Here is a 114,057-nt window from a genome sequence, read left to right as displayed (position 1 = left end):
TACCCAAGGAGTAAGGCGTAGTAAGTGCCACACCGAGGGTGAACAAAACTGGTTTTCTGAAAACAAAACGTCTTGGCTTTTCTCCCCCGTATCTTCTTTTTGTGATTCTTTTTATGGACGTGCCTCCTTACCTCGGTGCAAACAACATATGAAAGTACTTGTATGAATTTTTCCAGCGCAATACGGACCCAGAATAAAATTTCAGAATTTAGGGCGAAATTTCACTAGTTTTGATAAAGAATAGCCATGGTTTGCACAAAATTTCTGAAAAATTCTCCCGAAATAGTTTTTTTCCTGAAATTCCACGTAAGAATCTCCACTGAATTTGGGACAAAACGCGACAAATTTAAGGTCAAACGGATGAGTATTCGCCCACGAAAAAAATCAAACAGTTTCACACACAAACGAACCTTCCTTTCAGTCCTGGCAGTGATGAATCAAAAATTTGTTGCAATCTTGTGGGACGAGTCTGGGGCTCAAATCTCGGCAAAAACTCAGTAGACACGGTGAAGAATGTCTGGTAAAAATACCATACCAAAATACCCAAGGAGTAAGGCGTAGTAAGTCCCAGACCGAGGGTGAACAAAACTGGTTTTCTGAAAACAAAACGTCTTGGCTTTTCTCCCCCGTATCTTCTTTTTGTGATTCTTTTTATGGACGTGCCTCCTTACCTCGGTGCAAACAACATATGAAAGTACTTGTATGAATTTTTCCAGCGCAATACGAACCAAGAATAAAATTTCATAAAGTAGGGCGAAATTTCACAAGTTTCGGGAGAGGATAGCCTTGGTTTGCACAAAATTTCTGAAAAATTCTCCCGAAATAGTTTTTTCCTGAAAATCCACGTAAGAATTTCCACTGAATTTAGGACAAAACGCGACAAATTTCAGGTGAAACGGATGAGTATTCGCCCACGAAAAAAATCAAACCGTTTCACACACAATAGAACCTTCCTTTCAGTCCTGGCAGTGATGAATCAAAAATTTGTTGCCAATCTTGTGGGACGAGTCTGGGGCTCAAATCTCGGCCAAAACTCAATAGACACGGTGAAGAACGTCTGGTAAAAATTCCATACCAAAAATACCCAAGGAATAAGGCGTAGTAAGTCCCAGACCGAGGGTGAACAAAACTGGTTTTCCGAAAACAAAACGTCCTTGTTTTTCTCCCCCGTATCTTCTTTTTGTGATTCTTTTTATGGACGTGCCTCCTTACCTGGGTGCAAACAACATATGAAAGTACTTATGTGAATTTTTTCGGCGCAATACGGACCCAAAATAAAATTTCAGAGAGTAGGGCGAAATTTCACAAGTTTCGGTAGAGGATAGCCTTGGTTTGCACAAAATTTCTGAAAAATTCTCCCGAAATAGTTTTTTCCTGAAATTCCACGTAAGAATCTCCACTAAATTTGGGACAAATTTCAGGTCAAACGGATGAGTATTCGCTCACGAAAAAAATCAAACAGTTTCACACACAAACGAACCTTCCTTTCAGTCTTGGCAGTGGTGAATCAAAAATTTGTTACCAATCTTGTGGGACGAGTCTGGGGCTCAAATCTCGGCCAAAACTCAGTAGACAAGCTGAAGAACGTCTGCTAAAAATACCATACCAAAATATCCAAGGAGTAAGGCGTAGTAAGTCCCAGACCGAGGGTGAACAAAACTGCTTTTCCGAAAACAAAACGTCCTGGCTTTTCTCCCCCGTATCTTCTTTTTGTGATTCTTTTTATGGACGTGCCTCCTTACCTGGGTGCAAACAACATATGAAAGTACTTGTGTGAATTTTTTCAGCGCAATACGGACCCAGAATAATATTTGAAAAAGTAGGGCGAAATTTCACAAATTTCGGTAGAGGATAGCCTTGGTTTGCAGAAAATTTCTGAAAAATTCTCCCGTCATAGTTTTTTCCTGAAATTCCACGTAAGAATCTCCACTGAATTTGGGACAAAACGCGACAAATTTCATGTCAAACGGATGAATATTCGCCCACGAAAAAAATTAAACAGTTTCATACACAAACGAACCTTCCTTTTAGTCCTGGCAGTGATGAATCAAAAATTTCTTGCCAATCTTCTGGGACGAGTCTGGGGTTCAAATCTCAACCAAAACTCAGTAGACACGGTGAAGAACGTCTGGTAAAAATTCCAAACAAAAATACCCAAGGAGTAAGGCGTAGTAAGTCCCAGACCGAGGGTGAACAAAACTGGTTTTCCAAAAACAAAACGTCCTGGCTTTTCTCCCCCGTATCTTCTTTTTGTGATTCTTTTTATGGACGTGCCTCCTTATCTGGGTGCAAACAACATACGAAAGTACTTGTGTGAATTTTTTCAGCGCAATACGGACCCTGAATAAAATTTCAGAAAGTAGGGCGAAATTTCACAAGTTTCGGTAAAGGATAGCCTTGGTTTGCACAAAATTTATGAAAAATTCTCCCGAAATAGTTTTTTCCTGAAATTCCACGTAAGATTCTCCACTGAATTTGGGACAAAACGCGACAAATTTCAGGTCAAACGGATGAGTATTCGCCCACGAAAAAAATCAAACAGTTTCACACACAAACGAACCTTCCTTTTAGTCCTGGCAGTGATGAATCAAAAATTTCTTGCCAATCTTGTGGGACGAGTCTGGGGTTCAAATCTCAACCAAAACTCAGTAGACACGGTGAAGAACGTCTGGTAAAAATTCCAAACAAAAATACCCAAGGAGTAAGGCGTAGTAAGTCCCAGACCGAGGGTGAACAAAACTGCTTTTCCGAAAATAAAACGTTCTGGCTTTTCTCCCCCGTATCTTCTTTTTGTGATTCTTTTTATGGACGTGCCTCCTTACCTGGGTGCAAACAACATATGAAAGTACTTGTATGAATTTTTCCAGCGCAATACGGACCCAGAATAAAATTTCAGAATTTAGGGCGAAATTTAACTAGTTTTGATAGGTCGCCTTGGTTTGCACAAAATTTCTGAAAAATTCTCCCGAAATAGTTTTTTCCTGAAATTCCACGTAAGAATCTCCACTGAATTTGGGACAAAACGCGACAAATTTAAGGTCAAACGGATGAGTATTCGCCCACGAAAAAAATCAAACAGTTTCACACACAGACGAACCTTCCTTTCAGTCCTGGCAGTGATGAATCAAAAATTTGTTGCCAATCTTGTGGGACGAGTCTGGGGCTCAAATCTCGGCCAAAACTCAGTAGACACGGTGAAGAATGTCTGGTAAAAATACCATACCTAAATACCCAAGGAGTAAGGCGTAGTAAGTCCCAGACCGAGGGTGAACAAAACTGGTTTTCTGAAAACAAAACGTCTTGGCTTTTCTCCCCCGTATCTTCTTTTTGTGATTCTTTTTATGGACGTGCCTCCTTACCTGGGTGCAAACAACATATGAAAGTACTTGTGTGAATTTTTCCAGCGCAATACGGACCTAGAATAATATTTCAGAAAGTAGGGCGAAATTTCACAAGTTTCGGTAAAGGATAGCCTTGGTTTGCACAAAATTTCTGAAAAATTCTCCCGAAATAGTTTTTTCCTGAAATTTCACGTAAGAATCTCTACTGAATTTGGGACAAAACGCGACAAATTTCAGGTCAAACGGATGAGTATTCGCCCACGAAAAAAATCAAACCGTTTCACACACAATAGAACCTTCCTTTCAGTCCTGGCAGTGATGAATCAAAAATTTGTTGCCAATCTTGTGGGACGAGTCTGGGGCTCAAATCTCTGCCAAAACTCAATAGACACGGTGAAGAACGTCTGGTAAAAATTCCATACCAAAATACCCAAGGAATAAGGCGTAGTAAGTCCCAGACCGAGGGTGAACAAAACTGGTTTTCCGAAAACAAAACGTCCTGGTTTTTGTCCCCCGTATCTTCTTTTTGTGATTCTTTTTATGGACGTGCCTCCTTACCTGGGTGCAAACAACATATGAAAGTACTTGTGTGAATTTTTTCGGCGCAATACGAACCCAAAATAAAATTTCAGAGAGTAGGGCGAAATTTCACAAGTTTCGGTAGAGGATAGCCTTGGTTTGCACAAAATTTCTGAAAAATTCTCCCGAAATAGTTTTTTCCTGAAATTCCACGTAAGAATCTACTGAATTTGGGACAAAACGCGACAAATTTCAGGTCAAAAGGATGAGTATTCGCCCACGAAAAAAATAAAACAGTTTCACACACAATAGAACCTTCCTTTCAGTCCTGGCAGTGATGAATCAAAAATTTATTGCCAATCTTGTGGGACGAGTATGTGGCTCAAATCTCGGCCAAAACTCAGTGGACACGTTGAAGAACGTCTGGTAAAAATTCCATACCAAAATACCCAAGGAGTAAGGTGTAGTAAGTCCCAGACCGAGGGTGAACAAAACTGGTTTTCCGAAAACAAAACGTCCTGGCTTTTCTCCCCCGTATCTTCTTTTTGTGATTCTTTTTATGGACTTGCCTCCTTACATGGGTGCAAACAACATATGAAAGTACTTGTGTGAATTTTTTCAGCGCAATACGGACCCAGAATAAAATTTCAGAAGGTAGGGCGAAATTTCACATGTTTCGGTAGAGGATAGCCTTGGTTTGCACAAAATTTCTGAAAAATTCTCCCGAAATAGTTTTTTCCTGAAATTCCACGTAAGAATCTCCACTGAATTTGGGACAAAACGTGAGAAATTTCAGGTCAAACGGATGAATATTCGCCCAAGAAAAAAATCAAACAGTTTCGCACACAAACGAACCTTACTTTTAGTCCTGGCAGTGATGAATCAAAAATTTATTGCCAATCTTGTGGGACGAGTCTGGGGCTCAAATCTCGGCCAAAATTCATTAGACACGGTGAAGAACGTCTGGTAAAAATTCCAGACCAAAATACCCATGGAGTAAGGCGTAGTAAGTCCCATTTCGAGAGTGAACAAAACTGGTTTTCCGAAAACAAAATGTCATGCATTTTCTTCCCCTATCTCCCTTTTGAGATTCTTTAGTGGACGGGCCTCCTTACCTGAGTGCAAACAACATATGGAAGTACTTGTGTGAATTTTTTCAGGACAATATGGACCCAGAATAAAAATTGCAGAAAGTATAGCGAAATTTTACAAGTTTTTGTAGAGGATGATAGCCTTGGTTTGCACAAAATTTCCGAAAAATTCTCCAAAAATAGTTTTTTCCTGAAATTCCACGTAAGAATCTCCACTGAATTTGGGACAAATCGCGACAAATTTCACGTCAAACGGATGAGTATTCACCCTCGAAAAAAATCAAACAGTTTCAAACACAAACGAACCTTCCCTTCAGCCCTAACAGTGATCAATAAAAAGTTTATTTCCAATATTGTGGGACGAATCTGGGCCTCAAATCTCAGTAGACACAATAACGAACGTGTGTTAAAAATTTCAGACCAAAACACCCAAGGAGTAAGGCATAGTAAGTCCCAGACCGAGAGTGAACAAAAGTGGTTTTCCAAAAACAAAACGTGCTAAATTTTCTTCCCTGTATCTCCCTTTTGGGATTCTTTTATGGGTGTGCCTCCTTACCTAGGTGCAAACAACATATGAAAGTACTTGTGTGAATTTTTTCTGCGCAATACGGACCCAGAAAAAAATTTCAGAAAGTAGGGCGAAATTTCACAAGTTTCGGTAGAGGATAGCCTTGGTTTGCACAAAATTTCTGAAAAATTCTCCCGAAATAGTTTTTTCCTGAAATTCCACGTAAGAATCTCCACTGAATTTGGTACAAAACGCGACAAATTTCAGGTCAAACGGATGAGTATTCGTCCACGAAAAAAATCAAACAGTTTCACACAAACGAACCTTCCTTTCAGTCCTGGCAGTGATGAATCAAAAATTTATTGCCAATCTTGTGGGACGAGTCTGGGGCTCAAATCTCGGCCAAAACTCAGTAGACACGGTGAAGAACGTCTAGTAAAAATTCCATACCAAAATACCCAAGGAGTAAGGCGTAGTAAGTCCCAGACCGAGGGTGAACAAAACTGGTTTTCTGAAAACAAAACGTTCTGGCTTTTCTCCCCCGTATCTCCTTTTTGTTATTCTTTTATGCACGTGCCTCCTTACGTGGCTGCAAAAAACATATGGAAGCACTTGTGTGAATATTTTCTGTGCACTACGGACCCAAAATAAAATTTGCAGAAAGTAGGGCGAAATTTCACAAGTTTTGGTAGAGGTTAACCTTGGTTTGCACAAAATTTCTGAAAAATTCTCCCAAAATTGTTTTTTGCTGAAATTCCACGTAATAATCTCTAGTGAATTCGGGACAAAACGCGACAAATTTTAGGTCAAACGGATGAGTATTCACCCTCGAAAAAAATCAAACATTTTCACACACAAATGAACCTTCCTTTCAGCCCTGGCAGTTATGAATAAAAAATTTATTGTCCGTCTTGTGGGAAGAATATGGGGCTCAAATCTCATCCAATACTCAATAGACACAGTGCTGAATGTCTGGTAAAAATTTCAGACCAAAATACCCAAGGAGTAAGCCGTAGTAAGTCTCAGACTGAGAGTGAACAAAACTGGTTTTCCGAAAACAAAATGTCATGGATATTCTTCTCTGTATCTTATTTTTGTGATTTGTTTATGGACGTGTCTCCTTACCTGAGTGCAAAAAACACATGAAAGTACTTGTGTGATTTTTTTCAGCGTAATACAGACCTGAAATAAAATTGCAGAAATTAAGGCGGAATTTCCCAAGTTTCGATAGAGGATAGGCGTGGTTTGCACAAAAATTCTGAAAAATTATCCCGAAATAGTTTTTTTCTGAAATTTCACGTAAGAATCTCCACTGAATTTCGGACAAAATGTGACAAATTTCAGGTGAAACGGATGAGTATTCACCCACGAAAAATATCAAACAACTTCGCACACAAACGAACCTTCCTTTCAGCCCTGGCAGTGATGAATAAAAAATTTATTGTCAGTCTTGTGGGATAAATATGGGGCCCAAATCTTAACCAAAACTCAATAGATACAGTGACGAATGTCTGGTAAAAATTTCAGACCAAAATACCCAAGGAGTAAGACATAGTAAGTCCCAGACAGAGAGTGAACAAAACTGGTTTGCACATCTTTTGATAGACGATAGCCTTGGTTTGCACAAAATTAGCCTTGGTTTGCACAAGTAGGGCGCAATTTCACATCTTTTTATAGACGATAGCCTTGGTTTGCACAAAATTTCTGAAAAATTCTCCCGAAATTGTTTTTTCTTGAAATTCCACCTTAAAATCTCGACAAAATTTGGGACCAAACGCGTCAGATTTTAGTTCAAACGGATGAGTATTCACCTAGGAAAAAAATAAAACAGTTTCACACACAAATGAACCTTCCTATCAGCCCGGGCAGTGATGAGTAAAAATTTTATTGCGAATCTTGTGGGACGAATCTGGGGCTGAAATCTCAGCCAAAACACAATAGACACGAGGACCAATCTCTAGTAATAATTTCAGACCAAAATACCCAAGTATTAAGGCATAGTATGTCCCAGACCGAGAGTGAACAAAACCGATTTTCCGAAAACAAAACGTCCTGGCTTTTCTCACCCGTATCTTCTCCTTGTGATCTGTTTATGGACGTGCCTCCTTACCTGGGTGCAAACAACATATGAAAGTACTTGTGTGAATTTTTTTCAACGCAATACAGACCCAAAATAAAATTGTAGAAAATTGGGCAAAATTTCACAAGTTTTGGTAGAGGATAGCCTTGGTTTGCACAAAATTTCTGAAAAATTCTCCCAAAATAGTTTTTTCCTGAAATTCCACGTCAGAATCACGACTGAAAAATGCAGTAAGGCGTAGTAAGTCCCAAACCGAGAGTGAACAAAACCGGTTTTCCAAAAACAAAACCGTTTTTCCGAAAACAAAACTTCCTGTCTTTTCTACCCCGTATCTTCTCTTTGTGATCTGTTTATGGATGTGCCCCCTTACCTGTGTGCAAACAACATGTGAAAGTACTTGTGTGAATTTTTTCAGTGCAAAATGGACCCAGAATAAAATTGCAGAAAGGAGGGCGAAATTTCACAAGTTTTGGTAGAGAAGCCTTGGTTTGCACAATATTTTTGAAAGATTTTCCCGAAATAGTTTTTTCCTGAAATTCCACGTAGGAATCTCGACTGAATTTGGGACAAAACACGACAGATTTCAGGTCAAACGGATGAGTATTCACCTAGGAAAAAAATAAAACACTTTCACACACAAACGAACCTTCTTATCAGCCCGGACAGTGATGAGTAAAAGTAATATTGTGAATCTTGTGGGACGAATTTGGGACTCAAATCTCAACCAAAACTCTGTAGACACGGTGAAGAACGTCTGGTAAAAATTCTAGACCAAAATACCCAGGGAGTAAGGTGTAGTAAGTCCCAGACCGAGGGTGAACAAAACTGGTTTTCCGAAAACAAAACGTCCTTGCTTTTCTTCCCCGTATCTTCTTTTTGTGATTCTTTTTATGGACGTGCCTCCTTACCTGGGTGCAAACAACATATGGAAGTACTTGTATGAATTTTTTCAGCACAATACGGACCCAGAATAAAATTTCAGAAAGTAGGGCGAAATTTCACAATTTTCGGTAGAGAATAGCCTTGCTTTGCACAAAATTTCTGAAAAATTCTTCCGAAATAGTTTTTTCCTAAAATTCCACATAAGAATCTCCACTGAATTCGGGACAAAACGCGACAAATTTTAGGTCAAACGGATGAGTATTCACCCACGAAAAAAATCTAATAGTTTTGCACACAAACGAACCTTTCTTTCAGCTCTGGCAGTGTTGAATACACAATTTATTGTCAGGCTTGTGGGACGAATATGTGGCTCAAATCTCAGCCAAAACTCAATAGACACAGTGTCAAATGTCTGGAAAAATTTTCTTACCAAAATATCCAAGGACTGAGCCGCAGTAAGTCGTATACCGAGAGTGAACAAAACTGTTTTTCCGAAAACAAAATGTCCTGGATATTCTTCTCCGTATCTTCTTTTTGTGATTTGTTTATGGACGTGCCTCCTTACCTGGGTTCAAAACACATACGAAAGTACTTGTGTGAATTTTTTCAGCGCAATACGGACCCGGAATGAAATTGTAGAAATTAGGCCGGAATTTCACAAGTTTCAGTAGAAGTTAGCCTTGGTTTGCACAAAATTTCTGAAAATTTCTCCCGAAATAGTTTTTTCCTTAAATTCCACATATGAATCTCGACTGAATTTGGGACAAAACGCGACAGATTTCAAGTCAAACAGATGAGTATTCACCTAGGAAAAAAATAAAACAGTTTCACACACAAACAAACCTTCCTGTCAGCCCAGGCAGTGATAAGTAAAAAATTTATTGCGAATCTTGTGGGAGGAATTTGGGGCTGACATCTCACCCAAAACTCAATAGACACGATGACAAATGTCTGGTAAAAATTTCATACCAAAATACCCAAGGAGTAAGGCGTAGTAAGTCCCAGACCAAGAGTGAACAAAACCGGTTTTCCGAAAAGCAAAACGTCCTGGTTTTTCTTCCCCGTATCTTCTCTTTGTGATATGTTTAGGGACGTGCCTCCTTACTTGGGGGCAAAAAACATATGAAAGTACTTGTGGGAATTTTTTCAGCGCAATACGGACCCAGAATAAAATTGCAGAAAGTAGGGCGAAATTTTACAAGTTTTGGTAGAGGATAGTCTTGGTTTGCACAAAATTTCTGAAAAATTCTCCCGAAATAGTTTTTTCCTGAAATTCCTCGTAAGAATATCTACTGAATTTGGGACAAAACGTAACAAATTTTAGGTCAAACGGATGAGTATCACCTAGGAAAAAAATAAAACAGTTTCACACAAAAACAAACCTTCCTATCAGCCCGAGCAATGATGAGTAAAAAATTTATTGAGAATCTTGTGGGACAAATCTGGGGCTGAAATCTCAGCCAAAACTCAATAGACATGATGACGAATGTCTAGTAAAAATTTCATACCAAAATACCCAAGGAGTAAGGCGTAGTAAGTCCCATACCGATAGTGAACAAAACCGGTTTTCCGAAAACAAAAACGTCCTGGCTTTTCTTCCCTATCTTCTCTTTGTAATCTGTTTATGGACATGCCTCCTTACCTGGGTTCAAACAACATATGAAAGTACTTGTGTGAATTTTTTCAGCGCAATACGAACCCAGAAGAAAATTGCAGAAAGTAGGACAAAATTTCACAAGTTTTGGTAGAGGATAAAAGAGAATGAATGGAATAGAGTAAACTGAGATGTGTTAAATTTTACACAATTAGAAGGAGGATATTATCCTCTTAATAAAAAATTTGAGAAGATGTGAAAGAGAAGGTGTGGGATTATGAAAATTTCTAAAACCCCATATTAGATGGGTATATAACTTTAACTTTTCAAAGAATGTAAGGGTGCAGGAAGAAACACTCAATGATTAGACCATAAGGCTCACTAACAACAGTAACACTAGCACGTGATCCTTAATTTCTGCACTTAAGATAAAACAAGGTTGTTTCTTCCTGCACCTCCATACATTCTTGTGCCACCTTCATAAGTTTTTTGTATTCCAAAAATACCATTTTTAATATTCTGGATTACATAATCCAAAAGTCTTTTTCTATATCCAGAATTAGCTTCCGAATTATATAATCCGGAAGCCTTTTGTGATTAGCTTCCGAATTACATAATCCAGAAGTTTTTTCTATCCATAAGATTAGCTTCTGGATTATGTAATCTGGAAGCCTTTTTTTCAAATGTGTGATTAGCTTTTGGATTACATAATCCGAAATTATTTTCTAAATATGAGATTGACTTCCAGATTATGTAATCTGGGATATTTCCAGATTATGTAATCTGGGATATTTCCAGATTATGTAATCTGGGATATTTCCAGATTATGTAATCTGGGATATATCCATATTACATAATCCATAGGCTTATTTCAAAATCCAAGGAGGTGGCGCAAGAAAAAAGGACAAAACGATATTTTACATTTAGTATGGGATAACACAAGAAAATATGAAGGTGTAGGAAGAAAGAGTCATAGCTCTGCATAAATGAAATCATTAATAAGACAAGAAAAAGGAAAGGGTGAATAATTTTTAAGGTAGAACATGAGAAACATGATACATTAAATTAGAAATTTTTATCTTACATAATGAGAATTGGTTTTGGGGAAAAGTTGGAATTTTTTATCTTAAAGTGATGCTTAAAATTTGCTACAGTTTTGATTCTAATAAATGGGAGCTTAAGTGATCTATGAGGGAGACAATAAGTAAGAATGTGTTTCTGGATTGAATGTGGGAGGGAATGAAGTAGAGGTTAATAACCTACAATGTTAATGGTATATTGTTATTATGGAAGATACAAAGAAGAAATTAACTCAAATTCAATGTGGATATAACAAGGGCTATGAAAATACATTTGCTTTGTTGTGTTACCCAAAGAGGGTAGCATATCCTATTATTTAATAAGGTGAAAAAACATGAAATAAAAACCAATTTTGGAGACAAAAAATAATTAGTTACTATAGTAATTAAATTAAAGACCATTTTGGAAATTAAAAAAAATGGTTTCTAAATTAGTTTATATTATTATTAAATGGTTTCTAAATTGGTATCTAATTAGCTACCAAGGTTTTAACTACCAATTATTTAGATTCTAAATTTGGTAGCAAAAACTTTGGTTGCTAATTAGATACCAATTTAGAAACCATTTAACAATAATAGAAACTAATTTAAAAACAAAGAAATTTTAGTTTTTAAAATGGTATCTAATTTAGTCACTATAGCAACTAATTATTTTTTGTCTCTAAAATTGGTTTCTATTTCATGATTTTCTTGTAATGTGTGTAATGTGATCACGAAAATTATTAAATAAAAATTAATTTAAAATATAAAAATAATTAATTATTATATTAATTAAATTAGATATTATTTTATAAACTAAAAAATTATTAGTATCTAAAATAGTTTATTATTAGTAAAATATTATTAATTAATTTTTAAATTGATATCTAACTTTAATTACCAAAATTTTATTTATTAACTATTTTATATTTTAAATTAGTTATTATAAACTAATTTAGAGTATTTATAATGTGAATTTTGAAGTAAAAAAATATTAAATATAAACTAATTTTAAAAATTAAAATAATTCATTTGTAGAGACACATAATTGAAAAAGAAACTCACTATAATTTATAATTTAAGATGTTAAAATGATTTATTTGTAGAGACACATAATTGAAAACTAGTAGTTATGGACATTTATTAAGAATGCAGGTGAGCAGAGTGAAAGTGAAGAGAGAAAAAAAGGTGGTGGGAAGAGAACAATAAATAGTAATGCTGCATGAGTACAATACATTTGAAATGGCATGAATTGGAAAAAATGATTTATTTCAGAATACTAAATAAGGAAATTACAGTAATTGATTATGAAGGGAAGCACATGCATGGTCAGAACAAAATCAGAAAATGCCAGATTTCAGACTGTTCATATGAAACAAAAATTTTGTTTATTAGTGTCAGATTTCACACTGTTCATCTCAATGATATGCTACATTATTTCAAAGGATAAAGTAAAGAATCATAGCAATTTAAGTTAATGCTTATTTCTTTTATATTTTTACAATTTGTATTGCACAAGTTTAAAAGATTTAATATAGAAGAAAAATCAATAAAAAGGTATAATAAATAAGATAAGACTACAATGTAAAAGGTAATAATTATTTTAATTATTTTAAAATTTATTATAGAAGTCACATTTAGCAATTTTACCTTAAACACTTTTCTTAAAAAGTTTGAGTTGCATTTGATTATAAATGCATTAATATTCGATTTAATTTTATGAATTTAAAAACATGAAAACTCAGCAATTGAAATTCTAATAACCAAACTAGTAATGAACCTTAAAAATATTCCTCATTTTACCTACAAGGAATATATCAGCTATTATTTTCCTGCTCCACCACCAAAACATATCAACATTAACATTATTCTTGGATTGTTTTAAGGAGATACAATGAAAAAAATCAATACTAATAAAATACTAATAAGACATAACCAAAGTTGTAAAGGAGATTATGATATTATCTTCAATTTAAAATCTCAAGACTATCAATTTGTGATTTTTTTTTATTAGAGAAGTAGTTGCATGATTCCATATTAGAGTAGGATAAATATTCAAAATTGTTAACGAAGAAGTAAATTTAAAATTTAATTCAAATTTATAAAATATGAGTGGTTTAATAGGAGTTCGATAGCGGTGGTCCAATAGCATCTCGATAACGGTTGTCCAATAACAATTCGATAACGAGTGATCTAAGGTCAACAAACTCTTGTTAGGATATGGTTTAAATTACTTTGATACCATATTAAAAAGTGAATTTTAAGTTTAACTCTACCTTATAAAATCAGTTTATAACTCACATATATACTAAAAAATATCTTTATCTCTAATTAATGTGGAATCTTGGTTATTTTGTATTCAATATGGGACTTAAACCTACTTAAGTCTATAAAAGTGTACTCACTTATTATAGAAGTTTTCTCATTCTCTTGTTCCTCTCCTTCTCTTCCTAAAATACTCTATCAACCACCACCTAACAAAAACAAAAGTCCCATCATCACCTTGATACATGCACATCCAAATTACATAAATAGTATAGTCATCATAGTGTTGATTTAGCAAGTTTAGTGATTTGATATTTATACATAGAATAGTACATGGTACGAAAGGAACTAGGTAGCACATTGATTAACCAAGAGTGTGGTAAAGAAAAGTGGATCCAATGTCATAAATGATAGGTGAGAAAATATTTACTCCTCAGCAGCTTGTAATTAAATTTTGGAACCAAACTCCTCTGATATCTTGACCTAGCCACTACCATCTAACCAAATGTAACTTAATGCATGTCACCCTTTTCTTTAGGAACCTTTCATTTTCTCTCTCTCTCTCTCTCATTTACTCTTCCTACAACCACCCAAATTTTCCTTCTTTTTCTTCTTCATGATTTGAGTCACATACATTAGCATAACAAGAGAAGAGGAGCAATGGGTGGAAGCAAAAATGAAGAAGTGAAATATATGAATGATGAGTTGCAAACCATTTTTCTGGCCAACTTGGATGAGGCACCTGCTAGAAGGCGTGCTCGTGAGGCCTTTAAGCATATTCAACTTGCCATTGATCATTGCTTGTTTCGGGTAACTAATATAATGTATCTTCTTTTTATATCACATTAAGCTATGTTTGATTTCACTCTAATCTCGTGAAAGATATTAGTTAACATATTCCACAGAAATCATATATAGTAATATAATGCAAAAAAGTTTGAACTGATAACTTCTTGTTTTATCTTTATCATGAGAAGCAATTGATTATTTATCACTGTGAAATTAATCCCAATACATTGTTTTAGTTGAAAAATGAATTTTGAGTTTAAATTGAACTACACTATACAGTTTTTTTTTCTTGGATAAAAAAATTATACTGAAATTTATTACAAATTTACTTTGTTAATAAAAACATCTAAACATAAATATCATTAATGTAAAATTCATTATAAACACTAGTTCAAACACATATACTAAATGTGAAAGAGATTTTTGGACATGAAATATGAACTATGCTCAAACAATGAGAGCCAAAAAGGTTGGTATTCTGAATATTAATTTGATCACATATTGTGACACAAACCATCTATTCCAAAAATATCGAGTGAGTATAGAGAAGATTATTGTAGCTCATTTCTGTTTTGAAATTTGCTGCAGTTACCATCAGATGGGGTGAAGATGAAAGAGGTAAAGAACTCTCATTCTTATATTCTCTCATTCAATTTATATGCTTAATCTTGATGGCTCTAGTTACAGTTCACTTTGACTTTAAACTTGGAGAGTTAAGAATAAATTAAAAAAAGTGTGTTCATGTATAATTAATCATTAATTACATTGTTTGTGAAATTCTAGGTGATAGTATCACACAAGACTTATCATTAATTTGATGAAATAATTCCAATATTTGTTTGTATGCAGGTTTATGAAGTGAACTCCAGAGGAATAAAAATATTCTCTAAAAGTTGGCTTCCAGAAAGTTCTCCTTTGAAAGCAATCATTTGTTACTGTCATGGATATGCAGACACTTGCACATTTTACTTCGAAGGCATGAAAAGATCTATAATAAATGAGAGATTAGTTTAATATGTTTATGAAGAAAAGAGATAGATAATAGGATGTCATTGTGTCTTGAATTTAGGAGTTGCAAGGAAGTTAGCATCATCTGGATATGGAGTATTTGCATTGGATTACCCTGGATTTGGCCTATCAGATGGTCTTCATGGTTATATTCCTAGCTTTGAAAATCTAGTGAATGATGCCGTCGAACATTTCTCAAAAATTAAGGGTAAGATCTGATTTTCCATTATTTCAGATAATTCTTTTTAGTGTCATTGTGGGTTTTCTCAAATGTTTGCATGAAGTTTTCTTCTTGAACAAATAACAACTCAAATACAATTTCAGAAGTGTTTTTAGTAGTTATTCAGTTAGAACTAGATTTTTAATTAGAAAAGTCTAGTACTAATTGAAGAACAACACTGACAATATTTACAACATTTAGCACTATTACATTTTATCCAATCATAACTAGAGTTTTCATTCGAAAAGTTTAATGCAAATTGAAGAACAATACTGGAAATATTTAAGGAATTGTTTTTAAATTTTGTCCTTGCACAAATCCATGCAGTGGCTTGTCATTTTCATTTTGAATTTTGTGTGAATAACTCTGTTGCATTTGCATGACAGAACAAAAGAAGTATCAAGATGTGCCAAGCTTCTTGTTGGGTGAATCCATGGGAGGAGCCGTTGCCTTGAATATTCACTTCAAACAACCTACTGCATGGAATGGTGCTGCACTTATTGCACCTTTGTGCAAGGTGTATCTCCTTGAATTTGAAAAACTAGAATTACTTGATTGCTCAATCCATATGTAAGTATGCTAACCAATTTTCTTGAGTAGTTTGCTGAGGATATGATTCCACATTGGTTGGTGAAGCAAATACTAATTGGTGTAGCCAAAGTCCTTCCCAAAACTAAGTTAGTTCCACAAAAGGAAGAGGTGAAAGATAATATATTTAGAGATCCGAACAAGAGAAAACTGGTGGGTGTACCACATCAAGCTTGAATTATGTGAAGTTAAATAGAGGAAATAATCCATGTTTGTTTTCTCTTCTTCTATTAACGATTTTTCTAAATGGTTCTCTCCAGGCACCCTATAATGTGTTACTCTACAAGGATAGGCCAAGACTGGGAACTGCATTGGAGCTGTTGAAAGCCACACAGGAGCTAGAACAGCGTTTGGAAGAAGTATATGATATATTTCCCCTTGACTTGCTTTTCAGTACTATTTAATTGCCTTCCTTTATATGAAGATAAACTATATATTTGAAATGCTGAATAAGATTTCATGAGGAAACTAACAACCAAATTCCTTAAAACAAACGAAACAAGCAAACAACATATCAGGTTGGTCTTAATTTTCCTGATATTTTGGTGACTGCACGAATAAACCTAAGCTAATGCATAATTGTAGGAAAAAAACTTGTGGTATCAAAGTCTTGTTACTTCCTTGAGCTATTCCACATGTTTCTTTTTTATAATAACTTTCTTGAGCTATTGGACATGTTTCTGGATGAACTTTCTCTGTCAATGAAACTCACAGAAGAGTTTTAATTGCCAGGTTTCTCTGCCACTGTTGATCATGCATGGAGAGGCTGATATAATTACTGATCCATCAGCTAGCAAGGCTTTGTATGAGAAAGCTAAAGTTAAAGACAAGAAACTCTGCCTCTATAAGGATGCTTTCCATACTCTACTTGAAGGTGAACCTGATGAAACTATATTTCACGTACTTGGTGATATTATATCTTGGCTTGACGAGCATAGCAGCAGAAAAAACACATATCAGGCACCTTAGCATATTGGTTTGCCACAAAATTAGCCATTAAATTCAGTTTGTGTAATGTTTTATTAGGGGAATTAGAAGGTGAAATGGACTCGGAGTAAACAATCAAATGTGGACTTTAATGTTCAAAGCTTGAATATCAATTTACACCTGTTTGGTTGCTTGAATATCAATTTTCTCTCTTCTTTGGTTCAAATTCAATTAATTGATGTCTAATAAGAAAATCCAATTTGTTGATGTTGCATGATACCATGTCAACGACTACATGCGTTTGGTTTTGTATCATATGTAATCTAAGTAACTTGCTTAGGCTGTAACCAGTAGCCTTTACATTTATCCAAACCCATGGTATACTTCTTTGAGGTTGATCACCCCTAACACTTGTGATGAAAATAAATAAAAGCCAAGGCTTGAGTCAGTTTATACTTCAAATGGGATCAAAGATCTTCAACATGAAGAGGAATCAAAAGTGCCCAGTTTGCTTGTTTTTGTTTATTCTAATTCGGGTGATGTTGATTCTTTGTTAGCACTCATCAATAATTATAACAGTAACATATTGCAATTAGCTTTAGTTGACAGACAACTTATGTATAATACTGCAAATACTTTTAGTACTCTTTATCAAAATTGGAACATTTGATAATATAACTTTTTTTATAAGACTTACACAACATGCAACTTTAGATTGGAACATCATTATTCTCTCCAGTACATATATCTATATAGTAACAGTCTTTACTACAAATAAGCCAGCTTTGCATGTGTAATCAAATTACATTTGGAAAATCCAATCTTCAATATCATTACTTGTGATTTCATACAAAATTATAATAAAACACATGGGAATCGGATATCTAAGCTAGTAAGGGATCAGGTTTATAATTTGATTATTGCATGAACCCATTTGCCAAATTCCTTTGTGCCTCCTTTGACATTCAATATTTATCATTAAATTCCTCTTAAATACTTTTTACATAAAACCAATGTCAACAAAAAGACAAGTAAAAATTGCAAGCAAATATGGACAGTAGAGCATGTTTGATAGCTATAACCAAAATTGTGCCTCTTATCCCATTAAATCAGCATAGCACATTTATTGTCTACTTCACCGAATTGAAAGTAAAATCTCAGGAAGGCATAGTAATATCAATATAGTAAATACAAGAGAAGAATGATCCTTTGCCAAATAGCCTATTACAATGTGAAGATTTACAATAATCAGCTACAATGTGGGGAATAGGCTCCTGTATACAGCGCAAATTTTGTCCATGCAGCTCAAAAGTCAACCAGCATACTAAAAGATGGTAGTAGAAAAACCAGAGACGAGTATATAATGGATGATGAATTTTTGCTGCTGCAAGATCCCGAATCTAGGCACATCTTTGTACAAGTTTGAATAAATGAACACCGTATTTTCATCTCAAAAGAATGTGCTAATAGAGGAAGTACCATACAAGTTGCTTATAACCTGCCTCTTGATAATCCTACATGTAGGGAAAATTACTGCATTTAATCCCTAAAGGGATAAAAAAAAATGCCTCAACCGTAGAACAGAATTGAGAATTACAACCAGCGCATTAGGTAAACTGCTTTTAGTATTGACAATCCAAGAATCACAGAGCTAAGGCATGGCATCAGAATTACATAACTCGGGATTATTATGCTTTCCTAAAATGAAGTGTGTTGCAAATGCAAACTTATGAGCTAAATGATCAGTAGCAAAGCTAATACCTTTAAGCGTCATGTAATGGAAGATGTGATCCAGGAAACTTCAATACAAATATGTCAACCGGTCTTCAAGAATGCTCGTCACTTACGAATTTTGAAAACTCAGGTCCTCATCATCTTCCCAATCACTTTCTTCCTCATCATCTAACCAGTTGCTTTTGTCCTCGTCATCAAAACCATCCGAATCTTCATTCTCACTCTGCATTCCCAATAACTGGATTGTCATTGTAGTTAAAAATTATTTTTGCTCTTATTTCTTTCTTTCAATCTTTCTCCCCCTTGCCCTCTTTTAGCTGATAAGTAAATATTATTATAAGCAGTATCATATTCCATATTAATCATTTAATAAATTCCAAAAACTTACCATTGAGTTTCACCTGAGAAACTTAACTGTAAGTACATGAAATTATAAATGCCCGAGCTACCATTTAGAAATAGCACCAAATTGGCAAAAACTATTTGATAGCCTTACCAAAATCAAGCAGTCAAGAGAATGAACAGAGACTAGGAGTATCTTACAAGGGTCAATTCTGAGATGTTGTCTATTTGGTTATGATCCTCTTCCTCTGAGCTCGACCCATCTTCATCATTCAAATCTTGAGGCTTATCCTGATTAAATTTAAAAGACTTAGCTAATATAGGCCCTGGTTTATTTTAAAATTTGAAAGTCAATTCTCACATTTTCCAATGAAAAACACTTTCTAATGTGCATATGTGGTTCAGATTAATTTAGACACGCATCTCATCACATCCAACTGTTCAAAGTTAATTATATCAAAATCAATTCTACCTAACTTCAAATCAAGAGGGCGTATATTAACCACGATTCTGACCTGTTAATAGGCTGTCAACTTCACATTTAATTGAGCAGAGTGAATTTATAGAATTATATAATTGCTAACACTGGGACAAACAGAAGTAGGGACTAAGAACATAAGATTTTCAGACATAGACCATTCCAAACTAATTCTGGAGACACTTGACGACTTCATGACATGACCAATCTCACATGTTTAAAATATCTAAAGCAGATCCCGTAACATAATGTTAGTCTAGGCACAGGAGGAAGCAGATGGGTTAAGATTGATTTCAGAGTCTATAACTCGACATATGCAGAGAGGGTAGTTGCTGTCTTGTCAAGCAGTCATAATGATGAAGAAACTATTTATTCTGACTGTAATCAATCAAGTCAATTCTGTCTAACTTTTAGCAGTGACCTCTCCTCTACATCAAAGTAATACTAAATAATTGCTAATAAGTTACCAATACTTACAAGTTCTTTTTTCAATTCTTCTATAGTCTTTTCCAGTTCAGTAATATGCTGACTCAGAGCCTGCAAATTCACACAAGACCAAATGTAACATCATAGATACAAAGTCAGGAATAGATCAGTAGTTGTCATATAGAAAATAGGAACCTCGTGACGTTGCATGGCTACATGTCGCTTTAATGCCTTTCCCTTCGTTAGAAGGTTTCTTGGCCTCAGATTAATTGGGCGTTTATAATTCTTTCCACGATAGTAAATAAGAGCAAATTCTTTGGAAACTTTTTCTATTGCAACCAGTATTCCACCACTCTCATATTCAAGTAACCTTGCTGTGTCTTCCACAAAAGCAAGAGTCTTTTGTTTTGTCATCAATTTTACAAGTTCTCGGTGTTTCCAATGCAAATGCATATTCTCGACGACACCATCAAAAACACCACGTATACCTGGAGATTATAATAGAAAGATGTCAGCTTTGCATTGCTAGAATAGAGCAACTTTTGTAGAGTTTAAAATTACTCACCAAGTGGTAAGTATGGTTTCATTCTTAAACCAACTTTACGGAACATAACACGTTCTTCATCTGTGATTGTTTCCTGGTCATAATCAGGACCAGCTGGAACCATCGATGATTCTATTTTAGCTAAGAGCTTTTCTGCTCTATGCTTTTTGGTCTGGGCCTGTTCAGACATTAGAATGGTAATATGATGAGCAATGAAAGTCCAGTTTTGTAAAGACAACCATAAAAAGGAACTGTTACAGTTACATCCTCTTATGCTGCACTCATATACGCATATATTGCAGAAATAAATTACAGCCTACTCCAACCAGACAATCATACAGCAGCTAAAAATAAAGCTGAAAAAGCTGGCAGGATTTATATTCTAATCAATCAAGAATTCCAATCTGAGAGACTACTAAAATATATAATGAGAATAAGTTATATCCACCAATGCACTATAAACCCAGTCTCACTTTCAGGTGAAATAAACCAATTACTATCACTAGCATATAATATCTTTAAAAAATATATAGATACTTACTATAAATAGTTTATGTTCAATTTTTCTGACAAGTTTAGCAGTCTTGGCTTTGGCAGCTTCTTCCAGCATCTTCTCACGTTCTCCAGGAGATATTTCCCTCCCCCATCGAGCCTGGGCCTCATAGAACTCTGCTAAAGTCCCAGCCTGTGCTGTTGCTTCACCTTGCCCTGATGGAATTGCATTCACTGCTCTGTACCGTAACTTGTCTTCAACATCCTGCACTTGCTTTGTCATTTCCTCTCTTTCAGCTAAAACAGCAGCCACATTTATTGGAACGAAGTCTTTCCCACGGTATATAACAATGAAATATTTATTCCTTAGCAGCAAGGTACCTCCTGTTAACATCTGTATCAAAACAAGAAAAAATAATCACTCTTCTGAAATTGAAATTGACAGTGCTAGCAGTGTATCACGTCTATGCAATTAGATGGACATGGAGAAAAAACAAGATTTAGCCACATTACATAGATTAAACCCAGAGAATGTGTTATATCTTCAATATAACAGAATTGTCTTGTGATAACAGTAAAATATAAAATAACTCCAGTGGTGAATGATATTTTGGCAAAAAATGTGAAGGCATATTAATTGTGTGTGAGTATATAGTTTCCTTTTAATTATTCCTAGCTAGCTACTCGTTTGCTACCTGATAAAATTACAGGAAAAGGAAAACCAGTGGTTTCCTCAAAGATAAAGGCAAAAACAAATTATAATTCTGATTGGTGACTAGCAGAATAAAAGCAAAGCCAGCAGCTTCGAAGAACAATTAGATTAGGTCCAAAACTTAATATAAGATTTACATCCAAGTGTGTATTAATTGAAAGGTCAAGACATCGATGGAATGAAATGTATTAGATCTGACACAAGCATGATTGCACACAAGTCAAAATTTCCAAATTACAAATAACCAAACCTTCAGCTCCTCAGACATCAGTTCATTGTTTGTGTTTTGGATGCCAGGTTTGACAGCAATCTTTGCAACTAAACTTTTCTCCCAAAGCTTAAGAATAGCACATGCTAGACCTTGGTGATTTCTATTTCTCCCTTCAAAAAATTTAAAAAAATATTTATACAAGCACAACGGAAAAGAAATTTAATAAATATTGCAGTGGATGAATCTTACCTAAGGCAAAATGACAAGGAATTGATTTTGCAAGTTTCCTTAAATTGGTCATCTCTGCACTAGTCAGCCGAGAACGCATTCCTGTAGGAAGAAGCCTAAACGGTGTTTTGTAACCTGGAACTGTTTTTGGAAGTAAATCAGCATCAACAGGGAGTATCCCCGTACCCCACCATCCAACAAAACGGGGACCTAATTCATCAAGAAGTGCATTGTACTCTCTTTCTGCCTCAGTGACATTCTTAGACTGTTCTTGCTCCCTCACAACCACCTCACTTTTTCCCCGAGATGTGGCTGCATTACTGACTTCACTTTTCAACAAACTTCCTGATGAGACATCAGGCACAAAAAAGTCATTACCTTTCTTGTCATTAACTTCCTTCCTTGAGTCAGGCCCTTGGTAATCAATACCACGATACACCATCATAACACTCCCTGCCCTCCATGTGACCAATCCGCCAGTTCGACGCTGCACACTACAACTAATCAGTCCATTGTCCATCAAACAAAACACAGTCAACATCACCATTCAACATACACAGAAACACACAGCAAGAAACAACATTCTAATTTGATAGAAAAGGAAGAAAAACAAATGCACACTTAAAATGCAACTAAAAACTCACCAAGACCCTAATTGGAGAAACATCCCCATAAGCACATACACGAGAAATAAAAGCTCAACTTATGTATTTAAACTTTATAAAGGTTCTCTCTTCTGACTTAAGTAAAAACCAATGTACATGAGCTGATTTAAACTTATAAAAGATGTTCAATTCATTGGTTTTTTGTTTTCTTTTCCTACGCATTAAATCGTTTCTTGAGAAATTTCTCCAGACAGAGGCTAAGACAAGAACAACAATGAAGTGATGTAACTAGTAAATAACATTTTTGGACATCCCAACAATAAACACTCAATTGACATCTCTATCTCTATCTCATTTCTTGTCACATTATACATGCATTTGGAAAACCTTTGAGAATGTGTAAGCTATAACTCTAGCTTTCTAGTAAACATGAAAAACCACATCTAGGAACCAAATGCACATTACATCACTTATCACTTTTAAACTTCACTCTCGTTCTCTCTCTCAGTATAGATTACCGTGGATCATTTTTGAACCAGTAATTGGTGTCTATGCCATGCTATGTGTTTATGTTAAGTGTTTGAGAAAGGGTAAGAATTGAACCTCAACAATCTCATGAGCCTTCCTCATATCCTTTGCAAGTTCCTCATGAAACTTGAGTCTCACCAATTCCTCCTTCATCCACCTCTTATGAATCTTCTCCATCACCTCCTCAGTGAGTCCAGCCTTGGGGACACTCACCCTCTCCCTCACACGCATCCCCTCTCTCCTCAACCTCCTCAGCAACTCATCCTCAAGGGTCAAATCGGCCAAACTAGGAGCCGTAAGCCTCCTCGTCTTCAACCCTTCTTCATCTCTTCCACTCCTAACCACCACAACCTTCTCCTCCTCCCTCTCCCACGGCAGCATCATCTCCTCCTCCTCATCCTCGCCCACCAGCCCGGCGTCCGGCCTTCCCCAGTCCCGCCGGAGCAACTCGCTCAGCCTCTCATCTCCGGTCACCGGCGCCGGATTACTAGCCGGCAATTCTTCCTTTTGTTCTGGTTTTTCGTCTTCTTCTTCTTCTTCAATCAGACCCAAGTTGCGTAACCGAAGGACGATTCTCTCGACGGCGTTCTGCGGTTGTTTTGGGGTTGTGCGGTGAATTGGGTCGTCGACAGTGAGGGGTTCGGTGACCCTTTTGGGAGAGGGGGATTTGGTAAGCCAGGGTGCAGAGGCGTTAGGTTTAGGGGTTGGGAGAGAAGCAAAGGTGAGTGTGCGAAATGGGAATTTGTGGAAAGAGCGAGAAGGAGGAGGAGGGTTGAGTGATGAAAAAGAAAATTCTGAGAGTTTACAAGTGTTGGGAAACGCCATTGTTGAGTTGGTATATTAGTGTTAGCTTTTGTGAAACATTTTCTTTGAGTTTGGATAAAGAGAAAGTTGCAGAGTGAGGAACAGAACAAAGGAAGAACAAAGGATGAGAGCGACGAGGAGGGTCACTCAGTAACATGTAACATGATAAGATGTTTTTGTTTCAGAACCTTTTTTTAACTTGCAATTTAAATTATTAAATATTAAAGAAAACACACACATATATATATATATATATTAAATCTTTTTAAGATTTAAATTAAGATTAAAAGAATCATATAAATATATATATATATATATATATATAAAAAAAAAAAGAGTAAGAGTTCTAAAGTAAGAAAGGAATATGATAAGTGTGTAATTTTGGTAATTACTTTGAAGAGGAGATGAGACTAAAGTAAAAGAATATAGTGATGTTAATATATTATAAATAAAATATGTATACAAAACAGTGAAATTTTGTGATATATTTATTGTTTTAAGGAATTATTTAAAGTATAATTAAAGTCTTTACTTTTATTTCAGTATTTTTCTTTTTTTCAAAGATGCTTTCAAGATAAGTGATTGAAGTTTTATTTTAGATCTTATTATGTTATATTATTTTTAAGATATTTTTATATTTTTTATTATAATGCTAAGACCTAAATTTTTAATAATGTATATTATGTTACACTATGATATGAATTCCACGCTAAGCATTCATATATCATATATTATAAGCATAATTTTATTTACATTTAAAAAATTTAATAATTGAATTATAATCATGAATAAATTTATTATTTTATAAATTAGTTTAACTAATTTAGATTATTATGTTAATTTTGTATTTTTAAGTAATACTACTACATAGTAGTAGACAATTTAATAAGACTTAATAAGGCAAAAGTCAAAATTGTTTCTCTTAGTTAAAATTGTAAATAAAATTTGAATTAAAGAATTAGATAATATAATATACAATATATTAAAAATAGAATTGAAAGTAAATTATCTGTGCGGAAATATGAATAAACAGAGTAACATTAGTGAACAAAATCTAAGAATTATGTAAAGTTGGAAATTAAGTAACTGTGAACAAAATATGAATGAGAATTTTTTACAAGATCCTTGAAGCTAAAAAAAACTATAAAAATAATACAAACTTTCAATAAAAATCATCTAACTTCAAAGTTTGATAGCAACTTTTGAAAAACAGAACATTAAGTTATTTATTGTAATTCTTCCATTGTAAGGCTAAACTATTTTTAGTTGATTCTCTTATAATTTCACAATGAATTTTGAGGTTATATGTAGTTAAAATTTTAATATTTTACTGTGTGTTAAATATCTGGTTTTTTTATAAGTTTAATTGTTGTCTTGGGAATTATTTGAACTATGTTGATAATTCAATTATGTCTTTAATTAAACTCTTGTTTATATTTTTCAAACAATTTATTGGGTGCATAATTTAAGAAGTAAAAGATTAGAAACGTTATGAGTAAATGCATATAGACGACTGATGTATTGAATATATTAGTGAACTTCAATTCAACTTGTTTAGATGATTGAATGACGGTTAAATCGTGAAGAATTTGTTACTAGAAAAGCTTGAGAGTCAAACTGCTTCCTTCTACTGTTTTATAATCTCTACTTTATTTTTCTACATAAAAATCTCAATCTCATTTTATTTTCATTGTTATTTCTAATCGCTTTCACGGTAGATAAGTTTTGAGACGACTTAAAGTCAGCTGACCACAACTATACTATCATCTATTGGTGTTAGAGAGTTTTGCACTGCGTTAAACGGTCTCTGCTATGAAGTTATTTTAATTTCCCTGAGAAAAACGACATTTATCAAATATGCTACCATTATTGTTAGAATTTTCTTCATGTAACAACAACAAAAGTGTGGGTTTCATGCAAAAAAATTCTCTTGAATAACTTAATCTTCCTATAAAAAATGTCATATGTTCACATCATAGTTGTCTTTTTTTTTTCTTTGTAATATCCCAATTTGTTTAAACTATTGATGAACATGTAATAGTAGTGTGGTTGACTTGTGCCCTCTGCATCAGCAGGAACTAGTGAAATTGAAATCAAATGTCTAGATTTCCCTATATTTGACAAAGAAGAAATAGCATAATGGAATGAAATACCTTCAAGGAGATGAATAGCCTTAAAGCACTTATTATTAGAAATGGTAATTTTTCTGAAGCTCCCAAATATCTTTCAAATAGTTTGGAAATTTTAGAATCAAAGGGTTACTTTACATCATTTGAGTTGGATGGATTATCAAAGGTAAAGAGTACAAATATATGAATGTATTCAGTCCGTCACAAGAAAAAATATATATATTGCCTCCTAAATAGTTTCAGATATTGATTATTGGATGTAAACAATTGAACTGAGACAACAATAACAATAACAGATTCATGTCTGCAAAACATCATTCCTTTCAAAATAAAATAGTAATTAATTACAGAAATCCAGAGCAGAACCTAGTTTCCTGTGCAAGTGTGAAATAGGTACCTCCTTCCATTTATTTTGCATCCCCATACCCAGAAATGAACTTGAGAAAGAAAAAAATATTTATCAAATAACCATGTAAAAGCTATATGTGGTGGTATAAGAAGGCTATCTAGTTTAGGAAAACATGTACAAAATCTGTTCTTGATGATTCCCACAAGCAATATTGTGCATGGGAAAACGTATAGAAAACTAATACTGAGCTAATGCAGATCAGTTTCCAGCTGAAGAAGATCTTCTGCTGAGGGAAGGAGAAGAATTAATGATCTCTTGGCCAAGTTCCTTTATTTTGCTGAGAAGAAGCATTTGTTCAGTCTCCAGCTGAGATATATACCCTTCCTGTGTATCCTCAAGAGTTTCTAGCTCACTCAATGTTGTAGAGAGTCCTTCAAGATTTCCATCCTCTATGAAGGACCTGAACTTGATCATCATCTGTTTTATCTGGTAAACCCCAATTCACACAAAGTGTTAGAATAACAGCATAAAAGGAAAATCATAATAATGATAACTTCACATTATAAAGGCATATGCATTGAGTTGAAAATAATCAAACACTTTATCCTTTGATCTGAATTAGTTAATGTTACAAAAAGATTTTTTTTCACTTTTCAGTCATGGCGTATGAAGATGTCACCTGGTTTGGAATTTGGTGTAGTTTACTCAAGGAAGGTTCAGAGTCTAGACTTTGCCTCATCTGCAACTCTGGAACTTTTCTAGTGATTTGGACATGAATTTCACCCCTTTTCACTCCTTGGAGAGGTATCCACTTGTCAGCCATCTGGTTTGGAGGCAACCTTTGATATTCTACAACACATTCACCTATACTTGATGTGGGCAATAATGCATTGTGATCTTTGACATAAAGCATTAGGGGACTTCCATCATCAGAGAACTCTAAGGTCTGGTTCCACTGAGGATTAAGAGTTCTGTATATGACCTACAGACAAAGCCACAGCTAGTAAGTATTTTGAGTTTTGTGATTTACAAGGATGAAGTAAAAAAAAACGTATGGAAATGCAAAGGAAAGGTGTAATACTGAGAAAAATCAAGGGTATAACTTATGAATGAAAAGGTAGGAGATTTCTCTTCAGAACATGTAGTAAAGTATATCAAGTTTGAAAACATTGAAAAATTTCAAAGGAAAAAGAGAGGAATGAGTATTCCAACCTTTGTCCTTTTCTTAAAGCTTCCGTAGTGTACCCTCACATATGGATCACTTGTGCCTCTGAGATCGGCAGCAACAAGATCCCTTCCCTCTATCAGAACAAGTTCAATCCAACCATTGCCTGAGCCAGAACCCAAACTCTGCCCATTGCAAAATGTTAGCATGAATATCCAAGCAGTCAAAACAAAAACAAATGAGCAAAATGACTGAAATAATCACTAATTGAAGAGATAATAAGCAATTAACTTGTTTAGGCTTTTGCATCCTATATTCATCTTGTAACTAAATGGTTGAAAGAATCACTAAGTTCAAATCCTACAAAGCGTGATTCTAGTCTTGTTCGCCTGATAATTACACTGAAATAATTGAACATTCAAAAGAAAATCTGAATATTTCCAAGTGAATAAGCACACCTTCGATCCTTCTTGGTCATCCACTCGAACCGATATCTGAAGTCTTAATTCTCCAGAACGCACTCTTTCAAGAGGGATCCATACATCCCTGACTGAGCCCTCAACCAGTCCTTCCAAATTCACATGAGCACTACCAATGTTTTCATCGCCAAAAATTTCTTCAGAAAAGCCTTTAATTTTTAAGTATTCCCCACCACTAATCTCATCGAATTCAAATGTCTGATTCCAGACAGGATTTGGAGTATGACCAGTTCTTGATTTCTGGACAACCTAGAAAAGTTGTTAAAAACAAAACTAGTTAAACCAATAACCTTTAACTTGCGGCCTCAGTTAATCAGGCAATGAAAGTACAGGCAGTGTCTCGCAGACATGCAGTGCCACTCACCTTTCCATACTGCAATTTGACATAAGGGTCAAATTTTCCAGATTTGTCTCTTGCAGCAAGATCCTTTCCTTCCACAACAATTACACTAATTTTCCTTCCAGTTTTTAACTGAATATTTGGTGATCCATTAATTGACTGCTGAGAGTTGGTACTCCGGATACTGTTCAAGCTATGCGAACCATCAGAAAATTGCCACTCTTTGACTACAATGCTCACCTTCAACTGAAAAAATGATGAGGTGAAATGAATAAAATCTCTGATTCAATCACATTTTTATTTTCAGAAAGGTAAGCAAATTATCCATTTTCAAGTACAAAATGTGACAAAAGGGCATTTTGAGTTGAGCTCTAAGATTAGAAACCAGTAAAAGAAGAATAAAAGATTGTGCTTTTGTAAGAATATGGTATATTAAAGGGCCATTTAATTTAGTAAGACCAAAGAATTAAGACAATAAACTCAAGACGTAGAGGATTGCAGAATGTTGGTGCAGTTACAAGCATTACACCAGAAACACCACCAATATGAAACTCGTCCATTTTAAATGATTAGTACAATACAATGTTTATTCACAAATCAACCAACATGATTGATGGTATAATCAAGTTCCTTTGACACACATAAAGAACAAATATTGAATAATATGCACTCATTTTCAGATATCTTCCTATCAAATCATACATATCTTCCTATGTAATGTAATTAAATCATATCACTAACATAATCAGATCATATCTTTAACAAGTTGCACCCAAGGAAGGGGATGTGGGACTTTTCAGCACTCCCCTCCACATTTGCATGCTAGAATAGGGTAGGAGGAACCTGGCTATTGGTTATTACACAATACAAAATATTGTACCTCTGCAGAGTTGGGGCCCTCAAATGGGACAACCATTTCAATTTCTTCACCACAGAACTGTGCCTGCTTTGCAATGACTCCAGAATCAGGTCCTACGGCCCACATTATTGTTGAATCATCTTCAACATGCCTCAACTGCACAAAGGCATATAAATATTAATTTATCACAGCATTAGAAGACAAAGAAGTACTTGTTGAAAAGAAACAAAGACTAGAAAAAGAATTCTTGTCTGAACAAATGTAATACTTATAGTAGGTAAATTATATTCTCTTGTTGCTAGCTCAAAAAGGAGAACATTAACCAAAGGAAGTACCTTGATTTCACAACTTGCTAGATAGTCACACCTCACATTGTTGGGATGGCTCTGATAAAGATTGAAACGAAGAGTTCCTGTATTATCATGTAAAACCATATTAAATGGTGCATCCCATCTGGGGGTTGAACCCATTCTGACATCTGTTCTCCTAGTTAATTCCTCAACTTCTACTTCTACAAATGTCTCCAGATCCTTGTCATCAAAATTGTCCTCTGAATAACCATTGGTTGACCCATTTGATTGCCTCCTAGATGTCTTAAAGCAACTCCCAGAAAGTTTATTCGCTGAAATCACTCTAATATATATAATGCCTCCAACTGCTTTTTTCCTTAAATCAACAGCAGGCAAAGTGAAACAACGTCGCCGAGGTTCCACCATGGTTTTTGCCAGGGTGTCAGCAAAAAGTTTTTCCTGCACAAAATGCAAACTTCCAATCAGTATGAAATATAACAAGCTGATGTGGAAAAGCAGCAAGTAATAAGAAAACATGGAGAGAATTTACGACATTGAGCATGTGATACCAAACATCTAATTGATATTTTCATAAAAAAAAAACTGTTATTTACTGATAAGCTATTTCAATATTATCAGTTATCAACTACTTCTCATGTTGGCTTAAATTTCTAATTAATTAACATAGACTCAACCTGATTTATATTACAATTTCTCCAAATTAATGTGAAAATACTTCATCTCCTCTTCTTTGATAGTTATATGTGACTAGCAGTCCTTATATTAAACCTATAACCATCTGGAAAAAATATCCATCAACTTAAGCATAAGATTGAAATCCATTGACACATAGGATAAGGTTCAATTTGAACCAAAAAGTGTGCGTACCTTTCTACAATAGCACCATAAATATAAGATAGTTTAGGGAATTTAACTCAGAAAGACAAATTTGTAACTTTACTAGCATGATATTAAACTTGGTGGTAACGCACCAGCCAAGAAGAAACAACCGGCCATTCAGTGGCAGGAAGTGATTGGCTCCCGCCGCTTCCAAAGGCAACTCCTATTCTCACCTCAGGAGTTGATACGAATGAGTATAGAAGTGCTTTTCCATCTAGAATTGGTGTAGCAAGAAGCTGCAAAATAAATATAATGGTTATTAGATTAAAAAAAAGAAAAAGGATTAAACCAGTTTCTTAGTAATGCTAGAAAATCGGTGACCAGGTCCAATAACTAAAGAAAATCTAATAGTAACTGCAATAAGCTGGTAATATAGGTTGGCAATTCTTAAAGTATCAAGGGTTAATTACTTGCTTCAAATTTGTTATATGTCTCTTACTTCTGTTTACATATTTTCATTCACATATTAAAGAAGCAAAAATGAAAAGGATAGCTTTACATACATCACCCTTGATATGAAGACTGTTAATCACAATTCGAGCAGTTCCAATCAACGGCTTTGCAAGCTTAGCAAGCAATAAAATGCTCATTTCACTTGTATCCCAATCAAAACCCAGTTGCAGAAATCGCTGAAAAAAGCCAACAGAATGCTTGATCAAAATCTTGGATATCTAGTAATATATTAATACTTAAAGACAAGGCACTTAAAGACAAGGCACAGAGTCATACACCTCAAGAAAAATGAATGGTGAACAGGAAAACTACCTTACAAGCAAATTAAGCAATGGTAATAGAAGTACGACAGCCAAAAACAGTCAGGTGGCGGCATTTGGTGAGCTGACAAAAGGTTCATAGATTCATTACTTACTATCTTCAATGTTTAATTTGCAAGTAAAGGTTTAGTTTCTCCAAACTATGTATATTAGAAAATTCCCCGACCACTTGCTCATGTAGATCACAAAAGCAGTGGCACTAGAAGGAGAGAGGGCAACAAAAATAGTGAAATTAAAGATCCTAGTGATTGTAATGTAGTGGTGGTGCAAAACCACATCAAGGAAAAATGAAAATACAGATTCGGACAAGAATATGTTTCTCACATTGCTCTCAAAAACAAAAACAGATGATGATATAAATGCTACTCCTGTTCCCCCCTCCCCTATATCACTATAAAAGTACTATATAAGGGAAGATTAAATATACAAGAATTATATTTACTAGTGAAATTTGAAATAGAAGGAAACCAAAACCTGATCACCAATAGTTGACCAACGCATCCCTCTCAGAGCCAAGCTAGGAGGGCATGATCCTAGCGAAAACTCCTGCAACTCAACTCGTTCCTGTATTCAGTACACATCATCACACAATTATCCAATGTCCATAAAGTGTTCAAGCTGTTTTGATAAACTAATTAAAGTTCTATCGTAGAATAAAACATGATGACTTACCAGAAGTCTTGGTTTCCGGAGCTTTATACGTTTCTAGAGACACAAAAGATAGAAATTAGATTAGTTCATCTATCAAAATACAAAATACATGTCTAAACAGAATGAAGGATCCTGACCATAAAATGTAACATTAACGAATTTTTAACAAGAAGTTTATCCACTATTGTGCAACTTTTTATTTACTATATGACGAAAGGTAAACAAATATTTCTTGATCCTTTTGGCCAAGACATAATCAGCATAGCATTCTGTTTCTTTATTCAATATTTGAATTGAGAGTGGCAACATGAAATGTCAGGTTAGCTAAAGTCTGAAGCATGTAGCTTGTGTTGTTCAGAGTCTAAGGTTTTATACTATGCACACTTAACAGATGTTACATTCTTTTACTGTAAATATAAGTCTGACAGTCTGACAGTGCTATGCACTTCCTCTTTATTTTTAAAGTATAAGTAGAATTTATACAATCCATTTAAATCATAGATGAAAAAGGATGTGTATGTAATATGCTGTACGTACATACATACATACATCATACATACATACATGTATGTATGTGTAGTGCAACCAAGCTATTTAACCACAATTTCTGTATTGACTCTTGAATGAGGATGAAAAATTACTCAATGTGTAGCACGTGAGAAAAGGTAGTGAAATTTCACCTCAACAATAGCAGAAAGCCTTATTGAAAACTTGGCATTAAAATAGTTGGACCAGACTTCTGTCAACAACTTGTTCAACCACTCACAATGCTCCAATGGTGTGATGGGCTATATGAACAGGAACTTGGGGTCAACTTCAAAAATCATACTTGAAAGGTGAAAGGAGGAAAGGTGGGGAAAAAAGTACCGAGACATTCAGTATGATCCTCTTCCATTTCTTATCCAAGTCCTCCACAAGTAGTTTGCGTTGGTATCTCCCATACTGAAAATGAAAAAGCACCACCTCACATTAACTACCAGAATAGTACACCACATAAAAAGCAGACAATAACTCAACTCAGATAATAAATCAGGGAGATTTGCTTGCACAGAATTTGAAGTTAACCAAACATATTTTTAAAAAAGTTAGTCATAACTGTGATGGATACAAATACAGAATACATCAATTTTTAAATATGTAAGATTGGAAATATTACTATAGTTTTATCATGAATATAATTGAAGAACCTAAGAAATTTATAGATTTTCGTGAAAACATCTACAATTTAATTTTATAATTATTGGAAATGAGTTTAGGCTCCTAACATGCCATTGACACACTACTTGTACCAAATAGTATTGGTCACTCTCCTTTCTATCATATTTCTTCAACACAAAAAACGAAATTTCACCTCATAAGTAAGGATTCCTTATGAAATTACCCCAATTCAACGATAACAAGAAATAACAAATGCATAAGATGATCCATAACAAAGTAACTATTTTGTGGAAACATATTTGGGCAAAAAGCATGGTAGGATTCAGTTAACAGTCTAAACGTGTCATTGACGCATTTGACACGTGACCTGTAGTGAGGTGTGGCCCTCAGTTCTATCTATCACTTTCATTCAAAACAGAAACTTAAATCTCACAAATAAGCATGACTTCTGAGAATTGCCCCAATTCAACAAAATCAAGAAATATTAAATGCATTTTTAATATGAAATCAAATTGATTAATCAGGTAAGATGATTCATAACAAAATAACTTTTGTGGAGACATATTTGTGCAAAAAGCATAAAGAGATGACAAGAGAGTAATAATGAATAAAAGTGAGGAGTGAGAACCTGTATAGTAGTCCACACAGCAAGAGCAAGAGGAACCCAAGAGGAGGCAGAGAAGAGCCATCTCTCAACAGCCCAAGCAATCAGAATCAGAGGAATGAAAACCGGAATTCTGGGCTTCTCCTGCAAGAGATGGTTGAAAAAGTCCACAGCAGCCTCTTCAATGTTAATTGAAAGGACCCTTTTCTTCAAGCTCATTGTTTTGCTCTTGGTAAGCACCAGAATCACAAAAGGGAAGTTTTTGAGTTCAGATTTTGGAGATTTTGGTGTTTGGCTCTCTTAATTCCCAAAGGGTCAACTTTTCCTATCCATGTTACAACACCAAGGTCAAAGACTCATGGGGATGGAGAAAAACCATAACCCAGGAATGTTTGGAGTTGACAAATCTTGAAGGGTTGTTATAATTCAGAAGAAGAAGCTGTGAGGAACAGAGAAGATGAAAAGTCAGCTAAGGGAATGAAAAAATAACACTTTGATGCAAAAAAAAAATGACCTTTGTGCTTAAAGAATTGAAGTGTTGGAAAACTCTGAATTAAAATCTATAGTGCAACATTTTGTGTCCTTCAGCCACCTTTGTAAAGGTTCATGTTCCAAATGGTGGGTCCCATTTTTCAACTTTTTTACATTGAATCTATTATTTTTAGTCACATCATTTGGTTTGCCTCTTGCTGGTTTAAGGATAATAAGCTGTTTAATTTGGAACTATGCATGAATTCTGATACAGAATCAAACAAATGTTTCCACAAGAGAAATATCCTTGAAGATACCTTCTGTTATCACATTTTTCAATAGATTCTGATACTAATTAAAATTTATGGAAATTACAATGTCTTTTCACTTATTTTATATTTAATATTTCTTCTTTTAATTTATAATTTTTAATCAATATTGTGTTAAAAAAATATGTTGTTAGTTCTCCTCTTGGCCTAAACATGTGAACAAAATACATTGTTTTTTAATAAAAAAATAGGGTCTGATATATTTACTTGTTATCATAGAAATAACTAACAAAATAAACCTGAAAAATGAGAAAATGCCAAAATAATCTTAATTTACATTAAAAATTATATGAAAATAATCTAACTAATACAAGTATCTATCATGTCCAACAGTTTATGGACTATACATAACACCTGTGGTACCAACTTTGTACTTGATTAGGTACATTTTACAAAATGAAATAGACATTTATATATATATATATATATATATATATATTGTTTTTAATTATAAACCATTTTTAATTATTTTTATTTTGTTTAATAATATTTTTCTTAAAATGCTTTAATGTGGGAGATATTGTTTTATAAAAAATCATTTTAAGAAAAATATTGAGATTACTAAAATGTATGCACTTAACTTTTTTTAATAGGTGTAAAATTGTTTTTTTTTTTACTTTTATTTATATATAGATCATTTACACTAAATATAAAATTTAGTCAAAAAATATTTTAATAGTTTATATATATATATATAATATATATATATATATATATATATATATATCATAACTCAGTACCACATGTATACAAGTTTGTTAAAAGTGGAGTTATAATTTCTAATAAATACGGCTATTGTAACCATGTGGTCTTATTTTATTTTGGATTTCAGTGTCTTATATTAGTTTTAAGATTTTTTTCAAAAAAAAAATTATCAACATAATCTAATAAGAAATTTAAAAAAATTATAAACTAAAAAGTGAGTTATTGTTTTTTAAATTTAGCATCGGTTTATTTTTACTTTAATAAATGACATTGAAAAGGGTTATTCAATTTTGAGTAATTTTTATATTAAAAGTACCTGCATTATCATTAAAATAATTGACTAAAAAATAGTAAGCAAAATATTTCTTGACCTGTTGAAAAATAAGATATTATTATGAGATCTTTAGGAAGATATTTTTGTACAGAGAAAATCATAAACAAATTTGTATACTTTTTTAACTGTCTTTTTTGTCTTCTTCTGCTTCTTATAAGCAACTAAGTTGCTTTTACGATAATAGTTTTATGTTTTTTTATTCTGATAATTTTTAAAATAAATTTGATCAAACAACATACATATTTATGGAAAACTATTTTTTGCTTAATAAAATTAATCCAACATACTCATAATCTGTTTGAAATAAATAGTTTAAATAGTTTCTAATTTTGTTTGTGGGCAAAATAATTTATTAACTAAAGTAAGTTATTTATTTGTAGAAATAAAGGTATTTGAAATAGATAATAGTTAATATTTTTTTGTCTTTTTGGATAAGTTTGGGAAAAAACAAAAAGAAAAAAAAAAACTGACACTGAAGGTTAGATTACATGCGACAGTACGCAAGTGACAGACACGAGTCAGCAAATAATGTCAAACCTGTACAAAAAATCATGTTTAGATAAATATAAAAAAAAATTACAATTAGTTTTATATAAGTTAATTATAAAAAATAATGATTTTTTCTAACAATTATTTTTAATCTATAAATAAATTTTAATTCATGAAAATGTTTATCTTATTTTTATAAATAATTTTTGTAGTGGTAGGTAGAATTCCAATCTATCAAATTTTTAGACATGTTTAATCATTTAAAACTAATTAAAAAATAGAAAAAAAAATCTATGACAATTAAGATCAGAATAAATATATAATTTACAAATATTTTAAATAATATAATTAACAAAGGTAAAATAATAATTAATTAAAAAATTACATTATTTTTTTTCATTCATAAAAGTTATGTATATAAATAAACATCATGAAATAATATTTGATAATGCAGCTAATATTTTATTGTTTCTCTTAATTATATAGAGATATTAAAAAAATATTGAGAAACTAAAAGAATTATTATTTAAAAATGGAAATAAAAGATAATAATATTTTAGGATAAAGATGCATTAATGAATGATTGGTGGGACCCAGCCATAATTTTATAAGTCAATGAGATCTGGGGCCGGCTGGTTCAGTTGGAGCATCCAACGGCTGTCATTAATTAGACAAAACTTGTCTGTGGTGGGATCCACATGCATGTGGTGTAGCCGCGTGCAAGTTGGTCAAAACTAATGGCCTCCATGAATACAAAAAAAGCACTACTTTTCAAACTATGTTGGAAAATAAAATAATATATTTTAAAATTCACCTACTTATATTGACCCATTAATTCTACTTATTCTAGATTATAAGAAAATTATCAACAACAGTTTTCAAAATAATTTTAATATCGAAACATAATAAATTTTTTCTGAATTTTTTATCTTTGTGATGTAACTTCTTTTAAAGAAAACTATTACTTTTAGATTCTTTACAAATAAATAATGAAAACATATCATAATCAAATAATTGAAGTACTCCACTTGCTTAGCTTGCTTACAAAGTACAAGTTCTAGTTATCGTTTATGTTTTGTATAAATATTTTTTTTGTTTTGTAGTAAAAAATATCATAAAATAAAATATTTATTGTGTACTCATCATTATATAGATATTTTCACTTCAAAGCAATTTTGTTTTAGTTTTCATTTAAGATTTTTTTAATTATTCCCCGTAACTTTCATTTTCTTTCACTTATATAACTAGTATTTTTTTTATTCTATGTGATAAGCAAGTTAAAATTAACTAATTGAGTATTTTAGCATAACTTAAAATAGTCAAATTAACATAAAAAAAATTAATTTTATCTTGTATTATATATACACTATTGAAAGAGAGAAGTCGATTACACATTTATCTCCCGACATAGTTAAATCTAAATTCAGTAAGAATCTAACAAAGAAAAAGGTATAAATAAGAGAGACATTCAAGAAACATAAGTATTTTTTTCAATTCTCATACTTGCATATTGTACTCGAACTGATTTTATAAACGTCAGTATTTTTACACGTATTTTTTCACGTCATTAACAAAAGCGAAAAAACTAAAAACGAAAAGATATAACAACACCTAAATATCAAGAAAAGTAAAAATTATAGAAGAAGTCACTTTTCGACATATTCAACCTTGTAAAAACAAATATATATATATATATATATATATTAAAAAGTTAAATAAATTCTCAAATTTTAAAGACTTCATTTAATTTCCTAAAATTATCATTTGTTCAAAAATTTAAATTATAATAGTAATTTATATTTAAAGACTAAAATTAAAAAAAAATTAAAGGCTAAGATTAAATCTTAAAAAATTATAGATTTTAAATAGTTTTATTAACTTCTTTTTGTTTTATTCTTCAAACATATACTGTTGATTATTTGAAGTGAACCCAAAAGAAAAATGATAACAAAAATATAGAGACAATATTAAAAGGCCACGGAACTGATCTGAAAAATGGAGAATTATATCAGAGAAGACATAGTCTCCCAAAAGTACAAATGTGACAGAAAAGTAAAATATAGAATGGGAAAAAGACAATTTAATGATTATTCATCATTCTGAAAGTTCACTTTCAACTATGAAACTTTGGTGTTTGAATTATGAACACAAAGAATATCCAAAAATTCCAAATGGGTTGCGTTTGAACCGGTTTATAAAAGATATTTTAAAAGATACAAGATTCAAATTTAAGTTATATTTTAAAAATACAATTGCAAGAGTTATTTATTTTCAAAATTATATTTTCTTAAACATTTTTATACATTCTTTATTTTTTATTTTTTAATAATATTTTATTATTTTTTCGATTGAATTATGATAATTAAGAAGTGGTTGAATATAGAATATTTTCAACTAATTAGAATTTGATTTAGGGTACGAATTTATTTTTTTCTAAAATTTATTATATTTTTTTCCTTTTGACTTTGTATGTAAGTTTTAAAATGTATAAGTTCAATTAGTTGAGAGAATTAGTTTATCACTTGGTTCGACTTTTATTTAGTTATTTTAGTCGATTTTATTTGGGTTGGTAGATTCTTTCTAATCTCAACCTTTTCTTTTTCTTTTTTTATCTTAAAATCGTTAATGTTTCTAAATAAGCAATTACCAAATAAAGGAAATTAAACTAAGATTGTGAATTATTTATTATTTTGGAATTTTTTTAGTGATTTGAAATTGGTTGTTAACATTAACATTATAGTATGAATTATTACGAAGTGGACTTTAAGTCTAACTCAACCCCATAAAACCGACTCATAGGGTTGAGGTTTGCACCCACTTATATACAATGAAAGACTCTAATCTCTAGTCGATGTGGGATCTCCAACATAAATGGATTCTAAGATTTCATGTGAATTCAAATCAATGTAATGTATTATTTTGAAATGATATAGGTGTTGCGACACATTTTTTATTTGTGGAAAAAAATTATGATCTTCATAACAAGAATGTGTTGCATTTGAGGTATAAAACATTTAGAACGATAAAATTGGATTAGAAAAATATTTTGTGAATCTATTGTTTTTTTTTTTTTGGTTTGTATATATTAATAAAACATTAAGTTGGTCAATTAAGTGACATTCAGTAATATATGGATGTATGGTGTATATATTGGAAATATAAACCTTGATGGGTATGTTTTGAGGTTGAAAGTTATAATACATGTTATGTTTATGTAAATTTGTGTGATTTTGATTTGATATTGTTTTAACATGTGACATATTGGTTAAGTAGTAAATATGTCTCCATGAATCTTTAAACAATTACTTAAAACTTGAGTGAAAGAGAAATTATATAGATAATTTTTTCTCATTTAGAACAAATAACACTTAAGTAATAATAAAGAGGTTGTTTAAAGGGAGATTGATAACATTGCATGGGATTTTGAAATAATTGAGACCATGCAATATGTTCGTGCTCAAGTACTAATGAAAAACGATAATATTTCTAGAATTTGTAAGATGATGATACAACATTTCAAATAACATTTAAATTGGATGAACGTTTAAGTGAGAAAGAGACAAAACCAATTCTCCTATTTGAATTTGTATTGTTTAAACTCTGTGAGACTACTTAAGTGAGAAAGTTTTCATCGATTTAAAAAGATATATGATTGTTCAACTAATAGAATTTTTCTCAAGTGAAACCCTTTTAGATGTGTTGTCCCTCGTGTATTGTTCTTTATAGGTATGTGTAGTGAAGATATACCTAAAATAATATTATGATCTTAAATATTCATAGTATTAAACACGAAATTCATTAATAAAAAAAAATATTTATTCTCAAATAAGATATGATTAGTACAAGTAAAAATACTGGTTATGAAAAATTACATTTTATTAATATGAGGTCGATATACTTTATTTTATATTATGTTGATTTGTGTGATTTTTAATATATGTATTATATATATAGTATTGTATAAATATTTTTTTTTAAAAATTAGCTTAGGATGGTAGTAAAAAGACAATATAAGTTAAAAAAAAAAACTATATATTTTTAGCTTAGAAAAATGGAATAGAGGCTAAGAACCTTTTTTGTTTAATTTGATTCCTCTCTCTAATGTTCAAAAGCATTTCCAGGTTTGAATTTCAAAATCTTGCTTAACGTAACAAACGATAATTGATATGATACTTAAATAAGTATATGATAACAAATTACTGTGAATTATTATATCAAATGTATACTAACAGATGTTAAAAAAATTAAATTTATTTATTTATTTATTTTTAAATATCTGATCATTGTTTTAATTCAGATGTTTATCCGTATAAAATTATACTTGTAAAAAATATCATTAAATTAAAAATATTAATAATCTCATAAACTATGTTTTATTCTTTGGTGGAGATATTCTAACACTATAATAAATATATATATATATATATTAACAAATTTTAAATTAAATATATGTGTGTGTTTTTTTCATATATATTTTCTCACTGGCACTATTAGTCTCTGAAAAAAAAATGAATTAAAGCAGAAATCTCTATTGTTCCACGTTTTATGGAAGAACAACCTTAACTTCTTCCTCCGTATGCGCCGCCACACCACACATGAAAAACACCGCTCACAGTAACGCGTGGGCCCCACACCTCAACCGATTCGCGCCATTTCGCTCTTTCCGCCACCTCAGCACTTCTTCCATCTTAACCAAATCCCCAAACTGCCCTTCCCCAGTTCTCACATTCCCACGTGTCACGACCCCATTGGCATGACTTGCATGCGCCATGCAAAACCAAATTCTATATATACAGAAACACACTCATCTCTCTCCAAATCTTTGCCTCTCTCATCTCCACACAGAACCCTAATCTTCAGTTTTTTTCCCTTTTTCTATTCACTTTTTTCTCTTTTCACCTCAAATCCAATTAAAGAAAACCCCATTACCAATTACTTTCCTTTTCTCTTGTTGCTGATTCTCACCTTTCTTCAAGCCATGAGCCCTTCACAGTTCCATCCAAAGAAAGAACTCACCACCAATAACAAGAACAACACCAATGGATTGCTTCCACCACCTTTGAAAATCAACAAAGAATCCCATTTGATAAAAAAATCATCTTCATCACCCCCACAATCCTCATCCTCATCTTCATCATCGATATCATCTTCCCTGGTTAACAATGCAATGACACAAGCAATGCCGACACCATCGTACAGACCACAACAGCAACGTCACCCTGTGATCATCTACACACATTCTCCAAAAGTTATCCACACTCAGCCCAAGGATTTCATGTCATTGGTGCAGAAACTCACCGGCCTCACTCGTGCTAAAGAGGAGGAGGACGATGACGATCCACCGCCGCAACAATCTTCAAAGCAGGAGTCTGGGGGGAGCCTTGCGGCGGTGATAGGAGACAAGGAGAGTGATGGAGAAAGCATGATTATTGTGAGAAACGAGGAGAACGAGGCTTCGTCGGTGATAACAGAGGAGAATAATTGTATAGGAGAAAACCAAGTTAACTCTTGTTTCATGGCGGGGGAGGGAGCAATGCTGGAGCCTCCGTTGAACCCTTACGTGACCATGTTGCCGCCGAGCTCGGGAAAGTTCGTGTGTTCGAGTCAGCCATTGATGAATTACTCAGATTCTCTGTTCTTCTCACATAACTTGAGGACCACATTGGAAGGGAGGAAAGAGTTCCATGAGCATTGATTATAGTTTAACCTTTTTCTTCTTGTTTCAGTCAATAAAAGTTCTAGTTTTCAGGATAGAACATCTTTTTTTTTTAAGAATTATAATGGTTTTGCTTTTGTAGAAAAGTTGTATCTACAGGGATTTTTTTTCAGTTGTTACCTTGATACTCTGTTTCAATAGATTGTAATTCAGAATAATGAAGAAAGATATAGCTTTCTATGTGCAATGTTTGCCATGACATGATCCTTTCTTTTTATATGAAACTTCCACATGCTTTGTGGATCATGTTTGGTTTTATACGTAGATGCGTTTTAATTTGTGTACACGTATATGTTTGGAAAAACACGATGAAAAAGTTCTGCTCTCAAGTATTAGATGATATTTTTTAAAAGCATGTTCCTTAGGTGGGGAATTGTTAGGTACCACCAGCAATTTTATGTGGTTTTCCACACAAGTTATAAATATTTCAGAACCCCACCTAATATTTTGTCTGTTTGGATAATCAATTATAAGAAAGATTGTGTCTTTTTGTTTAAATTAGAAGTACTAAATCATAATAATTGACAGGTCACAGGTATAAATGAAACAAGACGCGTTCGAACATTGCTGCAAGAGTTTTTTTACGTAGGAAGAGTGTAATTTCATTTTTCCAATTAATTACTTTGCTTGCACATCTCTATATACAATAGAAAAGTAATATTAAAGAAAAACATATACACAACACATTTAACCATGCATGCATGAATCTATTTTTTCTTCTTTTCCTCTTTATCTCTTTCAATTGTGACAGGAGCTGCTGGTACGCTGAACCACCATTCCTTTAATCTCCTCGTCCATCTCTCTGTGCTAGTTTTCCTTGGAGGCGAATATCTTGTGAATATCTCCAAGAATAGTAGCAGAGCTATGTATTTAGAAGGCAAGAAAGCCAAAATCAATGCTGTTGATAGAAGGCCAAAGGCCAACTTCTCTGTGGCCTGATAATCATATAAATGGAATGGAATCAGGCATCATCATACATATTGTGACACTCATGTGTGTAATGAATTGGATGAAATTCTCAAAAATAGCACTTTAAGTACATCCAAGCTTCTTTCTAGACAAAAAAGTTGACGAGTTTAATAACTTATGTTGCAAGGGTGTAAAGTTTTTACACTCTCAACCAATCAGAGATAGGGTAATGATACATTGACAACCCACAATTTTTTATATAATTACATTACAACTCTCAATACTATTGTTTTAATATTTTTTCTTTTCATTTAATTCCAAACTTATCATTTATTATATATATTTATTTCTAAACCCATCATATCAAAATTTGTATACAACTCTCAGGATTGTCAAACTATCATTTTCCTTTGGAGATATATGACTTTTAAGAGAGTTTTTATGAAATCAAGAAACTTTTTATAGAGGGTAATTATGGTTGGAATTTAAACAGTGTATGTATTATTCATTAAAAATGGGAAAGAATGAGACAGCACCTGAGGAAAAATGGACAGCAACAGACCGCGAAACTTGAGCAAAATTACGTTGCCATCTTGGATGAGCTGTTCAGCTTGAGAGACAGCATTCTGAACGGCCAAAAGCTGTTCCATTGTATTCATTGGGGGAGGAGCAGTTACTTTAACTTCAGGAACTGACCTATCTTCGCTAAAATATCGAGTAATTATCATAAAAACAGCAAATAACACAAGCACCAGTGCTGCCGCATAGCCAAGCCAATCCCTGCAGTAATCAGATTATCTTAGTCAACAAAACAAGGGAAGTCTGTGATCACAACGAGCACCAAAAGGAATGCTGAAAATGAGAACTGAAGGGCTTGGTTTGAATAAAATATTTTCTGATTTCACCATTTCTTGATACATTGTTTGAAAATATGAAACTAAAAGAAAACAAAGTGACATTGTGACTCTGTAAATAATAACAAAGAAAGTATTTTGTTTTTAAATCAAACAAGTTCTGAATATTCAATTTTCTGTGTTTTTCCCTCACATAAAATATTGGTGTTTCTTATATAAAGAAGAAAAGAAACTGAAAAACTGCATCATATGATAACATGTACAATAAAGTGATACCAAAGATTGTGAACTAGAAAAATGGAGTATACCAAAGATTGATGGCAGAGAAGACAGTTAGGGGGGAGAGAGGATAAGGATGTGTGAGAGAGCCTGGCATGTTTAATGGGGAGAGTTACTGGTAAGGTAGGTAACATTGGTTTCCAGATCAATTTATGAGGAAATCATCTTAAAGGAATATCACTGTTCTGTTATATTATAAATTAGATTGAAAATTGCTTAGATATGATTCATAAGAATCATGTTATAATGAATATCAAGAAAACATTTTGGAGTATCTTACACGATCTCTTAGCATGGGTTTTCACAAAGAAACCAAGATTAATATAACTAGAGGCTGGTGCTTTGTCTTCTATATTACATCAAATTGCATCGGATCAGATCAACAACAATTTCAAATTATTCGATCTCTGTTCCTCTTTCCTCCTCTACATTAAAGCCCTATAATTTCAACAACTCAAGCCTATAACTTCTGAATCTATGAATTCTTACCAAGCTACATAAATGCTTATTCAATGTTGCAACTTGGTAGGAAAAGCTTTGCTGCTCTTAGTTCTACCCAAGCAGAGTCCAAATGGTGTAAAAGAAACCCAAAAAAGAATTCATGTTCAATGTTTGTTGAGTTATTCCCAACCCCTTTTATTATAACAAATAGTATCCCATAGCAAATCATCCAGAATTTCCCCCTGAAAATTACTTCTCAAATTTCTATAACAATTTTAAAAAATATATTCTCTCTCTCCTGTCTCTCAACAAAATACAGATGAACAGAATATTACTTGATCTAAAGAAGTTTTACCTGTAAATGATGTAACTGAAAAACAAACAAAACCCGAAAGACTTCCTCGGATCATCCCAATAAGCCAAAGATTGAAGAGACTTCCCAAGTTCATTTATAGGAAAAAGTAACTCCTGAAAGTAGGTGAAATGATAAGTCTCAGAATAGGATAATACTTAAGCTAGGTTAACTGTTCTAAAATTTATTATTCTACAGTGTATAGCACAGTTTGACTAAAGGGTTATAAAGAGAATACTAAAATAGTACCTTCATGACAGCTAAATTCGTGTCAATGCCGTCAACTTTAACACCATCAACTGTTGCTTGTGCAGATATAACCTTTTTATGATTGTTTTTAGATTCTTTAACCGCTATTTCTAATTCAGTCATTTCTCCAACAGATATTTCACCCACTGCAATCCTGCTCTCATTTGAATTGTTTGAACTTGCTCCAAATACAAATCCTAAGTTAGAAACCATGTCCAAGGCTGAGATAGAATGCATTCCACTACCACCCTTTAAATCATTCTGACGATCTGACTCTCTTATGTTTTGCATATTTGCAAGGGTTTCTAATATCAAGTCTCCACCTGGAAGCTGATCACATAAATTAAACATGAGAAGAGCATCATTCTGTATAGGAATCGGGGAACCAATATCCTGAATAGCTTGTAATCGCAAAATTCCTAAAACAGCCTTCCAAAGCACTTCATCCCGTGCAACCCCTTTAATTCCATATTTTCTTATGAATCTGTGAACATACAGAATCTCTTGGATGATAGCTAACCAATAATCACGACGTGCATGACCTTTAAGTTCTGGAAACTCTAGTACAACGGGTTCTGATCTACAAGAGAAGTACTTTTCAAAGTTAATAGCAAGATAAATTTTCAGAAGTAGTTATAATTGTTAAATTACTTACAGGGATGATGAACTATAGAACACTGCCTTGTCAAAAAGTCGAGTACCCCATGGTCCAGTCAACTCAGGTTTAACAACTTGTTTAAGATCTTCTGATAAGTCATATCTTTTTGGTTTGTCATAGGATACAACACGAAGTGCTTCAAAATGAAGTGCATGATCTGTCAGGATTAACCTTCCTGCATCATGCCACAAAGAGAAAAGTTAAGGATAAACAATGCATACTCCTACTTTATCACCAAATATATAAAATAAATTGGTGGAGCATGTGTTTAAGAAACATGGCTGATAAATGTATCTTTTTTGCACACTTACCAGGCCAGGTGGATATTCCTACATGCTCAAGGACTGGCTGTGTTGTGACTGTTCCATCAACCTCGAGAATCTTCTCTCCTCTAGAGGATCTTACAGCAGCCAAGAGAGACAAATCTGAATTGCTCTTCATTTTTCTTATAGCTCTGTTAAAAAAAAATTAAATAATTATGCACACAAAAAAATTGTGCATACCACTGATCACATACTAAAAATACAAGAAAACAACAGACTGTTGCATCAGAAACTGAAGCAGATAAATACAGGAGCTCGATCTTTGAAATTAACAACTATAAAATAAAAAACTAAACTGAAAATTCATTAAATCATCGTGTGATTATAAGCAATGGACCTAGACTTCAGTCCACAAGCCTTTCTTTCTGACAGATAACCATCACATTTATGGGCGTACACTTGCCTTAATTTTCATTACAAACTTAATAAGGTGCTCGTGAGCTAATATGAGGAGAAATTTCTCAAATAATAAGCTAGACTGTCTTGAGTCTTTAAACAACATCATCACCTTTTCCCGTGTTAAAGGATACAGTAAAACTGCACTAACCCTTTTCCTATTGTTAAAGGAACCCAAAAGTGGCTTCTGAGTTTTCAGAGAGAGAAATATAGAGATGGGGAAAAAAAGAAAAAAGGAAAAAAATATTTTGGTAATCTTTATTGAATTATAAACAAAGAAACTATGGAAAAATTCTCCTTCTAAGGATTTTCCCTTTCAACAATAGCGCTAAAGCCCAGTTCTCAAATTATGACAAAAAAGAATGCCCCTGCATCTATCCTCTCATATTTAAGCATTTAACCTAATTCCCTGCCTCTACAGCTTTAATCAACAACTATTTCTAACTACTAACTACTCTCTGCCCTATCCTCTTCTTAGTGCTGTTGGCACAACCATTAAATCTAAGGGTCCATAAATTTCTCTAAAACTACTTCTGAAAAACTGCGCTGAATTTTAAGTAGATCTAAAAGCTTTTAATGAATTTTTTTCAATGCTATCTATGCTATTAATGTTGTTAGGAACCAAGAAATGAGAATGGGAAAGAAATGACAGATTTTATTGAATAGGATGTAAAGAACAAGAAATAGGAGAGTACTTCCTCCTCTGAGGGCTTCCCCTTTACAAGGGTGCTACTGCTCTATTCCCACAAAGGTATACTAATCTGAATGCTTCCCCTTTACCCTAGTATCTTCCTATTTATAGATAGGATGTTTCTCTAATAAGTAACTACTCTAATTCCCTTTATTCTATATCCTAACAAGAAATATATGTATTTTTTCAATAACCAAAGATGAAATAAAATACACAAGCAAAGATGCCTTACTAAAAAAGTGCTGAAGCTGAAGGGACAATTGTAGAGGTGTTATGCCTCCGATCATAATATACAAAGCTTAATACTAAACTATATTTTCATATGGTCTCCTCTCTAGCTCTCTTTCACATTCCATGTACTTGAAATTTCAACAAGTAAAGAAGAGCAGTACTATCCATATTCTTCTAAGCCAACCCTCCCACAGTTTTATTCTCTTATAAATTCATAGGATAATCATTGCAGAAAATAGATGGGAGGGATTCCACTAAATTATTTCAGAAAAATATAGGAACACTTCAAAAAGTTAAGAACAATTAGAAAGAACTTAAGCAATTGATAACTCTAAAACTACTATGAAACTCGACGCAAACATGATGCAAAGCGCGAAGAAAAGCACTCTTAGACCTAAATTTATTTTTCCTTTGTAATTCTTTCATTTGCCTCCATATGGAAGACTAAATTCCTTTTAGTTGATTCTCTTGTGATTTCGCAATAAATTCTAATATTTCTGTTCAATAGATTTTTATTCTTAAAATTCTCTATAGCAGTTTGTATTAGAAGGTCTGATCTTAAATGTGCTAAAAACTTAAATGTCTTCATCCTTTTCAGAGCCAGAGTAGCATCTGAACCAACACTTTTTGTGCTTCTCACCCTAAAAGGAGAAATTAAGCCAAAACAAGAGAGCTTCTATAGAAGCTAAGCTAATTGTAGGAGTTTCTATTTTAAAGAAATAAAACCCAAAATGCTAGGTCATACACTACCTAGGTAGAATTTTATAAAACTAGGGAAGGGTGTATAACCGATCTACACACATACACACACATATATATACATACATACATATATATATATATATACATACATACATATATACATATATGCATACATACATATATATCTATATATATATATATATACATACATATATATAAATATATATATATATATATATCCAGTCAGTTTCCTTTTAAACTATGAATCAAGTGTGAAATAATATTTGTCAGCACTCCTACTGACAAATATGTCCCATGTCCTATGCCCTGCCCCCAAAAAATGAAGAAAGGAGATGAGATGAGAGAAAAAAAATCAAACATGCCCTTACAAAAAAAGCAGCAAAAATGGCTTGTATAAATGAAACTTGGAAGTCAAAGGAATACCAGACAAAAGAAAAAGATACATTGTATTTTCAACTTTCAAGGTATAATATCAAACCTTTCTAAGCCACTGAGGTACTTGTCATAGATGGGGAACTGAAGGCGACCACCAGTTGATGAACTCAGCGCCTCAAAAAGATTTTCACTAATGATGACATTGGCAATGATTGGAATTGAAGGGGCTATTCGACAGAAAGCTTCTAAACCAACAGATATGTCCTCGTCAACCTTCTAGAATGTTAGACACCCGTCAATCTTTAGAAAGACCAAATTACTAAAGATAACACAAACAAACCTATAGTATAGTATGCATATAAGACACGAATATAGATCATTAGGAGGACATACAATTAATAATTATATCCATTTGTATGCACATAACAATGGAAACTCACAAACTATCCAAGTTCAGAGAATACCAAAGAAGATATTTTGAGTATAATTTGTGTTTATCCATATAAATGAACTGACATAACTAACAAAGCAAAAAATGTTATTAATCTAAGAATATTCTAGTTATTCATTTCTTTGAACCATATTTCTCATTTTATTGTATAAAGCCCACCAGTATTAACAACAAAAAGGGTATTAGGCAAGTTTCCTGATAAAATCAATCTCAACATATTGTACTTTGAAAAATCATACATGAGTTAAAGGTTGGCTGTCAGCAGCAGGGGCTTCCCAAGCCAACATCATGTCGAATGTCAAACGCCGGAATGTTTTATCAAAGAGATGACCAGTCATTTGTGTAGTCAGGAAAAGTGCCTTGAAACAGCAATACTCCAATAAGTTCCTTGCATATCGTGATCGATGCTTTATAGAATCAGAAGCCTCCTGATTGAAGCTCTCCTGAAGATCACTTGAAGAGGTTCTAAGGATTCTGCATTATTTGTTTTTCTTATTACAGTTGAATTCCCAATCAATTTGTGTCAAACAATAAACAGGGGAAGGTCCAATGCTACTTAATACTCATACAAAATCCAACAAGACTGAAATTTGAAAAGTGATTATGAAGCAATAATTCCCAAGTAAACAAGCTAATATGTACAGAATCGCACTTACTTTGAGCATCTACGAACAACTAGGTTTGCAACAGGAGAGAGCTCTCGTATAAAATTCCTTCCCGCAGAAGGAGAATTTTCCATCTCTTCCAATTCTTCATCAAAGTAACTTTTCTTGCCAAGCAACCATTTAAATGACCCTTCTTTTACCAAACCTTCAAACATATTTCTGGTTTTGCTGCCTACAGCCATCTGTTTTCACCTCAAGATCTTATCGGGATTGGAAAACAAGATATCCAATATCCAATCGATCTTAAAGTTCTTGTCTTTACTGAAACACAAAGGTTACCAATGAAATAAGTCCCACCAAATTGAATCCTCAAAACTATAAAACCAAACTACCAAGTACCAACCCAAAAAAGCTCAACCTATCCAACCCCATCAGCATAACTTAAAATATTTCAGTTGGAACAGAGTGGTCACACTTTCATACTACAAACAATTCTTAAAATGGAAAACAAAATTCTCAATAAGCACTTAAGGAAGAAGAAGAAAATGAATTAGACTTCCTCCATTAAAAAAAAAATCCGTCTCAACTTCTCGAGAAGTCAGAAGAGAAAGTTGCCATAAAAACTGAAGTTCATAAGTTAATCTGTGAAACATTTACATTCTATAATCAACGTGCCACTAACTCACAGAAGCAAATGCAAATTGAGAACAAATAGAATGCTTAACTATTTCAATTTCAACAGAAAGCAAACACACACAATTACGATTTCACTTGCACAAACTCATCAATGATCATCGTCCTCCTAAATTCATACAAACAAATGAATTAGCCAGACATTCAATCAGAGGTGACCCCATTAAGCAGCACCGAACAAAACCCAAGTGACCTACCTCTAAGCGCATGAAAATCTCAACTTTGGCAAATGGGCTAGCTTGAAATTGAGAGATTTTTACGATCTCAGAGAAAGAAGGGATTGTGAACCACCCCATTGCAACAAAATATCGAACAAGTGGATAACTTGGATCATCACAAAGAAAAGAATCCGTAGTTGGATAGATTGAGGTTCATGAAAGAAAAGAATGTTCAGTGATGGATAAGCACAAAATGGAGATAGAGAGAGAGAGAGAGAGAGAGAGAGGTTTTATCTTTCTGAAAGGGGAAGTAATGGAATCCGTACCCTGTGCAGGGACATAATCAGGAGCTGCCAGATGCAGGAAAAGAAAGAAAATTTAGTTATTCCATTTTAAATTTATGATCATTTAAAAAATAATTTAAATATTAACAGTTTAGTTTTAATATTTTCACGTAATTAGAACTTAGTTGTTAGTATGGTGTAACTTAAACAAAATTAGTTAATTAGTAGTTAGTATGATGTAACTTAATCAAAATTAGTTATTATTGAAAATAATAGGTATAATTACTTTAATATAATTATGTTTATTGTACTATAAATTTAAATTTATTAATATATTTTTTAATAATAATTTAATTATTAAAATTATATGTTAAAATATACAAAATGTTTCTATTTTTTAAATAATATTTAATATTTAAAAAATACGAATATATATAATAGTATATTAATAATAATAATAATAATAAATACAAATACAAAGAAAAATATATGTATTTTTGCTAGTAATAATAATAAAATAATTATTTAATATATTTTTCAAAATTAATCAGTACATAAAATAATTGAATAATATGATATTCTTCTATCATGCTTTAAATATATATAGTGTTGGGAAATGAAACCTAAATAATAATTGACTAACTTCATTTTTCTTTTTTCTACTGGTCGGTCAGCTCGTATTTTAGCTAACTTTTATAGTTTTCGTGCTACTCCTTTAAGTCTTGGTTGCTCGGTCACTCAGTCTTCAAGGAGAATGTTGAATGGGAGTACTTACAGAAGTCACCCCGACGCTCATGTCAGTAAAGGGGGGTTTGACATAGTACAGTAATTAATGATGTACCTTGTTCTTAGAACATACTATACCTATTCATATTATTTTAATGAGTTTACTTTGTTGGGCCGAATTAGTGAAATAGGTCGTACTTATGAACGTATTACCTAATTCTTAATGGTAGTTTAGTCTTACTAACCTTTATTTGAAAGTTAATGGATCAAGGGATTCGATCGACCCGTACGGATGTATGTCATTCGGTCGGTTCAATTGTAGAAATTGAGTCATGGTGTTGACCGTTCGATCCATACCAATAAATATAGCAATAAAGATTTATGTTTTAAAATATTCAAATTTTCAAATTAATATCAACAAATACACACAAGTGATTTCTTAAGATTATATTTACTTTTCAACGAGTCTAAAAGTTATAATTTACTAATTTTTATATTTCTTAAAGGCACAATAAAAGAAATAACAAGAAAAGGGGCACTTAAAAAAAATAAGAAATTAAAGTAGAAATCTCATTCAATAACCAAATAATTCATACAAGATAAATGCCAAGAAAAGAAAACGTGAAAGTGACAAAAGAAAGATTGCTAACCTATAAAGAGGTAAAGAGATTTAAAAAGAATTAAAGAGATGGAAAAGGAAGGTGAGAATAAGAAGTAGTGAAGAATTAGGTTTTATAGTTCAATTCTCTACCACCTCACATTAGTATGGGTTAGGTATAACTTTATCCCATTAATTATAAAGTTAGGTAATGAAAAAAAATATAGTTTTGATGAAATTTTAAAGAATCATTTGGGGTTGGGAACTTTTATTTCTATGTATAGAAATATGGCCAATTTCTTTTTTTCAAAATTTGTAGAAAAATAAGATATTTTTAAAAAAAATTCCTTTCAAAATTTTTTTACATCAATAATTTCATGTTATTTAGAAGTGGAGGTTAAAAAAAATAAAATATAAATTTATTAATATACTTAAAACTGAACCACCATAACATTAATTAAATGGTTAGTAATATTTAATAAAATGCCTTCTTTGTAAACAAAAGCTTAAATATTTGGTAAAAAAAAACATAAAAAAAAAACTTCAATAAGAGTGTTTTATCTTGCACTCCATCAAATAAGTGAAATGAATAAATATCACATCTAATAAGTAATTTAGAAAATGCATTCTGAAACTGAAGTGTATTATATACATTTTGAAAAAATAATTCTAAAAATTCTGTTTTAGAAAATGTTTTTCAGAAATTTCAGAAAATTTTTTTGGAATACATGAATTCTGAAGAGTGTATTTTGAAAAAGGTTTTCAAAAAAGATAATCCAAAAGTCATTAGAAAAAAAATAAAACAGTGTTTTTAAAAATTGATGGGGTGCAAGAAGAATTTTGATAAACACCCCTTTAATAATTGGGCAGAGAACTGAGTGGGTTCTGAAAGGAACAAATGAAATGGGCTTTAACTTGGTACATTGGGTTTTAACAAACTGTAGTTCATATCCTGTTTATTGGGATTTCTCACTGCACTCTAATAATTTATTTTCTCAACCTTATAATATAAAAAAGTGCTCAACATAATCCTGCCATAATATTTTATAATTAATTCGAAATTAAAATTTAAAATATATAATATGGGACATTTTTAGATTATATAACTCAAAATTATCTTAAATATATTCAAATTATATAATCTAAAATAATTATATTTTTATTACGTAATTAATATATATATAAAGATTATGTAGCTTGTTCAATTGAAATATATTTCAAATATATTATAATAATGATAAATCAGTCTTTTTATATTATAGGGTTGAAAGAAGAAAATTTAATATGGGCTTTCCGTTATGGGCCTTTTCGCTATGGTTTTAACAGTGATGAAAATTTAATTGATTTTTCTTCTGCCCCCCATGATTACTAACTCCACTTCTAATTACAAAGGAAAAGACAAAAGGACCTTCCCTCGCTGCACCATGCCACCGGCTCTACCAACTGATGTACTTTTTGGGAGGAATTTAGTTGGAAGCTTCTTCTAGAAAATTTATTTTAAAAAATTTATTCTAGAAAACTTGTTCTAAAAATACTGCTTTGATTTTTTTTTTTGAAATGCATGTATTATATTGTTCCATAAAGATTTTCTAAAAAATATGTTTATTGCATTTCATAGTTTTTGAGAGCTTATTTCGAAAATTCAATTCTGAAAATTTTATTTAAAAAATTTCAGAAATCTGTTGAAGATTTCCAGAGTAGATAATCAAAAAATTACATTTTAAAAATTATGAGGTGTGATTAAAAATTATGGGAGTGCAGGAATTCCAAAAATATTATAAACCATAAAATCATAATCTTTTATACGTATAAAACCTTATTGAAATACATATTGCGTGTTTAAACAAAAAAGTACATAAATTTAATTAAAAATCCTAAGTCAACTTAATTTACTAAATGGATAATATATTTTTCCATCTTCTCTTTAAACAGAATATTTTTAACTCATGAACAGAAAAATCAATATTTCCTTCCCTACTTAAATATAAAATTTCAAGGCTCTTACCAAAAGTAAACACATAAACAAAATATGATACCAGCTAAAAATTATTAGGTTTTATTATATTTTCAGCTTTAAAATTTTAAAAAGAAATTGTTTTGGTTTCAAATTTAAGAAAAGTGTTTTTTACTCTCTCAAAATTGAAAAAAGAAGAAGTTTCTAAACACTAAATTTGAAAGATTAAAATGAGTTTCTTTTATGATTTAAGATTTAAAGTTCAAATTTTTCTTTAACCCCTTAAGTTTAACATTTATAATTTTGTTCAACATAAAAAAAACATATTAAATTATGAATAAAATTCGTTTAATGAGAAACTATGAAGCTCAGACACTTCTTTTAAATGGCGTGTCCGTGTCAGACACGACACTTGTATGACATTCATCGGTTAAATGTCCAATTCAAAAAATATTTGTTGGATTTCTGAAAATTCTAACACAGGTCTAACACAATTTTTAAAAGGAGAAATACATTAATTTTATAAAAACTCAAAGTTATTGTATAAATTTTTATTATGATTATAAAAATAAGGAATAAATCCTTTCGAACTAGCTATGAAAAACATATTTCTGTTAAAAAATACTGAAAAATACTTAGTACACATAAATCTTTATTGTCAATTTATATCATTCATAATTATATAATATATAGATCTGTGTCTATGTGTCCTATATTTTAAATATTATACGTATCTCTGTATCTGTGTCCGTATCCGTGTTGTGTCAGTGTCCATGTCAGTGTCACGTTGATAAAAAGTAAGAGATACAAAATATATATAAAAAAAGTATTGGTGATAGTATGACCCAGCAGCACAGGTTCCAGTGTGTTATCTGTTAACAAAAAATGTGGAAAGGATAAAGAGAACGGTGATGTTAAAGCCAAGAAAAAATAGTAAACAAGAAGCAGTGATTAATAAAGTAATGTGGGTAAAGATTGAGTAGTTGCATTTGTAGTTTATGAGTTGAAGAAGTGTGTTCTTTCTAACTTATTGTGTTGGCTATATATGTGACTAGGAATAATGTATTATGTGAATAGCAGTTAGAAAAAGTCTAGGTGCAAAAAACCTCTGTGGAAATGGGGGCTGATGTGAAGTGAATAATTAGCAGGAACTGAATGGCAGATTACAAACTCAGAATCCCTCAGCAGTGTTGGTTTTGGTCCAAACCCTATCTTGCCAAGTCAACACCACTTGACCTTAATAGAGGGAGGTGAAGATGTTGGTTTTAAGAAGGTAACAACAAAATTGGGGTGAGAGTGTTTGTTGCAATTGTAGAGTCATGAACTTTGTTTTCAATGTTAAAAGAAGACCATACAAACAGATACTGATGGTTTTGCTTCCATTTTGGCAAAATTGGTGGGGTTATGGTATTCCTCACCACCTAGCAACTTCCACTTTCACTTCACAACCTTGGTAGTGACTTGTGAGCCCACTGTACTTCTGCTTGGATCCTTGAACTTGCCCAACTTTTTTTGGTAGAAGACTACTTTATCCTTTATAACAAACAATTTTGTTTCAGTCAGATAAGGTAAAATCAGTGTAAACACTCAAACTTTAACACTAACAAACAGAAAATTCTACATTAAACTTGTGATCACTATTGAGTAAGTTAGAAGAGTTATTATTATTTTTTATCAGAAAAAGAATAAATAAATATGAACCACTTCAGTTCAAAGGTTCAGAAGTGATGGTATAACTCTTATACAAATCGAAAAAGAAAAATAGTTAATCTTTCCTTAACTCTGCTAAAAACCACCTACCGATAACATAACAAAACTCATGCATATACTCAAAAACCAACTGAGAATCCAACCAACACCTTAACACATCATTTAATCATCATCGTACAAATCAAAGGATCAAAACACCAATCCGAATAAGAAAAAACAGTTAAAGGTGCCTTGACGTAACCCAAGACCAAACCTTTAACTAAGAAAACCTTTACCAGAGTTATTATATATATAGCAAAGGGATGATTGATGCATGCATAGAGTAATGAGGAAGTTAATTTGATGATTAGTGTTCTACAACCCCAACTACTACCTCCAAACATGTGTCCCCAAATCTGAATCCATATTGGGAATATATGATATACACATCTTTCAAGCATCAACTTAACTTTAAGACCCTTTAAGTCCATATTCCTCCTCCTTATTCATGCATGCTAGCTCTAAGAGACAAGGAAACAGCATGGTCAAAAGTGGGTCAAATAAGGAGATTGAGTTGGAGTGAAGAAGCAAAAGTGGCTTTAAAAGGTTCACAAGCTCTTATCATTTTCCTGAAGTTGGAGAACCCACATTGCCCATCCTCTTTTCAGCATGCTCTGGCCCATTCAAGCTGTCCTCTTCTTCTACCAATTCCATGGATGCAATGCATCTAACCCCTCCTTCCCCTTTCATTAAACAATAACAACAAATGTGCTACAACCTCATTAATGCTTTCTCTCCTCAATCATTCACTTAATGAATTGGCAACATCCACAAGATTTCATGAATTCATTGGTTCAGGTGGGTTCCATGCTCACTGTTCCCCTTGGATTTGCCTTCTGCTTTGTCATGTTACTACAATTGTTGCACTCACGCCTCATTACACTGCCAAAATGGATAAGCAATTTCCTTGTTTTACCGACAAACGAGATTTTTAAACTACTTCTTGACAAAGCATCACCTCTTGCTCAATTCACACCACTTTATTGTGAGCATAAAACATCAAGTGAAAATTACTACTTTCTTTTATACTCCCCCTCTTAATTAACATGGTCCATTCCAAAGAGACCAAAACAGATATGGAAGGAAATTCTTAGACAAATCTCACAACACTTACTAATATTGTTCCTTTCTTTCAAATAAGAATTCTAGTTTAAGTCTTGCAGATGAAAAAAAAAGAGACAGTAACAGATTTATGAACTGTTATGTTATGATCGAGTTAAATACGACTGTATAGTTTATGTAATCAACTTGTGAGATAATATAATACTGTGATTGTGATAAGGGTTGGTCACCAAGTTTGATGGTTCCAGTTTCATTAACAACACCTTTAGCCAGGTTCTGAAAAGCCAAGTGAAAAGATAAACACTGTTGAATTTGCAACAAAAAAGAAACACTTGTTAATATTATTGTTGTTGCAGTAGGTCCTACGAGACATGGACCTCCTAGTTGATTCATGATCGCAACAATTCAATCTGGGTCCATGTGTGGAACTTGGTAGAACAAATGGAATCACGTGAATAGTTTTTTCACAGTAGTTTTTCGCAAGTAAAATATTTGCCAAGAATTTCAGCAAGATTTGGAAGTAGTTATGTGCGATTTATTTATGTACGATTAATATTCTCAACCACCAAAAAGTGACATATACGAATAACCAGCCAAATTCAAATTCAACTTAGAATCTCAAAGTTCAGATTGACAAGTAACTGATACACATCTTTGGCAATTGACAAGGAAACTGATATACTTGGGATGAACTCAAATGCTAAACACCGAAATTAAAGTCTTGGGTTGGTTACATTTGAGGTTACCAAACTAATTATTTTTGCTACCATGATAGTCAAATTTATTTCTTAAAGAAAATGGAGAAAGGGAATTCATCAAATTCAATACTTTTTTGGAAATGTGTACAGTGATCAGAATAATATGATCCGAGAACAATTTTATTCCCAAAATCGTAAAAAGATATGCGCCTTTTCTACTCAGAAAATGAAAGAATCCTTGTTCTGGCATGAGCTTTTAAACTTTGAGGTGTAAATGTATCTAGCAAGATTATTGTTCATGCATGAATGAATAACTATACTTTGTTGTTCTTGCTGAATAATGCAGTTTTGTTACACAACACTTACTGCAAACATATCAAACAACAAAATTTTAGGTTCAAGATTTTGCATGCACAAGGGCAATTAATTCCAATTATTGTTGGATTAATTAATAACTAGCCTAGAATGCACATGCTTCGGTCGAAGGCAGAAATACATGGTAGAATTATTTCTTTTTTTTTTTTTTCCTTTTTGATTGTTGTTATTTGAGGTATGATTATTGGTGTCTGTGTATTTGGCCATATATTGTCAAATCTGCAAGTACTGCAACCCACCACACATTCCACAAATATAAAAAAAAAATATATATAAAATGTGGTCTATTCTCTTCTTATTAACTTCCATTTGATTTCTACACATGTCTGAAGGATTGTACAAGCAAGAATGTCCACTTGTGCTAGTAGCACAGAGTGGAAACAAATTGATCTTTGCAGAAAGTAAAAGTAAAAGAGCTGATGAAGTGTGATCTTGTATGGCTGCTGAGTTAAAACATCCAAAACTGAAGTCAAAGTGGCCAACTTGGTTGAAAGCATGAAACTCCTCCATACCCTTCTCTCTTATACTTCCCTAACTCTTTTGCCTCTGATGCTCTTGCTCTCTGCCACAAATTAGAAAAATAAAGATGAATATAATAATATACTTTGAATTTGAACATTAAGTGACACAACTACTCATACCCTTGTCTACTATCAAACGTATTTCATGTTCACCATCTCTTATATTTGTTCTTATCCATCAAAACAATTTGCAGATATATATGAACTAAGAGGTTTTCATGCTTACTGATTTGAATACCACACAAAAGGAGCAATCATTAAAACAACACAACTTTATTTTACATTAAATAAGACCAGAAAATTTTAGAAGTAGGTACCTGCATTGTTTCTAAAGCATCTGTCTCGGAATTGAAGTCATAAAAGGTACTTGCTGCAGTAAGCTTCAAAGAAAGGAACTGCAAAAAAGCCAAAGGTGGATTGCTATTAATATTTGTAAGGCATAAAAGTATCTTTTCTAACAAAAAGTGAACACCATCTTCTTCTCTCTCTTTTACTTTTTATTTTGATCACTCACCTCTACTTGATGCTGCAAGGACTGCACATAGTTTATGATTTCATCCAACATTACTGCCATACCCATGGTCTGCAAACATTGATTAAAAATTGAAATATAAGAGTTTGGTTCATGAAGTAACACACAATTGGAGCTTTTGAAGGAAACATGTCTCTACCTTGTAACATCCTGGAACAATATTCTGTAAGCACCTTAATTTCTCATTGATTTTCCCTCTTCTAACCTGAACAACAATAAATGATACACAAATATGCATTAGTCCAAGTTCATCACAATCAAACAGACAAGAAAAGTAGCCAAAGTAAGATTGAATAAATTCATCTATTTTTATTTTTATTTTACTTTTGTGTTGGTATTTAACAATTCTTTCTAGGTTGGAAGAAAGTGAAGTTAGGAACTATATATATATATACACACCCTTTCTGCTAAACTATGACTATCGGTAGCTTGACCTCTTCTGGCTCTCACATGGACCACTTCCTTTGCTTTCTCCTCTTCTGTCACATTGCTTTTTGCTCTCTTTCCTCTGCCAGAACTCTGAAATTATTCACAAAAGAAAAACCAGATTCAGTCTTGCTCTGGCATGCATTTTCAAACAAAATTATCCAACATAAGACATGGTGCATGCATGGGGAAGAGAAGTGAAAAACCAGTAGAAGAAATTTACATGTTTTCTCTTGCTTCCACTTTCAGAAACTGCAGGAGTTGAGTTAGCTGAACTGGTCTCTGGAAGATCCATTGATTTCCTCTTTTTACCATCATGGATCTTGTTTTCTGCTTGGAAAATGGGGAGGGAAACAGGAAGTGCATTGTGGTTGACATGATGAACAAGGGCAGGGAAATTTTCTTCCAAGTTTCCTGGAAACTCAGGTTCCTGAGGGCCCAAGAAGGTGTCACAGGAGAATGGCATCAAGTTGTGCATAGTCAAGTTTGAGTTGTCTATGACATGTTGGTTCATCCCAATGAATTGGTTTAAGAGTTCCATGCTTGGATCAATGTCTAAGAAGGGAAAGGAAGAGGGTCTAATGCTTTGAAGTTGCAGATTTTCTGTGAATTCAGCCATGTGATTATAAATCACAGAATGAGGAAGTGAAAGAGTGTTTATGAAGTGTTTAAGTGGTATTTGGATAATGTGGGTTACACTTGTTGTATTTATACTGTGGAATTGTGGCTACATTGGTGAATAGAAGGTATTCTTAGGTGGCCACGTGGCAGCTCAAGCTTCTGTAGTTTTTGTTCCCTTAGTTGGCCCCTTGCACAGGGAAAAATGTCCAATATCATTAAGGACCCATGTTTTGTGAGAAAAGCACGCCTAGTTTTGGAGCTTTTAGACTTTTTAATTTGTGTTGTGCTATCATTCAATTTTTTAGCTCTAGTGGGAATTACAAAAAGTGCACTTGTTTAGTGGGGAAGCATGGCCTTGGTGCAAAATCTTCCAAAATATATCACCTTTCTTCTTCCTTATTCTATGTCACCACCATAACTTCCATTTTTCTTTTCTTCCTCCTCTTCTCATATTCATATTTATAACATAATGCAAACTCACATGCTTTCTGCTTTCTTTTCTTTGTTAAAAAGATCCATCGACTAAAGATAAAACATTTTATAGTATAGAAGTGTTCAATCTCACTTAATAAATCAATTTTATAAAATTAGATTTAACTTAAAATTCACTTCTTAATATAATATCAGATTCATCTAAAGTTTAGCGATGGTCCAATTCTTATTGGATGATTATTCAGCATTCAAACTTAAAGATCATCAATTAAATTATAACATAAAGTTATCTAAAATTTAGCACGAGTCCAATTTTTATTTAACAATTACTCAATATTCAAATTTAAAGATTATCAATTAAATTATAACATAAAGTTTATCGAAAATTTAGCGTGAGTACAATTCTTATTTAACGATTACTTAACATTCAAATTTAAAGATCATTAATTAAATTATAACAAAAAGTTGATTGATGTATTCAATATTTTTTTTTTCTATTGCATTCTATTAGTAAGTTAACCACTTTTTTTCCCTCTTGAGTTTCTCTAAACTTACTAATTATAGAGACTGATGTTTTAAAATATAAAATAGATAATTAAATAAAAAAATCAAGTGAGAAACATATAAATTTATAAAAATACATAAATATATATGATTAATCCAAGTAAAATCTAAGAAATATTTATATTTGTTAAGATAGTTAGTTCTGGTTGGACTAAGTTATACAAATCAAAATTATACAAATGTGAAAATATTTCACAATAAAATAGTGTTGCATTCCAAAAAAATTTGTACCAATCAAATCGATTTTACCTACGTCATTGTTCACTACCCCAGTATTTGTCTACGTGCGAGAATTTCATCCATAAAACTATTAAAAATACAATATTTTCTTTAAAATAACTACATAATAACTTTTTTAATAATAAAATAGTAAATTTAGTTGTATAATAATTATATAAAAGAAGAAAAATGTCAAAATGTCGTTATTCTAAGAAGATTAATACATCAAATAATATGTTCTTTTTTACAAAGTGAGTTAAACTTAACTCAGTTAGTTAGAGATATGGAGTAACTGATTCTATATATTTAAGTTTAAAATTGAACTAAACTCAACTAACATTATTAAATAATATTAATATTAACAATACTATCAATATAATTATTATTCAATTTATTCTATTGTTTTATTATATAGATGCGTTTTATTAAAATATTATTAATTAAATCAAGTCGAACTTAATTAAAGATGAGCTAAAGTTGAATTAAGTCTAGTATGTTAACACCAAAAAAACTTACTTAATATCCGACCCAAAATGTTTTTATTAAATTGAGTAATGAGTTAGTTTAAATCAGACTCCATTAATACTTTTTTATACTCTATTATCATTTTTTTATAAAATAATATTGAAATTCATCTTAAATTCATTAAATGGTCAGATATCATATTATTAAAGTACTCACTAGAAGGGTATACAAGATCACTAGAAGGGTATACAAGAAAAATTAAAATCTCAATAGAATTTGAAAAAGAAAAATGAGTAAAATGCCCTTTCACTGATTTTATGTGATTAATTATAGCTAAATTTATATTCTAATAATTTTATTGAATTTAATATTGTTGGAGATCACAATTAGAGATAAAAACTTTTCATAGTATATAAACAGTGTAAATCACATTTTAAGAGTCGGTTTTATAAGATTGAATTAAATTTAAATTTCACTTAATATAATATATAATCAATTTATTTCAACGAAAAGTTGGTTAACCTTATCAGATTATTCAAATCATCAGTAAATAAGATATTTTAGAAATCCTACTTAAACTATATATAAAAACTTTTCATATGAATGCAAACCTTATATGATGATATTACACCACAAAAGAGAAAAATTATTTATATATATTAAAGTAAATTGGAGAAAACAGAGAAAAGCACCCCATTAGAATGCATTAGAATATTTGAAATGGTGTATGATGCATACTGTGCACACAAACTGTCATTGTTAGAGTGCGATCTTTTCTGCAACTTGTTCTTCTGCCTTGTCCATACTTGAGGCCACATAAGCATGGTGCTTTATATTCAGTACCATGAACCTTTGCTCCACCCCATTAAAAGTGTTATTGTTACGTAATGGAGGAGAGGGTATAGAGCCATTAACTCACCAACATGTATGTGTGAGAAAAGGACGAAACCATAGCTTTCTTAGTCACCAAGTCACATTAACACACTGTGTTTGGTCAATGTATCAACCAACCTAACCAAAGGCCTAAACATTATTTTCAAATTTAAAACAACCAAAATTTCTTTAGTACCAGAGGATTCTCTTGCAAACTCATACCACACCTACTATTTTATTCAAAGTTAAACTAAAGAAATAGTTTGATAAAACTAACTGATTTAATAAGATGCGATCATATCAGCACTAATGCACCGGATCTCATCAGAACTTCGTAGTTAAGCGTGTTTGGACGAAAGATGATCTTCTGAAAAGTTCTGGTTTTGTACTTCTTTTAATAAATAAGAAGAAAACTAACTGGTTTAATACAAAGTTCAGAGTAAAACTTCTTTGGTGGTGCTGTTGAAAAAACAAGGAAAAGAAGAAAGAGAAATTGAATGTACTCTTATATTTTATGTTTTTCTTGTAATACAGATTTGTATAATGGAGGTGTTTATCTAAACATGGTTTAGATTCTATCTCAGTGCAAAATAATTAAACATTTTTCCATAGAAAAACTGTCATGTATGAACTGTTCATAAACTTAATCTTGAATCTGATTTAAATAGGTTAAATAAATTTGAAAGGGTGTCCAAGTTGTTGAACCTTTCAATTCCTACTGTTCGGCCACAGAATTTGTTGTCCTATGTTTGCTCACACTGCCTCTGATTTGAACTGATATTTAAGAAATGAATGAACCAAACTTTGAAACAGCCTTCTGACATGTGGGGTGTGTGTTTGGCCTGCGGCAGTTCATTTAATTCTCATTAAGGGTTACATTCCTTGGTCTCACTCACACTCTAAAGAAACCATATGGGCATTCAAAAGTTGGAGTTGCCCCTATATGCAAACACACCCCATTGTAGCCTTGCCAAAAATGGCCATTCTTTTCATCATTTGCTTGTAGCCATTGACGGCTCACACAGAAAGACAAAGAGTTACTTCACTTTGAAACAAACCTTTTCCTATAGTAAATGTTACTGTATAAACGGACTCACACCGGCTGAACAATTAACTCTTTCAATTCGATCTGACTTTGTTATCTTCAACTTTCAGTCGGAAAAATATCTGCAAAAAGTATTATGATACTCAAGTAAACATTCGGTATTCAGTACAATAAATATGTAATAATGACGTACATTTATCTTAGTTGTTGGATCTATTTATACGGTTGTGATGAACCTGATTACTACTGAGCCGAGATTAGTATGTGGATAGTAAAGACATATTATCTAATTTTCCTTCCGTACGACTTAATCTTGTTAATAATCTTTTATCCTTAATGCATTAACATGTTGATCGGTCGGTATTCGATACCGAGTCATCCAGTTACCATCTGGCCCGATCGGTACTATACTAAAAACCCTTCATTACCCTTTTGCAAAACTACATAGTTAGAGTTTTGAAAACTAAATGCAAGAGCTTAGGACTATAAAGGATTTGGTTGTGATGTCACACTACCATATGGGAAAATATCTTCCATATTGTAAACGTGGAATGGTGAACTTGCCCATGCATTTTCCTTTAAGCCTTAGTATGAATCAAAGGTGTGCATCCAAACAAGTTACTTTGGAAGAGAATGCCATATGAAGAATGGCTAGTCTATGGCTACAATAGCTATAGGCCGGATTCACCTAACATAACTGTAATAGTCTTGACTTTTGACATTTGGGAGCTAAAATCTACTCCTTGCACTTGTTTTCATATACACCTTGTCTTCAATTCTTTAGGATAACATTTCTCATGACCACTAATATTTTCTTAAAAAAGTCATATATGTATGTCAGTTAGATACTGAAAAATGTGAGAGAAAGAGAAGAATTGCCGATATTGAGAAATTTATTTGGTGAAAATTTACTTGCACTTAACTCATTGTACTTTTCAGCAAGTTATATATATTAGCTGTGTTTTTCAAAATTACAAGTTAAATACCTTTTATGTCTCTCATTAACGTGATCAAGGTTTGAGAAAGATATTATATAGTAGGTTTGGCAAAACTTCTCTTTTGTTTTCATTACAAACTTCTCTTTTGTTTCATTACAAACTTCTCTTTAGTTCAGAAAAGATGAAAGTTTTCAATATCCTCTTTGGTTTGGTATCTCTTGGTACGTATCAGCACCCACTCTTGAGAGTTAAATGTTGAAAAAAATGTAACAGAAGTGATGCCTATGCAAGATAAGTATGAGAAGCTGATTTTGTGGAAATATGACTTAATTGGATATGCTTTTTAGCAAGTTCTACAATTCTATCTGCTCATTTCAAAAACGCAGATTGAATACACTTTTGTAGGCCCTTTAAAACTAAGAAAAACTATCAATACAAAACAAAGAGAGCAACAAATACTTGAGAATGACATGATTTGGTTCAAAACTGACACAAATTAACACATCCTCTTAATATTTCATGTGTTTTTAGACACAAAACGTGAAAGTTATCCCTTTTTCTTTTTCATTGAAAGTTATCTTCTAAAATTACATGAAACCGTTAATTTTTTTTTCTTCACATTCCATAGTTTGAACAATTGAATCTTTTTCTTCTTCACTCACTTTCATCCATCTACCTTTAGTCGTTTGGGTTTCGACTTTTGAGATAACACTTACAAAAAAAAATTCCAAAATTCAAGTATTCAAATAATGGGTACAATAAATGTTATAATAATTACATACATTTATCTTACTTGTAACGTGGATTTATAGTATCGAACTTCTTGAGTCTTAATTAAAACATACATTTATCTTACTTGTAACGCGGATTTATAGTATCAAACTTCTTGAGTCTTAATTAAAACATGGGTCATCATTAATACATACTTTAATAAATATACTTGATCTTATTAATACATACTTTAACAAATATACTTAACCTTATGTCATTCGTTCAGACCTTAACTATATATTTTTTATTCGAGGAAAATAAGAATGAAGAGAAATAATTTGGATTCTTTTTTTGAGTGGGGTTGGAGTCAAGAGAACTATTAAACCTCATCTCGATCGGTCGGTCTGTTCTTCCCTCCTTCCTCTCGAATGAACTCCTCGTCTTCGTGAATTTCGGACTCGTATGATACTTGAAAAAGACACTCTGATGTTCAAGTAAGACTTCGGCTCTCGACGCTTAGTGTATTTAGTTCTAGATGATGACGTACTTGATTCTTGAAATTTGTGTTTATTTATATAATTATTGTGGATCCTTCCTATTGATTGATTAAAAATTTAATATGTAATTAAGGATATACTATTTAATATTTGATTAATCGTAAATTCTCTGTTTAGATATAATGATATTAATCGACGTAATGGAATTCGAATTGATCATACGAACCGATCGGTATACACTAAAATACAATTTTGTGTCCTTTCCTGCAATGAGAAAGTAGATTGTTTTCTTTTAAAAGAAAAAAAATCAGTTTTTTTTGTGAAGATCGTAACCCACTGCACCATATGAAACTACAGCAGCATCACACACATTTAGTACATATATAGGGTATTAGGTGGTTCAATTTAAATCACCTCAAATCCCAATGTAGTCCAAATATAATAATTACAGTTAATCATGTTCACAGGATTCAACATTTCCTTAAAATATTTATCTGAAAACTATGGTGCAATCATATTGAACAACCTAGGAAAGATGACAGATTCAGTGACAAAATATGGTCTACTTTTCTTGACCTAAAAGATGATTTGATGACTGATAAGATGTCCACTTAGTTATATTTATGTCTAAATGCATCCTTCACATCTTATGGCCTTTGAAGGAAACATTTTGAAGCAGAAAAATTGTAAGTGGGTGCGTATGAAATCAACTATAAATGGAAAAGAAAGAAAGTTGCAATCTCTCAACAGTTCATTACTACATTAATTTGATTGTGGCTCAAGGATATCATTACTCTCACACTATTAACATATATTCCTAAGAGGGTTCATTGAATCCTTCGGATTTATTATAGTGCTTTTAACAAGTGATTGATTTACAATATCCTTGTAATACTATTTGCACATCAAACAAATTGCTTTTTAAACTTAAAAAAAATCATTAAATAAAAATTAAATTTAAAGATAAAAAATACTTAATTACTGAATTGACTAAATTAGATACTATTTTAAAGATTAAAAAATTATTAGTATTTAAGGTGATTTCTATTATTAATAAAAATTTATAAAATAATTTCTAAATTAGTATTTAAATTAGCTATAATAGTTTTAACTACTAATATTTTAATTTTTAAATTAGTCTATAAAAAACTAATAGAAACTAATTTAAAATATGAAGTAGTAAGTAGCTAAAACATTGACAGTTAATGGTTATATACCAAATTTAACTAATAAAAACTACTTTAAATATCAATAATTTTTTTAATTTATAAAATAGTCTCTCTTTTAGTTAAATAGTAACTACTTATTTTAGTCTCTAAAACTAGTTTTTATTTAATAATTTTTTTTATAATATTAGTATATGATCGTAATTTAAATTCCCTTTTACATAAACTTCTAAATTTTGATAACAACTCGTTTATATGTTATGCATACGAATTCACCTCCTCTCCCTCAAAAATTATAATTTTTAAATGTAGAGATTATCATAAAACACTACAAAATAATTATTAAATAAAAATTAATTTTAGAGATTAAAATAATTAGTTATTATATTCACTAAATTAGATACTATTTTATAAAGTAAAAAAATTATTGGTATTCAAATTAGTTTCTATTGTTAATAAAAATTTATAAATTAGTTTCCAATTTGGTATATGACTATTAATTAAGGTTTTAACTACTAACTATTTTATATTATAAATTAGTCTCTATAAGTCTTTTACAAAATTAATTTAGAATCTAAAATATTAGTAGCAAAACATTGGTAGTTAATCTAAATAACAATTTAGAAACTATTTTATAGATTTTTATTAATAAAAAACCACTTTATATACTAATATTTTTTTTTCTAAAATAGTATTTAATTTAGTCAATATAGTGACTAATTTTTTTTTTCTTCTAAATTTATTATTATTTAATGTTTTTATTACTGTGGATTCTCACACTTATTTATTTATTGGTAAATCTTTTCTTGTGAGCATCTTATAGGATAATTTATGCTTACCACAACAATATAGTGTGTTTTTAAAGAATTTTTTTTGTTATTATTACAGAGTGGACTTTAAGCCTAACTCAACCCCATAAAACCGGCTCATAGGGTTGAGGTCTGCACCCATTTATATATTATGAAATGTCTTTATCTCTAGTCGATGTGGGATCTCCAACACACCCCCTCCCGCCGAGAGTGATAGATAGAAGCTCGTGCGTGGGACTATATATTTTGGATGGTCCGATAGCGGCCCGATAGCGGGTGGCACGATAGGCCCAACACAAACACTCGCTAGGATAGGCTCGAAATGACTCTGATACCATATTACGAAGTGGACTTTAAGCCTAACTCAACCCCATAAAACCGGCTCATAAGATTGAGGTTTGCACCCAATGAAAGACTCTAATCTCTAGTCGATGTGGGATCTCCAACAGTTATATTTTGTAAAAAAAATATAGAATATTTCTTGTTATTTAAAGAAAGAGGTAAAGATATATAGAATTCAGTAGATTGATCTTCAAAATTTGATTATTTGAGTAGCTTACAAATCCTCTTGTAATTTGTCGTTTTCCTTCTCATGCAAAATGAGTTATTTCTCCTTCACCATCATTCTCTAATGCTCCTTACAACCATGTCAAATCACACAACCTCAACCACCATAACCCCATTCACCTTAACTATGGAAGACTAGTATCTTAGACAAGTTAATTTTGACCAAATTAAGCATATAATGAGATTTTAATTCAATATTGAAAGATATAAATATATACAATTATTGAGGCATTGAAACATGACAAATAATAATAATTTGACTTGGCAACATACATAATTTCATTCTAAATTATAGATACATAAAATATTAAGAAAGAGAGAGATATAATTCATAACATAAGTCAACCAATTAAAAGAAAATTAGGTAGAGTGAAACCTCAAAAGATTAATAGGTTCTGAAATATCAGTTGTTAACTTTTTTTGAATGTTTGTTATCGTAAGTTACAAAGTATATGGTTCGATAGTAATTATATATATACAATATATATAGTATAAGATAAATGTTTAATTAATATAATTAAAAATAAAGTATAACTAAAATTTTCAGCCTCATAATACATTTTTAATTATTTGATTTTTTTTCTTTTTCTTATTTTACTTTTTACCCTTGTCATTAACTCTATCTCTTTACCGTAAAATTCACAACTCAATATATATAATTAAAATAGCGCATCAGCCCATAACATAATTAATAATTAAGAATAAGATTAAAAGTTATCAGTGACTTGTATAAAAATAATTGAATTGAATTAAAATTTACTTAATAAAAGAATGCTTTGTTAATTTGTGAAAAGAATACTTAAACGAGATTAATTAAGATTGAAAGTAAAAAAACTATTTAATTGTACTTAGTATATTTAGTAAAATTTGATTAATTGGTCAAGAATTTAAAGTAGTATGTGCTATCAAAATAAACCAGTATAAAAATGTTGTGTAAAATTATCTATTTCATCTCTTTGTGCATTGTTATTTACGTATTTAAGATGATGAAGTTTTTAAAACTAGGTTTGTGAAAATATGAGTAGTTTGTTTGAAAAAAAACTAAACATATCTTATTCCAAAGCATAAAACAATATTTAGAAAAAACAATGAATTTTTTCAAAACACAATTCAATCCCCTTATTATATTCTTCTTATTTAAAAAAAAAATTGTTGAAAGCATTTTATTAATTATTCAAATGAACTAAGTGTATAGGAAATTTTGTGAATACACAAGAAAATCATGAAATAGAAACCAATTTGTAGAAACCAAAATAATTTGCAATAGTAACTAAATAGAGACCATTTTAGAAACTAAAAAGAAATTTGGTTTCTAAATTAGTTTCTATTATTGTTAAATAGTTTCTAAATTGGTATCTAATTAGCAACCAAAGTTTTTGCTACCAAATTTAGAAACTAAATAATTGGTAGTTAAAACTTTAGTTGCTAATTAGATACAAATTTAGAAACTATTTAACAATAATAGAAACTAATATAAACTAATTTAGAAACAATTTTTTTTTAGTTTCTAAAATGGTCTCTATTTTAGTTTCTATTGTAACTAATTATTTTAGTCTCTAAAAATTAGTTTCTATTTTATGATTTTCTTGTAGTGATAATAACTATATAAACATTTTCTACACTGTCATCTAACTATACAAGTTTACAAGGTAAACCCTTATTTTTATTTGGGTTTTTTTACTATGAAAATAATAATAATAATAAATTATATTTTGGTGTCATTTTTTTTCTATTTTTTGGTAAAGTAAATATGTAATGGAGAGATAATTGTATACTTTTAAAGTAAAATATATTAAATCATCATTTGTGTTATTCTGTAATAAATATTTACAATCGTATCTTGTTATTTAAAAAATTATAACAATTGAATGTTTATATCAAACAATTTAAAATGTTTACTATTCATATTTGTTAATGAAGTAATAGAAACTACATAAAGAATTAACAATAATGGCGAATCTCTTTCTAAACTCAAATTTGATTGGCTTAAGATATTAGTGCGAACCACTTTTATTAAACTCATAAATCATGGATGATGAGTTCATTTTCCTTTCTAAGTTGTTGTTTTGTCCCAACAAGAACAGAAAGAAAAGTTAAAATTTAGAACAAATCTTAGGAAAAATAAAAGGTGGATTTGGAAAAGTTTTTGATCAAAGCTTATCTGTTATCACAGCTGGTGATGAATGATGTCATATCAGTGAGTCTTTGTAACTATTATGAACACAGTTGATTAATGATCAGCATTTAATCATATCATAATAATAGTAATCATCATTTTTATTATTATTATCTCTGTGACCACAATGTCTTATCTGGTTCAAACTCTGAATCACTCTCATCTATTATGTGGTCTCTGCTTCTTGGTCTGACTTTTGCAAACAAGCTTCTTATGTAATGGATCATGCCTGCTTACTTGGCAATTCCACTGTGCTAATTACATGCTTGCTTCATGTCACAATCACCAACATTACAGCTGCATAATTGCAGACAAAAATGAACATAACAAGAATCAATTAAGGTTAATTGATTAATAATTAGGAGATTACACCATCAGATTCGAACACACCTTTCAACACACGTACTAGACACCAACACTTATATGACATTTATAAAATATGTGTAGTGAAGTGTGCAATTCAAAAAATATTGATTAGATTTCTAATAATTCTACCACCACTACAAGAAAATCATGAAATAGAAACCAATTTTTAGAAACCAAAATAATTAGTTACAATAGGAACTAAAATAGAGACCATTTTATAAACTAAAAGAAAAATTGGTTTCTAAATTAGTTTCTATTATTTTCTATTATTGTTAAATAGTTTCTAAATTGGTATCTAATTAACAACTAAAGTTTTAACTACCAATTATTTAGTTTCTAAATTTGGTAGCAAAAACTTTGGTTGCTAATTAGATACCAATTTAGAAACTATTTAATAATAATAGAAACTAATTTAGAAACTAATTTTTTTTTTAGTTTCTAAAATGGTTTCTAATTTAGTTACTATTGCAACTAATTATTTTGGTTTCTACAAATTGGTTTCTATTTCATGATTTCCTTGTAGTGCACAGTTGTAATACAATTTTAAAAAGAAGAAATACATTCATTTCTAAAAACTCAAATTTATTGTATAAATTTTTATTATGATTATAAATATAAAGAACAAATCTTTTTAAACCAGTCATGATAAATATCTTTCTGTTAAAGAAAAACTAAAACATATTTGTGCACATAAATTTTTATTGTCAATTTATATAATTTATAATTATATAATATATAGATCTGTATCTTCATGTCTTATATTTTAAAAATTATATATATTTTTTATATTTTAAAAATTATATATATTTTTGTATTTATATCCGTGTCGTATTATTATAACTATGAGTCTCTTTGTGTTACATATATAACTTCACTATGAGATGCTAAAATGGAGAATGGGTTGGGCTTTCAATGTTATGTTATGTTATAGAACAAAACAGAAATGGGCACTAACTATCTATTAACTATTGCAAAATAGTTACCTAAAAATCCTACAACTATGGCTACTTCTTAATGTTGTGGCTTATGGGTCATCAAATATAGACCCCCTTTTGATATAAAGGGTCAAAATTATTTATTTTCTCCCATACTTTATGGAATGCAATTCATGTGAGAACTTGTACAACTTTCTCACTCAACCTGTCCAATCTCATGTCACCTTTTCAACATCCATGTCTATGACCTATCTAATTGAAAACTTTAAAAACCTAGATATTCATACATTTGACAAAATGAAAATGGTTATGTGTATTTCATCTTAGCTAGTTAGTTGTTTCTTTTCTGCTCTATCCTAATGGTTCTATCCCAAACCAAGATTCATACTAATCACAAGAAACATGTTTGAAATAAAGTTAGTATATTAGTATTTTGTTTTCACAAAATTGAGTTTCCAAGCCATGTTTACTTTTGAAACCAGTTTGGAATATATACTTAAAAACAAAAATCCACTTATCCTGATTAGAACAAAATCAAGTTATATTGCAGAAAACTTAATTATAGAAGATAATTATTTGTAGAGAAGATTTGCTCACTTTCCCATTCCCAATCATGCAAGATTTTTTTCTTTTACTTTTATTATAGTTTTTTCATATGAAAGTAGTGTAATTTTTTTCACAAATTAAAAGTTTGGATTTTTTTTCATGAAAATGGATAAATTTTACATCATTTAGATTATTTATAGTGAAAATCATACATGACTTATATGACGTCGGAGACGTCAATGTAAAATGATACAACTGAAGTCGTACCAATCATGTACGGCTTTATCTAAAGTTAATTTCAGATTTAATCAAAATAGTTAGGGTATCATATGACTTTTGTTTAATGAAATTGACTTTTGTTTAATGAAATTGACAAAGTCGTGCTGATAGAATACGATTTTCGATAGAGTCTTTACTAGTTTAAAATTGTATTCATGTACGATATTCACTCTAAAATCATTTCGAAAATTACGTACTAACTTATCAATTTTACCAAAAATCATAATTTACCGAAAAAATTGACACTACTTTTCTACTATTCTTTATTGAGTAAGTTTTTTTATATTAGCTTTGTCGACAAAGATATACCTACCACGTTTAACTCCACTACAAAAATCTAATTTGATATTGAGTTATTTTACTTTTCTCCTGTTGATTCTTGAACCAAGTTGACTGAGAGAAGATGATGAGTCACCATTTATCACCCTCTTGGTTGTTCAAGTTTAATACCATACCCAGATGTGGCAGAAAGTTATAAACATGTGTGTGAATAGTAAAATATTATAGAGGACTATTCTCATTGTTTGTATATTCTTCTCACTGAATTTTCATCCAGAAGAGAACCCAATGGAAGATTTATAATTAGGAGAAAGGAGAACCACATTGAATTCATTCTTATACCAAATCAGACATCATGGGACAATTGAAAACCAAGAAAAAAAATGTGGGTGAGTTGTAAGATTCGTAGCAGTGTTTCAATCCTGGCCCACACTACAGCAACAACAACCTTAACATCAAATTTTGATTTGGGAGTATTTATGCTATATATCTATTGTTACTGTTCATGGAGGTAACCATGGAAAACAATATCACATAAATTCATCCATTTAATATATTGTTGATAAAATAATAAAATGTTTGTATTAAATATAATGGCTACAAAACTAAAATTACAATTAGGTCTTTAGAATATGTGGTATAAAGTAAGAATATTGCTGTTTTTATAATGCAATTTTTTTGTTATAATTATAATGGTCAAAATCATATTATTGTGGTTAGTAATAGTCTATGAGGTCGGACATGTTTCTTAAATTGTGTGTCAATGTCGGATACACGTATCGGGTGAAGTGTTTAATTTAAAAAAACATTTATTAGATTTATGTCAATTCTAACAATTCAAGCATTAATTTATATACATTAATTTTCTAAAAACTCAAAACTTATTATATAATTTTTTATTATAATTATAAAAATAAGTTACAAATCTTTTTGAAACCGTCATGAGAAATATCTTTTATGTTAGACATTATTATGCAACTTAACATCTCAGTTAGACTTACACTTCAAATCATCTGACAAAGAATACTTACAAATGCATAAAATCACTTAAATTTCATTTTAACGATTAACTTGTTACTTACAAACAAATACATAAAACCATTGGAGGGGACAAGAACATTGCTGTTCAAAGAACTAAAAGGAGATTTTATCCTATAACTCTTATTTTCTACCCTTGAAGAGAAAAAGGGAGATCTTTATTGATGCTAGTATAAAATATTATTTTTGGTCTAAGATCCCTTTAGCATCTGTATTTGGAACTCACTTTTTAACTGCAGACTTGTGTTTACAAAGACAAAATTCTCCTTCACACCTATTATTTTTATTAGCAACACTCGAATAAGTTTCTTATTAAGGGATGAAACTCCTTGTCCAATGTGCAAAAGGTGATATTACCTGCATAAAATATTAAGTTATAGAGTGCAATTCAAGAGAATTTGTTCTGACTTAAATAACATAGCCAATTTCAAGTTATTAAAGATTTTAAACTTAATCCAATTTCACAAAACTTTCTTACACTGTAATTTTGCATTCAATTATAAAAAATAAAATATTTTAATCTCTACTCGAATTAAAACACTATAATTTTGTCTTGAGTATGTGACCAGTAACTTGTAGTAATACACTGTAATATTTTTATTCTTCTAGAAATGAGGTAAGATGCTGAACAATGAACATGTCCACCTTTTACTGTTTCATGGGGCAGAGACCATGAAAAGTATATAGAAGCCATGATATGGAATTTGTAACAACAGTAGTAGTTTTTTCCTGTCTACAGAAAAAGCAACAAAGTTCATGTTGTTCACATTGACAAAATCCACAAAAAATATGTTGCACTGTATACTAGATTCAAACCATGTGTACTTATATATCTGGTGTAGGCTAATTTGCATACTCATAATAGCTCTCCTCTGCATATATATGCATGGTGTTTTGAGTTTTGATCAATGAGACTTGCCATGTCTACTCCTTCAAAGAGTATCATTTGTTACAGTGAAGAAGATAATGAACTTAGAAGAGGGTCATGGAGTGTTGAAGAGGACAATCTTCTTATCAATTACATTGCCAATCATGGAGAAGGGAGATGGAATTTGCTTGCTATAAGTTCAGGTAATCCAAGATAAGAATGAAAAAAACCTTGTTGGTGATACTCTATTTGGTATTTTTATACTCTTCTGAACAATTTGCATGCTAATTCTGATTACTTTCTTTATCTTTTGTGATGACTAATTTTTCTCAAAGGATTAAGGAGAACAGGAAAGAGTTGCAGATTAAGGTGGCTAAATTACCTAAAGCCAGATATTAAACGAGGCAATTTAACCTCAGAGGAGCAGCTTTTGATTTTTGAACTCCACTCAAAGTGGGGTAACAGGTGAATATCTCATAATTACTTGTCTTTGTGAAACTGTGTTTATTCAAAATTGTAATATCATAGGCCGAATCCGATGAAGAATTCGATGTTGATCTTGTTTTAAAGACACTTTATGCGTATCGAGAGAATTATGAGAATTCCGAAAAGTTAGTATATAAATAAAGGAAAACATTTACTATGAAGAAGGATTGAAAATAAGACCAGATACAAAGGTTTGAATGTATATATACTAGGAAAGTCTCTAAGAAGAAACAGACAACACAATAGGTTAAGAGCATACTTGTTCTTGATCTTAAAGGTTTCAGGTCGCCTACTTGTTCAAAACAAAAAGCTTTTTATTATTCTTAAGAAAGAAGCAAAATGGGACACCATGTGCTATGCTAGTCAATTTCAAAATAACATCCTTTCTTTGGATTCTTATTCCCACTTTTGTGATACTTGTAGGTGGTCAAAAATTGCACAACAGCTGCCAGGCAGAACAGACAATGAAATAAAGAACTATTGGAGAACAAGGATTCAGAAACAAGCAAGATATGTGAAATTTGAGACACAGAGAACAACAAGATTTCTAGAATTTGTCAAGGGTCTACAGACGACAAGATATCTTCTTAAAGCACAAGAATCATCTCCTTCAGCCAAGTCACTCCAAGACCAAGAAATTCCTCTCCCTTCTGATGGTGGTTCTCATTATTCATCATTTGGGATTGGGGCAACACCAAAAACACAAATCACTTGCCAGGGAGGTCTCAGTCACTTGAATCAGCATGAACAGAACTCAGACTCTGTACACAACAATGGTTCAAGCATTTCCAATTCAGAATCAGTAAATATGCAAAATATGAGTCAGCATTTGGGGTGCACTACAAATCAATTTCAGGCCTTAGATAACTATGATTTTGGCATCTGTTCATATGATTGTTACAACTTAGATAACAATGCCTATGACATGGATTCCTTCAACCTAACAGCCACAGTGATTGGTTGCCAAATATCAGAAACCAAGTGGCTAAATATGGAATCTGAATGTAGCACAAGGAATAATGATGAATTTTGACAATTTAGGAACATACAAAGATGAAGATTTAGATTTTAGAGAACTCTTTCAGAACCACTCACAAACTATCTTTTATATGTAGTGCTTGTTATTAGATAGATAATCAATTGTTGAATAACTTAGCTACCAATGTAAATGTTAAGAATTTTATAATTTATGGTATATCTAGATATGTTTCTTTTTTAAATTAATACAAAAAATGAAAATGTGAGTGTAAAACCATGACACTATCAAAGATTTCATAAATATGCTTGAAGTGCAGCCACAACCAACTTTGATTGAACATATTATTTCATCGAGAAGAAAGTGAAAATTTGCAAAAACTGAGAAACGTTTATTCTTGAAATATATTCTTTTATTAAAAAAATAGAAACAACTGGAAGGTATTTTTTCATATTCTTCTTTTCTGTCAGCTTATTTAACATTTTCCTTAATTCATATGTTGTTTGATGAATCTATTTATATTTAAATGATTTTTATTTTTAAAAATAAATCAGTAATAAAATTTAGGTACGTTTTTTAGAAACTATATACAAGTGTAATACTTTCTCTTAAAAATCAATTACATTAATCATAAAATTCTATTACTAAGTTAATAGTATATAATCGTGTATAATATATACAATAATTACACATAATTTGATAATTATAATTTTTTAATAAATAGTTTAATATTCTTTTAAATAAATCATAAAGAAAAAAGTGTATGCAGCTACGAAATTATTCCAGTTTAACTAATATTATTGAATTTAAATTTTAAATATATAATTATATTAAATATTTCAAAAAAATATAATTATCTCTCCTAAGGAAATTTGAAATCTATAAAAAAAAAACTCCACTCAAAATCAACCCACTACTTATCTTATGAAGAAAAAAAAAATCATACCATGTAACTTTTGCCTTGCTTAACCTAATTTCATAAAAGGAAATTTAAAAGTTACATTAATTCCGCAAATATATTACTGAAATTAAAAAACATAAAATTTTATTTACATTAAAAAAAATTAAAAAGAAAATGTGTTAATCGAACGGCCAGGATACACAGTTTCTATCACGGAATCACAACCGTCCATGTGTGCTAAACACCCGATCTGAGTCGTTCATTCAATCTTTATAAAGTAAATTTAATCACTCTTGTTAGGGTTTCACTGCAGCGAAAACAGAGCAGGGACTCACTCTTTTGCAGCGGCACTCGGTGGCTTTCATCTTCTTTGGGTGAGGTAGGATTCTGACACCCTTTTAGAATTTGAGTCACTCTACAAATTCTTCACCAAAATCAACGGAGAGAGGAATACAAGTTCTCATTTTTAGGTTTTTGTGAAAAATTTGTTCATTTGCGTAATGGCTGCTATGGAAATTTGATCGATGATTCTGTTTTGCTTTGTTCTGAGATTCTGTTTTTTTTTTTTTTTTTTTATATTTGTATTTCTTCTAATTAGATTCAGAAACATGTTTCACCTTTAGCATTATCTGGCAGTGATAATAATCGTTGGTTTCTCCGAGTTTGATCATCTGTAACCTCACAAGTGACAGGAATCTCAGTCTTAATTGTTGTGTCACACTTTTTTGTAAACTATTAGGTGCTGTAACTTCTAGCGTTGTTTTATTTATTTATAGGTTTATAGATAGAGTTCTTCTCGTCTTCATGATACACTGTCTCAATGGGAGAAGTGTAACCATTGAACTTTCTGACCAATGTATAAGTTTTAAAATCGGTAAATGACGCTGAGTGAGAAAAAAATGGAAGATTGTTGTGTTGTTATCTTCACAGTGCTGAGAGTGTTTGGCTTATTCGTGCTCAATATGTTCTGTAATCTGGACAGTTTGTTGATGAAAAATGATGAGATGTGACTGGGATTAAAAAGTTGTTTCTTCATTATTTAGACCAGTGTGGTATCTGATACAGGTTTAATTAGTATATTCGTTGATGATTAGACTGTGTTTGTTGTCAGATGTTTATGTGTTAAACTTTCATTTTATAAATCTAATCTACAGTATTTATCTAATTCCGTTGTTTGTTTACAGTTGTCAAGATGTACACATCAAGGAAGAAAATCCACAAAGATAAGGATGCTGAGCCAACTGAATTTGAGGAGTCAGTTGGACAGGTTTATTTTTGGTTTTTTACACTGTTGTTGTTGCTGTATGCTGGAGCCCAATAATCAGTTTCAAGTGCAATGATTAACGCATTGTTCATAAATTGTTGTTGCAGGCATTCTTTGATCTTGAAAATACTAACAATGAGCTGAAAAGTGATCTGAAAGATTTATACATAAATTCAGCCGTGTAAGAATATGTTTTAATGGTTGTTTGTGGGAAGATAATGAAATTTTTGCTTGTCTCTTGACTATCATTTTTCATAATCTACAGCCAGATAGATGTTTCTGGGAACCGCAAGGCTGTGGTTATCCATGTCCCCTACAGATTAAGGAAAGGATTCAGGAAGATCCATGTCAGGCTTGTGAGAGAACTTGAGAAAAAATTTAGCGGGAAGGTAGGCAGAGTCTTGTCCCTTTTGTTATACGTATGGATTCAATAGATTGGAAATTATTCTTGTTATCCTTAACATCTGTTGTGTCTTTCACTTTCTATTCTTTTCAGTATCTCTTAATTCTCCTTGGTCTGTAGTTGAGTTTCTCTTTATATGCAACTGTTTTAAAGTTACTGTGATGACATAATAAAATTAGCCATGAAAATCATCTATCCTTTTGAGGCTTCTGTAGTTCATGTACTTTTTTAAAAGGTGTGATACTTCTTTTGTTATATGTTAATGACCTTTAATCTTGTACTGTAGGATGTAGTCCTGATTGCCACCCGTAGGATATTGAGGCCACCAAAGAAAGGTTCAGCTGTTCAGCGTCCACGCAGCCGCACACTCACTGCTGTGCATGAGGCAATGCTGGAGGACATTGTATTACCTGCTGAGATTGTTGGAAAGCGGGTTAGGTATAGAATTGATGGTTCCAAGATTATGAAGGTACAGTTTATACCCAAAGAACTTCCTAAGTTACTCTTATTGTGTGTTTAATAATCATATCTAAGTTAACCATGCTACTGTGAGCATATGAATGTAATATCAGAAAATAAATACTTATGCTTAAATTGCTCTTGTCTGCATAGGTGTTTTTGGACCCCAAGGAGAGAAACAACACTGAATACAAGTTGGAAACTTTTGCTGCAGTATACAGGAAGTTTTCAGGCAAAGATGTTGTATTTGAATATCCTACAACCGAGGCTTAGGTTCCATTTGTAGGCTTTGGAATTTGTTTCTGAATTACATTACATATGCTGGATGCTGGTTTTGTTGAGTTGGTTTTATTTCCGAATATCCTTTAGGGATTTTAGAAAATACTGTTTCCTGGTTTATCAATGTAGAATTTCATATATTTTCTTATAACATCCAAATGTGATTCCCTTATTTCTACTATTTGTCAATCGATGTTTGGTTCTTTGCCTAAAGGTTACTGATGGTTTATTTTGGATAATTTTCTTTATAAATGCATATTGAAGAGAATAAGCAAGAAAAACAAAGTTTAATCTATTCTATTTTTATATGTAAATTAAAAATAAGCTATATATAATTTAGTTTTAACATGTAAATCTTATTTGTTAATTATAAACCCAGAATTGATATTTTAAACATTTAGTGTAATAATGTTAGTGTAAGGATGAGAATGTGGTGAATATCGGTTAGATAATGTAAATTTTCAAAGTAAAAAATTGTTTCAATTCTTTTGAATAGCGGGGTATATTTGTATGATGTTAAATATTATCTGAATAGTTAAAGAAAATAAAGATTTTATAAAAAAATGATTTAATATGAAAAACACATTTTCCATGTTTCGTATTGTTGAATATTTAATAACATATAATTAGGTATAAATTTCAATTCTTTTCAAGATTCCACATCGATTAAATTAGTTAAAGTGTCACATGAGCCCTTAAATTTTCCATAACAACCGAAGATCCTCATGCTTGTTATCAAATTATTCTCTAGCCATATAAAAACTCTGTACAAGAGTACATGCAGCAAAGCAAAAGGCCTCAATCCTTATATACTATTAAATATACCAAACTATTTCTCTTTTCTTTAGACCAAGCATATCTCCAAATAATTGTTCTAATCCTTTCGATATGTAAAGATTATTGAAGTGAAATTTATCCTTTCAAAAAAAATATGGTCAAGAATCATATCAACTATGCTGAATTTTGTTTGTCATCAAACCATTTCTCTGTTAAGGTAACTACAATAATACAAAAAGAATACCCTTCAATAAATAGAGCTTCTATTGCACCCTATACAATATGGATGGAGGTCATCTGCCTTCATCAAAAGAAGAGGTAGATATAGAATTTCTAGAATAATCCTCTATAAAACTACCACTACCACCTGAGGCCCTGGTAGTATTACTAGGATTGGTATTGGTCAAAGCAGTAGATGTAGTTGTAGTCCAATGTCCTGCACGACCTTGAATTCCTGGTTTACCTGGTCTTGGCAAAGTGAAGGAATCACTTGAGAGCATGAGATGAACAGCATTCATGTCAGGTCTTTCAATTATGCTTGATTGGCAGCACAACAAACCTAGCTGAATGCACATTGCTGCCTCGTCACCATTGTATTTACCGAGAGTTGAATCAATCAATTCCATTATCCTCCCTCCTTGATAAAGCGACCATGCCTGCAGAATTCAATGAAGAAAATGCACAAGTGTGAATGAAATGGTCACTTTATTTTTCTTAATGATTGGTTTGAGTTTATGGTTTGAAATTCATGTTAATTCCCTTTGACCACATAAGTCAAATAACAGGGACTAAAATATACATATCATGGTTCCATAAAATGCATGTTCTGTTGTCCAGTTTCATATGTTAGATCTCACCAAAAATGGTTTCATGTTAGATGCTCTATGATGTCATTTCAATGCAAAAAAATTACTGTTTACCAGCAAAGACATAAACCAAATTATATATGATTGCAGACGATCAACGAGGTCTTTTTTGTGTATGCAATAGTCAGACTGAGGTTAGAACACTTACAACCCATAACAAGTGGTTTCCAATGACATCGGATCTTACTACATAATCAAGAAATAGCAAAGCTGGCAAACAAATCAACGTCAAATGAAATATGATCACAATCACAATCACTTCCCCGACAAAAGTTGGTAAACCGAATAGTGGTTTATCAAGAAGAAAAAGTAGGGATTAATGGTTGGCATGTGACCTTTATCCATGCCTCAAACTCTTTTGAAATTTGCACCCTGATTATGGAACAAGTTTTTGCGAAATAAATTTTAACACAGGAGTGTTCTAGTGCACAAGACTCCACTATTATGGATTGAAGGTAGAAGGGTTAAAACTATGCAATCTTTATAGGTGGAGAGCCTAATTTTTTACTAGACTTGTGACCATCCCAGTTTACATTACACCTAGGTTCACCTTTAAACAGCTATACATGGTAACAGAGAAAAGACTTGTGGAAGCAGTTGTGTCGCAGAATTAATTCAGAAGCATGCTTGTTTGGGTAACCTTAACATATATAAGTGAATATCAAGAACAAGCATCATTACTAATGTAATGACACAGCAGTTTTCCATTTTATTAATCCTCAGCACAAGCTTAGAAAATATGCATTTTTCTTGGTACAAAATATGTAAGTTAGTTAATTTATAACAAGAATCTAAGTTCATGAGCATAAGTTGTCCATACTAAATTTGCATAAATGTCTGCCATCTGATCAACTTACATAGCTCAAGAGATCTGCTTTTTCTGGCCCAAGTCGCATATCTTGGTTTTTTCTCCCACTAACTATTTCCAAGACCAGGACTCCATAACTGAAAACATCCGTCTTCACTGACAGATATCCTCGCAATGCATATTCAGGAGCCATGTAACCACTGCATTCATCAAATATAAAGTGTTAGGATACGAACACCTGAATAACAAACACCAAGAAGGGAAGAGTCTACTCACTGTGTACCGGAAATCTTAAATGTCTGCACGTGAGAGTCTTCCCCAGGAAACAGCCTTGCCAAACCAAAGTCTGAAATTTTCGGAACTAACTTGTCATCCAATAATATGTTACTAGCTTTAATGTCCCTGTGTATAATTCTTTCTGGGGCCTCTTCATGCAGGTAGAGAAGTCCTCTTGCCACACCAGTAACTATTCTGAATCGTTTTGCCCAGTCCAAAGATGAAGACTTCCTCTTATCTGAAAAAATTTTTGTCTTACAACTTTTGTCAATCATTTTCCACAAGCAACCACAAAACAGAAGTAAATAAATAGGCGAAGAAACATCTTTTCTCAATACCAAACAGAAAGTGATCAAGGCTTTTGTTAGGTAGATACTCATAGACAAGCATCTTTTCAGGCCCTTCTGCACAACAACCAAGTAATGTAACCAAGTTCTTGTGCTGAATTCTGAGTAATAGCATGACTTCGTTGGTGAATTCTTTAACTCCTTGTCTAGATTCCAATGACAGCTTCTTAACCGCTACTTCTTGACCATTTGGCATCATTCCCTGCACAAAGCATGCATGATATAATCAATTACATAAACCGTCCTTCTCAAAAAAATTGGAAAAAGGGTATAGTTAGAAATTGAATTGAAATAATACTTCAGTAATCTTACTGATTAATTTGCTTCCTAATTAAGCAAAAATCGTCGTTTTAGTTTCTAAATTTATCAAACGACCAGAGTCATTTTATCCCTGAAATTTCAACAATTAGGACCACTGTCTCATGACTGATCTTTGGTCATCCAGTGACCAAAATCTAAAACGACACTTTTATAAGAATTCATAATTTTTAAGAATTTAACTAGAACTAGAAAGCAATCAAACTGAAAACACTTTTTATAATCATAAATTACTATGGTTTGTGAATTAGCTTTTTTGTCCGAGAGGCATAACCTGGAGAGAAAATTAATTACTAGAAATTTTTGGTTAGAGAATACATTTGAAGATGAAATTTGGTAAATCACTTGTATTTTGGTTTGTGAATTCTATTTTTATTCTCAAGATTCTATAAATTAGTAACTATTTTAATTCCTTGGTCCCACGTGTGCCAACAAGATCTTCTTCCATAGTTAATAGAGATTTTAATACTTGAAAATTACAATTATATCAATTTAATTTTTAAATTTTTGTAATTGTGTGACTTAATTTTTATACAGGTTGCAATTTGTTGATCAGGCTTGTGACTGAGCCACCAAAATCGTAATTTGAGAATTGGAATCAGAAAACTAAAATCACAAATCTACTATACCAGAAAATCTAGTTGTTATTAAAATGACAAGAACCAAGAACAAAATGTGCAAATTTGATTTTGGTGAGGCAACTAATTAGGTATTGAAATTTGAAGAGGAGAAAGGGGAATGGTACCTTGAAGACAGGACCAAAGCCTCCATGACCAAGCTGGTTGAGGCTGCTGAAGAAGTTGGTAGCGAGTTGGAGAGTGTGGAGGTCGAAGATCAGGTCCAAGGAGTCCCCCGGCTCGGTGGGATCGTCGTGGTGGTCGCCGCCGGCGTCGGAGGTTGCGCCGCCCTTCCTGAAACATGGGCACAACCAGGAGAATAAGGTCATGAGGACAACGTTGTTAAGCACGATTTCCGAGGTGGCAGCACTGACTATTCAGTTGACTATGTTGTTCTGTCAGTCTTCTCAAACCAATGTTTCAGGTCTTCCTTCCGCAACCCCTCTCTGTCTTATTGTTATATTATTTATATAAAAAAAAAACTTATATATATATATATATATATAGTTATTGTTAAGTGAAATAAATGTTCTTGTAATCTTTTTTTTACTAGAGTATATATTTAGGTTAGAAATAATGGTTTCTAATTTTAGAAAATATTGTATTCAAATGATTTCTTTTGTCTTTTTATATGTTAAGATAGTTTCTTTTCATTTCCTTACCATTACAATAATAATATCTGTCTACACTTTTATGATCGAAAATGATTTATCTATACTTCAATAAAATTTAAAACTCCACAAAACTCAACAATTTATCATTTTAACTGTATGGTTATCTGAACATACAAATTTTAATTTTAATAATGTAATTTTCATTTATTTATAAATAGGATGAAAGGAAAAGAAATATAATAATTTCGTAAAAACTTAATTGTAACGTTGCAGGTCTGCGATTTTATGATAGCAGTTGTCGTAATTGAATAATTAGTCTTTTTTTAATGATAATAATATTGAGTCAGTCAAACACGGCAATTTCCCTCAATTGTCTTCCAACATTAACGCATTTATTTCATAAACAACACAAAAAAAGCAAAAAAAAAAACATGAAAGAAAAGTGGGGCCATTATCATGCAATTTCATTTTGAAATGATCATAATAGGTTATATCCAAAAAATTTACAGCAATAAATAAATAATTAGAATAATCGAGTTTACTAAGCACAGAAATTAATAAAGAAGTCACCAATAACATGATTTTAGTTCTAAAATTCTGATATGTTAAAATCATGTTCATTAAAACATAATTTTGATTTGTTTAATTATCTGCTAATTAGGTGAAGTTGGGTTCTTTCTTTAAAAGAGGAAGTGGTGTAAATGAAACACAATGAAAAATTAAACAACAAAAATTGTACACACTTTTGTTAATTAATTTTGTAGTGTTTTATGTACATGACTTTTTTTTTAGGTTTGTGTGTCTGATTTATTTAATAAATTTATGCATATAAGAAAACAAATTTAATAAAAAAAACAAGTGGTTTGCTAAATAATATGAAAATTGTTATTTAATATTTTTTTATTTATAAGAATATTTTTAACAAATACAAAACAAAATAACAAAATTCTACCACTTTAGTTCACCTATGCCTGAAACAAATTAAAGAAAAGTAATGTAGATGAAACACAATTTCACTCCAAAAATAATCAACATAACTCAATTACTATCATGTATAAGTTTTGTTTAATTTTGTATTTAAGTTATGCTTATGTACACAAAATACGACTTATTTATTGTTGTAAAGTTTTAAATTTGGTCTATTTTAGTGATTTTAAGATGAAATTGCATCAAAATAGTTAAAAAGTCAAAAAAAGTATATATATATATATTTTTTTTTTCTTTTTTCTAATAATATTATAGTACTTGTGGAGAAATTACTTAACAATAGTCTTTAGTTGAGGATTCATTTAAAAGCTTTCGTGTATGATGCGACAGAAAATTAGGAAAATAATATATAAATTTTAGCAATATATTAAATATGTAATAAATTACGGACATTTTTTTTTTCAAAACACATGATTTTATCATATTTCTTAGCGAGACATGGTTTGGAAAATAATATGATTTTAAAATATTTAAATATAGAAAACATAAATATAATTTTAAATTTTTTTCAAGGAAAGATCAAATGAAATGAATTGATTAACTTTCACAATGTTGACCATAGAAGCTTCAACTTCTTGACGAGATGATTCTTAATGACATGGTTAAGATTATTAGTGGATGAAATAATGCTATTTGACTATGTTTTAACCCTATAATTCTTAATGAATGGCTAAGTTTATTGGTCAAGGAAAAGAAGGGGAATTTGGAAATATAATTAAATGATGAACACATTTATTTGGTCAACCAAGCCATTACTACTTTTTTTCTCAAATATATATTTTTGACAACAAGGTTATATACTCCATAGACCATGTGAATAATAAAACACAAAGAAAAAAAAGATTTTCTCATAGTCAACTATCTTTTTTCTATGTTCAAAAAGTTCTTGTCTTTTTTATGTTCATAAAGTGATTAGTTTTGAAAGATTAAGAAATAATATTAGGATGATGACAAAAAAAAAAAGAAAAATAGTGAATATATATATATATATATATAAGTTTTTTTTTCTTTATATTAATAGTTTTATGTATAACAATTGATAGAGTCAAATCATAATGAATTTTACATATAAATTTTTCTATGTTTAAAATCTAAGATAAATTAGAAGTGAATTTTGAATTTTTGATGTGGGATGTCCAACACCCAATAGCAGGTGATCCGATAAGATCAACAAATTCTCGTTAAAATAAATTTTACATGATTTTAAGTTTCATTCAACCTTATAAAACCAACCGACTTATAAAATAAGATTTGCACTCACTTATATATTATAAAATATTTTTATCTTTAATCGATATTAAATCTTCAATCATTATTATTACTCTAATAAAAAGTAGGAAATTCTTGTTTGAACAACTCATTATTGTTTTTTAAACTAGTATGAACTTGCTAACTCATTATTGTTTTTTAAACTAATATGAACTTGCTAATTTGACATAAAGTGAAAGAACAATTTCATTGAATTTATCTTTAAGACTTGTCTACTAAGATAAAGATAAGGAGGTGAAGTTTATTAATTGCAAATACCACAATATTTGAATTCAGTGAGAAGATAGTTGTTTTGAATATTTGAACTTAGTTTGGTATAATTAATATAGTTGATTACTGATTAGTTAAGATCCCCTTATAAAAAAATAGAAAAATATTCAAAATAAAAATTTTCTGTTTAAAATCATATATTTGAAACAGAATTTTGTAATTCTAAAATATGAAACATAATATCATAGTTTAAAACACGTTTTAGTATTTTTTTTAAAACTTTAATCTGTGTGTTATAAAACTGAATTGATATTTTGTTTTAAAAAGGAAAAGTCATGTTTATTTTTTATAATTTTTTCCAAAAAGTTATGAAGCATTAAAACTAATTTTTAATTTTCGAATGATTAAACAATTATTTTACTAATCATATCTTAAATATTGAAGTGAGAGTTCACCAAATATGGAAAGTATTTATATGGTGCAACAACATATAAAATTCCATTATAAAAGAAAGGACCCTGAAGCAACCCTGCGTTTCCATATTTACCCTCACAACAACTCCAAATTACTATTCTCGCATTCATTCACGTCATCGCTTCAATTCAGCCCGATCTGATTTCTACGCCGCCGTCGATGATCGATCGCCGTTAGCTTCGTCATCCTCGCTTTGCGCAGTGTCGGTGTCGTCGTTGCGTTTATAGGAAGAAAACGACGACGACGACGGTGAAACGCTGCGTTGCGTGAAACGATAAGAGAAACCGATGAGGTCCTCTTCTTCGGACAGGATCAACATCGCTGCCAGTGCTCAGAAACTCGATGTCGATAACCGAATCGCTCTTCGATTCTACTATCGCATCGCCGATAACATCCTCCGACAGGTCCTTTTCTTCGTCTTCCTGCTATTTCAATGTCGCGTCCGGGAAATTGGGACGGAAAACCCTAGGTGTGGATAGATAGAGTCTAGTTTAGAACTTGTTTTGTCTTCTGAGAAATATTTAACGTTTTCTTTTCATAAATATATGCTTTTATTTCAATTCATAGATTTTATTGTTCGCTCATCGGAAAGAGAGGATAATAGGTTTACTGAAAAGTGCAATTTATGTTACTGAATGTGGTGCAATATTTTGTGGGATAGAGGTGGTGGTTTTTGTATTTGATAAGAAAGAGAAGCATTTTTGTTCGTTTGGGATTTTGTGTAAAATGTCGTTGTAATATTTTAGAAGTTCCTATGAAAGAGATTCAATACATCAGAGTAATAACAGGAGTTAAAAGGGGGTATTTTTAGTCGTCCCCTTACTCGTGAGAGTATCATTTATATGTAAACCATAGAACATGGGTTTTTTCTCTTTATTCGTATTGACGACAATTTGACTCTACCAATTGCACGTAAAGCTGGCAAATTGGCTATATTCTAGAGTGTACCTCTTTCGTATTGACAAGAATTGAACTTAACTAGGACTTGCACAGAAAGCTTTAGATTTTACAAAATATTTCAGATTCTTCTACGATAGTTCATTGTTTAATCATGAAATGCATTGTTAGATTTGAATGTGTAATGTGGGCATCTTAGGTTTGCTTATCAAATTTCGTTAGAATTTAGAATGTACCACGGGATAGTAAATGCGATAATGTTAGAGTGATATGAAAAATGACGTGCATGAATGTAACTGTCTTGTTTCATCTTTGCCTTTCCCTTGCACTATTGTTGCTGGTGATTAATTTTTTGTCTGTCTCAGCATATTATGTGCTTTTACTGATAGTTGTTTCTGCTAATATATTTTCTTCCGTCCTGGAATTTACGGTCATGCTTTATTTTTTATTTATTTGTGTTCATGGTGTGTTCTTGACTGTTTAGTTGCACTGCATAACCTGCAAGCTCAAACTATGGTTTTAACTTTGCAGGCTGATATCTTCCGTGCTGAGAAGAATATTATTGACCTTTATGTCATGCTTTTAAGATTTTCTAGGTAAAGCATTTGCATCAATATTTGGTATGTAGTATTTTTTCCGTTAGTTGAACTGTTTTAAAAATCTGGACTTGATTGTATTTGTTACTTTGTCATTGAATTGTGTTGAGGGGTCCTTCATTTTGTTTTGTTTGGTTTTAGTTTGGTGTCTGAGACAATACCACGTCACCGAGATTATAGATCATCTCCACAAAGGCAGAAAGAATCATTGAAAAAGGTTAATTGTTGACACTATTCTCCAAATGAAATTTGTTTCTATAAAATCCTAATTTTAATCTGATTTTCAATTTCTTGCTATAGAAATTGTTAATTTCTTTGAATGAACTGGAGAAATTGAAACCAGTGGTCCAACAGAAGATCAACGAGCTTAACAACAATCTCGCATACCAACAAAATGGGCATGGAAAATTTAATTCAAATAATTCACTGGATTTTTCTCCCATCAAAAAGCAAACATCAGCTAGTTATGGCCAAATAAAGGTAAAATTTGTTGCATGAGAATTCACTCAGACGAAGGTTGTCATTCATTAGTAATAATCTTTCCCTAAAATAAAATCTTTTATGTTTTTCTACCCCTTCTGAAAAGAAGTTTAGCATCCATACATTATTGTATATTTGACCAGGCAGCCAGACCTACTATTAATGGGGAACTTCTTTACCAAGGATCTAGGACCCAACAATTCTCTTATGTCAGGCCTGTGGAAGAGCATGTACGAAGACTGTAAGTATTGGAGTCAAAATTAATATATAATTGACTTCTTAGTGGTGGTGGTAATACTGTGACAGGTATTGCATAGACATGTCAGTTTCTTTTTTCACGGGAATAAAGTAATGTGAAGGGAAGCTTTCCTTCATCTTTTGGTTGCTTTCTAGTATCATGACAGTTATAACATTTGCTTTTCCGGGCTTATAACCAGCTGCTGGTTGAAATGCAATTTATCTTTGTTACAAACTGAAAAGAGTATTTGGGTTGTATACTATTGCAGATACATTACGAAATTTTAAGATGTTGCTGGATATGATTTCCTGTTTCTGAATTTCATTGGAAAACCTTGAAAAAATTGTTAGTAAAAAACTTTAGAAAGTTAAAAAGAGAATTTACTATATGTAAATAAATTAAATAATAGGGAAATGGAAATACATTTATATCTTCAAGAACTAGCAACCGGATACAGCACGGTTTGATGATAGTTTTGGTTTAAAAAAGTGCTTTATTATGTTTGATCTAGTAGCACTACTTGAAATAAAAGTTTTAGTCTATGTTGGCTTTTCAAATTAGTTCACAGATTACTTGTCCGGGCTCTTTTTTTTGGAAAATAAGAGGTTCCCTACATTTTTGCTGATCTTTTGTAGATCTATAACTCTTCCACCTCCAAAGGAGGAAACTCTCTCAAGACATTCTATCCTTGGTCCCAATGGGTTAAAGGGGCAGTGGAGACCACCTTCCACTGATAAATGGGTATGTGTTTTGGATCTTTATGTTTTAATTCTATTCTATTTGATGATTGTCCTGACTTTTCTGTCTGGATGTGGATGTAGATCAGGTATCCAAACAACATTGATCTGTCGCCTATTGAATTACCAAGGTTATTTCTTATTTTAAGTTTCTCTAGTGCTTTCTTTATTGTTGGTTTTCCAAGTTATTCTAAGAAAAAAGTTATTTGTATGTCAATGGTAGCCTTTTTTGAAATGATGGAACTATATTTGAAATCATCTTTTAAAAGGATTCGTTGGTTCATCAGAGTTCAATATTTTAAAAACCAAGATTGTTGTCCATGATGCTTCTGGAGCTGGTTTATCTATTTATTTTTATATTAACTATGTGATTATGTCCTTCCTACTTTTGGAACATACAGCCTACAACATTCCTTGGAACATGAATCTGTGAGTAAGAAAGATAATAGCATTGCAGAACACTATAAGTCAGATTTAGATTCACTTCTTACCCAAAGTGAGGACTGCCAGCCCCAGCCCCAGACCCAGCCCCAGCCCCAGCCCCAGCCTCAACTTCAGCATGATCAGGAACCTCCTTCTCTTATTTCTTTTGAAACAACAGAAACCACTCCTAAAATAGAGGTTGTTATCAGGCAGCCTTCTCCTCCACCTGTACTTGCTGAGGTACAAGATTTGGTCTCTGCAATGTCGCCTTGTGTTCATGAGGCAGGATGTAAGGCAGAGATTTCATCAACAGATAGTTGTGTTCACGCGGAGGCTCCTCTGCAACTGCACATTGTGAGTCAATGGCATTTTCTTATCTATTTTTTGTGTATTAATTTTAGGTTGATGTTTCTGGGGAGGAGGCACAGTTAAGTTCGTGTTGAGTATTTAGTTTTACAATTTCTAAATTATTTATCATTGAATGAAGTTTGACTTCATTTCCTCTTTCTAATAATTGTTTCTATTTCAGTCAACTTCTTTGATGGAGAGTTTTATGAAGCTTGCCAAGTCAAATACAAAAAAAAATTTAGAGACTTGTGGTGTCCTTGCCGGTTTGCTTGTAAGTGCTGCTCATTTTTTTTTTCATTTGTCTTAACCTAAAGCTACAAGCAGAGGTAGATCAAGAAGGGTCTTGGAATCCCTGAATTGAATTCTGGATTAAGTGACTCAGAAACAGTATTTAACTGATTGCTCTAATCCTTGCAACTATGTGTGTGTATGTATATGACTATATAGTGTATGCTTATGTTCTTGTGCAAATACAATAACACTTCCCTTTTTGACTTTTCTATTTATTATGGATCAACCTGACGTATGCATGGTATTTGTATGTACTAGTTAGTAAAATTTTCCAAAGTTTAGTTGAGCTCCAATGGCTTAGTCTCTCTAGCCTTCAATATTTTATGCTCAACTGTGAGGATATTGATTGGAATTTTGTAAAACACCTGATCTGCAGAAAAACAGGAAATTTTATATCACTGCCCTTATAATCCCAAAGCAAGAGTCAACATCAGATTCTGTAAGATTTTCTTTGACCTTAAATATTTTGGGGAATATGTATTACTATTAGTCTGTAAACATTACATTTATCGCTGTTCTTCCTGAGCAGTGTCAGACTACAAATGAAGAGGAAATATTTGAAGTGCAGGATAAACGATCTCTTTTTCCCCTTGGGTGGATCCATGTGAGTTTCTAAACTGTGTTTGGTAGAAACTAGTACAGATTGGGGAAGATTGTTTGTCATTTTGTAAGCGCATTTTCATCTGGTGTATTGAAGAAATACAATGGTTACCCGCATTTCTTATAGTTTTACTTTATTATTCTTCCATTGTTGTAACACTGAACTATATTATTCTGAATTGACAGACACATCCTACACAATCTTGTTTCATGTCGTCAATTGATCTGCACACCCACTACTCCTATCAGGTGAGTTCATCTTTTAATTAATCTCCAAAGACATTATTTGTTTTTGTCTTTGGACGTCTACATGTTGTGTTTAATGAGGAGATGGTTGAAGTGAAAACTGTAGAACTACTAATGATAGGAATATTTTATTCTCTAGTTATGTCTCTAAATTCTTGTACTGTTTTGTATTATTGTAACTGGCCATCCTAGAATCAGTTTTTTTAACTTTATTAACCGATCATATCTAAATTCTTGTTTCTTTAGATTATGCTGCCAGAATCTGTTGCAATAGTCATGGCGCCGAAAGATAGTACAAGGTAAGATCACATCTCAGACGTGTTTTGATGAATTGGATGATAGAAAACGCATCTCAGTAACAGAATTAATGCTTTTGTCAAATTCTAAAATGATCGCAAGTTTGCTATATAGAAACGTGACATTATAAATTTAGGAATCCCAAAGACATAATAGAATCTGGAACGGAGGCAAAAGCATTTTTTTTAATAATGTAACATGGAGAAATATTAAGCAGATCTCGAATTCCATGATTGTTCCTACAAATAGTTAATAATCCATGTTTCAAAAAAGAGTAAAATATTTGTCAAGAAAAGAATACTTGAAAAGAATATAGTTGCTTCCCTCTTGTTTGGCATATTCCTACATCAGCGTATTGACCACCCCTTTGCCCCCATAAAACTGGAGATAAATTATCATATTTACGCAAGGTATCGAATTTCGGGCATTGTGTCATCATTATTTGAATTTTTTGGTCTCTGAATATTAATGTGTTAGCTGTCATTGGGATGTTTTTCCTACATATTTTATAATTACTTTTTCCAATTTGAATGCACAGAAACCATGGCATTTTTCGGTTGACCAGCCCTGGTGGAATGTCTGTGATTAAACAATGTGATCAGCGTGGCTTTCATCCACACAATCCGCCTCCAGACGGTGGTCCTATTTACCAGACATGTACAGATGTATACATGAACCCAGATTTAAATTTTGATGTCATTGATCTTCGATAAGAGAGTTATTTATGCCATAATTGTTTATATATAGACCAAGCTTTTTCCTCTTATACATATAGGTTTTACTTTTACCATTAATTCAGCTGTGGCCATAAGGAATGTCCCAGTCGTGTTTGTAAAAAGAAATCTTGCTCGTTGACTGTTTAATTTTAAGTTCGTATTGCTGTGCTGCATGCACGCATGCACATTTGTATTGCTATCAAACTTGTGAAGATCCTATCACTGGTTACTGCTCACTATGCTGTTAGAATGCATATACTGATTTGAAATGTTATTTATCGCATCTTGAATTCTTCATGACTTCCTTCACTTATGAAATGTCCTCTCATGCTGATCAAAAAAAAAAATAAAAAATAAATAAATAAAAAATGAAATGTCCTCTCATAATCATTACAAAGTAACCTAAGAATGATGCATCTTCTGCTTCTAATTGTGTTGGCTTCCGTTTGATGCAATCCAAAACATATGACTCTGATAATGATATTCGCCCACTCCCCCCTCACTTGTCAACTTCACCAGTTTAATGATCTCAAATAAAATTTCAAGTTTAAATCTTGAAAAGCTTTATTTTCTTTTGCATGTCCTACAGTAACAAGAATAGTTTATTATTATTTATTACTAATTGTCTTGTTCTTCGTTATTTATATCTAGTTCTTATGCTTTATTCTCAGCTGTAGTCTTTAGATTTTCTAGTCCAGCATTACTCTGAACATACATAAATTCTAGGACGTTTTTGAAAATACCAAGAACTTCTTTGAGATTCAATACTATTTTTCACTTTGTTTAATTATTTAGTGTTTCACAAGACTAAAAAGTTTACAAAAGAAATAAATTTTACCTTTCTACTTTTTTTGCTACATTAATTCACACAATAAGCATGAGTACATTGATAATTTTAGTTGCCGAAATGACAAAGAAACCTAAAAGGTGGACACATGTTCAAACATGGAAGAATGCTAACAATTTTGTGGTTCCACCAAGTGCTAAAGAACTTTTCTACCTAAGTAGAATGCTAACCTTTGTGAAAGGGCATATATCTTATACAGATATTAGAACCGTGGAGAACACAATATATCCCACATTTAGAGCAACTTGCTTAGTTTTAGGATTCTTAGTAGATGACCAAAATATATATAAGCTATTAAGGAAGCCTAGGATTGGGGTTTTGCCCACTGCATAACAAAACTTTCTAATTATGTTTTTGTCTAATACTACTAATAAACTAGATGAACTATGAAACAATACTTCAGAGTGGTTTTCAAATGGAATCTTATATAATTAAAGGAACATAGTCAGAAGACCAAGTACAATACATTCATATTATATAATATTCAATTTGCATACCTACAAAAAATAAACTAATTTCTTTTTATGTAGAATTCCGTCTAAATATTGATCTCTTGAAGAATTTACTACTGTTGAAGATAGGAAAGTTACTACAGATTAACAAAAAGAACTTAAAATTACTACTCATCTATGCCTTATCCCAATGGATTCATTACAGGTCACTTGGAAGATAGGTTCATACATGCATAGCTAAATTATAACATGATTGATCAACATCTTTATTCCAATCAAATTTCAATTCAATGACAAGTAAAGTCTTGTACTAAGAACATACACGTTTTATTTTTATTTCTAAATGCATGTATATTAAATAATGTAGTTTGATACCATTTAATATTTACAATTTACAGATGAACAAAAAATAATTTTAATTTTAATTCTAGAATTTATATACATAGTCTTTTTTGAAACCTTACTTGTTTTCTCTATTTAAATACATGTTACAAATACATATTCATATCCAACATCCAATGTAGTTGTTCTTCATTATGCATATATTTTGACTTTATTTTCATATTTCAATTTATACATTATTATTCTTGCTTTTATTAGATTTTCAATCGTATATTTACATATTTTTATGAAATATATTAATACAAATTGTATTATAGTTCAAAACAACTCAATCAAACATCATAATACCATTTTGACGTGAAAAAAATGAACTATAAATAATATATAATTCATAACATTGTTCGTAACAAGTGTTTATAGTAGAATTATTTACCATGTTTGCAATTCGATTCTCAACTACTACCAAAGTCCTTTAATTTAGAAATTGAAACTCAACATCAAAAATCAGAAAAACATCTTTAGAAGTTTAGATCTATCCCGATTTCAATGATAATCTCTATTTAGACAATAAATGAAACAAAATTTCATTCAACAACTAGACATCAAATATGCATATTAACTTTATTTAATAATCTCAAAACTTTTCCAACATATTATTACTACCTTAGTTTCAACTTTTTCGGATAACATATTACAAATTTGTTTGCATGCAAGAGAATGCTTTGGACAAAGCCTCTAACCACCAACAACCATAGTACATTTCAATTATAACATTAATGTTCTCAGATCTAGATTTTTTCTTCCTACGTCCAATTGCCCCTACACCTCCATAACCATATCTAATAATATTAAATGTAACAAACAATATGTTAAATATTAAAACACAACTAATCATAACAACCTTATTTGTAAGGTCTACACCATAAAATATATGCATATAAAAAATAGTTACTATTCTTGTTAATTTTTTTTATCAAATAACTAAAAAAATGTAATACACTCGTGTATGTGACAACATATTATGGATGACACGATAGGTCCAACAAACAATCGATATGATAAGTTTTAAATGACTCCGATATCATATTACAAAGTAATCCAAGTCTAACTCAACCTCAACCTCCATAAAACCGGCTCATGGGGTGAGGTTTGCACTCACTTATATACAATGAAATATTCTCATCTATATTCGACAGCTCCTTAACCACATATTGAACCTGATCCAATAAACCATTACACAATAATAAACATAATTTTACTTATACAATCAATTTCTACTTATCTCAAAGAATAATTCATTTAAAAAAAATCTTTTCAATTTATAATTATATTAGATTCGATAAGTTTAAATTATATTTCATATTTAAGACCATAACTTAAATTTTTGTATTTTTTGTATAGATAATGCCATTTTTGTACTTGTTTATTTCTTTTACATTACGAAATATATGATCGATTTAGTGTTAATATTGATTTTACGTGACAAACGTCAACTACTAATACTACGAATTATACAATCCATTAATATATTTAATATGCTATTTATATTTTTAAAACCATTACAATTGCACTAAAAATATCTAACTGTTAATTTTAAGTTGAATTGCAGGTTTGATGATAATAATTTACCTAATAACAAATATGATTTACCATTTTGATTTCATAACAACTTTAATATAATGTCTTTTTATAAGAGAAAATTTCAATATTGTTCATATAATATATGTTTCTTCTTCAGGCACATGGATATATTTCATAAAATATCTCAATTTTATTCCGAATTTTTTAAGACAAACATAATGAACTATTAAAATATATTAATAACTTTAAATTAAATTTTTAATCTAAAATAAAAATAAAAATAAAAATAAAAAAACCCTGTGTGTAGGACTAGATATGAAACAAAATTTTTAGCATATAGTACTATTATTTTCCTATCAAATTTGGAGTTTCATCTTATTAATTTACATAAAAAGAGAAATATTAATCCAACATGGGAGAAGAAAATTATAGTAACAACGGAAAAAAGAAGAAATCAAAGAGTATAAAGATTTAAAGAATTTTGGTGAAATTAGTAAACCAATGTAATATTAATATATCTTATTATACATACACAAAATTGAATCTATAAAATAATTTAATGACATTTGTATATTTTTAATATCAGAAGACACTCTTTAAAAAAAATCTTGTACCATCAAACTTTTACACTCTTTAAAAAAGGTTTGGTGCCGATTAATGTAATTTTTATTGTTAAATATTTAAAAAAACTCAGAAAAACCATTATATAAAATTTAAAAGATTTAAATCTATACTTGTTTTATTTTTAATTTGGAACTTCACAGTAAAAATGTAACCACTTATTTTAATTTATAACTGACGAGAAAACAACTTACACTTTAGGTTTTACATATATTTTATTTTATATTGAAATTACAAAATGTCCTATTTTAGTCATTTTTATTTTTCTTGGGCTAGCATTTTCTAAATACTAAAGATTCATCACATAAAAAAAGTGTCGGCAAATTTGAAAAACTCATTTTTTTAATTTTTTTTTTGTATAATTTGTTTATCTATAAAACTAAATTTTAATATTTTTAATAATTAAAGGATCCAAACTCATCTCTAAATTTTACCCACTTTGTGAATGAATATGAAAATAAATAATTTTTTATCAAATTACAGTAATTTTATATATTAATTACTAAGATATGTAAAATTTTAAAAAATTATTAAAATAAATAAAATCTTCATCTTAATACGATTGTATTATAATTAGATTTAAATGAATATAACACGATTTTCTATAAAAATTAATTAATTACATTAAATTGTGTTATATTAATACAATTTCAATCCAAATACATTCGCAATAAAATTACACTACATCTTAAAATAATTTCGGTTTAAGTATATTGAAATCTTTTTATTTTTTAATTTTCTAAAATTTTACTTTGATAATTAACAAATGAAATTCCTCTATTTTAATAAAAAAAATTACAATGATTCGAGTGGATCATGGTTAGTTTCGGTGTTTGTCGATGACAGGGAGAATTTGTTTGATTAAGTCAGTTCTCTCTTCAATTCTGCTATTATTTATGTCATTATTCAAAGTGCCATAAGTGGTGGCTGACAAGTTAGTTCAGATCCAAAGAAATTTTCTTTGGGGGTGGGGTTCTGATGGAAGGAAGATCGCTTGGGCCTCTTGGAAGAAGGTGTGCGAGCCTCGGGACTACGGGGGTCTTGGAATCATTGATTTAAGGACTTTTAACTTGGCTTTGTTAGGTAAGTGGATTTGGAGGTGAGGTGCGGTTAAGGGAGGTCTGTGGAAAGAGATTCTCGATTCTAAATATGGTGGTTGGAGAAGTTTGAGAGCGGAAGTTAAACCTAGTAGGGGCTCCCTTTGGTGGAAAGACTTGAAAGAGGTGTGGGCTTCGGAGGATTGGGGCAGAAGTTTTGAAGATGGGGTTGAGTGGAAAGTTGGTGATGGAAAGGAAATTTCATTTTGGGAGGACAACTGGTTGAGTTGCAGTGCTTTGGAGGGAGTTTTTCCAAAATTATTCTCTCTTAGCTCGGCCAAAGCTGCTAAGGTGGTCGAGCTCGGAAATTGGTCTAAAGGTGTTTGGATTTGGCAGTTGAGCTCGCGTAGATCCTTCTTCGATTGGGAGAAGGTGTTGGAGGAGCAGTTGAGTCAGTTGCTACAAGGGATGAAGTTGGGTCTGGGGAGGTGGATAGTTGGGTCTGGAAGGTTGGGGGGTTTGAAAGTTTTACAGTTAACTCAACTTATGTTCAGGTAAGGAGGGATCGAGGTGGGGAGTCCTCTTCGGTATACAGTAGGCTATGGAGGTGTAAAGCCTTGCCTTATGCTTTATTTAGGGCTTGGAGGGTGTTAGAGAATAGGATTGCGTCCAGGGTTAATTTGGTAAGGCGTGGGGTGGTGGTTGAAAATTTTGTGCTGTTTGTGCAGGAAGGTTGACGAGTCATCAAGTCATTTGTTCTCCGTTTGCGACTTCGCTTGGAGGGTCTGGTGTCTTTGCTTTGAGTAGCTTGGAGTGTCGTTCGTAATTCATTTGTGATCCTCTGCAAAACTTTCTCCAGTTCAGGTTGAGCCAAACATCCGATTCAGTTAATGATGTTTGGGGGGCAATTTGGGTTGGAATTGTGAGTGAAATCTGGAAACATAGGAACTCAGTCCTCTTTAATGGAGGAGTGACAGATGTGTTAGAAGTTTTTGCTTCGGCACAAGTAAAGGTTTGGTCTTGGATATTTGCAAAGTCTCGCTTAGCTTATTTTTCCTATCCTAGTTGGGTTTTGGATCCTTTAGCTTGTATGCGACTGACTTTTTAAAGTTAGTCAGCGTTTGGTTTGGTTTGGTTTGGTTTGGTTGTTTATTAGTCCATTTGTTATGAGTGTCTACCTAGGAGAATGATTTTGTATATTACTGCAAAAAGATTTTACCACTTCTGAAATCGTTCCTATTTATTTATTTTTTATTACTGATAAAAAAAAATGGTTAGTTTCCATTTAGGAGATTTTCAATTTTCTGTCATTAAAGATTATCATGGAAATGACGAAACAGTGTCCTCAATACTTGTTTTTTTTTTCTCCCAATGAAAAGCTCTTTTCTTCACACATGACAAGGCATCTTAACGTGCACCACCATCACCACAACCACCACTACCTACATAAACGAATTATTATCTATTTGCCATAGCCAAAATACATTTTCTTCTGTGTGTGATTTTGGATTGAACAAAGCAATATGATGAGAATATGAGGCAAGTCTCTAAAAAGTGCATAGCATATTTAGTTGATATTATAGTTTTGGTTACATCTTTTCTTGCACCAAACAACTTTTTGTGGTGATGGCACTTCTTGATCCAGAGATGGTTTTGGGGGTCCTTCAAATAGTGGTTGGGGTAGGGTCCCATGTTGTGGCTAGAATTCAGCATCCCAAATAAGGGTTGAAGGACTATTTTGTCATCAAGGTTATGAGCTTATTCATTTTTCCAATTTGGGAGATTGTTCACATGCCAAGTTCACAAAAATGGGATATTTGTCTTGCTGAAATCAAGAAAATAGTTATTATGTGGTGGAGAGACTTTGGCTCCATCCTCATATCTCATCCCCCACAACCCATGCCATGTACACTACATGCCCATCAAGGCCTCAAAAACCTATATTTTTTTCAATTCACAAATTTACCAACAAATAAAAAGTTAAACTCACACAATGTATAATACCACTCAATAACTTACACAAAATGCTATTTTCATCACTAGTGTATGTAAAAAAATTAGGGTTAAATATGTTTTATTTATTTATTTTTATTACCCGAATTTAACTTATTGAATATTTATAATAAGAAAATTATGTATTTTTTTTATAACAAACAATTTTTTAATATAATATTATAATATATAATATTTGTGTTATCGATAAGTCTGTTATCGGTTATCAATAAGTCAATATAAAATATTTTAACATTCAGTTAACTCTTCGCCTTCGACTTAAATGATCCATCTGGTGTGCTATTTATATTGAAGTTATATTTGTCACGTAAAAAAAAAATTACAATAACCTATTCTTATACTTTACTTATTACAAATAGTTAAAAAATCTTAAAGTTTAGACTATGGATAAAAAATAATTTTACGTGAAATAGAGGAAAAAAATTATATTTAACTTAATTTTTTTTATAAAAGAACCTTCCAAAATTAATTCTTTTATTTATAGATACCATTTTATTTGATAATAAGAAATTGAATTTGACTTATTGAATGAAAAGTACTAGCCATTTATGTGACATTACATTTTGCCATTGATAGAAGTAAGGTATGATATTTGGCAAGCATCATATTCCGGCCTTTTAATCTTTAGGCTAAAAACAATAAAAAAAAAAGTCTTTGTCATTCATTTATCAAACCAATTGAGCAAGTAAAAGTGGATAGATAGCATGTCACATAAACTTTCTCTTTAATGTTCATTATTTATTGTGGAGTCAATTGTCAAACTACACTTCAATGTCACATTTTGAGAACATGGGAAGATTGTAGATGCATTTTAGTTTTTATAGTTGGGTGTGGTATTAACACTTCCCATGCTAATAAGGTACTATTTTTTTTTAATCACTAACAAATAATAATATAAAGGAGAGTATTGAGGGTACTTCAATCTAGGTATAAAACGCTTAGTTCTATCTCAAAATCTGTGTATACACTATAAGAAAATTATTAAATAGAAACTAATTTTAGAAACTAAAAATAATTAGTTGCTATAGTAACTAAATTAGAAACCATTTTAGAGACTAAAAAAATTATTGGTTTCTATATTAGTTTCTATTATGATAAATAGTTTCTAAATTGGTATCTAATTAGCTATCAAGGTTTTAACTACCAATTATTTAGATTCTAAATTTGGTAGAAAAAATCTTGGTAGCTAATTAGATACCAATTTAAAAATTATTTATCAATAATAGAAACTAATTTAGAAATAAATAAAAAAATTGTAATCTCTAAAATGCTCCCTAATTCAGTCAATATAGCAACTAACTATTTTTACTTTTAAAATTGGTTTTTATTCAATAATTTTCTTCTAATTTAGTCAATATACAACATACTATAATACAAAAAATAAGAAAACAACATAATTCATGTCAAGGATATAAGACATGACATCTCCACAAAAGTATGTTGATTCTTTGTTCTTATTCAGTATCTGAGATTAAATCACACTCAATAAAATGTCCTCTCACCCAAATCAGAATCTACCAAAAAAGATGAGGAAGATCCTTAACCATCAATACAGTAATTTTAAACATTCATATACATTAAAATATCAATCAGAAAAAAAAAATTAATTTTGAGAATTTATATGTTACTCATGTCCACTCCTTTCCTCGAGTGATAGCAAAAATTTTAAAAAATCTACCATTCTATTATTAAAAAAATCCTATGTCTTTGATGATATAATAATATGGTGTTGATCTTTGTCAACTTCATCATGATGTGAAATTTGTGAAGAAAGTGAGAATGGTACCTAATGAATAGAAGAGTGGTTAAGTGTAACATTTTTGCAGCACTAACCTTCCTTTGAATATTACAGATTTTGTTGGCAGATGAGAAGTTCTTTCATTGCACCTCTTTCCTAGTTATACAACACACACATTTCAAAGGTTTTGAACTAAGGGAACTTTATTAATTAATTCATTAATTGTATTTGTTTATTTCCTTGGAACTCTAACTTCATCATGTTTCAACAAATCCAGCAGATTTTTCTTTACTTTTAAAGTTAACCATAATAATTGTTGCCTTAAAATTGATGATAAGATGCAAGAGAGGATGCAATTGTGTTCCCCATTTTCTCAACTAGTTAATACAACTAAATTTCCTATTTTTTTCATTTTTTTTTAATCACATCATTATTAGTAATATTTTTTAATTTTTTTCTACGTACTATATTAATTAAATTAAATATTATTTTAAAAAATATCAAAATTAATTTTTAAATTGATATTTTTTTAACTTTAAAATTTAAATAATTATAATTAAAATCTTAGTAACTAATTAAATATCAATTTAAAAATTATTTATTAATAATAAAAATTAATTTAAATTTTAATACTTTTTTAATAATATAACTATTAATTATATTTTATCTTTAAAAGTAATTTTTATTTAATATTTTTTAATAATGTATTACGTTATAAAGTGACGGGTATTTTTTTATAAAAAAATAGTGATGTAACATTGTTGGATAGAAAAATATGAACCTAGTTTTATTTTTCAAGGAGTGCATATCCTCTTCTATACCAATTGTCAGTAAAAAGATTAAAAAACACACACAAAATAATTAAATATCATAAAAGGTTGTGTTGTGAAATAAGAATAGATTACATTATGAAAATAGTTTAGAAACATAAATGACTTAAAAGAAAGAATACATAACTTAAACAATAAGTGATAAATATAATAAATGATGCATGTAAAATAAAAATAAAAACAAGAAAAATGAGTTTTAAATTATGATTTTTAATTAATCAAATCGTAATTAATTATTTTTTATCTTTAAAATTAGTTTTTATTTAATAATTTTTTTTATAGTTTATTAAAAAAAATTGCACTCTAATCTGCCCAAATCATGTGATCATTTAATTCATTTTTAACTTTGTTATACAACATGTTGAGGAACAAAAGTGTACTTTTCTAATGATCATGTACTTAAGAAATCATATATAAGAAACAAAATATGATGGAAAGATGAACATAACATTGATTTGAATGTGTATTAGGAAGTAGCTTTGTTTCTGATACCATGGTTGTTTAAATTAGAGAAGACAAGGTCCCTTTATCTTATATATAATATGATATATTATAAGGGAAAAGAACAAAAGGCTTAATCAGTGGTTAGAATGAAAACCCCCAAAGTCTATATCTTACACAACAAGTCTTGTAGGTTGCCTGTTTTATAGACAATCACTCCAAACATTATTCCTTCAATTCAGCAGAATTACTTTGTGATTGCAGTCACTTTCCTCTAATCAACCCTTTTCTTTACTCATTTTCTAGAGTGAAACATCTTTTACAATTCCAATTTCTCACAGATTTCTCTTGCTCCTTTGCTTCTACTCTCCAACAGTAACACAAAATCTTCTCTGATCTTCCAACTCACACACAATCTTTCCACTCCATGAAACTTGAATAAATGTTGATGATTAGCCCTTTCTTTTTGCATCTCTCTATATCTGAAAGACTGTGGAAAAGGGTCCTTTCTGTTCCTTGTTTTCTGAACTTCTGAATCAAAAGCAACCTCATTTTCAGTCCTTAAAGCCATATTGTTTTTCTGTGCATGTTGTTTTGTTTGCATCTTTTTGTGTGTGTGTGTGAGGAATCTGTTGTGTTGTGATGTGCTCAGAAACAAGTCCACCCCGTCTCTCTTTCTCCCATGATCTCTCTGAACTACAAGTTTTACCAATGAAACAAGATATTTCTTGTAGAGACACATTGTTGCATGACTCAAATTCAGATTTTGAGTTCAGCACTAGCACCACCAGCCTCCACTTTGAATCATCTTCAGCAGATGAACTTTTCTCCAATGGGGTGATCCTTCCAATTCAGATGCAAGACAAGACCACAGCTAGAAAACTCACTCACCATGTGGAACATTCTCACACAAAACTCCCTCCTCGCCCATGTGTTGACAAAGTGAAGAAAGAAACCATTAGAGAACTCATAGATGTGGCTCCTGATCATGAGAAGAAGCCTCTTTCCAAGTCTTTTTGGGGATTCAATAGAAGCAAGAGTCTGAATCGTGATACAAAGAAGAACATGGTATGCTCTATACCTCTTCTGTCAAGAAGCAACTCAACAGGTTCAGTGCCGAATCCAAAGAGAGTGAGTTCAAACAAGCATAAATCATCATCATCATCATATTCATATTCTGCCTTAAATATGTATCCTATGCAAAAATCTGCTTCAGGGAAGGGTTATGGAGGGTATTATCCCAATGGCCTTAGGATTAACCCTGTCTTGAATGTACCAACTCCTTGTGTTTCAAAGGGAAGTGCAAATCTCTTCAGTTTGGGTTCATTTTTACGAGTTGGTAAGGTTAAGAAGAGCAAGAAGTGATTTGTTCTATCATCACCATCATCATCATGTCATGAAATCATCCTGGTTTATTCTATTATCATAATCATTGTTTGCTATGATCAGACTAAGAAATTGAGAATTAATAAAAGGCTAATGTAATCAATGAAGTTGATGAAGCTATATGAAGATAATGATTAATTATTAGTATTGTAAATTTAAATAATATTGTAACAGATCATGGGTCTTCTGAATGCCATGGCCATGCAGATAAAAGGTCTCCAGCTTGCAGACATAAACAATGGGAATCCATCTTAGTGTTTTGTCCAATTTTGTTTTCTTATGTGATTCCTCCCAATATTTTTTATAAAATCTTTCATTATTACTTGACATCTAAGTTAGAGTCACACATCAAATAAGAACTATCATCGTTCATCACACGAAAAAAATATTATTAAAAAAACAATACAAACAAAATATGAGAGATTAGATAATAATCTATATGTTAAAAAAATGATATAAATATGGAACCTTTAGCCTTTAGGGGTTTATTCAGACAAACACTGGTTTTTATTTGAGTAATATTTCCTCATCCATTTAACTAACATTTTGTCTCTAATTGCAAATGTATGACAACTAAGGTGACAGTTTCATGGGAAAACAAACAAGTCATTGATGAAACCTTGTGGAAAATTTGGTTTTTGAATTGGTTTTTTCCCTCAACTCACCTAATCATGGACCATCCTACTCCTTTTGTTTATCTAACAAGTCCCATTTTGTCTTAGAGTTGATGTATTTCACATGGAAATATGGTGAACCCTTCATGTTTTATGTATTGAACAATAAGAAAGTACTTTGATTCCATTTGGGGAGGTTTCATCAGTTATCTAGTAGTTGAACTTCCAATGAATTTTGTTTCACATTACAAAGCTTAAAGTAAAATAACTAATGATTAAGTTTCACAAATGCACTCTCATAATTCCTGGTGGTTTACACACTGCTTTAGAAATCATATATATTTACTTTTACAAGTCAAAAAACTTCTATTCATTTACTTTTCTTTTTCCATAATGTGTGGGGTTTGGATTCCCAAAATAATTACCAACATCAATTAATTTGGACCTTTGTAATGAATTTTTAGTTTTTTGGTGGGTACATTTGTAAAGGAAATTGAAGTCAACGGATTGAGGCATTCATGATTATATTAGGTAGTAATAAACAAAGTGAATTATTAGGATAATAGATATTAAATATATGTTGGGAATATTTTAATTTGAGTTAGTTAATTTGTAGAAATTTTTGTTATGTTTGAAATTTTAGAATGAAAATTATTAATTAGAAAGCAATTTTTGAGAAAAAAAATATTAGCTTTTATATTAACTAAATTAGATAATAAAAAAATTATTATTTTTAAATTAATTTTTATTATTGATAAATAGTTTCTAAATTGGTATCTAATTAGCTACTAAGTTTTAGTTATCAATTATTTAGATTTTAAAATTAGTATCTAAAACTTTGGTATTTAATTAGATATCAATTTAAAAATCATTTATCAATAATATAAACTAATTTAGATACCAATAATTTTTTTAATTTCTAAAATAGTATCTAATGTTGTCAATATAACAACTAGTTATTTTTTGTCTTTAATATTGGTTTCTATTTAATAATTTTCTTGTAGTGGATATGGTTAAGATAAAATAAAGTTTTGATATTGTATTTTCAAAATTGTTATTTCCTATTACATAGATCGTTTTTGTAAGTGTTAATCACTCCATCAACTAATTGAGTTATTTTATTTGGTTACATTTGTATTCTAGATAATATATATTACTCTTCTAAAAATAGCCAGAATGAAATTCAGTTTTAACTCTTTTTAAGGTTGGAAAAGATTAATGAATTGTGAAATTACTCTTTTTCAGTTTTAGCATCAATGTCCTCTGACAATTTTCAATTCTTATACTAATTCAATTGGGTAGATGTTGACATTAAGTTAGAAAATCAATAAGGATTGTTCATAGATATTAGGAAATTCACTTTAAGAATCAAAGTTAGATACAAAAACAATGATTACAAGACGATTCTAGGATTGCTTCAAATTTGAAATTGGTTTTCTTTATCCTCCTTAACTTAACTTTTTAAGGTTCATCTTAATTTAAAATTGGTAATTTCGATACCTCCTAAACTCTATCAAACTCATTTCTAAAATAATTAAATGTTAATTTTAGTGATTTAATAATTGAATTGAAAGCTTTTATGAAGCAAGTTTATCAGTTAAATTATTTTATCATAGAAGATTTTCAACATAAATAATTAGTGATTGTGTGATAAAACATGTGCATGCAGTACGGAAATATCTGCATTCCAAATTTTCTCCATTATTATTGAAGGTTTGTTTTTAATTAATTTCAAAGTTCTGTTAGTTTTTTTTTTTTTCAGATTGGTGTCTTGATAATTTAGTTTACATGTTTTCAATTAAAAACAAGTGATTTATTTTTGGTTGAATAATTTTTTTTTTACTGTGATTTGTTTGGACAATCGTGGACTACATGTCCAAGATGTATAAAGGGTTGAATCATCCTTAGAATGATTCATTTTTATTTTTTTTCTTGCGATAAAAAAAATCTTAACATTGGAGATCTTAGCTTATTGAAGCAGATTCACGCAGTGACTACAGAAAGATTAGGCTCAATAAATTTTACCACCAACACCATTCGAAATTCTGCTAAGAGAATATCGAACTTGCTCTGTGATGAATGAACAAAAAACCTGATGTCTCCAACATTTGAGCAAAAATGGAAGATTTACTACAACAAACCAAAAGAACTTTTCACTATTTTAATGAGTAATTATGGATTACATAAACAATTGACAAGTGAGAAACTGTTTTATACAGGATAACAAAATTCTTACAATTTAGTGGTGAAAAGAAGTTGATTCATACAATCTGCCAGCTACAACATTCAGACAACTACAACTGATGGCAAAATTCCAAAATTTCATGACTATTGAGTTAAACCTTTCATTTACACAGATGATTTGGAATTTGCCATTATTTATGTCACAACACATGGGAAGTCAGCGAGCAAAAATATTTGGATCATCCATTCAGAATCAGAACAGAACCATGTTTAGCCAGCCCCTGCAGAACACGGCCATTTACTCATGAATTCCAGTTGAAGAACAAATTGAAATTCATGTCTGCAGTTCCACTGATAGTGAAAAGAAGAACTATCACCAAAATTTACCTCATTCAGGAACATCTGTCACTTTGTATGACTCTGCACTGACCTCAGCCAGCCATAAGCCAGGAAAAAGTGTCTGCAATAAATTGAACCACAAAAACAACATAAGTAACACAAATTCACAACACTGAAACAAAATTAAAAAAATCAACTAATATACACTTTCATCTAATCACAAACATTATGGTAAGTTTGCTGACTATTACAACTTGTGACTTCCTTAAAACTCAGGCTTTCTCCATTATCTTTAATCACAGATTGACATGAATGTGGTGGTAATGGTAAGTGTTTCCAACCAGCCCTCAACCAGACAAGTCACAGATTCATGACATCAAAACAAGGCCATAACATGTGTCCTTCCAAGGACCCCATTCTGCCTTGGACATAGTCACACATCCTTTATGCATGCTAACTATCTTGCTGCGTGGGCCCGTGATTTGCAGTAACTGCTAACTGTTTTTAACAGTTTTTCCTGCACATTCACCATGTATAACACCTTCTGGTTTGCATCTAACATTCATTCTCACTCTTTTCTAGCAGTTTTTGATCTGTATTCAGCATTGTACATAAGGCATCCCATACCCAAAATCCTTCTTTTCAACTTCTTTCACTGACTTCCATAATAAATAGCTAAATACCTTAAAAGTCAGGTTTTTTATACTGTTATCCATTTAAACAGAACACCAAGTATGGTAAATTTGTTCTCTTTAAAATTACCTTAAAAGTCCTGAACGATTTCTAATTGGTTTGTTTAACAACAGCATAAAAGTTCTCGAAATGAAAATGCATGACATGCCAATTAAGCTAAGAAAAACCAACAAAACATGAGAACCTTAAAACAAGATATCATTTCATGGATCACACAATCCAACCTCCAAATTGTTGCTAGTTAGTTACTTGAATCAACTCACATTCAATTGCCTCTGCACAATCCTGGGCCTCTTCCTGGGCCTTCTGGGGGGCCTAGTTCCAACCAAGGCCCAGAAATCCTGCTCCACATCCTCTTTAGAGAGGGAAACAGAAAACTTAACTCTCTCATTCCCCGTCACCACCATCTTCTTCTTCTCCTTCACCGGCGGCAAAGAACAACACCCCACATCGAAAAACCGTCGCTCCTCTTCGTTCTGTGGTGCCTTGCACGCAGCTCTTCTCGTCCTCAAATTCCAAGGCATCATGGCATTGGTGGCCACGCCACTAGCTTCTTCTCTGAGTCCCCCCAAGAAAACGGCGTCGCCGTCGTTCATTTTGCGCTTGTTGGTGACTCGAGCGACGTCGTTCTGAGGCGCGTCGAATCTCGAGGATCGGCGATCGAGGTCGGCGTTGACGCAGCGAAGTAACCGTTGGGTGCCCCATTTCAAACAGGGCAACGAGAAGTTGTGCAGTGGCTTCGATCTTTCGGGTCCCGTGGCCATCGACGAAACGATGATCACACTGAAGAAAAAACTGAACTTTTCGATTCCTCGTTGAGTTTTTCTTCTTGGTGTGTACCTGTGTGTCTGTGAAGTTTTATGGGTTCTTTTTTTTCTGTGTGGTGTGTTTCAAGCTGTTTTTTTGGGCTTGAAGGAAAGAATGAATGATGGGGTTGAATTTGAATTGAATTTGCAGAGAGAATGAAGGTTTGAATGATTTGAGAATTGAGAATTGAAGATGGAGAATGAGTTGATTTGTTTGTTGTGTTATGTATGCATTATTATGATTACGAATATGAAAGGGTGAACGAATGACAGAGACAGACACAACAGAGACACGAGAGAGAGAGAGAGAGAGAGAAAGGTTCAGACCAGATTAAGATTAACATTAAGATTAACGTTGCATAAACTAAATATTTTATTTCCAATTTTTTTAAGGACGTGGATTAATAAATAGATGGACTTCGTTATAATTTATGAAAGTGCATATCAATGATATTGAACTTGTGTTTTTATATAAATATTTTATTAGTTTAATCAACATAAACTATTAGTATAAAGGTTTTAATACTCAACTGATGAGAAATTACCTTTTTGTGTCTTTTATGATGATTGAATTAACTATATATATTAGAATTTGTAAATGAATGATGGAATAAAAAAATAAAATGGAAATATTATATTATTCATTCATATTTTTACTCTTAATATTGCAATCTGTATATAATATTTGTTATCATTTTGATTTCCTTACAACTATTTTTAGCGGTGTTTGAAAAATGTAACAGGTATCTTTAGCAAAGATTAATTGAAAAGTTAGCAAAAGTGATTAAATTAACTTATTAAATAATAAATGTCTAGAAAGATAATCTATTCAAGTGAATTATAAGTATAAAGTAATGTGATAAATATGCTTATATAATATGTTTTTAATATTAGTTTTAATTTTGTTTTACATATTTCGGGATAATGTTAGTTTTAGATTTTGCGCTTGTGCATTTTTTTCATATAAAGATTAATTATTTTAATTATATTTTTTATCAAAATATTTCTATTTCAGCTTAAAATAAAATAAAAAATCACTTAAGACATCGACACTTTCTTTATGTTGATTAATATGATAGTATATTGCTATCTAGTGTAAAAAAGGTAAAGTAGTAAATGTTTTAAAGGTGGAATTAAAATAAAATATAAAAAGTTATGAATTAAAGTATTAATGGTTCAAAAAAATCTACAAGCTATTAAAAATTTTTTTTTTTACTAAATACTTCTGATATGATTAAACACGAGCTTTTCAAACTAAAGAAAACTAGGAATTAATTGAAAACGCTAGCCTAAACTACCTTTTTTTAAATGAATTAATATTCTTTTAGAAATTGGCTGTCTATGTAACTGGTATTAAAAAAATGCATGCTTTTAATTAACAGGGCGACACTTTTATTTTTCATGGTGATTTAGACAGAAAAGAAACAGAAGATAAATTGAAAAACAAAGACTTTTCTGAGTCCGACATGCTCCTAAATGGTGTATTTAGACTTCGACTGAGATACATATCGATGGTGTATCCATTTTGAATACTCGGATTAGACTTCGACATATGAAGAATCCAATTCAAAAATATTTATTAAATTTTTGATATTTTTAACACACCGTTCCAACACAATTTAAAATAAAATACATTAAAAAAATACATTAATTTTTAATATGTTTATAAAATAAGAAACAAATATTTTTGAAACAAAAATAAAAAAACATTTTTAAAAATAAAAAATAAAATATATTTATACACATAAATTTTTATTATATAATATATGGATATCTTATATCCTAGAGAAATTATACATAGGACAGGTTCAGAGTAGATGCTAAGGTTTCGCTTGGTAGTTGACACGAAAGAAGTTTAGTATATTTTATGATTGGGTGGTTTGAAAAGGATATGCAAACTGCTATTCAAAATAATGGCCGTTACAAGTGTGCAAAAGTAATAATATAACATGTTACACGCGATGACTACACTGAGATTTCAATTCCTTCTCTGGTTCGCCCATCACTATCTAAATTGATAGAGTCACCACAGTTGTGCTCAAAATGATATGGTGTTGTTTATTAAGCCCGCCCCATAAAATCATATGGTATATATCGTCACATTAAAAAAAATAAAAAAATCTAACAGAATCTGACATGACTCAATTACTCTAGCTTCACTCAGGGTGTGTAAGAAACGCTAGTGCGCACTTAAATGAACTTTACCTAGAAATAGAAGAAGCAGAAAAGTGGAAAAGGTAAAGAATCCACAGCAAAAAGTTTGGCAGAATGCTTATCTATACATGACAACTATGGAATTGATTTGGTGCTTCTATCTATTTCCGGCTTACGAGAAGATAAGTTAACTCATGAGAGGCCTCCGTGCAAGTGTCTTGCATTGGTATAAAAGGGAATGTAACCAGTTTTCTGGTTGGGGGAAAATTGGATGGGCTATACAGATATTTACACACTCTGAACTTCCATGGTAAAAGATAAGCACGCTAAAGGCAGCTAGAATGTGTTGCCTCACTCTTGATTACCCGGGTATTGTATGAGCCACAAGATCCACATTTGTGATATAGCCAGTGGAAGCGTGAAGTGGCCTTTCGGTCACAGTCATGGCAGAGAATATCCTGCACCGGAATTGTGAAAATGAGTAAAAAAAACATGTAGAGAACTCACCACAATAGCTTTTGAGAGGGAATTTAAGGGGCCAGTAATATAGCATGGACCAAATAAATATTTAAGGAGAGACAGAGACAGAAGTAATACCTGATAGCGGTCCCGGTACTCTTCAGGAAGCTCCTCAGCGGCCAATAAAGCATCAAGCATACCAAAGTAAACCTGGGTAGGTAAGAAACAGCTTAGTATTGCATGCGATGAAATTTTAAGCACTTCACTTTTCAATACACATGGCTTTTGACTTAATATTTATATCTCAATACCCCACCAAGAATAGAAGTGGACCCACAACAAATGGTTCACAAAGCCCTCGCTCGATCACAACTTAAACAGTGAGATAAGACAAAAATTAACTTTCTATAGTTACCTCTTTAGTTAATCATACCGCAAAGACTACAAGGTATTGAGATTTAACAGAGCATTGTAATTATAATTTCTTTTCAATAAATCTTTTAATCAAGTGCCAATGGGATAGTAGTTACATATACACTCTTCAATTATCTCAAATTCCTAATAGCGTGTCAACACATTCATAAAATGAAATTGTTCAGGAGCAATAAATGTATAGAACTATATGTATATCAACAAAACAACTTTGCAGTATTCGACTTCATAGTAAATATAAAAAAAATATTCTTACCGCCATATCTCCCAATGATTTGCTGCAGATTGGACACGTGTAGTGACTACAAGTGTATGCCTAACATTTTACAACAAAGTATAAGAATGAATCCAAAACCTTCTTTCAGACTACTTCATTTGAAGAAGAGACAAGAGAAATGATTCAAATGCAGATTTTCTCAGTTTTGTTTTTCCTTTCAAGCCTGCCATTACATACCTGAAAGCAAGATGAATGCATGTAATGCCCACATGGTAAAGCTCTCACTGTTGCGCTTGATGTGAACAAGTCATCACAGCAAATTGGGCAGTTCATTTCTAAACCTTTCTCCAGGCACTTATGAGAGGCTGATTTTATCCCCAGGCAACAATTGCACTTCATACAATGAAAATAATCAATTCCAAGCCCTTGTCCAACACGGCATATATTGCAAAATGGGCAGTGATAAACATTCCTGAAAAAGAATGATGCAAGGTTTACAACCAAAAAGGTACAACAAAAGTTAAAATTAATAAACTACCAAAGTTGACAGGTTATTAATTAATTAATTAGATCGTACAGGATATCTGTTTCCAAGTGTTTCTTGCTAAGATAATCATATAACATTAAACCTACCAAGAAAATAGAGAACTATCAACAGAAGAAAATGAATGTAACAACTTCCCAATCTCTCAATACATATGTTAAAGAATACATATTTTTCAAACCTGTTAGAACATTCTCCATCTCTTTCCAAAAGAGATGATTTTGCTACTCTAAGTGTATGGATCTGGCCTTGCATTACTTCAACCATTTAATAAGTCCTCAATGTTTTGTATATCTTCTTTGTAACATGCATAACTTTTTAAGTGTAGCTATGATAGAATGATGGATTGGAACTACCGATAGCCCATAAGTACAAAGTTGTTATTCTATGTCCTAATGCAATTAACTGTGAGACTCAAGGTACCTTGGCCCATGCCATAGATCTCAAAGACATCCATTGCAATCACTGAGACAAATAAGGGCATATTAAGACACTGATGTTCTGGAGCATAATATTTTTAGATAGGCAAATGTTGTATATGATAGTTATTGTTAGCGGGGGAACATAAATAAGAAAAGAAGTATGTTGGGAAATATTAATATAAGTTCAACCAAGAGAAGGATTAACGATTAACCAAGATTCTGTCAACTTCAGAAAGTAAGTTCCAAGTATTAGCCCATTAATAGGCAAGTATATAAAGACAGTAAGAAGGAAAAAGCAGTCAAGGAGCTCATAGTTCACATGACAGCTAGAATGATAATTACAGTGGTGTGCTTTTGATATCATGGATTCTGTTCTGGCCCTGATCCCTTTCTTAGGCCTATAACTAAGGCCTCTTTCTGTAACCAAAAAACAAAAGAAAACAACAGTTTTCTACTAAATCTATTGATTTCTAAAGAACCAAAAAGTACCTTTCATCATCAAAGAATTTGCAAATGTTGCAATAGTACTTTGCCATTGTAAGTCCATCACATGAAGGAGATATGCATACAGACCCAACAGGCTGTATAGTAAGGCACCGCATACACATCATTTCCATTGTTGCTTTTCTGCAATCATTAAACAGATATTAAGAAATACATTCCATTACTAAATATTAAGAAGTCCTGTGAAAAATATACCTATCCATTGAGTGGTCGCTTGCATTGTCATGACAAAATCTGCAAGTAAATAACTTGCCACAACAAGCAGCTCGAAGCTTGCAATTTCGCTTATAGTGCTCACAACCAAATATTTGTTTCTCTGGGTCCCGAAAAGATGGTGAGCATCCTTCTATTTGTTTACTGGATGATTCCCCAGATGGAGCCTTAGGTAACTTCTGTTGGGCAGCTATCCAGCGACTACAGTAAATAAATAGCTAATCAACAAAAGCTTGAAGAAGACAATATGTAAACTGCTATGAAATGAACATGCAATTTATTATGTTGTAATTATATGAAACAAGGGAATTAGGATAATTGGAACAAACCTTGTCATTAGATTCTGCACAAGATATGCCTTTCTCCTTGGATCAAGAGTTGAGTCACGATAGACCTTCCGGATTTCTGACTCAAGTTCATTCTGATTCATCCGGAAAATGTCTTTCCAACCTGGCTTGAACATCTGATCATTCAGGTTCAAGCTTTCCTGATAATCACCACCTAGAACAAAACTATAACATGTTATACTTTACATATTCCTTCTGCAATTTCCATGAGATTATAAA

At 31.6% G+C, this 114,057-nt stretch overlaps 13 protein-coding genes across 27 annotated transcripts in view; 6 read left to right on the top strand and 7 right to left on the bottom strand.

Moving 5' to 3' along the window:
* The first annotated feature begins 13,818 nt into the window (after positions 1-13,818).
* LOC137838014 (caffeoylshikimate esterase) lies at positions 13,819-17,067 on the top strand. 2 transcript variants are annotated; one of them, XM_068647220.1, is made up of 8 exons: positions 13,819-14,148; positions 14,716-14,745; positions 14,977-15,103; positions 15,197-15,343; positions 15,742-15,872; positions 15,956-16,096; positions 16,204-16,302; positions 16,676-17,067. In XM_068647220.1, the coding sequence occupies exons 1-8, from the start codon at positions 13,999-14,001 to the stop codon at positions 16,910-16,912; spliced, it is 1,062 nt and encodes a 353-aa protein (XP_068503321.1). In that variant the 5' UTR covers positions 13,819-13,998; the 3' UTR covers positions 16,913-17,067. The 2 variants fall into 2 exon arrangements, with proteins under 2 accessions (XP_068503321.1, XP_090157472.1); XM_090301346.1 differs by lacking the exon at positions 14,716-14,745 and having other exon boundaries at positions 13,855-14,148.
* An 870-nt stretch (positions 17,068-17,937) lies between these two features.
* On the bottom strand, positions 17,938-24,161 carry EMB1865 (CRS1 / YhbY (CRM) domain-containing protein). Its single transcript, XM_068647219.2, has 10 exons — positions 23,246-24,161; positions 22,059-22,524; positions 21,849-21,979; positions 20,936-21,280; positions 20,416-20,572; positions 20,046-20,338; positions 19,902-19,961; positions 19,148-19,237; positions 18,632-18,827; positions 17,938-18,384 (listed from the first exon to the last, which is right to left on the bottom strand). Exons 1-9 carry the CDS (start codon positions 23,993-23,995, stop codon positions 18,714-18,716), a joined length of 2,406 nt encoding a protein of 801 aa, XP_068503320.1. The 5' UTR covers positions 23,996-24,161; the 3' UTR covers positions 17,938-18,384; positions 18,632-18,713.
* Positions 24,162-26,376: 2,215 nt separating this feature from the next.
* Positions 26,377-34,254, bottom strand: ATSYTF (C2 domain-containing protein). 3 transcript variants are annotated; one of them, XM_068647217.2, is made up of 15 exons: positions 34,186-34,248; positions 33,696-34,110; positions 32,777-32,851; positions 32,590-32,697; positions 31,931-31,963; positions 31,733-31,822; positions 30,989-31,114; positions 30,578-30,721; positions 29,631-30,044; positions 29,317-29,451; positions 28,461-28,682; positions 28,076-28,345; positions 27,665-27,802; positions 27,132-27,434; positions 26,377-26,938 (listed from the first exon to the last, which is right to left on the bottom strand). In XM_068647217.2, exons 2-15 carry the CDS (start codon positions 33,888-33,890, stop codon positions 26,711-26,713), a joined length of 2,481 nt encoding a protein of 826 aa, XP_068503318.1. In that variant the 5' UTR covers positions 33,891-34,110; positions 34,186-34,248; the 3' UTR covers positions 26,377-26,710. The 3 variants fall into 3 exon arrangements, with proteins under 3 accessions (XP_068503318.1, XP_068503317.1, XP_090157577.1); XM_068647216.2 differs by having other exon boundaries at positions 33,696-34,254; XM_090301451.1 differs by lacking the exons at positions 31,733-31,822; positions 31,931-31,963; positions 32,590-32,697; ... (1 more) ...; positions 33,696-34,110; positions 34,186-34,248 and adding an exon at positions 31,251-31,316.
* Positions 34,255-40,835: 6,581 nt separating this feature from the next.
* LOC137836540 (VQ motif-containing protein) lies at positions 40,836-41,819 on the top strand. Its single transcript, XM_068645206.2, has one exon. The coding sequence runs from the start codon at positions 40,978-40,980 to the stop codon at positions 41,692-41,694; it is 717 nt and encodes a 238-aa protein (XP_068501307.1). The 5' UTR covers positions 40,836-40,977; the 3' UTR covers positions 41,695-41,819.
* Positions 41,820-42,188: 369 nt separating this feature from the next.
* Positions 42,189-50,475, bottom strand: LOC137838010 (uncharacterized). Of its 7 annotated transcripts, none has more exons than XM_068647210.2 (10): positions 50,143-50,468; positions 49,304-49,573; positions 48,887-49,121; positions 48,300-48,472; positions 45,769-45,911; positions 45,455-45,632; positions 44,800-45,379; positions 44,554-44,666; positions 43,161-43,404; positions 42,189-42,650 (listed from the first exon to the last, which is right to left on the bottom strand). In XM_068647210.2, the coding sequence occupies exons 2-10, from the start codon at positions 49,492-49,494 to the stop codon at positions 42,423-42,425; spliced, it is 2,085 nt and encodes a 694-aa protein (XP_068503311.1). In that variant the 5' UTR covers positions 49,495-49,573; positions 50,143-50,468; the 3' UTR covers positions 42,189-42,422. The 7 variants fall into 7 exon arrangements, with proteins under 7 accessions (XP_068503311.1, XP_068503312.1, XP_090157618.1 ...); XM_068647211.2 differs by having other exon boundaries at positions 42,202-42,650; positions 49,304-49,568; positions 50,143-50,467; XM_090301492.1 differs by having other exon boundaries at positions 42,202-42,650; positions 49,304-50,054; positions 50,143-50,418.
* A 7,334-nt stretch (positions 50,476-57,809) lies between these two features.
* LOC137838009 (transcription factor BEE 3) lies at positions 57,810-59,705 on the bottom strand. Its single transcript, XM_068647209.2, has 6 exons — positions 59,252-59,705; positions 59,002-59,121; positions 58,742-58,807; positions 58,585-58,653; positions 58,388-58,465; positions 57,810-58,111 (listed from the first exon to the last, which is right to left on the bottom strand). The coding sequence occupies exons 1-6, from the start codon at positions 59,645-59,647 to the stop codon at positions 58,019-58,021; spliced, it is 822 nt and encodes a 273-aa protein (XP_068503310.1). The 5' UTR covers positions 59,648-59,705; the 3' UTR covers positions 57,810-58,018.
* A 14,740-nt stretch (positions 59,706-74,445) lies between these two features.
* LOC137838908 (uncharacterized) lies at positions 74,446-76,020 on the top strand. The gene is made up of 3 exons (XM_068648117.2): positions 74,446-74,625; positions 74,758-74,887; positions 75,332-76,020. The coding sequence occupies exons 1-3, from the start codon at positions 74,463-74,465 to the stop codon at positions 75,939-75,941; spliced, it is 903 nt and encodes a 300-aa protein (XP_068504218.1). The 5' UTR covers positions 74,446-74,462; the 3' UTR covers positions 75,942-76,020.
* Positions 76,021-77,084: 1,064 nt separating this feature from the next.
* LOC137838008 (small ribosomal subunit protein eS7) lies at positions 77,085-79,362 on the top strand. Of its 2 annotated transcripts, none has more exons than XM_068647208.2 (6): positions 77,085-77,159; positions 77,970-78,052; positions 78,157-78,230; positions 78,315-78,438; positions 78,739-78,921; positions 79,065-79,362. In XM_068647208.2, exons 2-6 carry the CDS (start codon positions 77,978-77,980, stop codon positions 79,182-79,184), a joined length of 576 nt encoding a protein of 191 aa, XP_068503309.1. In that variant the 5' UTR covers positions 77,085-77,159; positions 77,970-77,977; the 3' UTR covers positions 79,185-79,362. The 2 variants fall into 2 exon arrangements, with proteins under 2 accessions (XP_068503309.1, XP_068503308.1); XM_068647207.2 differs by having other exon boundaries at positions 77,085-77,164.
* A 761-nt stretch (positions 79,363-80,123) lies between these two features.
* LOC137838007 (cysteine-rich receptor-like protein kinase 44) lies at positions 80,124-83,667 on the bottom strand. 2 transcript variants are annotated; one of them, XR_016520459.1, is made up of 5 exons: positions 83,328-83,644; positions 82,256-82,466; positions 81,925-82,155; positions 81,691-81,841; positions 80,124-80,623 (listed from the first exon to the last, which is right to left on the bottom strand). XR_016520459.1 is itself a non-coding variant. In XM_068647206.2 (5 exons), the coding sequence occupies exons 1-5, from the start codon at positions 83,526-83,528 to the stop codon at positions 80,261-80,263; spliced, it is 1,164 nt and encodes a 387-aa protein (XP_068503307.1). In that variant the 5' UTR covers positions 83,529-83,667; the 3' UTR covers positions 80,124-80,260. The 2 variants fall into 2 exon arrangements, 1 of the variants encoding a protein (XP_068503307.1); XM_068647206.2 differs by having other exon boundaries at positions 81,918-82,155; positions 83,328-83,667.
* A 3,097-nt stretch (positions 83,668-86,764) lies between these two features.
* LOC137838006 (AMSH-like ubiquitin thioesterase 1) lies at positions 86,765-92,896 on the top strand. 2 transcript variants are annotated; one of them, XM_068647203.2, is made up of 14 exons: positions 86,765-87,157; positions 88,182-88,246; positions 88,388-88,463; positions 88,547-88,726; positions 88,870-88,967; positions 89,600-89,705; positions 89,786-89,832; positions 90,103-90,478; positions 90,654-90,743; positions 91,140-91,202; positions 91,293-91,367; positions 91,550-91,612; positions 91,856-91,908; positions 92,445-92,896. In XM_068647203.2, exons 1-14 carry the CDS (start codon positions 87,041-87,043, stop codon positions 92,617-92,619), a joined length of 1,584 nt encoding a protein of 527 aa, XP_068503304.2. In that variant the 5' UTR covers positions 86,765-87,040; the 3' UTR covers positions 92,620-92,896. The 2 variants fall into 2 exon arrangements, with proteins under 2 accessions (XP_068503304.2, XP_068503305.2); XM_068647204.2 differs by having other exon boundaries at positions 86,780-87,222.
* Positions 92,897-102,646: 9,750 nt separating this feature from the next.
* Positions 102,647-104,054, top strand: LOC137838005 (uncharacterized). Its single transcript, XM_068647202.2, has one exon. It carries the CDS (start codon positions 103,167-103,169, stop codon positions 103,887-103,889), a length of 723 nt encoding a protein of 240 aa, XP_068503303.2. The 5' UTR covers positions 102,647-103,166; the 3' UTR covers positions 103,890-104,054.
* Positions 104,055-106,650: 2,596 nt separating this feature from the next.
* LOC137838002 (DUF1639 family protein, putative (DUF1639)) lies at positions 106,651-108,927 on the bottom strand. Its single transcript, XM_068647201.2, has 3 exons — positions 108,004-108,927; positions 107,096-107,168; positions 106,651-106,989 (listed from the first exon to the last, which is right to left on the bottom strand). Exons 1-2 carry the CDS (start codon positions 108,502-108,504, stop codon positions 107,097-107,099), a joined length of 573 nt encoding a protein of 190 aa, XP_068503302.1. The 5' UTR covers positions 108,505-108,927; the 3' UTR covers positions 106,651-106,989; position 107,096.
* Positions 108,928-110,578: 1,651 nt separating this feature from the next.
* The window catches only part of BTS (zinc finger protein-like protein), a 9,410-nt gene continuing 5,931 nt past the window's right edge, over positions 110,579-114,057 (bottom strand). For all 3 annotated transcript variants that reach the window (XM_068647200.2, XM_068647199.2, XM_090301444.1), the window contains 7 exons: positions 113,821-113,992; positions 113,474-113,692; positions 113,264-113,401; positions 112,046-112,280; positions 111,848-111,907; positions 111,298-111,369; positions 110,579-111,158 (listed from right to left, as the gene is read on the bottom strand). In XM_068647200.2, coding sequence (XP_068503301.2) covers positions 111,027-111,158; positions 111,298-111,369; positions 111,848-111,907; positions 112,046-112,280; positions 113,264-113,401; positions 113,474-113,692; positions 113,821-113,992 — 1,028 coding nt within the window. In that variant the 3' untranslated portion in view covers positions 110,579-111,026. The remainder of the gene's footprint in view (positions 111,159-111,297; positions 111,370-111,847; positions 111,908-112,045; positions 112,281-113,263; positions 113,402-113,473; positions 113,693-113,820; positions 113,993-114,057) is intronic.

The sequence above is a fragment of the Phaseolus vulgaris genome, chromosome 4, assembly GCF_051622355.1.
Source record: "Phaseolus vulgaris cultivar YP4 chromosome 4, ASM5162235v1, whole genome shotgun sequence".
In the NCBI taxonomy this organism is placed as follows: domain Eukaryota; kingdom Viridiplantae; phylum Streptophyta; class Magnoliopsida; order Fabales; family Fabaceae; genus Phaseolus; species Phaseolus vulgaris.
The sequence above is the reverse complement of the archived record's forward strand: the minus strand, read 5'-3'. Positions and strand labels throughout refer to the sequence as shown.

What these genes read in the sequence shown, in the direction of transcription:
- LOC137838009 (XM_068647209.2), bottom strand. Translation starts at nt 59,647, where the DNA reads ATGGCTGAATTCACAGAAAATCTGCAACTTCAAAGCATTAGACCCTCT. An exon ending in GTGGAAGCAAGAGAAAACAT is followed by an intron (nt 59,122 to 59,251) that starts GTAAATTTCTTC and finishes GAATAATTTCAG; the next exon opens with AGTTCTGGCAGAGGAAAGAG. An exon ending in GTCATAGTTTAGCAGAAAGG is followed by an intron (nt 58,808 to 59,001) that starts GTGTGTATATAT and finishes ATTGTTGTTCAG; the next exon opens with GTTAGAAGAGGGAAAATCAA.
- LOC137838010 (XM_068647210.2), bottom strand. Translation starts at nt 49,494, where the DNA reads ATGGCTGTAGGCAGCAAAACCAGAAATATGTTTGAAGGTTTGGTAAAA. An exon ending in GTTGTTCGTAGATGCTCAAA is followed by an intron (nt 49,122 to 49,303) that starts GTAAGTGCGATT and finishes CAAATAATGCAG; the next exon opens with AATCCTTAGAACCTCTTCAA. An exon ending in CGAATTTAGCTGTCATGAAG is followed by an intron (nt 44,667 to 44,799) that starts GTACTATTTTAG and finishes ACCTACTTTCAG; the next exon opens with GAGTTACTTTTTCCTATAAA.
- ATSYTF (XM_068647216.2), bottom strand. Translation starts at nt 33,890, where the DNA reads ATGAGCTTGAAGAAAAGGGTCCTTTCAATTAACATTGAAGAGGCTGCT. An exon ending in GGTCAACTATTGGTGATCAG is followed by an intron (nt 31,115 to 31,732) that starts GTTTTGGTTTCC and finishes GGCTTTTTTCAG; the next exon opens with CGATTTCTGCAACTGGGTTT. An exon ending in AGGGCCCCAACTCTGCAGAG is followed by an intron (nt 28,683 to 29,316) that starts GTACAATATTTT and finishes TCATTTTTTCAG; the next exon opens with TTGAAGGTGAGCATTGTAGT.
- LOC137838002 (XM_068647201.2), bottom strand. Translation starts at nt 108,504, where the DNA reads ATGGCCACGGGACCCGAAAGATCGAAGCCACTGCACAACTTCTCGTTG. An exon ending in TTGTGCAGAGGCAATTGAAT is followed by an intron (nt 107,169 to 108,003) that starts GTGAGTTGATTC and finishes AATTTATTGCAG; the next exon opens with ACACTTTTTCCTGGCTTATG.
- LOC137838908 (XM_068648117.2), top strand. Translation starts at nt 74,463, where the DNA reads ATGAGACTTGCCATGTCTACTCCTTCAAAGAGTATCATTTGTTACAGT. An exon ending in TTTGCTTGCTATAAGTTCAG is followed by an intron (nt 74,626 to 74,757) that starts GTAATCCAAGAT and finishes TTTTTCTCAAAG; the next exon opens with GATTAAGGAGAACAGGAAAG. An exon ending in CACTCAAAGTGGGGTAACAG is followed by an intron (nt 74,888 to 75,331) that starts GTGAATATCTCA and finishes TGATACTTGTAG; the next exon opens with GTGGTCAAAAATTGCACAAC.
- LOC137838008 (XM_068647208.2), top strand. Translation starts at nt 77,978, where the DNA reads ATGTACACATCAAGGAAGAAAATCCACAAAGATAAGGATGCTGAGCCA. An exon ending in TTGAGGAGTCAGTTGGACAG is followed by an intron (nt 78,053 to 78,156) that starts GTTTATTTTTGG and finishes TTGTTGTTGCAG; the next exon opens with GCATTCTTTGATCTTGAAAA. An exon ending in ATGGTTCCAAGATTATGAAG is followed by an intron (nt 78,922 to 79,064) that starts GTACAGTTTATA and finishes TTGTCTGCATAG; the next exon opens with GTGTTTTTGGACCCCAAGGA.
- LOC137838006 (XM_068647203.2), top strand. Translation starts at nt 87,041, where the DNA reads ATGAGGTCCTCTTCTTCGGACAGGATCAACATCGCTGCCAGTGCTCAG. An exon ending in GAAGAGCATGTACGAAGACT is followed by an intron (nt 88,968 to 89,599) that starts GTAAGTATTGGA and finishes GATCTTTTGTAG; the next exon opens with ATCTATAACTCTTCCACCTC. An exon ending in TTCCCCTTGGGTGGATCCAT is followed by an intron (nt 91,368 to 91,549) that starts GTGAGTTTCTAA and finishes CTGAATTGACAG; the next exon opens with ACACATCCTACACAATCTTG.
- EMB1865 (XM_068647219.2), bottom strand. Translation starts at nt 23,995, where the DNA reads ATGGCGTTTCCCAACACTTGTAAACTCTCAGAATTTTCTTTTTCATCA. An exon ending in TTGAACATAAACTATTTATA is followed by an intron (nt 20,573 to 20,935) that starts GTAAGTATCTAT and finishes ATGTCTGAACAG; the next exon opens with GCCCAGACCAAAAAGCATAG. An exon ending in AAGAATTGAAAAAAGAACTT is followed by an intron (nt 19,238 to 19,901) that starts GTAAGTATTGGT and finishes AAATTTAATCAG; the next exon opens with GATAAGCCTCAAGATTTGAA.
- LOC137838005 (XM_068647202.2), top strand. Translation starts at nt 103,167, where the DNA reads ATGTGCTCAGAAACAAGTCCACCCCGTCTCTCTTTCTCCCATGATCTC.
- LOC137838007 (XM_068647206.2), bottom strand. Translation starts at nt 83,528, where the DNA reads ATGACCTTATTCTCCTGGTTGTGCCCATGTTTCAGGAAGGGCGGCGCA. An exon ending in TTTAAGATTTCCGGTACACA is followed by an intron (nt 81,842 to 81,917) that starts GTGAGTAGACTC and finishes TGATGAATGCAG; the next exon opens with TGGTTACATGGCTCCTGAAT. An exon ending in AAGCAGATCTCTTGAGCTAT is followed by an intron (nt 80,624 to 81,690) that starts GTAAGTTGATCA and finishes TGAATTCTGCAG; the next exon opens with GCATGGTCGCTTTATCAAGG.
- LOC137836540 (XM_068645206.2), top strand. Translation starts at nt 40,978, where the DNA reads ATGAGCCCTTCACAGTTCCATCCAAAGAAAGAACTCACCACCAATAAC.
- LOC137838014 (XM_068647220.1), top strand. Translation starts at nt 13,999, where the DNA reads ATGGGTGGAAGCAAAAATGAAGAAGTGAAATATATGAATGATGAGTTG. An exon ending in TTATTGCACCTTTGTGCAAG is followed by an intron (nt 15,873 to 15,955) that starts GTGTATCTCCTT and finishes TTTCTTGAGTAG; the next exon opens with TTTGCTGAGGATATGATTCC. An exon ending in TAGAACAGCGTTTGGAAGAA is followed by an intron (nt 16,303 to 16,675) that starts GTATATGATATA and finishes TTTAATTGCCAG; the next exon opens with GTTTCTCTGCCACTGTTGAT.